The sequence below is a fragment of the Wolffia australiana genome, chromosome 16, assembly GCF_029677425.1.
Source record: "Wolffia australiana isolate 7733 chromosome 16, ASM2967742v1".
NCBI classification, from domain to species: domain Eukaryota; kingdom Viridiplantae; phylum Streptophyta; class Magnoliopsida; order Alismatales; family Araceae; genus Wolffia; species Wolffia australiana.
The window spans coordinates 1157881-1302059 of NC_135850.1; the positions used below are offsets into that span (position 1 = coordinate 1157881).

The 144179-nt window shown below is 42.2% G+C and overlaps 5 protein-coding genes and 1 pseudogene across 9 annotated transcripts; 3 read left to right on the top strand and 3 right to left on the bottom strand.

The window, feature by feature from the left end:
* Window positions 1-3510: 3510 nt before the first annotated feature.
* RPS14 (mitochondrial ribosomal protein S14) lies at window positions 3511-6741 on the bottom strand. The gene is made up of 3 exons (XM_078588633.1): window positions 6485-6741; window positions 5030-5167; window positions 3511-4757 (listed from the first exon to the last, which is right to left on the bottom strand). Exons 1-3 carry the CDS (start codon window positions 6590-6592, stop codon window positions 4434-4436), a joined length of 570 nt encoding a protein of 189 aa, XP_078444759.1. The 5' UTR covers window positions 6593-6741; the 3' UTR covers window positions 3511-4433.
* A 14086-nt stretch (window positions 6742-20827) lies between these two features.
* RSH3 (RELA/SPOT homolog 3) lies at window positions 20828-25116 on the top strand. Of its 2 annotated transcripts, none has more exons than XM_078588369.1 (9): window positions 20828-20971; window positions 21213-21285; window positions 21375-21449; window positions 21539-22492; window positions 22584-22769; window positions 23150-23610; window positions 23699-23857; window positions 24277-24625; window positions 24696-25116. In XM_078588369.1, the coding sequence occupies exons 4-9, from the start codon at window positions 21779-21781 to the stop codon at window positions 24987-24989; spliced, it is 2163 nt and encodes a 720-aa protein (XP_078444495.1). In that variant the 5' UTR covers window positions 20828-20971; window positions 21213-21285; window positions 21375-21449; window positions 21539-21778; the 3' UTR covers window positions 24990-25116. The 2 variants fall into 2 exon arrangements, with proteins under 2 accessions (XP_078444495.1, XP_078444496.1); XM_078588370.1 differs by having other exon boundaries at window positions 20856-20975.
* LOC144713700 (protein OPAQUE1-like) lies at window positions 24632-95229 on the bottom strand. Of its 2 annotated transcripts, XM_078588368.1 has the most exons (38): window positions 94805-95229; window positions 94574-94717; window positions 89710-89855; window positions 89489-89645; window positions 89303-89361; window positions 77473-77629; window positions 70474-70623; window positions 70222-70358; window positions 57196-57342; window positions 57015-57116; window positions 56888-56945; window positions 56721-56822; window positions 53005-53042; window positions 52796-52922; window positions 52548-52718; window positions 51730-51861; window positions 50380-50489; window positions 46917-46977; window positions 46549-46726; window positions 45541-45746; window positions 36034-36153; window positions 35666-35764; window positions 34902-35123; window positions 34654-34793; window positions 34332-34437; window positions 34172-34216; window positions 34018-34092; window positions 27885-28055; window positions 27618-27773; window positions 27342-27509; window positions 26591-26725; window positions 26412-26482; window positions 26227-26326; window positions 26088-26144; window positions 25936-25992; window positions 25768-25848; window positions 25568-25650; window positions 24632-25224 (listed from the first exon to the last, which is right to left on the bottom strand). In XM_078588368.1, the coding sequence occupies exons 1-38, from the start codon at window positions 94922-94924 to the stop codon at window positions 25092-25094; spliced, it is 4521 nt and encodes a 1506-aa protein (XP_078444494.1). In that variant the 5' UTR covers window positions 94925-95229; the 3' UTR covers window positions 24632-25091. The 2 variants fall into 2 exon arrangements, 1 of the variants encoding a protein (XP_078444494.1); XR_013584125.1 differs by lacking the exon at window positions 24632-25224 and having other exon boundaries at window positions 25619-25650; window positions 25913-25992.
* Window positions 95230-96575: 1346 nt separating this feature from the next.
* On the top strand, window positions 96576-100313 carry LOC144713704 (uncharacterized). Of its 2 annotated transcripts, XM_078588371.1 has the most exons (9): window positions 96576-96796; window positions 96891-96945; window positions 97085-97133; window positions 97698-97793; window positions 98507-98560; window positions 98649-98714; window positions 99470-99548; window positions 99637-99749; window positions 100080-100313. In XM_078588371.1, the coding sequence occupies exons 1-8, from the start codon at window positions 96617-96619 to the stop codon at window positions 99712-99714; spliced, it is 657 nt and encodes a 218-aa protein (XP_078444497.1). In that variant the 5' UTR covers window positions 96576-96616; the 3' UTR covers window positions 99715-99749; window positions 100080-100313. The 2 variants fall into 2 exon arrangements, with proteins under 2 accessions (XP_078444497.1, XP_078444498.1); XM_078588372.1 differs by lacking the exon at window positions 100080-100313 and having other exon boundaries at window positions 96581-96796; window positions 96891-96933; window positions 99637-99878.
* A 4886-nt stretch (window positions 100314-105199) lies between these two features.
* On the bottom strand, window positions 105200-111840 carry LOC144713667 (Leucine-rich receptor-like protein kinase family protein). 2 transcript variants are annotated; one of them, XM_078588323.1, is made up of 27 exons: window positions 111592-111840; window positions 111232-111370; window positions 110699-110770; window positions 110542-110613; window positions 110407-110478; window positions 110254-110325; window positions 110110-110181; window positions 109963-110034; window positions 109803-109874; window positions 109643-109711; window positions 109500-109571; window positions 109346-109417; window positions 109201-109272; window positions 108955-109026; window positions 108793-108864; window positions 108652-108723; window positions 108518-108589; window positions 108366-108437; window positions 108228-108299; window positions 108074-108145; window positions 107922-107990; window positions 107779-107850; window positions 107593-107666; window positions 107395-107523; window positions 106926-107273; window positions 105860-106230; window positions 105200-105779 (listed from the first exon to the last, which is right to left on the bottom strand). In XM_078588323.1, the coding sequence occupies exons 1-27, from the start codon at window positions 111668-111670 to the stop codon at window positions 105423-105425; spliced, it is 2931 nt and encodes a 976-aa protein (XP_078444449.1). In that variant the 5' UTR covers window positions 111671-111840; the 3' UTR covers window positions 105200-105422. The 2 variants fall into 2 exon arrangements, with proteins under 2 accessions (XP_078444449.1, XP_078444448.1); XM_078588322.1 differs by having other exon boundaries at window positions 105860-106233.
* A 23091-nt stretch (window positions 111841-134931) lies between these two features.
* The window catches only part of LOC144713953 (ATP synthase subunit beta, chloroplastic-like), an 11572-nt pseudogene continuing 2324 nt past the window's right edge, over window positions 134932-144179 (top strand).

Here is a 144179-nt window from a genome sequence, read left to right on the forward strand (position 1 = left end):
AATGAATTGATATTTGATCAGGGATCATAAGTCCAACAATTATGCCCTGGGTGGATATAAATAAAAGATACAACTTTTAAGTCTACAAAGCAAAAGAAGGATAACAAAACATTCTTCTTCGCCAACACTCCCCTTCAAGCTGGGGAATACATGAACTTCATTCCCAGATTGATGATGAGCCTCTGAAGAATAAACTCATGAAGGCCTTTTTGTAAGTAAATCAGCACATTGATCTTCTAATTTGATGTTGGATGTGTTGATTAAGCTGCTCTCCAGCTTCTCCTTGATGAAGTGATGAACTACCAATATGTGCCTTTTCTTTTGAGTAGGACTGGTTCTGAGAAATTTCAATGGAAAATTTTGTCTTAAAAAACATCTGGATGGTAGTGATTCAAGGAATTTTTAAGTCTTTTAAAATGGATTTGACCTGTATCACTTCACAAATTTCATGCACCATTGCTTGGAATTCTGCTTCAGCACATACCTTTGAAATGACATGTTTTTTCTTCTCTAAGATAGTAGGTTCCCTCCCAATAATGTACAATATCCAGGGGTAGACCACCGATAAATTGTATTCATTACGTAATCAGCAGTAATATAAATTTCAAGGTTAGAAAGAGAGTTTTCACTAAACCTAATCCCATATAATGCTGTCCCTTTTAAGTATCTGAGTATGCAAAAAACTTAATATTCATGTATGTCCTTTGGATCCTGTATAATCTGACTAACTATACAAACTTCATAAGAAATATTGAATCATATGAGTTGAGAAAATCATTTTTTCCTCCAATCTTTGATATCTGAAGTTTATAACTCAAATGTTTCTTAGTATCATCAATTCACCAAACCATAATTGAGGACTGTCTAAGACCATAACATTTTTTGTTTAGTATGCATACCAGATCCTTGTTTTGATCATTTAAAAAACCTAGAGGAATACTCATGCATATCTGTTATTCTAAGATGTCATGTAAGATTGTATTCTTGACATCGAGTTGATGTAAGGTCTGTGGTAATATTCATGTTGCATCGCAAAATTTTCAAAGGATGAAGGCTTCTGTGTGCTCATTTTTCCAGCTAAGCCATTATTTCCACTAGGGCACTCGATCTGTATGGGCACTGTCGTGTTGACTGGAGATATCATTTTGGATGCTCCAATGTTGACCGACGCTCCATCACTGATATCCTTTTGTCATGTTGTGTTCTATGACACTCTATTTGGTGAAACGGTTAATGGAAACTCCAAATGTAGAAATCTTTTTTACCCATTTCTGTTGCTTGGTCCATAAAATGGAATGTTTTCATGAAACATGACATCTAATCTCACAAAATATTTCCTTTCTCTATGGTCAAAGCATTGATATCCCTTTTCCTTCCTGGAGTAGTATAAAATGATACATTTAGTTCTTCCGGGGTCTAATTTATATTGTGGTAGCAATGTACATATGCCGTACAACCAAACAACCCCAACAGGATTTGAAACCTTAACCAACACTAGGGATGTCTGTCTCAAGTTCATCCACTGGATTCTATGACCCAATAAGCAACATGATATGCGTCAATTTTTTCTTCCGGTGACTCCAATATGATATCTCATGTACAACACTCGTGCAATTGAAGAACCACCTTAGCTCGTAGTTTTCATAGTTGTTTACACTATCTTATAAGAATCTTTGAATATGTCTACAAAACTATAACTGAATCATTTTAAAGCACTTAATAGTTATTGAAATAGAGGGTGATCTATAGGCAATTTAATGCACCCAATTTATTCTGGAATAACCATATTTAAATATAATAAACCACCTGTTACCCTCAATTGTAGCTACCAGATCGGGCCCCCAAATATCACTTTGTATTAGGCTAATGGTTCTAAATTGGATAATGTGCATGTGTGCACTTTTCTAATTGGCATGTTTCACATGCAAGATCCAAAATCATTTAAATATTTACATGTGGTGGGGAATAGCAAGAATAAAGATTGAAATTCAGGATGCCCTAGTCATTGATGGAGGTAAATTGCATCTCCCAAGGTGGAACTGTATTATGAGATTGCAGGTATAATCTGGGGTCGCACTGTTATGGCCTGCACTGATTCACAAGGACGCGCCCAGCACTAGTGATCACCAAATCATGCACAATATATTTTTTGAATATGCTCAATGAAATCAACTTGGCTGGAAGATATGAGACATGAAGGGTTCTGTAAAAATCCAATTCTAGGAATATTGACAGTACCAAACCTCACTATAGGTTTGAGATGACCATTGTTACTAAACATTTTTTTTCTTAGCCAAACATGGTGTATAAGTCACAAAGAAATTTTATGTGGTGTCATGTGATATTTGATCACAAAATCTAAGATCCAGTAGTCACCAGGCCTTTTCTATGTAGGAGGTACATTTTTAGGCATCATACTTTTATACGCAGAAGGTTTCATACCAATGGATGCATTGGATGGTGAAATTGATGATGTGGCCATCACTTGTTGTATTCTTTCCAGCTCTTGCCACAACTTCTCTGCCTCCTCGGGAGATGCAACATGTGAGACAGTGGAGATGGTGGCAGTCTCTCCAATTCGAAGAGCCTTGAGGTTGACTAGTGGCTGCAGGCAGAACATGGTTTTGTTGAAACCTTCATGGTACTTCTTTAGGTGAATGACATACAAGATCACTCTTATGTCTGTATTGAGGCTTCCAATGAAGTTTCCAAGACGTCTCAACATGTTTGCATTTTCGGAATGGATACACCAGATATGGCACTTTTGGGTCAAGGTTAATATGGGGTTCCTGAGTCTTCTCAGTGTTAGGGCCACCAGAACTCTGCCTTTGATTTGTCTTTAAGCCAAATAGAATGGTCTCAAAAAAGAGACCATCATTAAAGGTTTGCTGGAGGATCTTTTTTTTAATGGCCAAGCTGATAGATTTTTCAAAACTGGGAGTCCTTTCTATGTTAATCAACAAGGTTTTTAACGGGTCAATAAATAAATTTGTGAACATGATCTTTTAACACTTGGCCCTTTGTTCAGATTCAGGGTTTTTACCATGTCGACACTATTCTAACTCATTCCTTCCGGCTTCCAATGCAGCAACTTATTCCAAAACGTCTATAGTCCATTGGGTTAGAGTGATAGATTTCTGAACCAAGATTACTATCTGCGCCTTAAGGCTAAAAAATAAAAAATGATAGCAAAATGTTCTTCTCTGCCAACAGTTAGTAATCAACATTGTCCTTGCCCATAAGTTTTTTGTTGAATTTTGGCAAATTGAGACCTGCGGTCAGACCACAACTTCTCGCTAGTCCAATTTTTTATTATATAAGGTGATAGGTATGTTATTTTTCTTCCTACCTCTATATCTGTGTAGTGAATACAAGAGAGTAAGAATGTACCATTATCATTTGTTTTTCTATAAAGCAAAGGAAATAATGATGAGACTGGTTTAAATTTCGCTCCAAGTAGATGACTTGTCCACCCTAAAGAGGCTCTGGATCAGCAACTAGTGTGACATGTGGAAAACAACAAATAATCCTTGCATTTCTAACATTTAAAAATCAGAAGAAACTTTGAATGTACTCTTCCTCAGAAGAAACAGTTTCTTCACGTGGAACTGAGAATAAAATGGTGCCAAAAACCCCAAAAAGGTGAGATCTACCATCCGTGAGAGAGAGATAGGGAGAGAAATAGGAGAAGAGGATTGAAGAAAAACATCATGTAACACTAGAAAATTTTAATTTAAGAAAAAAAAGGATAGGATGCAGAGGCGTTTGACAGTGCAAAAATCTTGAGTTGAGCGTTTATTGGTAAGAGTTTGGAAGCAACAATAAGAGAGAACTTGATAAATGGGCTGAATGGTGGAGACCACAAGAACAACAAGATGGCACCAATTTACATAGAAAGAGAGAGAGATACAGACATAGACGAACAGATTAACAGATAACATAGGAAGGAGAGAGAGAGAGACCGAGACCGCAAGAAAGACGAGAAACTACAACTGTGAGACACATCATAGACGCGCTGAAAGAGAGGGAGAGATAGATAGAGGGAAAGAGACACAGCAAGGGGTAGAGAGAGAGAGGCCACAATAAAGGGGATAAACTATTTCTGGAAGAAACACAGGAAAAGAGAAGAAGAGAGACAGAGGGAGAGAGAGAAAGAGAGGGAGAGAGAGAGGGAAAGACCACAAACATTAACACGTTTGGAGAAAAAGAGTGAGAGAGAAAAAGAGAAAAAACATTTGCAAGAACATTAAAAACATGGGTGAATAAGAGAATAAAGAGATAGACAAGAATGTCGATGAAAAGGAGAGGTCAGGAGAAATCCTATGAATACTTGGGCACTACCATTTCATTAAGAGCCGGAACGCAGAAATGAGGGTGATGACTATAAGAACAAAGTACCTGAACAGGTACGGCCGTTGAAATCTCTCATCCCTCTACCAGGAAGATTTTTTCACGCCCATGAGAGCACCTTGAGAAGCCTTCTCCCTGAACGTTATCCTGGACATTCTGAAGAGGCTGAGCACGGAGCGGGGCCGGCCCGTGGACACGCAGCGGTTCCGTAACCTTACGAATGCACTGTTCCTGGGCAACCTCGACAGCTTGCTTCGGTGCCTATCCCTCACCTCCTGCGGCAGCTCCCCGTCCCGACAAATTGCCTTGTACAGCCTCCTCTTCAGCTCAAACTTGGCCGCTAGCAGCCGCTTCTTGTGATCCGGTATGTTCCTCTTCTCCAGAGTCTTACAAAGCTCTCCCCTTGTCTACAATAACAAAACCTGAACCTATCAAATGGAAGTAGAGTGAATGGACTATTTTGATTTTTTTCACCGTCATCCTTTTCTGTAGGGGACAAATGATGAGATGATGAGATGGCGACAAAGCGTTATCAAGGAGATGAAAAGACAATGACGAATTAATTATTCATTAATATGATTGTATAAAAAAATGAGAATGACGAAGATTCATTAACATTCATCATCCACCGTCATCATCATCATCGTTACTGTCGGGGGATGAGTGTTCGTTGGTGTACCTCATGCTGGCATGGGAACCGTTCCCCTGGTTGCTCGGCTACTGCCGATTGGGACGATGCTTGTCTCCTGCTTTGAAGGAAGAAAGGACACTGTGGGGACATGTCTGACAAGAGCCTGTGAAGAGAGCCGTGGGTGGCCTTCAAGGAGAAAAAGGGAAAACAAGGAAGATGAGTCAAAGCAGTCTATGGAGATAGATAAAGACTTGATGCATAACATCAGGCGTATTTAAGTCATTTGAATTTAGGATAATTTTCGCTGTAGCCTCCAAGGTGGGTAGGCAATAAGATGCAGGCAGTTAGTATTATTGGCAAAGAAGATGAAGCAGAGCAAGAGGAATGCCGAGAGATACTCCCTAGGTCCCGCCGTCTCACATCAGGGCCATGTACATTGTTCTGGAGTTGGCCATTTGGGCTCCATATTCTTTTCATGTCTACCTCAATCATCTGCAGTCTATGTCATCTGGATTCTAATAGATTCTCAGGAATCTAACAGCGTATAAGATTGTGAACGCTTAAACACTGTTCTTCCAAACTTGGGAGAAACCAAATTACTGAGATGAAAAGTCTAATAGAATCTAGGAATATAATTATGATTAAATTAAAAGCGGATATAGTTAAGAGGTAAGAATGCTAGAGATTAGTCGGTCCATCTTAACACCAATTGAAGGTCTCATAAAGCCAAAACATCTGTGACCGTTCTATGATTCTAAACCTAGTTCCCTTTTTTACAGTTCAAAAGAAATGACAATGGACGAACGCAGCCCACCTCAAAACTTGACCAGAGTTCCACCTATCAATGATTCTGAAAACCAGAGCTTTTTCCCATGAAATACATCGTTTCTAGTCCCAATACTCGTGCATACACTTTAGGAATGAGAACAAAAGGCTCACTCTGAACAGTCAGCTAATGACTGATAATAAATATGCAAATTATCTAGAGATTCCGTAGGTTGCAAAGCTAACAGCGATTAAGAAGCCTGGGAAAAAGCAGAATTTACACAGCTCAATATGATTTCAAAATTGAATGCTATAGTGGGCATCAAGGGTTGTCCTAGGAAGAGGTCACCCTAACGCTTAAACGGTCGCAAGATAGTAGATAAAACTTAAATCTGAATATTCAAGTCTTCGTGTATATAACACCAGAAATGAAGACTGATACGGATACTGAACAAGATCTGGAGTGTAGTGACAAAATGACGCACCTAGAAACATGTCAATTGAACACTTTCAAGAAAAAAAGAGATGGCCGTATGAAACCTAGGCAATGAAAAAGGCTAAAGAAAAAAATTCTTGAAAACAACAGAATTGAAATAATCTTATTCACGCTAACGATGACTATACGAACGGAATAGAAAACAGTAAAATGTGGCCCATTCAATGAAGTCAAATATGAGATAAACTCGTAGTAAGAGTTGCTGGCGAGTTAATCGAATGAAGCTATAACCTATAGGTTACCTGACATTCGCGAGTGTTGAGACGCGGAAGCTGCGGCTGCAGCTGCTGCCATTTTCCCACAGCAAATGTTGAACGCGACGCAATCCTTCCGAGAAGATTTCTCGCCATTCTGATTGCTTCCGCGTCGCGTGTATAAACAGATTAAGACTACGAAAGAAAGAAAAATTGACCGGATTGAACAAGCAGTTCGATCAAACCCTCCGATCCTGACTGTTGAAGAGCCCTAGCAGTTCTTCAATTTCTTCCGTCCCATCAGTTTTTGTGAGAGAATGTCTAACAAAAGCCCCCAAACTTATTATTATTGCTATAAACTAAGTCAACAAGAATTTTATTAACCACAGTCAGGAATAAAGTGTCTCATTTCAAAAGGATGATTTAAACTCTATCATTCTAGAATTGGTTAAAGTTGACGCATAATTCTCCAACTATAATTTTTTTAATATTCCCTGTAGCTAACCCCATGAGTATATATGACTACTACCTATATGTATTTTTTGCCTTCTAATATCCGTGCAGTACCCAATATCTAGGAAAAATGAGATGGTATCAGATGCCAATATCCGATGTTGGCACTGCAGGCAACCTGCGGACAGTGGGGCATGTCGGTACCTGATATCGGATATCAGATTGAAATCTGGATAACAGTGGAATCCGATGCATGTCGTCCGAAATACCCATTCCATAAGGGCTTAATCATGACAGTAATGACAACCTGGGAATGTGATCATAAGAGCTAATTTTAAAACTATTTTGTTAATTATAGATGAAGAATCGTCGTCTTGGACTAATCTCAGATTACCAAGATGGAAATTTTAAAACTATTTTGTTAGGCATCATTCTTTTAGGGGAAATTAGGGGATTCCAGGGGGACTAGTGTTTTCGATGTGGGACAATAAAGTAGATTCATGCAAATGTTAATTAACATTAAGTCATGTTCATAAAATGTTCCATGAGGGTACTTCGAATGGGTTTAATCTTGTAGAACAGGCCTGAATCTGTGAACTAGGGACTAAGCAATGACAAACAGGGGCACGAATCTCATATCCCTAATTTAAGGGAAGTATATGGTTCAATAATTCCAATAAAATTTTAAAACAAAATGACCCACGAGGTTACATAACCACTCAGAGAAAATTAATAAATTATCATCAACCAAAAATTATCTCAAAATTAAGGTGTCACAGCGTACCTCGAAGAAGGGATCCAATATATTAATTCTTCTGATGTTTAACGACTTTGATTGACGTTGATCTGCAGCTCCACTGAAGGATATGAAGGAAAAAGGGATGGTGTCAGAAAGCTGGTATGATGGGAGTGAAGGAATCTAGTTGATGATCATGTGTACTGTGGGAAGGATGGAAGAGAAGGGATGAATGTGAACTGACAACATGGATGGGATATGTCGGGAGAAGGGATGAAGTTATTAAGATGAGAGCAAAAAATAGGTGAGATGGAGAATGAGATGTGAGATGTGGATGCGAGGTCGATGATGTCGAGGGTAAAAGGTTGAGAGTATGATGGAAGAAGATAGAATATTGAAGAAAGGTTGGGAGTATGATGGATGCAGTCAAGTACAATTGATCTTTCTAGAACACGAGATTGTTGTCGTTGCCATTATCACCAGAATTTCCCTCGTCTTCAAGGAAACAACACGTCCCAATATACTTCAATAAAAAGATGTTCTTACAGAATGCTTCTTGGCCCCTTCGAAGGGAAAGAAAACATGCAGTTAAAAAACAAAATGAAATGTGGATGATCAAGAGAGAGTGGCAGAGAAAAATCATTGGAGCGATAGTGTATGTGGAAGTAGATCTGGGAGAAAGTCAATGGAGAGGGGCAAAACTCAAATCAGGTGCTAATATAGGAGAAAAGGAAGAGAGAGAATTTGTGAGAGAAGAGAGTAGTAGAATCGTCACCAGATTTTTCCCATACCAAAAACATTAGAAATCCAACCGCTTATACAAGTTAAGATCTCAAACAACAAATAAACCACATTATCTGATATCCGCCTATGATACACATTCCCTCAAGTTAGCAACTGCATGTGATTGTGGGGGGGGGGGTGACGGGGTGTTAATAGGTATCCCTGTGATGTTTAATTTTGGGGTTTTTAATCGTCTGTTAAATTCAGAAGGCCAATAGTATTTATATTAAAAGTCTACCTCATTACTCTAGAATGATTATGGGATAAAGATCAAGGCACAGAGCGAGAAGAAATTTAATTTATTATTTTTTCTAGGTTAAATAATAATGGAAAAAGAGTTAGAAATGTTTTTTGGTATTTAGATTTTTATGTATTTTGTGTTAGATTTATCATGCTATGGAATTAATAAATTATGATTATTTCAGAATACTTTTAGTAAGTCATATAATATTCACTTATTAAATATTATATTGGGGGTACTTAGATTGATATTGCAGGGGCTGGCTGTACATGGGGGGGAGTGGGTGATGGATTTGGCAAATGAGGGTGGCAGATGATGACAACAAGAAATGATACAGGCAGTGGTTGCATGTGCTTTGTGTGTGGTTAACTGATGGTAGCAGAGGAAGATATTTGGATAAAGAAACTATAGATATAATTTTTTTCTACAGGTGGAAAATGACACATTCTAGATAGAAAAAATGGATAGGAATCAGAAAATTTAGGGAAACTGTAGATATAGTTTTTTTAATTTTAAATAGCAGATGTAGGATTGACAATGAAGGAAATTAGTGAAATAGATAGGAATGACATAAAAGTTGAGTTTAAGTTTCTAGGGTGTTGATGTTCATGTGTGGAGCTCACAATTCTTCTTTCTTTTCAAATCCTTACATTCCCCTTTGCAGTTTTTCACTAAAAGAAGAGAACAAACAAGGACTGAATGTTTCAAAGCACTTAAACCATCCAGGTTGAACTACCTTGATCTGCAAGTGCCATCTCATACTGGCTAGCCTCTTGTAGAGCACCTCCAAAATGAGGAAAATGAGGGTGGAAGAGAATATTATAAGTATGGCATGATCAGTGAAACATCGTTCTATCATTTATTAATTTAAATCAATGCCATTTCTTAGGTTTTTCTCATTGTTTGAGTTACAATAGTTTGATTTTGAGATCCCCTTCATGATGGAAGTTCAAAGGGTTAGTGGATGGAGCCAGGTTGTGGGCCACACCCCACTAAGTTGAGGGCTGCACCCTTAGGACTTGAGGCGTTATTTATTACAAAATATACTCCCACATTCCCTCTCCTATCTTAAAGGCCAGCTTGTAACTAATTGAGGTAACTCCTGATTTTTCAAAGTGGTAAGGCATTTTTTAATTACCAATTTTGTAATGTTTTAAAAAATGGCTTTTCTGCAATTCTTATGGGCAGCCATTACTTGTTACATAGTGTTTATGTTGTGCCCTCACTACATTAAGTTCAATTATGTGGGTGTTATGTTTATTTGTCATTGTCTGATTTTGATCCAATAAAAAAATTATTGAATTTATTTAATTGAATTTAATAATTTCTTAATATGTATTTTTTAGAAATTTAGGGAATCATTTGAAAGTTATATTGTGAAAAAGGAAAATTTTCTGATATATAATCATATAAAAACTAAAAATATGTTCCTAATGAAACATTAGTATCTGATATAATGAAGTAAACTCCAATAGTGTATCAAAAGGTTTCATCTAGATCTAATTATCCCAATCAAAGGAAAATAACTCCGTAAGGGGTAAGTAGGAATGTGATCCCCCCATTTGTGTTGATCATAAAACCTATAAAAAGTTAGTAAAACTAGTCAACATAAAAATAATTTGGAGTAAACTGTAGGTAATGATCATGTTCATCACTATCTGATCAGAGTTTGAATCAAAGTTTGTCGTACAAATCTATGACCAGAGTCAAATTATGGTTAAATATCCAATCTGATCAAAATTTAACTTTGATCATAAGCTTCTTTTGATCATCTATTCATTCATATAAGGGTGTGAATATGATCAACGACATACTCTGATGGAGATCTGATCAAATCAGCCTTCATTTCTAATCAGATATTATGATCACAATATAAATCTGATTAGAGCCATTTTCTATAGCGCTCTAAGAAGAATAATATTCTGATCAAAGTTGGAGTACGATATGATATCCAATCTGATCAACACCCAACTATGCTTAAATATCATGTAAGGGCAAAGAGGGTATGCTCTCTCAGTAACAATAAATGTGTTTTCCCTTTTAGACGTATTACATGGGATTGATACTGGAGTATACATCGAGTCTGGCATACCTCTCCACTAGACACACTACGAGTCGCTCCCCCCTTAGACCTTCTCATCCTTCGTCAGCTCATACCCCACCATCCCCTGTCATTAGTCCATCATCTCCTCCACCCCTGCCTTCCTTTCCCCTCCCAGCATTTCCTCGTTAACCCTTCCATGCATGGTCATTTAAACCCCCCTCCATCCTCCCCATTTGACTTCCCTTCTATCTCATCCACCCTCACACCCCCACTTATGCATCCCCTTGATCTAACCCCCCTTTTGTTTTCCACGCTTGACCATCTCATGTAACATTTTCTGGTGAAGAATGTATGATCGATGGTCAAGCCTCTCTCCCTTTTTGTACTAGTGAGGATACTAGCAGACTAATCTCCATGAGCCAGGAGGAGGATGATAAATCCATATTTGAGGACTCATATGCTGAAACAGCCCCTACTAACATACACCGCTTGGACACCCCCCCCTTCACGTTGCATATATAACACCCGATCATGAGTGTTATTATGATTTATTCAAGCCGTAGAGTGTTATTATTATTCACGAGTGCATCATTCGAGCCGGTACTTTTTATGATTCTAGGTCTTATTTGGAATTGTAGAGGGACTGGTAACCCTCATACTCGATGACATCTCATTTCACTCATCAATAAGCACAAACTAGGAATAGTAGGGCTTATTAGACCAATGATTACATCAGACTATCCATTCCATCATGAAGAAACTCGAAATGGATCATGCATATTGTCATTCCTCAAATTAGCTCTGATTATTATGGATGAGAGATTGCTCGTTGGAGTTACTTGCCGAAGGGACACAACACATTACCCTCGCAGTACCACATTCCTCGCAGCCTTACACACTCACAGTAGTCTATGCATCACATCAAGACCTAGTACATGAGACCCTACGAGGAGAACTCACACAACATATTCAAGATTACCCTCGGCTTGTTGATCTCCCTTGGTTTATAGCCGGGGATTTTAATTGCATAAGTATAGTTAGTGAATGCCAAGGTAGACAACCTCCCCTAGGTTAAGGTCTATGCGACATTCAATGACTTCATGTAGTAGACATCACTCATTGAGCCACCTACTATGGGTGAAATTTAGACATGGTGCAATGAACGCTACACATATGTTCGTATGTATGAGTGGCCTGATCGTTGTTTTACCAACAACATCCCCTTTTTGCAATGCTCTATAATTGTTACACTTCTACCGCAGTATTATTATGATCACTCCCTGATCCTCCTCCTGCCGTACATGAGTGCTAGAGTCCCCAAACCTCCTTTCTAGTTCTAGGCCATGTGCCTCTGACATGAGGCTTTTCACAGCTTTGTGTGACACCATTGGCATGGAGAGATTTCTACATTACATGTGGAGAACTTCAGTTATCATTTGAGAAATCTCAAACTCCGCTTGAAATGGTGAAATAGACATGTATCCGGGGACGTGCACGTACAAGTTGAGATGCTAAAGATGGAGCTTTCAGCAATTGAGTGCCAACTTCAAGGATCCTGGACTGATGTAGCTTGGGAGCAGAAGATTATGATTAGCGAGTAGCTTGATGATGCCATGGGACAACATGAGATTTATTATCTCGAGAAATTACGTATATAGTGGCTTAGAGAGGGTGATAAAAATACATGTTCTTTCATGCATCGATTCAACATAGATCTTGACAAAACTATACGACCCTACTGGGGACATATAATCAGGATAGATAATAGTTGGCAATAGTTGGCGTATCCAAGGTGTATGACGAGACATCACACGGTGTCGTACGGGTCTCACCAGCATTTGATACCAGCTATGAGAGGGGAATCAAATGGCGAATGAGTTGTTGGCGCCTGATGTCTCTATAGCAACATGCAACTTTATCACTGTTGTATTTTTTCCTTTTGAGTCATGGGCTTGGCCGAGCGGGGTTAGTGTGTAATTGGGGTATCACCTCGTGCATATATATAAAATCTCCCTAGGTGGCATCTAGGGCACAGCTGGATCAGTCAACAAGCACAACCATTGTGTTGATCGTACCCGACGCCGTGTTTTTTCCAACAATTTTAAAAATCTAGGATTAATGATCTCAATGCGAGGATAAATGAGTTTGATAATTTTACAATTTGGTCATTGATGTGATATGCGTATTTTTTATTCTATTTTTTTAAAATAATATTGATCATGTGTAGCCAAAATCAAATAAGAAATGTATTTTCTTGTGACTGCAAGTATTGATGGATTGAGCAGGCTTATGTCGATGTCACGGCCAGATCACTTTGAATAATATTTCTATCCTATTTCACTTTCAAATTTTAAAAAAATAGAATTTTCTCATGTCACTATTTTTCCCTCAAGAGCCTAAAACTTAAGAAGGAAAAGAAGACAAGAAAAAAATGTTCCTCTTGATATCTTGCTAACGAGTTCTTGGCAATTGGGAAAGAAAGCATTAGCAAAGATTCTCCCAGGGAAAAATAATTTGGCGATCATCTCTTGTGGTTCTTATACTCTTATATTACCATGTGTGGATTATTTCCAACTCACATCTTAAAATAAAAATAATTGATGTTCATAGTTCTACTTGTTATCTTATTTTTGATCTCCAAATCTCGCAGGCTTTAAATCTCAGTTCCCTTTCACAATCTTAATTTTTTAATTTCAAAAAAAAATTATTTGGTCTTTTAAAGCTACTGTTTCTGATATCTTGATTTCAATTTTGAACTACATCTCTGTGAATGTTTGTTTTGTTTTTTTTTTAATTTATCATTTCTAAATTTCTGATTTTAATTTCAAAATTTTTCTCTCTGAATCATTATTTTTATTCTTTTAAATCTATCATATTTAAGATCTTGGTTTCAATTTCAAATTTCTCCTCTCTTAATCTTAGTTTTATCTTTTAAATCTATCCGTTCTAAATTTATGATTTCAATTTCAAAATCCTTCTCTCTAGATTTTCATTTTAAGTCTTTTAATATCTTTATTGCAATTTCGAATTTCATCTTTCTGAAACTATATTTCTGTCAATCTGAAGCTCCATATCTGATTTCGAATTGCTATTATTCTGAAACCCTATTGCAATTTCGGATTTTCCTATTTCTGAAACCATATTTCTGTCAATCCAAAACTCCACTTATGATATGGGATTTCTATCATTCATAAACCCTATTTCAATTTTGGGTTTCCTCTTTCTGAAACTCTATTTCTGTCATTCAAAGATTCCAGTTCTGATTTTGAATTTGTATCCTTTTGAAACCCTATTTTAAATTTCAAATTTCCTCTTTATGAACCTTTATGCCTATTTATATCGTTTTAAAACTCCTATTTCGAAATTCATATTCTAATCTCATTTCATCGACTCCTAAATTTCAGTTATATATAATTCAAAGGAATATGTACATATCTAAGATTTCTATCACTAAGAATTTTATAATCTTATTTATACTTACAAATTCAAATATCGTCTCTTCTAGCCCTCAATTTCTGATGTATTGTTTCTATTTTCACCCAAGCATTGAATAAATATCAGATTTCTATTTCAAAAAATTCTTGAATTTTATTTCTAATTTCATGAGCTAAGCACATATTTATAGTTCTAAATTTCAGATCAATTTTTTTTAAAAAAGATTGACTGAGATTGAGTACCTTATTTATAAAACCAGATTTGGATATTTTTATATATTCTTTGTTTTTTAATCGAATCAAGGAGATTTGTTCTTCTCGTGAGGGCAACAAGTGGACTCTTAGTGAGTCGGTGCTAGACTGCGGCTAAGTCTAGGGGGTTGGCTTGATAGTCAACTCGTGGTGCATTCATTATAACCTTGCATGATAACTTGGGATTGGGGAAAGCAGACCTACTTAGAGTGTGTGGATCAGGGATGTAGCTCAAGGACTTCAGAGAGGCAACTTGGGTCAAAGAAAGCAAGGAGTCCCCAGCATAGCTCTCAAACAAATTAGGGAGTGTGAATGTATCATATTACAAGTTTTATTGAGCTGTGACTTGGTCAACTCATCCATAAAGGGTTGCTATTGGGGGTGAGAAAGATGAGTGACTCTTGGGGGACTATCTCGGCCTGGGACTGGTGCATGGGTTTGGATACCCTATCCAATATAAAAAATCTGGTGCATTAGTGACATGAGGAATTGGTTGAATAAACAATGAATACATAAAATAAACTAGATAACACAGAGAGAAGGAAAAAAAAATATCTTTCACCCCCCACCCCCCCAGTTATTTCACCATCCAGTAAGTATTAATACCCAATAATTGTATGAATTAGATATGAATTGAATTTTGATAGAAGAACATTGAATCAAAGTGGGACTTTGATCTTATATCCAACATGATCAACATCAGACTCTAATAAAACTTTGATTCTGATCAGATTCATAGTATGATCAAATTCATATCTCTTAACATACTAAAAATATGCTCAGGGTGAAATTATGATAACAATTTTACTCTAACGAAATTTATATTATATTTATCTTCATATCTCTAATCAAATCTTTGATCTAGTGAGAATATGAATATGACTAGAATTTCACTTTGTATTAGTTTCACTGTCTGCTCAAAGTCAAAATCTGACTCTAATTAGGCTTTAACCCTACTTAGAATTCAATATGATCAGAATTTAGAATCTAATCAGTGTAAGAATCTAATTCAGACATTTATCTAAGGAAGATGACCATATTTTTATTATCCAAGGCATTGATCACAATGTTATATTACTGCTTGGTGTCCGCTCATAACCCTCACTTCCTAGTGATCCATGTTTTTGATGCTCATAGCTGATAAGCATGATTACTTGTATGTTCCCATAGAACTTATGGCACACACCAACAACCATATACTTTAATTACTTCAATTTAGGGGAAATTTTTTGTTCCAATTCTAAAATTGAAGGCAAATTCACCTTCACTATTGAAAACCTCAACTTGATATGCATAAAACTCCTAGCTTGATTATGTAGTGACAACTGTTAGATGAAGAAATTTCCCTATTGTCTTTTTCAAACACGCCACTAATTCAGTTATAGTTGTTTATCATAATTTTGTTTCTCTATAGCAGTTAGCAATGGTACAGAAGTAGTCAAGAGTCATTTCTCATAGGCTATTGTTACCTTCTTTGTGTTGTGTTTTTGTGGCATCAATCAACCCAATCCAAACTTCAATTTTCAGCTAATATCCAATTGAAGATGGACCTGAAAATCAAAAACATAAGTAGAAATAAAAAAACATAAGTTTTGCATGGATTGAATCCACAACTTCTTGGTTCCTTGAAGGAGCATCTCCAAGACACTCACATGTCTAGCCTCAAGAATGATCCATGCAATCTTCATAGAGGTATTTCTCTGTTTCTTTCTACGAAGTGTGCATTAGAAATTCAATTTATTCTTTATTTAGAGTCACTAGAAGTAACATTCATGTAAGAGGAAGAGAATAAAGGGGACAGTCAAAATGACTCACGTGGGCATAAAATAAGGATTTTCCCATCTATTGATACTCTCTAGGAAATTTTCATTAAAGTACTCGAGAAAATTACATAAAAGTCCCCATCCCCAGTAATGTTGAATAAAAGGGCCCAAACATAGGGTATATGTACCAGTGTTCAAAAGTCATATATGTGCGACTCTTTGGGCCCATGAATAAGTCTAGTTGATAAATTAGATGTCCCCATAAAAATAAGTGGGTGACCTGTGCATTAACTATGTCACAAATAGGTTAATTAGATAGTTGGTAGGCTATGTTGCCATCCCATGGGGTGTGGAGCTACACCTCTTGCTTTTAAGGATACAAAGGAGTACGACAACTTTCACATGAAATATTTACTATCAACTACATATAATCCTTCATCCACACCAGACTCTCGAATGACTATATGGAATGGTGAACTATCAAATCCCAATTCGTCATTATAATTAGTACTACTTGAATACAGGATCATCGATGAATACCTTCTCGTAGATGTTTGCTACTAGCTTTTGTGGTCCCAGTCCAGTCCGTACTTTTAGCAAGGACCTAAACCTTACCAAAGGATCGGTCCAGTTCCGGTCCGGTCTTGTCCGGTCCAGGGCTGGTCCAGGGCCGGTCCCGGTCCAGTCATGTTGACTAGTCAAAGTCAAAGAACAAAATGTCAAGAAAAAATGGTTTGGACTTCTCATCAAATGGAAAATTTATTGCAAAGTCACTTATAAAGCCCATCTTGAAAATTGACAAGACAAATAAAATAATAAGAGGAAAAGAGGAAAACAAAAGAAGATTGAATGATGAGTAATTGAACAATAAAAGAAGTTTTAAAGAAGAAGAAAGGAAGATGAAACGAAAGAAGGTAAAGAAAAATAATGAGAAATAAGAAATCAGGAGAAAGAGGAAGAAGGAAAATACTAGGAAAAAGGTAACGAAGAAGAAAAAGTAAAAGAAGACAAGGAGAAGACTCACAGTGTGGAAGAGAGAGAATGGGAGAGAGAGATTGCCTTTTCTAATTTGGTGGCAATGTTATTTTGGATACGTGAAGATAGATATTGGCATAGGAGGAGCTTGGGCATGGAGCAAGAGATTTACTGAAGATACTCAATATTAAAGGACGAGAATCAATGATTAAAAGAATATCTCAGAATGTCTAGATTGGTCATGTTCATGTACTACGTGCTACAGGTGAATTGCATACTGGCTCATCAATATTCTCAAGTGAGACACTAAAAAACTCGTGATCATGACACACGTGGTAGACTTCCAGTTTCACTTATCTCCCTTTGTAGATTCTTCACCAAACATATATGAGAGGTTTGTTCTCCTTAGGGTTGAGGAAAATATGCTTGCGTATGCAGCATAAGAAAATGAAATTCAATTATGCTTAATGAGTGGAAATAGGTTTTCTAATACCATAAATAAATTATAACAATAAGACCAAATATTTGAAAATTCCTTTGATTGTAGGATGGTATGTCTCCTTTATATGCTTGATCGAAGCTTTAGAATGTTCGTGGAAAGTCACCTCCTCAACAATTTATTATGGAAGAAGGTAATTGTAACCAAATTATGAGATAAATGCTTATCTATTAAATTAAAAATATTTGGCAGATTGTAGCATATTCATTAGATGGTTAATTATATCCTAAGTCGTTGTAGTCATAACTCAACCCATCGATTGGGTTAGATTCATCCAACATTAGGTAATATATATGTATATATTTAATTTAATCGGATTATCCAATGAGTAATTATGGGGCTTATGGAGCCATTAACTAGACTGGTACATGGGCCTAAAGGTTTACATATAATGTTTATTAGATGTTCAAGGATATTCTTTAGTTTACAAGATTTAATGAAAAATCTCATTAAAGTATAAACTGATAAATCTGCAAGAACAAAATCCACATGCAAGTATTTCATTGAGTGCTCCTCCTTACCCCTATCTCCTCAGATTCCCTCCTTTTTTGAGACAATAGGAACAACAAGAGTATCATAAAAAATCAATGATGATGAATATTGCATAGAAAAAAAAGAATATCCAGCGTATCGAGGATGCATGAACCTTTATGGAAGTCAGAAATTAGTGCAGCCTGTAACATGTTGTTCAATGGATCAAATGATAGAGGTTCTGATTCTGCACAAGGTGATTACATCACCATTCGATCTTGTTTTAAAAGTTCTATTATAATTGTACTTGATTCCCCTACACAAATGTTATTTGGATCATAGGTTGTGGCCACCATTTTATAACTACTTGTCAACATATGCTTCTTCCAAATAATATATCCAGAAATAGGTTCATGAATACCATCCATGTCTACATGAGGAGAAGAAATGAGGATAATAATAAATACATGAATTTTAGCCAATAAGGGTAGGTATCATCAAAACACCACACCATCTGATGTAGATATCTTTGAGATGCGGTGAAAAGACAAGAAAAATGAACTAGAAAAACTACAATGTTTCTTAGTTATTTTTTTACCTATTCATAGCTGATCTATCAGAATTTTCATGACTGAAATTACATTCGCCGTGGATGGGAGGATGCTATGTTGAAAACTCTACAGTGGGTGACGTGTAAGAATTAATAAAAATTATATGTATGATGAGATGTTATGAATTAATGCAAATAAATACCAATTAGATTATATATATTTATATAACTAGATAGTATTAAGGTTCTTATCCTGGTTATCCAAAATGTAGCTATTTGAATACTTTTGATTCAATATTAATTTTTCATCGGTTAACAAAACATGATAGAACCAAGCATTAGGACCATGACTACCTTTCAAAATCATTGAATTCCCCCAAACATTTAATGGTTGAATATGATATGTGCATTAGTCAACAAAGCGGATCAGTACTCTCATTTTCCATATGAAAATAATCATTTTAATGAGACATGAAATAAAATGTATTGTTCACCTTAAACAATGGATATAGAGTATTCCATTGAGTTTTTTAAACAATCTAAAAGAATATTTTTAATTGATCTGATTTTTTTCAGAAAATAGGAATGAATTTGGTACAAATAACACAGAGATATACGAGATGAATGGAGAAAATATCATAATGATAAAGAATGTCTTACTCTTTTTTTGAGGATCGAAGATAGTCTAGATCTAGGCTACTAGAAAATGTATTTTGGTGGAAAGTAGCCGCTCCAAATCAATGTGCTAGTGTAAAAATACAAGGTAATTTATGTGCCTTTTGTGTCATGAAATCCAATTAATGGTTATGATACAAGGTAATTCTTATATCTAACTTTCATTCAATCAAGGACATGTACAATTTTTCCCGTGTCATAGCATCTTGTAACTATCAAGATGAATTAAAAGAGAAAATGGAAGAACTTGCTAAATCAAAAGTTGATATCTAGCCATCATCTTTCTTGTTGGTCAACCACTACTGGAGGCAACTGTTAAATATAAATCTACATTTTGTTGCCACACTTGATATATGGATTGAAAAACGAGAGAAGGAAATCTGGACAATTCTGCCCTCCTTGATTTGATTTAGGAAAACAATATGTCTATTCTTCTTCACGACGTTGGCATGTCTGCCTTTAGCAATGCATCTCCAATTATTATGATTAGCTTGCTTTAGTGGCACAAAATTTTCCACCCCCTTTAATCAGTCTAATCATGGTGTAACGCCTTTATTCGCTGACTTCCCATAGTGTGTCTCCATACAATCACGAAACCATCAAATCCACAACGTCACAAATGGTTCTCACATGCTTCAAACATGTGTTTCCATATAATAAACCCATGTCAATGTTAGTTTGATGTAAGTAGTGTGAAAACACAAAAATCAGGGGGAAGTCATACACTTCTTCAGAACATGAAATTTGACCATTAAACGATATGATAACATGCATAATACAACACTAAATAATCTGCACTAAAAAATACAATTCAGAAGATATCAACTCATGATATTACTAACCACTGGAAAAAAGTCATGGGTTAAATATGGGATTATCTCCAGCCAAGCAAAGACTAGTGGAAGAGTTTTCAGTCGAGGAACAGTTGACAAACGACAGAGCCAACTAAGATTCAATGGGTGACAGCTGGTCGTATTTAGCCTTGTTGACTTCGTAACATGAAGATGAATTGACTTCGTAACTTGATCCCCACAGAAACGGCTTCTAATGTGACACGTTCTCCCCCCATGGAGAAAAAACCCACCAAGAAATGGGTCCCACCCTAAGTCAACGTTTTTGGTTGACCGCCACGTGGAGGACAGACCGCCGCCTTTGAAGATTCAAGAAAAGATCCGCCTCCGACCCACTAAGAACCACTCGCTGGGAAGACGGCGCAGTGGGGTACGTGGCAAGCGGAGAAGAGGCCAACGTGACTGGCCATAGATTCAACCATATCCAGCTTACGCCGCCGTCGACGTGTCAAACCCGTGTAAGGCGCAGCCGGCACGTGGCAAGCCGCCTCCGCACGTGCCGAGTTGCAGTTTCGCTCGTGAGTGACGTGGACCGTCGGATCCCATCATCAACGACAGGACCAGATTTTTCTACAAGGATTCGCCCGCCGTGTCAACCGATCCGACGGCTCAGATCGAAAGTAAGCTCGAGATGAACGGTGGGGATGCGAGGATGGGATAGTCTTTTGCGACGATTCTTTCCTGTCGAGAAAGCAACAGCCGACGGCGGAGAGCAACTCCCGCGAGGAACCGTGCAAGAAACCCGGTCTAGAGAGAGAAAGAGGGCGATTCAGAAGAAGAACAAGGCGACGGAGAAGGAAGAGAAGGAGTAAGTGAGTTTGCTGGTTTCTTGGATTATCGGTTTTTTTCTTGGTTTTTTCTCTCTAAATTGGGGATTGCCAGATTTTGACTGGGTTTCCAGAATTAGGGATCCTTCCGGGTTTCTTCTTCTAGGGGTTTCATCTGTACCGCGTGATCTGTGGACTGTTGATTCGTCCGCTTCCCCTTCCTTGTTTTCTTCTCTCTCTGGGTTTTCAAAAAGGGAAGCTGATTGTCTTGGATACCTGTAGCTTGGATCTCTGATATTGGGAAGGAGGCCTCATCTTGCGATCTCTGGTGGGCACGCCTGAATCTCTGATCTTGGTTAGAGCCCTCGACTCTCCCTCTCTGTTGGGTACGCTTGAATCTCTGATCTTGGGAAGAGCCCTCATCTATCCGTCTCTGGTGGGCAGGCTTGAATCTCTGATCTTGCGAGGTAGCTGTCATCTCGCTATCTTCGGTGGGCTGGCTTGAATTCTCCGGTCTTGGTAAGATCCCTCATCTCTCCATCTCTGGCTGGTCTTATTGAATCGCTCATCTTGGGAAGAGCACTCATCTCTCCATCTCTGGTGGGCAGGCTTGAATTTGTGATCTTGGGAAGAGCCTTCATCAATAGTTCTCTGTTGGGCGGGCTTGAATTTTTGACATAGGGAAGAGCCTTGATCAATCGATCTCTGGTGGGCAGGCTTGAATTTGTGATCTTGGGAAGAGCCTTGATCAATCGATCTCTGGTGGGCAGGCTTGAATTTGTGATCTTGGGAAGAGCCTTGATCAATCGATCTCTGGTGGGCAGGCTTGAATTTGTGATCTTGGGAAGATGTCTGTTCCTGCAATTGCTCTGTATGCAAGCCCACCAGGCGGGGTCTGCTCAGGATCCCACCACGGCGGCGTGATCTCGGCGAATGGGTCGGCCGATTACGAGCCCTTGAACACAAGGGCAGCGCCGGCGGCGGCGATGCCGAAGCCAATTGCCGGTGGGCTGACGTGCTTGTTCTCTGCTGCGCCGGCCCGGCACGGCGCCACCTCGGCCGAGGAGCTTGGGTCTCTCTGGCACGACCGAGGGGAAGAGATGGGTGGATCATATTCATACCCGTCGTTCTCCCCTTACCAGTCTTGCTTCAGGCACCGAGACCAGAGCCCCGTCTCGGTGTTCCAGGCCTCAGTGTCCTGCAGCAGCAGCAGCAGCTCTCTCGCTGCCGGGCATTCGTCTCGGAGCCCCCAATCACTCCGGGGATCTCGCGACTGGTGCACCTCGGATCCACGGGCGGGGCGGGAGCGGCTCTTCCGAAGCTTTGTGAGGAATGCCCTGAGCTCTTGCTTGGAGTACGACACGCCGAGCTTCTCCATGCCTCGCCGCTCTGTGCTCGACATTGATGACTTCTCCTTTGACATTGAGGACGGGCTCCTCGATGATGGCTGCGAGGCGTATGCGAAGGACATCCTTGCCAGGGCGCAGTCCAGGCATAAGATCTTCTACGACGAGTTCGTCGTCAAAGCTTTCTATGAAGCCGAGAAGGCTCACCGTGGGCAGGTGAACATTCCTCCCTTGGTTTCCTTCTCAGGTGAATGCCCATCATTGATCTTGCTGCTGAATTGGCTCTTTCTGGTGGCTATTGTTGCAGATGCGAGCGAGCGGAGACCCGTATCTGGAGCACTGCGTGGAGACGGCTGTTCTCCTGGCGAAAGTTGGCGCGAGCTCGACTGTCGTCGCCGCCGGTCTTCTGCACGACACCCTTGATGATTCCTTCATCAACTACGACTACATTTCCCTGACTTTTGGAGCGAAGATCGCCGACCTCGTTGAAGGGGTATGTCCCTTCGTTCTTCTAATTGGGTCTCTATTGTTTAGCCTTTTCCCCATTTTAGTGGTACGTTTATTTGAGACTCCAATTCATGCATAATTGAAATATTATAGATTCACCTGATTCTAGATTAATTTTGAATGAATGCTTGATGTTATGATACCTCAATTTGTTTGTAGAATATTTTAGAATGAATGCAAATACCGTAGGAATCTAGCAGATCTTAGAATGAATTAAGGTGCTTAATGTGTATGGTTACGAAGCCTGAATCACATGCTGTGAAATCACTCTTTTTCTGAATTCCTTTCAGTAACATTTAAGAAAGAACTAATATTGTAAATTCATGATGTTATGATGCATGACTCACATGTTATCAATCAGTGCAGGTGTCGAAGCTGAGCCATCTGAGCAAGCTTGCCCGAGAGAACAACACCGCGAATAAGATGGCGGAGGCGGACAGGCTGCACACGATGTTCCTGGCCATGACCGACGCGAGAGCAGTGCTCATCAAGCTCGCGGACCGACTGCACAACATGATGACTCTGGATGCCCTACCCATGGCCAAGCAGACGAGGTTTGCAAAGGAGACTTTGGAGATTTTTGTGCCTCTGGCCAATCGGCTGGGAATCTACAGCTGGAAGCAGCAGCTGGAGAATCTCTGCTTCAAGCATCTCAACCCGGATGAGCACAAAGAGCTCTCTTCCAAGATTCTCGAGTCCTTCGACGAGGCCACTATTTCTTCTGCCAAGGAAAGACTCGAACGGGCTCTCAATGATCGGGGCATCTCGTATCATGTCCTCTCCGGCCGCCACAAGAGCTTATACAGCGTTTACTCCAAAATGCTCAAGTATGCCTCTCTCCTCGTATCTCTGTCTTGATCTCTCACATGCATGTTTTTATCGCTCTTTAACTTTATGGTCATCATCTGGTTTCAGAAAGAAGCTGTCGATGAATGAAATACACGACATTAATGGGCTGCGTCTGATCGTCGAGGACGAGAAGGATTGCTACAAAGCGCTGGAAATTGTCCACACCCTGTGGCCCAAGGTCACGGGCAAGCTCAAGGATTACATCACCAAACCTAAATATAACGGGTAATCTATCTCTCCGTCCATCCATCCATCCATCCATCCATCCAATTGCACCTCCCCTGCAAATCATTATAGCCATCTATCTATCTATCTATCTATATATATATATATATATATATGTATGTATATCCATTTAACTATCTATGCATTCACCCAGCATTCTATTTTTCCATCCATACATGAACTAATCTACATATCTTCATCCTCATCCATCTTTATCTTTCTTCCCATGCATCTACGATTCGGTTATGGTTCCAGCCATCTATCAATTTATCTTTGCATCCATCAATCTTCTGAACATCCATTCATCTACATAATCTTCTTATTATCTATCTGGCTATCTATCTCTCCATCCATCCATCTACATATCGTCCTCTTATCAATCTAGCAATCTCATTGACCCATATGGCATTGGAGGGCAGATACCAGTCCCTGCACACAGTGGTGATGAGCCAGGACATGGTGCCGTTGGAAGTGCAGATCAGGACAAAGGAGATGCACACGCAGGCAGAGTTTGGCTTCGCGGCGCACTGGCGGTACAAGGAAGGGGACTCGAAGTACGCTTCGTTCGTGCTCCAGATGGTGGAATGGGCCAGGTGGGTCCTCTCCTGGCAGTGCGAGGCCATGGCCCAGGCCCGGCCCGGCGCTGCCGCCGGTCTGGGCCGGGCTCCCTGCCCCTTCCCTGCTCACTCTGGAGACTGCCCCTTCTCCCACCACCCCCGTGCCGGCCATGATGGTCCTGTCTTCGTCATCGCCCTGGAGAACGACAAGGTAACAAAAGAATAAGAAAATTCTTCTCCGAATATATTTACTCGTGTTATTAACTGTTGGCTTGGTGTAGATGTCAGTGCAGGAGTTGCCGGCAAACTCAACGGTTGGGGACTTGTTAGAGAGAGTGGGGCGGGGCAGCGGAAACAGTGTTCCTGTTAAGGAGGAGCTGAGGCCGAAGCTCAACCGCCAACCAATTGGCGATCCAAAGATGCTGTTGAAGATGGGAGATGTGGTCGAAATCTCGCCGGCCATCTCTGGACGTTCGCTGACAGAGTACAGGGAAGAGATCCAGCGGATGTACGATCGTGGCCTGACCCTCTCTGGTGGTGGCGGTGGCGGCGGTGGTGGCGGTTGGCGTTTCTGACGAATGCTGGGAGCTGAAATTGACTAGAATATATGATCCAATTGATTTATTTGTACATACTGAACATATCTATCAATGTGAATATTTTATCTATTGTATAAGTTAAGGGACATGATGTTGGGTCCCCTGGAGGAGCTGTGCAGAGGGGAATTCACGCAGCGAGGTAGGCAGGTCAACGTCCTCCACGTCCACTGAGGGTATTGCTTTTGATATGTCCTCAGTCGAGAAGGGAATGCTGTTCAGCCCAAAACACAAGTTACCATGTCACTGGAGAGATAAATTAAAGAGAGGTATCCAAAGAGGATTGACAGGGGAGAGGAAGAAAGAGAAACATGATGGGGTTAAACATAGATAGTGAAACTGAGATAAAATGTGTAGAGATAGAAATAAAAAAAGAGACGGAGAGACGGGGGAAAGAGGGAGAGAAATAGGAAATAATTAGTTTGAGTGAGGGAGGGAGATGTATAAAGAAAAATGGAAAACTGTAGATTGTTTGAGGTAAATTAAAAAATTAGATTGAGATATATATATACATAATCCATAAACAAATAGAGATAAAGATAGAGATAGATGGATACCTCATGTCCTCATCCAAGAGGAAGGAGTTGGAGGAAATATCCTGGGACTGATTAGAAACCAAGTCCCTCATCTGAGCCACCACCTGGCAAAGAATACGATCCAAAGGACATCAGCTGAATTATTTAAAGAACTTGAACAATCAATCCCGCAATTAAGAATTTCCAAAAATAGAAAAAAAGGATTTTTAATGTGTTCTTGCCTCGTTTGAGACGCTTTGCGTGCCATACTTGTCATCCCAGTACATTGTGCATATGCGGTATATTTGTCGGATAGTCAGAGCCTACCAGCAGAATTTTAAGATATTAATATAAAAAATTTTTAATGGAATAAATAATGCTACATACATGTCAGGCAAAACGAAGCATACCGGGCAGAGATCTTGTCTGATCTCGTTCAGGGACTTCTTCCGTTTCTGGTGTATCACCTGTTAAGTTTATATGAAGGGAAACGAGTATTTACTGGAAAATCACTTGATTAAAGTTGAAAATAAAAGACCCTAAAATGAAATTAAAAAAGTACCAAGAAACCGACGGCTTGTCGAATGTACTTGAGCGCGTGCCAAGAAGTTCCTGCAAACTGCGGAAACCAAGTTTCACATGTGGCGAGACGTGACCAAGCGTGGGAAAGCAATCAAGTCAAGACAGAACGGCCTGAGTACCTCCTCGGTGACATTACTGATCCACTTCTCCAGCTCAGCTAGACCCGATTTCATATACTCCCCATTGGAGAACGAGCAGCACTCCCGACGTAGCAGCAGACTAAATAAGAGCATAAATAAATCAAATTAAGATCCAAAGGAAAAGGAAATTAAAAAAATAAGAGTATGAAAAGCCAACGTCTCACCTGTTGAAGAGCTGGACGTTGATGAAAGAGAAGACTTGGGTCACAAGTTTCCGGATGAAGAATGAGGGGACCTGTGGAAAATTTTATCGCAGACAATGTTCACTAAATGGATTATAACAGTAACTTAAGAATTAATATATTTTTTTTAAATTGAATTAAGAAACATTGATGATGCAGACATGGTTGAGGCGTAATCGCTCTACGAACTGTTCAAGAAGTTGAACGATGCCCTCCCAATGACTGTAGGGCAGTTGATATAGGCCGTTGGATGATCTCTGCACCCTCCCATTTGATATCTTCGGGCTTTTTGGGGCCTTCATTCAATAGGAATTATTTCGCAGTTATCAATTATTGATGATAAAAACAACAAAAAATAGAAAGACGCAGCATCTTTGAAGTGAAGAACAGGAAAAACTTGCGATAATATCAAGAACAAAAAACTAACCACGCAGCCATCATTCAAAGATTCTGTAAGTGCAACATATTGGTGGTAATTCCATGACATATGAGGCATATTTGAAATTAAAAAAAAGAAGAAAAAAGCTTATGATATATTATCACACAGCATAGATCTTATCCCAGTAATCAAACAATTGAAGAGAACAAAAAACAAAAAAAGAAAAAAACGCAATATCTTTGAAGCCTGTGATGATAAGAAGAAAAAAAACATGAAAAGATCAAATAACTTTTTTGATGATTAACCTGGCAAAACAAATCACTCATTTATCATTCAAGGACTTTGAAATGTCGCATATTATCAGTAATTCATTGCTACGTACGGCATCTTTGAAGTAAAAAGAAAAAAATAAAAGCTTGATCATTCGAAATGAATTATATCATCTGCCATCAAACAATTGACGATAACAAAAATCGATATAGTAAAAGATGAGCCATCTTTAAAAACAGTGATCTACTCATCGCACAACTTACCTGAATACAAGCGGCTAGGAGTGAGGTAATCTCACTTTTCACACTGTCACGAATCAACCCGAATATTTTCTCCAAGCAACCGGTCAACTGCTGCTTAAATAGGACAGCAGGGTAGCGAGCGTCCAAAAGAGGACTCTCTTCATAATTCTTGAGTCGGTATTTCGGGTCCTGGGAACCTCAGAAAACATAAGAAATAACACAAAAAGGAAGCTTACATGGAAAATAGAAAACCGCAAGATAATAAGGAAAGTCGACAGAACTAAACACTACAACCACCTGCAAAACTCTTCCTTTGCCCAGGCCAGGCGAGCTTGAGACTGCTCGTGCCGGAGAAGTAAAGAATGCATCGAAACGAATGTTGCTCTGTAAGAGGCAGAGAAGCGACGATGTATTGGATAGCCAGTATGCCATCAAATTATGTTCTTCCGTATCCTGAAACCAAACACCACTTATATTATGTTCTTCTATGAAGCACCACCAGATTATTAATAAGTTAATGCTCAACAAATTATCGATTTTAGGTGAGACTTTTTTTCCAGGCACCTTGATAACGCCATTGATCCCTTCAATAATGCCGTCAAAAATTGGTGTCACCTCTGCCTCAAATGCATGAATCTGAAGAAGAAATTTGTATATGACGCAGGCAGCGACAGGTTTGCCACCCTTGAACCCCATGTCCTCTTTGATACATGTCAACAGAAACTCGAGATGACCCTGAGAACGGGATATTGTGAAGAGAGGAAGAAGAGTATAGTAGATGAGAAAATATTGTGAAGAGAGGTAAACAGATGCGGGGTGACAGATGGATGGATACATAAATTACAATCAATGAAAAACCGCTTTGTTTGTCTACCCTTTAATAGGTGGACAAACCCCAAGCACAATTATATATAAATCTAGAAACAGATTAGAAATACAAACCCCATCATTAGTTCCCACAGACGTAGAGAGATGAAAGCCGATTTGGACAGCGAAAGACAAATTGAACTCAAGAACCACTTGGTTTGTGTCAAGAGAGGAAGGAAGAAGATAATGACATAACTCAATAGAGTACATGGCTGGGTATACATATACCCTAGGAGGGAGAGAATGATAAGAGGGCTAATGGGCTTATAGAATAGGGCCCATTAGCCCATATGGCTGACTATCTCACTAACACCCCCCCTCAAGCGAAGTATGGATGTCATCCATGCCGAGCTTGGACACTGCACGTTGCAGGAGAGGTCGAGATAGTCCTTTGGTAAGGACATCAGCAGCTTGATCAGCGGATGGAACAAATTCCAAGTCAAAGATGCCCTCGTCCACGCGCTCCTTGAAGAAGTAGCGGTGGAGTTCCATATGCTTGATCCGTCCCTGTTGGCCAGGGTTCTTTGCCAAGGCGATTGCCGACTTGTTGTCGCGGTAGAAGTGGATCGGGCCGGAATACTCCACACGAAGGTCATGGAGAATTCCGTATATCCACTGGCCTTCAGAGGCCCCATCGGCGAGTGCCCGGTATTCGGCTTCAGCACTGGAATGGGACACTTTGTCCTGCTTGCTGCTCTTCCAACTGACAAGACTGCCGAAGACAAAAGTGCAGTACCCCGTGGTGGAACGACAGTCCACAACTGAGCCGGCAAAGTCCGCATCAGTGTACACCTTCACGGTCTGCTCCATACTCCGAGGAAAGAACAAGCCCTTCCCGGGGCAGCCCTTTAGGTAAGCAAGTACCCGGTTGGCCGCCTGACGATGGATCTCCTGCGGAGAGTGCATGAACTGACTGAGGAGGTTGACGGCGAAACTGATGTCGGGGCGGGTGTGGGTCAAGTACAGGAGTTTCCCCACCACCTGCTGGTACTGATATGCGTTCACCGGTGCTGAGTCCTCCCCCTTACCCAACTTGACGTTAGGGTCGATGGGAGTAGTAACCGTTGCACACTCAGTCATTCCAGTCAAGGCCAGTAGGTCAACTGCATACTTCTGCTGTGACACAAAGATCTCCCGGGGGGAGTAGGCCACCTCAAGGCCGAGGAAGTAGCGAAGAGGCCCGAGGGCCTTGATTTTGAACTCCTTGGCCAACGCAGAGCTGAGGCGGCCGGCCTCTGCAGAATCGGACCCCGTGATGAGGATGTTGTCGACGTACATGGCCAAGATGGAGACACCCGCGGAACTGTGACGGAAGAATAGGGAGTCATCCCCATTGCTCTGAGTGTAGCCCTCGGTCTTCATGACCAAAGAGAACCGACCGAACCACATCCGCGGTGACTGTTTCAGTCCATAGAGAGACTTCCGCAGCCGGCAAACGATGCTCGGGGGGCCAAGGGTATACCCGGGAGGTGGCTGCATGTACACCTCCTCCGTCAAGTCCCCGTGGAGAAAAGCATTCTTCACATCGAACTGTCGTATCGGCCAGTCGGAATGAGCCACAAGCGCCAAGAGGAGACGGACTGTTTCCATCTTCGCCACAGGAGAGAAGGTCTCGAAGTAGTCCACGCCATACGACTGAGTAAACCCCGAGCCACAAGTCGAGACTTGAGGCGCTCGAGAGTACCATCAGCATGATGCTTCTTGGCATGAATCCACTTGCAATCCACCGCCCTCTTGCCAGGAGGAAGTGGGACGACTTCCCAAGTGTGGTTCTTGAGCAAGGACTGCATCTCCTCATCCATCGCCGCTTTCCAATGAGGAGAAGCAAGAGCATCGGATAGGCGACGAGGGAGGGGATGCGACTCGATGTGAGAAAGAAAGGACCGGTAGGAAGGGCTTAGCCAATCAAAAGAGAGATAGTGAGATAAGGGATAGAGAGGTGTGCGAGTGCACTAACGAACCCCTTTCCGAAGGGCGATAGGCCATCCCAACTGAGCATCATCATCAGTAGACGAGGGTGACGCATCGTCCGACGGAGGAGCGGAAGCAAAGGAGGGAGAAGAAGATAGCTCCCCGGGGGTAGGGGGAGGCTCCCCGGGGGAAGATGGTGCACTAGGAGAAGGATACGGTGCACCAAGAGTAGGAGGTAGCTCCCCGAGGTGAGAGATGGACTTCCCGGGGTTAGGAGGTGCACTAGGGGGAGGATACGGTGCACCGGGAGGTGAGACGGTAGGAGGCAAGGGAGAGAAGGTGGCTGGGAACGGCGACGGTGGAGGAATGGGTCCCACAAACGGAAAGGGTTCCAAGGAAGGAGTCGAAGACGCCTCAACCAGCGGAAGGCGTGGCGAGGTAGAATCACCGAAGTAAGACTCATGCTCGGCAAAGGTGACGTTTGCCGAGATGAAAAATCTCCGAGACGGAGGGTGGTAGCAACGGTAACCTTTCTGGAGAGAAGCGTACCCGACGAAGACGCACCGGAGAGCTCGAGCATCGAGCTTCGTGCAAGTGGGAGCCGTATCGTGGACGTACGCCGTGCACCCGAAGATGCGAGGGAGGAGTCCAGTCCGCAGTGAGAGATGGGGGAACACCGTGGAGAGACGATCCAGTGGGCTGACAAACCCGAGGGGCTGGGAGGGGAGACGGTTTACGAGATGGGTACTTGTTAAGACCGCCTCACCCCAATACGCCCACGGAACAGAATAGTTCAGCAGAAGGGTACGGGCGGTCGACGTGACATACCCGATCCGACGTTCTGCCATACCGTTTTGTTCCGGGGTGGCCACACAAGAGGACTCGTGGAGAATCCCATGGTCAGCAAAGTACGTGGCCAGCTCGGTGTTGACGAAGTCCCGGGCGTTATCGGAGCGAAAGTGCTGAATACCTCGGCCAAACTGAGTACGAACCATGGTGCAGAAGTGACGGACCGTCGGAGCAACCTCAGATTTGGCGGTCAACAAGTAGACCCATGTGTAGCGGGTGGCCTCGTCAACAAAGATCTGAAAGTATCGGTGGCCCTTTAGGCTAGCCTGCGGGGCGGGTCCCCAAACATCACTATGGATGCGAAATAATGGAGTGGAGGAGTGCGAGGTGGACGGAGAGAAAGATGAACGACGGTGCTTCGCCAGTAGACAGGCATCACACACGATAGTCTGAAGGTCCAATCCAGTACACATCGAAGGAAAGAGACGCTGTAAAATTGAAAATGGTGGATGACCCAACCGTTGGTGAGCCAACTGGAGACGTCCCATACGCTGCACATCCGCCGGTCGGAGTTGGCGGTGAAGCAGGAAGCACCGAGAGCGCCCCCCATCGTCCAACAACAGCAACCCGTTCTCCCGCCTAATCGGTGTAGTCCGACCCACCTTGTCAGATAGAAATATCCCGTCAGGCTGGAGGTGAAAAGAACAGGACAAACTGTCAACCAAACGCTGAGGAGACATAAGTATAGCTCACAGGGCGGGGACATGAAGAACATTGCTGACCACTCCGAGGCCGTCTACAAACACTGCCCCAATTCCAGCAACACGCAACCGTCCACCACCGGCTGTAAGAACTGTACGGTCCCCACTATGCCTTTCGTAGGATACAAACCGGTCATTGAACGGGGTCATGTGTTCGGTTGCCCCCGAATCAAGAACGCAGCTCGTATCCGATACGAGAGGCGAGTAAGAAGCCGTACCACAATACCACTGTTCAGACTGAGGGAGAGAGAACGCACCAAATCCACCAAAATGTGCCGTCGACTGAGTCGGAGTCTGCATAGTAGCCACTTGGTCACGGAGACGGGCCAAGTCGGCTTGGAGCTGCTCAATAGTCGCCGGGCTGGTAGAAGAGGTAGAGGAGGAGGCAACCATAGCTTTCCCTTCGGTAGCATCCTTTTTCCGGTTGTCGTACTGACGCTTCTTGCACCACTTGCGGAGATGTCCAGGCTTGCTGCAGTAGGAGCAAATCAGCCCGGAGGGGGCCGCCTCCGCGGGGGGAGCAGGAGCGGGCGAGGGAGGCCGGGCGAGGAGGGCAGTCGAGTCACGAGCTGCCTCCGAGGAGAGAGTGCCAATGACATGAAAATGACTCTCCTCTTCCTGGAGTTCCTTCACCAAGTCATCAATGGAAGGAAGGCCTTCCTTGCGATGGAGGGCACGGCGCCGAGTGTCGTCATACTCCTTGTTTAGGCCATAAAGAAACCCCAAGAGGCGTAGGCGAAGAGTGTTCTGGAATGACTTGCACGTCGGATCATCCGTCGGCAAGTAGTAGTCCACCTCGTCCCACAGCTTCTTGTGTTCCAGCGCATAGTCCGAGATGGACAGTGCGCCTTGGCGAAAGTTGCTGGCTTTAGCAACGAGCATAAAGAGGCGCCAGTTGTCCCCTTCGCAGCCGCAGAATTTGTTGGCCTGGTCCCAAAAACCCTTCACGATGGCGCAGCGAGGGAACTTTTCACGGAACGAGGGTGCCAGGGAGGTCGTGTAGAGCCATCCAAGGACGAAGTGTTCCTCGGCTTCCCACGCCGCATAGTGTGGATGGGTCGATGGAAGCGGGGCTTGTGTGCAATGCTTGAACAGTTGGCGAGCCTTGAGAGTAGTCTCGACAAAGTGACGCCACTGTAACAAATTCGGGCCCTGGAGACACGTCGTGTCGGGAACCGCCGGCAGAGAATGAGTAACCTTGTGTGACAAGGGTTCTCGTTGAAAGTCTGCATCGGTGAAGCCATCATCTGGGACGGCCGGTTGACGCGTCTGGCCCATGGAGTAAAGTTCCTCCGACATCAGAGCCGTGGTTTCTACGGAGACGGCTGTTGTGACTGAGGTTGCGGCCCTTGCTGCGGCTGCGGCTGCAAGCTGCGGCTGCGGCGGCGGCTGCGGTTGCTGGCAGTAGCTGCGGCTGCTGCTTCGGCGGCGGCTGCGGCTGTTGGCTGTGGCTGCTGCTTCAGCGGCGGCTGCGGCTGCGACGGCTGCTTCGGCGGCTGCTGCGGCTTCTGCTGCTGCTTCGGCGGTGGCTGAGGCAGCTGGCTGCGCTGCGGCGCCGACTGGCGCGCTGCGGCGCGGCTGTGGCTGGCGCTGTGGCTGCGCTGCGGCTCTGCGCGCGCTGCAGCTGGCGAGCGGCTGCAGCTGTGCGCGGCTGCGGCTGTGCGCGGTTGCGGCTGCGGCTGTGCGTGGCTGTGGCTGGCGCGCGGCTGCGGCTGCGGCTGTGCGTGGCTGCAGCTGGCGAGCGGCTGCGACTGCGGCTGTGCGCGGCTGCGGCTGGCACTCGGCTGCGGTTCCGGCTAGGGCTGCGGCTGGTGCTCGGCTGCGGCTGCGGCTAGGGTTTTGGCTTCGGCTGGTTCTCCGGAAGCTCCGCGGGCTGGCTACAGCTCGTGCTGTGGCTGATCCGTCGGTCACGCTCCGGGTTCGCTAGACAGCGAGAGGGTGATGTCAAACCCTAGATGGAAGAGCTCTGGAGCTCTGATACCATGTCAAGAGAGGAAGGAAGAAGATAATGACATAACTCAATAGAGTACATGGCTGGGTATACATATACCCTAGGAGGGAGAGAATGATAAGAGGGCTAATGGGCTTATAGAATAGGGCCCATTAGCCCATAAGGCTGACTATCTCACTAACAGATTATATATAAATCTAGAAACAGATTAGAAATACAAACCCCCTCATTAGTTCCCACAGACGTAGAGAGATGAAAGCCGATTTGGACAGCGAAAGACAAATTGAACTCAAGAACCACTTAGTTTGTGTGCACCTTTTTTTGCAAAAACGCTAGCACAAACTAAAAATAAATCCATAAATATTGTAGAGGTAGAACGCTCCACGTTTTCAACAGAAAGTAAGAAGAAGAGGATTACCTCGTATTGGTCAATGGTCCTCACTACGCGCCCTCTTTGATATGGGCTACGGAGTCTGCCCAAAACAGGGGTATTCTAAGACATTTATAAGACAGATTTATAAGACAGAGAAGATAAATGAAGCATCAAAGAAAATTAGATAATAAAAACTTACAAACGTAGCCTGCAGTTCTGGACTGGGAGGCAAGTGATGGTGCTTCTGGCATAATAAAGGGCATTAAAGTCTCTTAATGAAATGGATAAATAAAGAGATAACCTTTGATAAATGTTAAAAATGGGATAAAAGGATAATAATATGCTTCTTTCTATTTCACCTTTAGAGTTGATCGAGACAGGTTTTGGCTGACAGGTGTCATATCCAGCGATTTTTGTCTCAGGGCACTGTTTTCTTCCATCATGCTCGAGATTTTTTCTGACATGCTGATTTCAGAAAGAATGCAACGGGCGATATTATGGAAGATTTAAGATAGAAAAATATGAGACATAAGAAGTAAATTAAAGCAACAGTCAAAAGAAGGAATTTGACAACGAAGTATAAACTTCATAAGCCAAAGTCTATTTATGAGTTCGAGATCCCAAATCTTAGAACTTCATATCTAAGTAAAAACCAGGGAAAACTTTTATTCCAAGAAAAACCTTTGCAAGCCCTGACGAAGTTTGAGGTTCTCCGATTCAATTTGTGCCAACTTTTCCAAGTTCTCAGCGTTGCTTTTCTTTGCCTTCAGAAACTCCTGTTCCACGTCCAGCATTTTCTTCGAAAGGGAATTGACAGTATTCTATAGGAGAAAATACCATCAGAATCATATTACCTTGACCTTTAAAGGGTAAATGAGAAACAAATATTAGAAAATAAATGTAATAAACTAGATTAATAACACACCCACCTTGAGATGCATGTTCTCCTTGTTTATTTCTTCCATTTCAAAAAGCCTTTTTTCTAGATGTGCCTTATCTTTGTAATATACTTCTAACTCCCTAGAAAGAGATACATTTTTTTCTTGCTCAACCTCTGCCGCCAACTTTGCAGCTCTCAATTCAGAATGCGATGATTCCAATAACTGCTGAAGTTTTGAAATCTCAGCTCGCTTAGATGCATCTCCACCAATCTGCAGACCCAATTTTCAATGTAACTGATTCAAAATATCCCTGAAATATAGACATTTTTTGCGAAGTACTGTAGTTTAAGATCTTTAGAGGAAAATGGTCCTTTTTCTTAACAAAAGGAAAATGGTCCTTTAAGACGATCCAGCAGTCTCATTTTTAATTCATCAATGGCCTCCTCATAACACAAAATTATAGGATTTCGGAGAAGTTGGGCTTTAAATCAGAGTAGCAACAGTAGTCAACTTATACCAAAATATTATCTTTTCAAAAAAACAAGTCAGATTTGAGGCCTTCAATTCCTCAGCTAACCAATGTTAAACTAATAAAGATAAAAGACTAAAACGCTATTAGAAAAATGAGATTGAAGGAAAACGGTCCTTTCAATAAAAGCATATTCAAGCATCTGTGATCTACGAATCTATCCAGATCTCAACGAATTAATTGGATTTTGGGCGGACGGGTTTGACCTCCATGATTAAGGTTGAACTCGTGAGAGGAAAATGGGAAGGATAAAATCGTGAAAGAATGAGGATTGGCATCTCACCCTCCGTCTCTTTTCCAGTTCTAAGAGCAAAGAGATGTCCTCCAGCTTCTTCTCCAGTTTGTTCTTCGCCTCCTGTAGTGCGCCAGTTTCTCGTGCAGCCTAGAAAGATCATATATTTATTTCTCCATGATATGATACACGCAATGTTGGAACTTTTACAAATAGAAAATTCCAAGAACATAGCAGATGTTACGAAAATATTTATAAAACACCAAGTAAAACTTGTATAATTTGGGTCTACATATAAGGGACAAATTTTACTTTTCTATCATAATATGATACGCGAATAGGACAGGAGATAGAAATCCACCGGCACAAGGAAACAACCAGCACAATATTCACTTTAGTTATTCAGTAGAAATAAATACCCTTTTCAGCCTTTGAAGCTCTCTCTTTGCCACTTTCCGTCTCCATGCACACTGAATAGCGACCAAAGCGAGCAAATACTGCCGATATTTTGAGGTTAATTTCTGCATTCTCCATTGAGCCTAAGTTGAACAGCGCATATTAGCTTGTTGCCGTAGAGATAAATAAATATCACAGCCCCATTGAGGGCAATATCAACAAGTGAACAATAACTCACATAAATTCAAATCCCAGACAAAAATGAAATTGCAACGGTATTGTTTAGAGTGAAAAGTGTGATTCACCTTATGAACAACTTGTTTATTCAATAAGACAGACGACTTGGATACAAATCATGGTGATTAAGTTTTCCTCTAAATAATGATTTGTAAATTAAGGAGTAACCTTTTTAATAAACAAAAACCTTTAAGGGAAAAGGTCCAAACAATATGGATAAAAGGGTATTAATAAACCCTAAATGCTGGGATGCAGGGAACACTTGCATCCACACTCACTTTCACTCTTTTCTCCTCTCTTTCATCTCTTTCTCTCCAGCAATCCTGATATTTTCCAGTCTGTGATTGCATCAGAATGTTTTTTTTATATAAAAAGGGTGAACACCCGATGAATCGGTGAACCCCCCATCAGGACCTTACTGTCCCTTCACCATCTATCCGATCAATTTCGAATCCTTCCCTCTCAGCCAATCGCCTGCTGGAGCCATGTCACTTTTAAACTCTCCACTTTGTATGTGGCTCCATCTGTAGAAGCCATACTTCCCTTGAACAGCACCTCGTTTCAATGCAACCAATTGGCCCACAATACTGCCAATGCTTGTCCACATTCATTTCCTCTGCCTCTGCAATTCTGGACTGAGTCCCAGAAGATCTCTTCAGATGTCACATCCAACGTTGACAATATCTGGCTCGCCTAAATCGTGCCAGCAAATGGGCACTCAAAAAAAAGATGATTGCAGTCTTCTCCACCATAAGAGCATAGCAGACATTCTGACGATGTGTCCAGATATAGCCTTTTGCGAAAAACTCTAGCCATTAGTCCGCGAGCTAGCAACCAGCCAAAGATCCTCACTTTCAGTAGAACGCTTGGTCCCATATGAATCTGCATGTTTGGATTAGCAACCTATCTTCCTCTCGGCCTTCCTGGAACCTTGTGTAGGCCATCTGGACTGAGAAGGGGCCATTTGTCTATACCCAACCATCTTGCTCTCTGTCAGCTGGTCTAAATTGGATTAGGGATTGTTGCATATCCATGAGTTCAGACACCCGCTGGTCGGATAAGGCACCCTGTATGATCGATGTCCACACTCCATCCCAACAGTCCTGAACATGGGCATTTTGATTCTGGGCGAGCACATACAAACGAGGGAAAGTCTCACTCAGGATGCCTCGTGCCAACCATGCATCTCTTCAATATTGAAACATTGCTCCGTCGTCTAACTTGGCAGAATTTTTATCTTTGTACTCGTGGTAAGGATCTGTCTAAGTCCTTGCCAGAATGGCAAGGTCGCATGATACAGATCTGACTTTCTTTCCTAATTCAATCCCCAGCCACAGATTTCTCACAATAATTTGATGACAAGATCATCCTGTGGATTCATAATTCCCTCCACCCATTTGGATAGTAATGCAATATTCATACTCTGCATGTGCAGGACCCCCAGACCTCCCAATTTGGTGGGACGACATACTTTTTCCCAAGCCACCATCGTAAGTCCCTCACTTTGTTTCGGCCCAGAACCTCTCCATAGAAAGCATCTCATCATGCCTTCTAATCTCTTCCTGACTCCTGCTCGCATGTTGAATACTGAGAGGTAAAATATCGGAATGGATGAGAGCACTGATCGCAAAAACACCAATCGACCCCCTCTTGATAACACCTTAGCTTGCCCCCCCCTATAGTCATCTTTCCACCTTCTCAATGACTGGTTGCCAATCTGCTCTTGTCATCCTCCCCTTTGTTAGGGGTAGGCCCAAATACCTCAGTGGGAGATTCCCAATCGGTGTTCTCAGTATCTCTGTGCACTGTGTCTCCTCTTCTGGAGATAGGCCATTGCACAAAAATATTGATTTCTTCTGGTTAATTTGTAGTCCCGAAAAATCTGCGAATAGATCAATTATGATAGGTAGATTTTTTGCTTCCTGCCGGACCTTCTATGAAGAAGGTGGTGTCATCAGCATATTGGAGCAGTGGAATCCTATTTTGGTGGTTAGACAGTTGATAGCCTCGCAAAAATCTCTGTGAGCATGCTTGATTGATACAGATTGCGAGTGCATCCACTGCCAGCACTAACAATAATGGTGCCAGTGGGAATCCTTGTCGCACCCTTCTTTGTAGCTGAATTTGACCTCATGGTTGTCCATTTAACAGCACCGTGCAGGATTACGTTATGATGCGTCTCTTCACCCAGCTGATCCATTCCTTAGGGAACCCTCTTCTTTTCATAGAGGCCCACAGAAAATCCCAGTCTAATGAATTGTAAGCCTTGGCAAAATCAACCTTCCACATGAACCCTTTAGTACCCTTCTTCTTCCATGTTGTACGTATTTCTCCCGCAATAACTGCGGTGTCAACCAAGAGTCTACCTGGAATGAAAGCTGACTGAGCGGGTCCAACAAGCTCTCCTATCCTGGCCCTCAACCTATTTGCCAGCACCTTTGCAATAATGAGACAGATAGAGTTTGACAATAATATGGGTCTAAAATCTTCAACTCTATTCGCATCTTGACATTTCGGCAAGAGGAACACATATGATCTATTGATCTTTTCCATATTCCCTCCTCGTCTAATTCTTCAAGCGTGGTCATCACATCTGGTCCAACCAAATTCCAACACTCGCTGTAAAAGAATACTGTGGATTGCATCAGAATGTTAACCAGAATATGCTTGAACTAGTTGACAGATGACATGAAAGCTAAAAGTCTGATACTCTCGTAATATCAATAATAGAAATGGATGTAAATAATATTTCATTCAATAATAGTCTGATACTCTCGTACTCCGACTTTGCTTGTACTTGTGCCTCCTGTGGTACTTTCTAGAATAGAACTTATCAAAGTCCCTCCGAAAAAAAATGAATGAAATACCACATTTGAAACGCAAAGGCCGAACCTTTTCTTTACGTCACACACATCATCAAATTCTTGAAACTCACTGAATTACGCTTCCATTTTTTTACCAGAAAAATTATGATTGCAGTTATGGTAATCAATGAAGTTAGCTAGTTCAGGAGTGCACGAGATAATTCCGCCTACCTTATTCTTAACACACAACAGAGTAATCACCAATACAAACTACAACAGAACTACAGTTCGAATGCGAGAAATATCGTGTCATCAGCAAATCATGGGGTTAAGTTAAACCCCAAGTAGCTTGGACAATAGAAACTATGATCTACGTCATCACATAACTAAGCTCCCCCTATTGAAAAGAACCATCCCATGTTTTGTTCGCCACAACTAGCGGCAGGACTATATTTTTTTTATTGCAAAGAAAGATCACCTGAGGTCGGTAATCAACCAGAAAAATCTGCAAGACTTCAGAAGAACAAAAGAAATAAAAAGTCTAAAGAAAATAGACTTAACAAGGTTAGATAGTATAATGTTGAAGAAGTTATCGGTCCACTTTTTTTTAAAGTGGGAGGGGCAGTCACCTGACAAGGGGATGACCACCCCATAACAAATGGGTAGGCTCATCCGGACCTGCCTAAAATAGTATCACGTTCTTGGTCCACTTTATTTAAGAAATCTCATACCTTCTGGTATCACAACAGAAAATGATAAATACCATCAAAATTAATAACAATTATTGAGATGGTGCGCTGAAAGGAAGCCATATTCTTTGGACTTTTTAAATACAACATATTAGTCGTGAATGAATGGTTTTTTTTTTGAACAATAAAGAAGATCACCCAGCTTGGTGAACCTCCGTACACGTGGACAGGGGGGATATCTAGGCCAATACAATGGCCCATCGTGCCTTCCATACCCTCCACCTCAACCAGGACCAAACCAACAAAACACAAGTCTCTCAACTTCATTTATAGCCCTGTCCACCGACATTGCCTTCCCCTTGAATAAGACCTCGTTGCGGTGGGACCATATTGCCCATAGCACCGCAAATCTCAGCCCCCGCTCCTCATACCCACGTTGACGCCGCGGCAGTGTGGCACATAAGACCGAACTCGACGAAATCTCTGCTAGCCCCTGGCTAGCCCATATTGCACGGGCAATTCGACATTGGAAAAAAAGATGCTCGCACTCCTCTTCCTCCTCCGTACACAGAAGGCACAGTGATGATTCTGCCGGGAAAAACCTTTGACGTCTCACGCGGGTCATTGTCCACTTTCTGGCGAACATCCAAGCAAACACCCTAACGTTCAGAGGTATCTTTTGCCTCCAAATTGATCGACATGCCCCAAAGATGATTGGGTCCTCATTGTGGTGCGTTCTCAACCTCTGGTATACTCCTTGACTGGAGAACGGGCCAAATGCCCATATCCACCCATCTGTCATCCCCCTCCATTGGCTGCCAGTTGCCTAGTGATTGTTGAAGGCTTGTGAAATCCTGCACCCGCTGATTAGATAAGTTGACCGCAAAAGTTGGACACCACACACCATCCCAACACTCTTCCACTAATGCTTGTCACTGACGGGCTAGGGCATACAGGCGAGGGAAAAGGTCTCGAAAGCGTCCACGCAACGTCCAATCATCCATCCAAAACCTAAAGACGGCGTCATTCCCCAATTGAGCCCGGAAGAAATCCCTAACCAAGGGGAACACCTTCTTCAGCCCTCTCCAAAAGCCGACTCCCCCCTCACCTTATCCATCAAATTCTCCCAGCCCAAATTGGAGCTGTATCTGTCCCTCAAGACAGTCTTAATCAGGTCATCCTCCAGTCCCACGATCCGTCTAACCCATTTCGTCAGTAGAGGCACATTCAGTGTATCTAGGTGAGGTACTCCAAGTCCCACCCTATTTAGTTGGCCTGCAAATGTCTTCCCATGAAACTAACTCCATGCCATGCCCCTCCCCTGCATTGGACCCCTTCCAAAAGAATCTCCACATGAGCCCGCTTAGGCGTTTCTCAACACCCACCTAAAGTTTAAACACGGATAAATAAAAGGTTGGTATTGCTGATAGTACTGACCGCAATAGCACTAGTCGCCCCCCTCGCGATAAAACTCTCTGTTTCCATCCCTCCAAGCATCTCTCCACCTTCTCCACCACGGGTTGCCAATCTGCTTTTTGTAATTTATCGGCGGATAGGGGTAGCCCTAGGTATCGCATAGGCATTGATCCCACTGGCGTTCCAAGCGCACTAGAACACTGGATCTCCTCCTCCGGCGATAGACCAAAGCCCACAAATTCTGATTTTCCTCTATTGATGTACAGTCCCGAGCAATCTGTGAATACCCGCAGGAGTGCCGCCAAATTCTTGGCCTCCTCCACCGATCCCTCGACGAAGAACAGCGTATCATCCGCATATTGTAACAAAGGGATGCCCAAGGGATGGCTCGGCATCTGGAATCTTCTAATACATCCCCTCCCACATACCAAGGATGTACTGATGGCTAAGACATCAGCTGCCAGAACAAAAAGCATCGGTGCTAAAGGACACCCTTTCCTGATCCCTCTCTGCAGTCTAATCCACCCCCCTTTTGGGCGTTCATTTACCAGCACCGCAAAGGACTGAGAGGTCACACATCGCTTCACCCATTTGATCCATTCCTGGGGGAAACCCCTCCTTCGTAAAGATGCCCATAGGAATCGCCAATCCAAAGAGTCATATGCCTTCGCAAAATATACCTTCCACATGAACCCCTTGATCCCATTATCCTTCCACGAAGCAATAATCTCCCACACCAAGATGGCACTATCGACTAGCTGTCAACCCGGAACAAAGGCAGATTGAAACAGACCAACCAAATCCCAAGCACCCCTTGTAGTCGATTGGCCAATACCTTTGCAACTGTAAGATATATGGAGTTGGATAGCGATATGGGCCAGTAGTTGCCTACACTTTCTGCCCCTTGCCGCTTCGGTAATAAAAATAGGAAAGATTTATTAATCTTCTCCATGTTTGCTTGAGGGTTTCTCAGCTCTCCCAATGTGGCCATCACATCCTCTTTGACCTCATTCCAGAACTCATAGAAAAACACCGGTATGCTGTCCGGTCTCGGGGCGCCTTCGCCATTCAATCCTGCCATAGCTGCCAGAACCTCCGCCGTATCAAAAGGCCGCACTAGATCATCTCTCTGGTCTTGGGTTAATTGTGATGCCCCCTAGCCCGTCCACCGCCATCTATTCGGGGCCCCCCGCCGTGACATCGAACGAAAATGCTCCGCCATTGCTCGACCCACTGCGTGCGTGCCGGTATACCTCTGTGATTCGACCTTCACTGATAGAATCTGATTCACTCTCCATTTGCTTGAAGGTGGAAAAACCTCGTGTTGGCGTCACCCTCCTTTAGCCAGGGCTGCCTGGACCTTTGTCTCAAATCCATTTCCTCCTTCCTATCTTCCTCTGCCACCACTTCTCTACCTCTTTCGTTCCTGAGTCTCACCAACCAGTAATGCTCGACTGTCCTCCACAACGTCCAGTTCTCTAATCTTGTGAGGGCCTCGATCCTCACTCTACATCTCACCTCCCTTATCCTCCTTCTGTAGCTCTTCAAATGTTCTCCCAGCCCATCTATGCGATTTGTCATTCTATTAGCCCTTGGCACCTGCTCCAATTGTGTCCGCCATATATCCTTTACCTCCTCTCTGAAACCCCCTTCTCGTAGCTATGATGTGGTCCGCCCATGGCCCTCATGAGTCTGCCAAATTATCGGGGTATGGTCCGATATCGGTCTGGACAGCGCGCGCACATCTGCCCCTGGGAACCTCTCCATCAACTCCACTGAGCATAAGAACCTATCCAGCCGCGACTGATAAGCCGCTCTCTCCAAACTTCGCCATGTGTAGCAACAATCATTGGGCCCCATCTCCTGCAACCCTGCTGACGCCAAGAAAGCCCAGAACTCCTCCGACCCCTGATCACGCCCCCCCGCTCCATTGGGCCTATCATTGGTCTCCAACGTCACATTGAAATCCCCACCAAACAACAATGGCATCCCTCGACACTTATCCACAAGTTCCGCCAGCTCCAACCATAGCCCCTCCCTCAGGCTGGCGTTCACAGGTCCATAAACTGAAGATACGACCACCCCCAGACCATCACTCCTTGTCAACCTCATTGCCGCCGTAAATTGACCACGCCATGCCTTCTCCTTCCTAAAGATTGCATCGTTCCAAGCAATCAGCACCCCTCCTGACCGCCCATTTGCGTTCACCGAAATAAAACCCTCCAGCAAACTCCCTCCAACCACACGCCAGTCCCCTACTCCACATTCCTCCGACATCGTCTCCTGTAAACACACCACCGTGACACCCCACTTCCGTAAGTATCTGCCCATGATCCCTCTCCTCTTGGCATCCCGGAGCCCCCGCACATTCCATGATATGCATCTCATGGAACCTGGCACAACCTCCTCCCGTCCTTTTGAGTCTCCGCGAAGCCTCCGAGCACACCCACGATTGTGTCTCGTGTCGCATCGTCATCCTCGTTCGCCACCACCTCCCTCTCCGGCTCAAGTGACTCCTCGTTCTCTATCTCCTCCATTGTCCTGCTTCTCGATTTGTTTGATTTCCTCTCCGTCTTGTCGCGCCTTGTCTTTCCCACTCTTACTGCCATCTAGTCACGGGGGAAATGCATCCTCCCACCTTTCCCAACCTCCAACCATATCTTCACTGCGTTGACTTTCTTGATATAGAGTTGCTGCCTCTCATAACCAATGCAACGACCCAGTAAGTCTCCCTTCAATAATTGCCTCCCTCTTGGCAACCGCAGGGTGCCCTTTCTCCTGGCCCCTTTCCGCTCGGTCGCTCCCAAGCTATGTGATTCCATCATGCCATCACTTGCATTCACATCCTCTGATACCCACGAGCTCTCCTCTTCATTAGTCCCCTTTGCCTCCACCGTCCTGGTCCCTGCTTCCGTCTCTTCCACCACACCTCCACTGATCTTCGCATCCAGTGCCGCGTCCCCTTCCCTTGCAGGGAGCCTCTCTCGCCTCCCGTCTCCTATAGTCTCACTAAAGGGTTCATGATCTTCTGCAGCTGGTGGGGTTGGTGGTTGGCGCTCCATTACTCGTACAGTATATGTGCCCTTACGACCTTGAAGCAGGACCCACGACGATGCCACCGTGTCCTTCTTCATTTCCACATCCAACATTGACAGATCTGGGTCACCCGACTCTAGGCCCGACGTAACGACCCCTCGCAACCTCCCAAAAGATCGGACTAATGCCTCTATGTTCCGGGTGGATCGATACCCGGCTGGTACCCCCTGACTTCAATAATAGCCGGCCTCATCGCTCTATCCCTGACCTTATCGGTCCAGATGATGCGCTGCCATTTAATTCTTGCTTCACCAATCACCTGCCTCCACCCACACACTGCAATGCATTCAGTCGCAGGAACTTGTCGGACCAAAACCTCTCCCGTCTCCAGTCTCTTCACCTCCGAACCCTCCAGCTCCAGGAATTTCCTCACCAGTGCCTCTCGTACTTCCTCCTCTCTCTCACTTCACCTGCTTCGATCTCCCCAACAATGCACGCGGCCTGGGTAAGACTTACTCGCCTCGCAATCAGTAGATCCTTTGCCTTTCTATGGTCGGAGGCCGCATCTGGGCATCGCGCTTGTCGATGACCCACCCCCCGACATCGCCTGCAAATGAGCGAATTTCGACAATCACGTGCATGATGCCCCCACCCCAGACACTTGAAGCATTTGAAGCATTCTATCCTCGTCTCTCGTCTCCCCTCCTCCACCGCCTCATTCCTCCTTCGCCATGGCTGTCCACGGCCACCTCCATGCTCCTCCCATCCTGACAGTCTTCCCCCGTGCTTCCTCACCACCGTCCACCCCTTCTCTTGCCCTGGCATGTCTATCTTGCCTTGCGTAAACTTCCTTGCGCAGAACTAGGATTCCCTGTGGGCTCTGCACCACCCTCTTCTGTGCGATCTCCACAGCGCGGGAGCGCCTACGAGCTCTCCTCCGACGACCTAGGGTTTCCTCCAACGATCCTCCTCCGATGCCCCGATGTTACTCATCCTACAAGTTCTCCTCCGACGACCTAGGGTTTCCTCAGAAGCTCCTCCTCCGACGTCCCGGTGCTCCTCCGACGATCCTCCTCCGACGTCCCGATTCTCTCCTCCTCTGAGGATCCTCCTCTGACGATCCTCCGACGATCCTCCTCCAGTACGGTATTTTGACCGTACTCGCGATCGAGCGGGAACTGTTTACAGAAGGTGGGGAGGGCTCGAAGATCACAACCTCCCCTCAAATCTTCGAAAAATCCTTGGGAGTCGTGAATGAATGATATGATTCTATTTGTCAAATTATCAACCATTTCCTCAGAAAAAGAATAACACAAAATAAAAAGATAATACTAGACAAAATGAGAACCTGGATTCTGATAGCAGCTTTCTGTCGTTTGGCAGACACGGCCCACATACGAGCTAAAAAACCACGAATGCAAGACTGAATGGCAACAGTCGCGAAGCAAATATGCTTAAATCTGCTACGATCAAGCAATCGGCGTCCATATTTCTGAATCACCATTGCAGCTGCGTTTTGCTTAAGAACCACAAAAAATCGTCGGTTTGCACAACCTAAAAAAAATTAAAAATTTAAATTAATCACCAACAAAGACAATTGGTCCAAGAGCATGAGTCAAAGAACAAAATTCACTTGATTTATTGTGAACCCAAAAACATATAAAGTAAGACACAGAAGAGTGTACAGTACATTTTGAAACACCTATCTGCTACAGCGTAATAATTTATCATCACCAGGCTCCACTAAAAATCGAGAATCAAAGCCAATTACTGAAAGTGAGAAAATCAGATGTTTCCACAAAAGATGTTGAGGACGTAAAGCAATGTTTGACACAGTTAGATATCCGTACTTTTTAGCAAACAGATACCTTTGCTGCACATTGTCTTATACAAAAAAATGGGGAATATTTTGACCATTTTAAAATTTTGTTGAGATCTAGGGGACAGATTTAGAGATATACAAGTATAGCTCATGAACCCAATTTAAACTTTTGAAATTGAAATGGACTTCAGACATTATCATAGAAGTCTCTGATATAAACACACAACTTGATACAATAACTACACAAGGAATTTAAAATGATATTGAGAGAGAGACAGCTTGATGGGAGAAGCCTGCCGCCCTGGGAGCAAATAGAACAAGAAAGCACTAAGATGGCTCACATAAGATGGTCACATAGTCCTTATATATAGGAAGATAAGACCGTCAACAGATTACCCTCTCATTTCCAACATAGAATTAACACCAAATAGTGCAGGAAAATTTGGCCAATCATAACACAACAAGAACAAAATCCATAGGGAACGATATTTTATAATTTATGAACAGGACCCTCCAACAGGCCAGGATGCCTACCACGGCAGAATGATTGCAGAACCAAACAAGCGCTTCTGATTTTCTTGTATTCTTTTTGAGCAATGAACCTCCGCATGTAACTTTGAATAATTTTTGCAGATTTATCCAGCACCTCTGCCCGACAAGAATCAAGTACTGCAATCTGACCTGCCCTAAGAAACACTTTGCTTTTACCTAGCTGCCGAATACAAAGAAAGAGGAAATATGATAACTTAAATATTACATAAATACTGCATAAAGTGAGGATGGCCATACAGAATAATATTATAAATCTACAAAAATCATGACGGAAAAGAAATCAATGGTCAATTCATCAGAAATTCGACGACAATTTCCTACAATTTTGAACATAACAAGCAAAGGCATACTTGAAAACTCTTAAGTTGTAACTTCAGCAGAATTTTCTCTGACAATGTCACCTCGTCATAGCTGCAAATCCAGAGAAGAAAAACTAAAGTGATCTCCAGTAGAAGAATATGCATAAAATGATCACTAAAAAAATGACAACTGGATAGAATTCCAAGGAAATATGTTGAAACCTCAGTAAAGTATCAGATCTATGATTAAGAGAAATAATCATGACATCAGATCCATGATTAAGAGGAGAAACAGCCAGCATTTTAAGCATAAAAATGGTATCCATCGAATCAACTGAGCACATGAAGACAAAGAATTTTTTTATTGGAAAACTATTTGGAAAAAGATAGCGAAGAATAAAAGGACACTATAGCCTCATTTACTTTTTTTTAAGAATATAAGAAAGACCACCTGGAATGGTGGTCTTCTGATACGATCCTCTACCCCCGGGTTATCTTAGGAATTTTAGCCCACTAGGGGCATTTTAGTCATCTCATGTTTAGAGTAGATTGCTTCCTTCTCTTATAAATATGTATAGTCTTTCCTTGAGGAGAGCAGTCAAGAATTAAGGTAAGATCGGCCCCATGGCTCATTATCTCGGTCCCCCCCTGTCTCGGTCCCGTCCCCTTGACCGTCCAATGATCCTCTATCCCCGTGATTGTCACACCGGATCTTCAGCCGGCTCTCCTCCAATCCGATCCCCGTTCAGTTCCCTTCTAGACTCCAACAATCCCTGTCCCCGCGATCATCAATCCTTCACCGCATCAGCAGGCGGCTTGTCCCTGGTCGATCCCTGCCTCCTCTGTTTGACCCCCCGGGGATGTCTACCTCGCCTCGCCTCTACTCTCCTTCCGATACGAACCAAGACCGAGGTTCTTATCATCTTCTACCTGAAATAAAGATCTTCCAAAGGGCATAATTATTGGGGAAGTTTCAACGCCCATGCATGGATCTAAAGTTCAAGCAGGCTGCCTTTGCAAACAAGTACTGGACAAAGCTTGAGGAACAATGTATACGACAATGAGGTACATTTTGAAGAGTAATGGAGAGATCAAGGTCCGCTGCTAAAAAAGGTGGTGTTGGCAAACTGATGAAGCCCAGGAATCCGCAGCAGAGAGGCTACTTCATGCCGGGACTAACAATACTTGCCCACTGGGCCAATTTAAATTTATATTTTATTATCCCAGAGGGTCTCAATATATTTTTCTTTTTGACTGTTGGCAGACATTTTCTGACCAGTTGACCTGATGGATGTGTCAGACCAATCGAGCACTCCTCTCAGAGTTTCCGGATATCACATCGATCAGATAAATCATCTAAGCCTTACCTTTTTTGCTTCTCTGCTGTATAAAAGGGATATCCCTCTTCAGTTCCACACAGTTCATTTAGAGTTTATTCCTTTTTGTAGCCAACATTAGGCCACACAGGATACCTCTTCAGGACACATTTGAATAAGAATCTACTTGCCCTTGTGGGTTTCAGGAACCCATAAAGCATATAACAAGACACAAGTATCATGAATTTAGAAGCTGAATACTTCAAGAGAGAAGGTAGCCGCTGGAGGACCCAGTGATGAAGGGGGAGGCAGTTTCAAGCCAGTGAATACCCCAGGCGTGCCTTGTCAAGGAAGTTGCGAGTGTCTTCCTGGTTCTTGAGGAGATCGATATCAGACTATGGAGGAATTTCTTGACATTGGAAACGGGATAATTAGATGCCGTTGGATTCCCCCAATGGTTGGGCCACCGAGTGAGTACCATCGAGGGTCATTTCGGAAGCCCCAGGGTTGCCGATGGGACAGGCATAGGTGGCCATGATCAGGTTGTTTGGAAGGTTCCACAACCTTATTTCGACATGATTGATGTCTGGGGACCCAAATGTGGTGGTGCTAAAGGCAGAGGTGTCCAGGGGCCTCCCACAGCCACCCCTGGCTCAGTTTGTGACAAACAGAGGGCACCATCAAGGTGTGTCAGTTCCCTCCGTCACCACCACTTTTGATGAGAGTGTGTGTGTGTGGAGGGGGGGAGAAGCTGAATCAGCAGGGTCATGGAACAAGCTTTTGCAAGGGTCTTGTCAGGCTCTGCTGGAGTCCATCAGGCATTGTTTACTTCTTTGAAGGCAGTATTGCCAGTTGGGGAGCCCTGTGAGATGGCGGGCACGTATGCGTACAACGCCAACCTAAATCAGGCATGCAATAAAATAGGACCCACTACGCTGGCATTGGGAACGCAAGATGAGGACGTCTGCAATCTCCAACTTCACAGACGGCCAGCACAGCCCAAAGATTTGACGCAGATATAACACTGACGGAGAACGCAGAGCCACATGCCCATCCAGAGACAGAGAGGGGGGCTTTACCCAGACAGAGGCAGACTTCCTGGGTGGCAAAACTTCTTCTGGGATGGCAAGAGCTGTAGGAATCCAATCAAAGGGGGATCACACCAGAAAAGATGCATCTGGGTAGACCACTCTTGCAGCGGTTCATTCTGAGTACAGAAGGGATAGTAATTTGTGTGGGAAAGAGTCCCACAAAGGAAGTGGCATATCCAGGGGCAGGGACAAGGACGGCATTTTACAGTGCTACAGACAAAATAGTGGCATCATCATCAGGTCATTTTTTAAGGGACGGGTGGCGTCAGTGGAGGGTGCCATAAGGCTCGGTGAGTCTTCCCTCATTTTACTTTCTGAAGATTATTCTTGCCTCATTTGGGAAATGAACAAAGGGTGTGGTTCAGAGGGAAGTGAACCCATGTATTTATTGATTATATATTAAACAACAATGAGAAAGACGGCAGCTAAAAATGAAAAGGTAAGCCACAGATGCAGTTCCCTTCTCATCTCTTCTCTTTTCTGTGCTCCAATCTCTTCATCTTCCTCTGCGGTCCCTTCCCCTGCAGTTGTTTCTACTTCACCACATCTTCAGGCAACTTGTTCATGGTCAATGCCTGCCCGGTACAAACTTAAATCAATCTTAGTATCATCTGTACTAATTGAACCTTGCAACTGGATGTATATAGTGGGTTGTCTCTGCTCACATGTACTCTCTAAGACATCAACAAGAAGGATATTCAGTGTATCTTGAATGAGACAGCCCTTGAAAGAATTTCAGTAATTTCAACACAAATAAATGGTTCCACAAAAGTTCTTTCCCCTTTTTTTACGAGGCACCATACAAGGAAAGGTAGGGGTCACTTTTCAAAACATGAGGCTCACTTCCAAAAACTCTAAATTTCTTCACTTATAATTCTGCTGCCTTCCTCGTCACCCAGAACCTTTAGTGACAGCAGCTTTAGACCTGGTCATCAGAAATCATGTGACTGATGGGTTTCTTGATGCTTGAATTCTATCCTCGGATTGCAATTTTCCTATTGCTGCGGAGTAGGCTTTAGGGAGCACAAGATGAAAATAGAGAGAAATACAGGTGGTAGATTGCTCATGAAACGGGTCCTCCAAAAAAACAGAATATGAAATAATTACCTTGAGCCCACAAAGTCCATGGCAAGAATGCCAAAACGATCTACAAATTCAGAATAGGTCCTTCGCGTTGGATAACCGGCAAGGCTTATCCGAATAGCCTCTTGAACACCCTGCATAAAATTTTGAGGGGAAAGCTAAAATTATATACGCTGAAACTAAAAGTAGATTAAGTATATGATAGAATGTCAGTTCATCAAAAATTTCTAATTAAAGAGAATGAAAATAGACGTAGATCAAATGTATGATATAATGACAGCTCAACTAATCAAACTTTGCTGACTAGAGATGGATCAAATAAATGGAAAGTTGCAACCATCTTTGTATTCAAGAAAGTTAAAATATGAAACGGAACCTCAAGATCCGTACAACTAAGGCAAATTCTTGAAAAAGGAAAAAGCAGTAGGATTCCCCAATAGAGTGCAATTGTCAAAGTCCAACGCATATCAACTTGTTTAGAATAAAGTCAAGAAAAGAACATGATGGAAGAACCAGTAAAAGGATGGAGAGAAAGATTGCTTCACTTCTGGAGAATGCATGTGGAAAAGATGTCACTGGATTGCCTAGCCCTTGCTCTGAGTTCGCCAGATTGGCTCCCCCACAATAATAGCTTGGATGATATCCCTGATACCCTGACCCTGATTCCTGCCAGGACTTCTCAATATGAAAACTGCCTTTCATGGGGAACCTTCATTGGTCCATTCAGAATTAGTAAGGGCCCGCATGTGCCCCCACACGTGTGTGTCTTCATTTGTATTTCCGGGGTAGGCCCATATCAAAATACCAGGCCCATTAGCCCGCATAGGATAACATAAGGGAAATGGGCAAAGATATAATTTAAATATGCATAAGTATATTATCTTATATGGCTTCTCTTTTAAACAGCCACATTGGAAGTTCTTGATTTCATTTTCCTTCAAGTTCCATATCCCCATTTGGGTTAATGAACCATCCAATCAAGTCTACTCGACAGTCCTGTCCAATTATCCTATTGTTTGGGTAATCATGTTCCACCAAAATTTGGGTAATCAGAAAATTGATAGATAGATTCCATGGGAGGATATCACTTTCTAAGTTGAACTTTTTAACCTCAATAAGGTTCCACAATGACATGGTGGAGTGCTTTGTTAGCAAGGACCAGTTTGACATTTAGCAAATGATCCCTTATTCTAGTTGACTAGGTTCTTTTTGTCCGATGAGAGAGTTGATTTCAAGCACGCAAAAGTTAAGATGAGAATAATATTTCCTGGTGTGAATGATCTATGCTGAACAGTAAAATGTCATCACGAAAAAAATGTACAGCGTTCATCATGAGTGAAACTAACAGAAAATACTGAGATCGAGTATACTAACCCCACATCGTAATTGGTGCAAAACACTACGATTCTCAAACTTCTGGGGACGATTCTCCGCATTGGGCTTGACACATCGAATATAGTGAGGTTCTGTGGTGTTTAGGGTTTCCATGAGAGCTTGGAGTTGTTGCTGCATACAATTCAAGATTTAAGCCAAGATATATTCACAAAGTCCAAAGGAAAATGCAGCCCATCCTTCAGCATTATAGTCCACAAGAATCACAAGGGATAAATATAAAGATGCCGGAGTCAAAGTCCAATCATCAGAGACAGAAGGAAAAACATAAAAGGGAGTTGTCTAGTTTAATATGCACAATACACGATAAACACGACGAACAAAACATAAATAATGATACACAACAAAAAACTGAAAAATTAAGATGACCATAAAAATCATATGGAAGATACGAAATATGAGTATTTAACCAAATGAAAGGCTTCTCCAATACATCATTTGTAGCATTCCCTCCGCTCATATTCAGGAACATTAAGAATTAACCAATGATAGATACACCTAGAATATCATATATGAAATACAAACTAATATTTACTGGATGATTGTAAACCACTTGCGCGGAAATTATGTTATATGTTTTAGCTCTCAATAGTTATGTGAATTCATTCATCAACGAATATTTTCTGAAGGACAGAACATGAAATTATTCCCTTATATAACTTAGAATAGCCCCAATAGTAGATGTTAGGCTTTCTCTTGCCCAAGGAAAATACGCCATAATTTCTCATCTAACAAATATTTGTTTGGTTATCATCATCAAGCAATAGAGAGTCACTCAAACTGCCTCACTTTAAAATTACCTTGAATCTTGACGCAACAGAAGAAAACTTGTATGAAGAATGTGAATCCTCATGTAACATGGGAAAAAGTGCCGATATAAAGCTGCACTCTGATGATGACAACAAATTGCGGTGTTCTACAACAACGTAGTCCCGGTTTTTGTCCAGAAATCCATCCGTCTGATACGAGACCTGCACAAAAAAATCAACTCGCAACCATTTCCAATTCACAGTTTCAAAACATAGATTCTCCGGGAAAAAAAACTTACCTTACCGGCATAATGGGACAGAATGAAGTTGGTTACCGAAAATTTGGCCTTCTCCAGCCTAGGGTGACCTTGAAAACTCCGAAATAATTTTGTTGAAAAAGTTTCATGGGTTGACTTAGGGAACATGCTGTAAGATATTGAGCCAAACAAAGAATTAAAAAACACAAACGATTGAGACATAAAAACAAAGCAATGATGCAAAGTTTTACCATGCTTCATCCAATAGAGATATTATGCCGATAGGTTTCTGCAAGAAAAAGGAAGCATCAGATTTGACTTAAGTGAGGGCTGAAAATCAAAGATGGAAAAAAATGAATAGAAGGATTTTTGGTTTAATATTGTCGTAATTTTTTCAGACAGTACGTTTTCTATAATAAAATATATGATACTGCTAAATGGCAGACAGCATATTATCACATGCCCGGTCAGTGGCACACAGTTTAATGTACTAGCAGTTAGACTCCCATCACATTTTTTATTGGGCATTAAGTACCTTTTCACCCAATGACTCATAAGTATCAGTGAACACTAAATGAAAGAGATTGAGCGTCTATTCTTTTTCCTCATCATTTCTCTCTTCATTCTTCCTCCACTGCCCCCACTCTATCCTCTCTGGGGAAAGGTCAACGTCCATAACATGGTATCAGAGCACATGAAGGGATCAAATCTGAGGCTTACAGAGTATCTACTTCAAGCTGATCTCATTCTCCAGCTTGACGACCCTCTGCTGACTCAGCGTGTTCAACGTGAGACTGAAGTCGCCCTTCAGCTCATGCTTATGTGACGAGGTTGATCTTGTGACTGATTGGAAGACCAAACTCCCTGATGCTCCACTACCAGAAGAAGCGCTTGTGACTTATCCAGCAATTTCTCCACCATGCCCAATTACCCAAGCTATACTGGGTGCACATTCCCTTCCTCTGCAAGTGGATTTTCTTTTATTGTCGGGCTTGAACTTAAGCCCACAGGGTATTGTCACACCCCGCGGGGAGGCCTGGTGTAAGGCCCCAAAGTAGTCAGCATTCCTGTGCAGAGACCTAAGTACTAACAGTTCAAGATATGCCTGCATTTTGCATAGCGTGGCTTCAGGTTAGGAAGACAAGTTCATAGCGTGGCGCCCATCCCTGACCTTTGAAACCAAGGCCTACATGGTGCTCGTGCTTGCTGCCCTGCAAGTGTGGTAGATTAGGGCAGGCTGCGCACGCAGGCTGCAGAGGATGTGCGTGTGCAGCCGCTACGTGTCGTGCCCGCTGGGGCTGCAAAGGCTGTGGGCGCAGGCAGTGGGCGCTGTGCGCATCGGCCGCAGGTACTCACTGCACGCCACGAGGGGCAGGGCCGTATTTTGCCAAGAGACTAAGGCATGGCCCACGGAGCACTGAGACGGCAGCAGAGTGTCGGGCGCCCCTGCGAGTAGTGCTGTGGCACACAGGTGCCAAGGCTTGGGGCGCCGAGCACAGTTGCGCCAACGTGGATAAAAGTGGTAGAGGTGTGATAAATACTATTCCCGGAAGTATCAGAGAAGGGGGAAGATGAGATCTGGTCAACTGGGCGTTGACCGAGATCAGTAATGAGGGAGGGAGAGGGACCTCTCTCCCCTATAAATAAAGACCCGCAAGGGAGGGACAGGTATGTCCATTTGTCTTTCAATTCTTGAAGAAGGTCCTGAATCGTTTGAATCGGAAGTGCAAGAAGTGGCGGGAGATCTCGTCGCTGCTTGGGAGGAGGGGCTCGCCATCCAGGGGAGCCCCTAAGGGGGGAACTCGACCGTCGGAGCTGGAGCCATCGCCGTCGAGGAGGAGGAGCTCCGGTTGGAGTCGTCTCGTCGAGGAGGGGTAGCGCCACCGGAGGATCAAGAGTTCTTGTACCTGCAATAATCCAACTATCCCTATATTTCGGAACATATTTCGAATTACAAGGAGAATAATTCATCCGATTGGAATCGCATAGATCCTTACTCTATCAAGGTGTCATCGCGGGCGATGGTGGCATGTGGAGTGTCAAGGCTGGGCACCACGCGCAGGGATGCTACGCTTGGACGTCGGGGTGTATGGTATGACCGACCAGCGGATGCACCGAGGGCCATAGCCCAAGGCGCACAGCTGTGGGGCTCAAGGCACTGGAGCGCCACCACCTAACGGCACAAGCTGCACCCCGTCTTGTTACTGTGGTATTGGCCATGTGCCTCCCTTTTGTAATGGCTACGGCCTCTAATGTATTTCTGCTTATTATAATACAATTTCTTGAATTGATGCTAAGGACCTAGCCCCACCTTCTCTTGTTAGCCTCCAAAGAAATTTCTGAAAAACAAGTGAAGGCTGCTCAATGTTCCTGCCCATGCATTGAGGCCGGCACGCATTCAATCTGAGCATTGTTCTTACCACTGGATTTGACTGCATGACACCTGGCTGGCTACACACCTCTGTTAATGAACAAGAGTCTTTATCCCGACTGACTTGGAGGTGGTACACTCTCTTCATTTTCTTTCTCCCAACTGACTGGGAGGTGATGCCCGCTCTTCATTCTACACCAATATTTTTGTTGAGCCATCCAAGTGCAATCATTCTACTTCCTTAGCTGGTCTTCTTTCTTGCTTTTCCTCTGCCAACTGGTTGTTCTGCAGCTTTGTTTCTATTGCATTTATTTTATGGCAACAGAATAACTGTGTGCCGCTTCTACTAATGTGGGAGAAAAATGGCACACACAGTTGCCTCAAACAGCGGCAAGAAACTTGTTCACTGGTCACAGTTTTTACCACTGGACGAAATACATAAAAAGCACACTTGGAACTAGAGGTGAACTCCTCACTTTATCAAAAATCCACCTTGAGATCCTGATCTTATGTATCTTAATTTGTGGTGCGAAGAGGATGTACTATTAACACGGATCTTAGAACCCATGCAGCCAGACATTAGTGAAGCCTATGCAGATTATGACAATGTCAAAGATATTTGGGACATCAATGAGCAACGATGTGCCATGAGGGACGATGAATCTCGCATAGTCAATCTAGTTGATCGCTCTAAAACCATACTGCTTTAGACTACGCTAATGAACTTCAATCCTTGTGGAAGGAATTTGGTTTCTACAGACCACTAACAGCCAACTCTATAGATAGCCAGTATGTTTTACGTGATAGGGTCTACTGGTACCTAAAAGGACTTTGGCCTGAAGTAGAATCTGTTCAAACCCAATTGTTCAATGGTGAATATAAACTAAACTTTGAGATATGGTTCAACAGATTAGAAAGGAGGAAAACAGACTACTACACTGATTCAAAGTTAAGCATGGAACATCAAGCCCTCCAAAGTGCTACCTGTCTGCTGGTGAGAACAAGCAAAATTCACTTTTAAAATTGCAAACAATAGGTCAGAACTGGGACAGCCAAATTACTAGCCAACAATGCTACAAATCGGTGTCATTGGAACATGTCTGGTGAATAAGTTCATCATTGGCCTGATGAACTTTGGCGAAAAGAAACAGTATAGTGTCAGTTCAGCATTTTCATTTCATCTATTTTTTTATTCCTTCGCTTAAGGTTGACATTTTTATTCTCTTCATTCCTACTTTTCTGTTACCTCTTCTCCTTTACTCGTAACTGTCTATGAATGACATAAAGAATAATACCAGATAGCTCAGAATGATATTATAGGAAATTATGCGGAATTATCCTCCCGAAAGAAGTCAAATTTAAACACTACTAAAAAGTCAAATTACACACAGCAAAAATATCTAAAAACCACATCGTGCCATTCTTACGAAATGGAATCATACCAAGATATTAAGAACATAATCATTAGTTTTCTTCAAAAAAGAAAGAACATAATGGTAGTTGAAAAACACGATATGCAAGGCCTATCATAACTTTGACAAAACGCCCACCAGGAAAGGTGGGGAGAAATAAAAAAGAGACAAGGATAAAATAAACCTTCTCAATCAAATCAAGAATGTCTTGGTTGTCAATAAAGTCAATGTAGCTCCAGTTAATTTCCTCATTGGTATATTCTTCCTGCTCCATCTTGAACACGTGCTGCTCCAAGTAATCAAATCTCAACGAACTGAAACTTTGTGCTCACAGATGGGCTCAAGTATTACCTCATTGAAATGTTGTTGAAGTTTCTCATTGGCAAAATTTATACAAAACTGCTCGAAGCTGTATAATTTGGAAAATAGTAAATATCCAATGCCAAGCAAGCGAAGTTTATTTACTAGAAAAATATACCTATTATGTTCAAAACACTCGAATCCATAGATATCTAAGACACCAATCTGCATTCTTGAATTTTTATCCTGCCCAACAGATATGTTGATATTTTCCACAAGCCTGGGAATAAAAATCACAGAAACCCATCATTAAAAGACCATGATGATAATAAGAAGTAATTCAAAATCATTCAATATACCAATCGAATAATCGAGCATATACAGTCTTTGCTAATGCATCACGGCTAGCTGCTGCTGCTTCACAGTCAAGAGCCTTCACAATGATTCCCTCAGTGGTCTGGATCAATCGAGTACACAATGTAGCAAGCAGAAGTTTTGGATTACACCTTATTCAAGAAGAAATATACAGAAAAGTCAGAAAACATAATCACGTAACATAGAAACATGCTTTATCACAAATACAATTAATCTGAAGCAACCAATAGGCATCAATTAAAATGATATCAGGATAAATTCACAAATAACTTTGGGACTGCATACATCAAATGCCCGACCCGAATGTTCCCCCACCTGAATCCCCTCTGGTGTGGGAGTCCAACCCAAATGCCCCACCCAAAACCCCACCACAACCTCCTCGACTGGAATCCCTCCGCCAGGGGAGCCCAATCTGCACACTCGCCCCGCCCAATCCACACAACCTCCTTGGCGGAGCCCCTCCACCGCAGGAACCTGATCGACTGAACCTACCCCACCTATTGCTCCATAGCCAAACCCAGATCCTAGAATCACTAGGGAAGCAAAATCTGGCAACACCCCATTGCAGCGAACAGACGGACAAGGGGCAGCCCAACTCACAATCAGCCTGAGCAGGGAAAGAGAAGTAGAAGAGATGAATCTCTATGCTAGACCCACCAATAGAGGGACTTTAATGCAGGAGTTAGCTCGATGCAATGACACAAGCAGCAGCTCCAACCTTCGTCACTATGAGAGGGTTAGGTTCAGCCCCTCCCTGATTGGCCCAAGGGGAACAGTCAGCCGAATGTTGCACCAACAAAGGGGATATGGATCCCCAGTACTAGGGGGGACAGGCTAAATTCGGGATAGCTGAACGACCCCATCCCACCTCCCCGTGACCTTGGGGAGTCAGCATATGGCAAAAAATCATCAGGCTGGGTGGCCGAAGTGTCTCGCATGAAGATGTCCTAACAACTGCGTATCACACTGTTTCCGCTGCCTTCTCAGGGTTCATTATGCCTGGAACTGCAGGAAACCTCTATCGTGTAGGCATTGCAGGGGATTTGGACACCAACAATACTCCTGCCCAAGGTCTAACCCCAAAGAAAAAAGAAAGGTGATCCCACGAGTCGAAGTACAAGGAGAGGACAAACGAACCCCACCAAGAGAGACTGAGATGGCGGAGTGGTTCATTCCAAGATTGTCTACTAGGCGAAGTGGTGAGAGGCCCTTGGGAATTTGAAGAAATCAAGAGCAGGCTACAGAAGAACTTCTCGTAACTGGGAGAAACATAACTTTTGAGACTAGAAATGGGAGTCCTCTTCTTATGGGGGTTGTCCATGGCAGCATAAGTGTCTATATGTGGTTGGACACAACATATCAGCACAACCGAAGTAATTAGATGGTGTCGGGTACTACAGAGTGATGGAACGCCATACAATGAGCCACAAGACAATCATCTTGGAGTTTCGCGGGATGCCGATGGGATCTTGGATGCGGGCTGTACTAACCGCCCTAGTAAGACCCTTTGGCCGACTCTGCCATGTTATATTGAGTGGGTTGGACTGCAGGGACTCAAATCTCGTAGTACTGGAGGTTGAGGTGGCAAGGGAGGTCTCTCCAGCACCCTGGCTCCCGTTACAATGACCGAAAGGTACATGCATGGTGAGGGTGTCAGAACACCATCCTCCATCAGCCTGACATCTGAGACGCAAGGGGCGGAGGCAAGAAGAGGCCAGGGAAAGGAAGTCGTCGCAGTTGAGACAAGGCATCAGAATGCCAGTCCATCATTGGAACTTGTTAGTGAGAGGCCTCTCCTAGTGGGTCATGTTCTATAAACCCACTAGGCTCCCTCACTTATCACTAACTCATATTCTCTCCTCTCTCTCTCCTAGGGTATATATACCCCTCCTCATGTACATTCTAGTTAAGGAATTCATTTCCTCTCCTTCCTCCAAGCCCTAGCATGGAGTTCAACAGAACTAACCATCATCCCCCAACTTTTGGTAACTCCTCTACCAATGGAGGCCCCAAATGAAGATCCCAACTGTACTGGGGTCTCTAACGGTGAGGATCTCAATGAGACCTTGGCCTCTCTGGCCTCTACGACAACACACTCACCTCAGGACGAGAACACGGCTCGAGCTGATATAGCGCTACGCGGCCAGCTGAAGACACGAAAGAGCACAGCTGCACATGAGAAGAGGGTCGGACTGGACGGCAAACATCCCATTGTGGAGACCGAAGGGGTGGGAGATAAAATGGTGGGGAGAAGCAAATTTGGACCCCCGAGAAGACTGCACATAGGGAGGCCAATCATGAAGGGAGATATATTTGGCAAACTCAGCAGGTATCGACGGAAACCATGGTATGTGTGGGATAAATCAGGCGCAAAGGTTTTGCTGGTAACTGGAAAAGGAGGGAGCCCACGTTTTGTGGAGTCGGAAAGGGAAGGTCAAATACCAGAACAAGGTACAGACCAAGTGAAGCAGCCCACTTTTGTAGAGAAAAGCAAGGAGCAGAACGAGATGGGTTGGAAGGGGCAGAGGTAGGGCATGAAGATATAACAAGTTCAGGCCAGAGAGACACAGACCGGAACGGCAAGAAGCCCATTGATGAGATGAGTACAGAGATGGATGCCAGTATGGCAGTGGCCAGTATGGAGGTTAGACGACAAGTGGAAGAAGATATGGATTTAAACCCTCCAATCAAAGCCATAGCAGACAGAACAGGACTCTGTCAGCCAGACTACTCCCATTGCTGATCACTTTCTATATTTATCGTTTCCTTTTTCTCATGTTTTCTACTTGTTACTTATTTCCATTCTAGACTGATGGGCATAACTATCAGCCCAATATGTGTATCTCATGACCTGGTATATAAAACCAGGCTCGTGTAGTGAAAAAGGTGTTCAAACATGAGTTCTGTTCTCATCAAGGGATTCTATCAAGTCCTCAGGAGACACCTGCCTTCATTGTCAACAGATTCCAACAGGAGCAGAGGCTGGAGGGGGCTGAGATGTTTGCACATGAGATGCATCTCATGGAATGTGAGAGGCCGCCGGGACAAGCAGAGAAGGGGGATAGGGGGGAGATACCTATGCAAAAGGGAAGCAAATGTGGTGTGCTAGCAGGAGACTATGTTGGAAAAGTGCAAGGCGTGGGATAGGAGAATTGCAGGCGAGGACTTCCTCACGGGCTATGTATCTATGAGCGCATTAGGAAGATCCAGTGGAGTGATGGTGATCTGGAATGAGACCCTTTTTTCTCTGAAGAAGAGAATTGGTAGGGACAGTTCACAAAGGCGGCACGACTAAAGAGACAAAGGGACGGCATGCAGGTGGTAGTCATCTCAATCTACTGGCCAGTGAACCCGGTTCTCAGGACATCCCTCTGGTGAGAGCTAGCAGAGTTCGTTACTAAATTCCAAGGTTTTCCATTGCTATTCAGGGGCAATTTCAACGTAACATTATAGGCAGAAGATAGACCTAATGGAGTCAGAGGACAGGTTGTCGGCACGGAAGAAATTTGGGTACTCATTGCAGAGGCATCTTTAAAGGAAATGGGGCTGCGTGATTCTACATACACATGGAGAAACTCAGCAGGCCCTACAACTCTATCTCAAATGGATCCCTTGCTATGCTAGGTGGAGCTCATAGAGCAGTTTCTGCTAGCGGATGTGTGGTCGCTTCCTCAACCCCTATCAGACCGCACCCTGATAATATGGCATTCGCAAGAGAGGACCCTGCATCCCACATACATTAAGCTGGACAGATCTTAGCTTCATGAGGGTGTTAGACAATGCCCTATTTCCTATTTCCCTGTTTCTCTATTTCGAATTTCCTATTTCTCTCTTTCTATTTCCTACTATTTCCTGTTCCTCTCATTATTGGGCCTGGCCCATTATGAATGTAACTGTTACTGGATCTGTATTTATACAGATCCTGCAAGTTAATGAAATGTGGCTTTTCATCTTCTTCCTCTTCCAAACCCTAGCCGCCAGGAGTGAGAGAGAGAGATTACAGGTTCCAGAAGGGATCCTGCCATGGTATCAGAGCCCTAATCCGGGCCATTCTGCTGTGTTCACCAGCAGTGATTTCGGCCTGCCTGGAGCAAGGAGCGCCTGGTCATGGCAAATGCGGAGATGATGACAAGGTCTGGAGTAAGCCAAGCTTCATCAGAAAAGATGATGTCTCTTCAAGACTGTGAGAGAGCTCCACAGATTATTTTTCCCAAAGTTCCTGAGTCGGTGAAGTATGATGGCTTAAACCTACTTCACTGGAGTCAGTATGTCGAGTTGATTCTTGATGGACTGGGATTCCTTGATCACCTCACTAGGGTGGTCGATTCTGAAGATCCAAACTACAGAGTTTGGAAGCAAGAGGACTCACTGGTTCATGCTTGGCTCTTGGGCAGCATGGCTGGGGAATGATTCAAGAAATTTCTGTTCCTGAAGACTGCAAAAGGAATATGAGACCATGCACAGAGGAGTAGCTCTAAATGAGGTATTGACTGGCGCATCTATAGTTTGGTTACTCGTGCTACTAACTTGGTGCAGGGAGAGCAGTCCGTGGACGAATATTCAACTGAATTAATGGTCCTTTGACGGGAGATCAACCACTAAAGGCCAACTCTGAATCCTGAGTCACCAGAATGGCAGTATGTGATGAAGGATCGTCTCTACAAGTTTCTCATGGGCCTAAACATGGAGTATGAGGCGTTGAGGAGCCAGATCTTACACAGAGAGAGAGTTCCAAATCTTCAAGAGGCAATCAGTATCGTTCTAGATGAAGAGATGAGGCTACAGCAGCTGGTCGAGCCTGGAAAGGGAGAGGCTACAGCCTTCTTGACTAAGAAAAAAGATGGAGTTCTTCCACGCCCTACTATATCAGAGACAAAAAACAGCAACTCCAACCAGCAGGGTAACCAATTCAAAACTCAGCAGGGACGTGTGAATAAAGGAGATGAGAAGGATGATCTATTCTGCACCTACTGCAAGCGCTGGTGACATACTCAAGACATGTGCTGGAAGCTGCATGGGAAACCAACTCAACAGGGGAAGGCTTATACAACCACTCATTCACAAACTGAACCCCAAAAATCTTCAGCAGCCGAGTGTGTGAAGCCTACTTCCGCAGGCCAGCTGGGCGAGTTGGAGAAGTTGGAGGAGGAGATCGAAAATTGGCTTTTCGTCTAGATGAAGGTTTGTGAAACCATTCCAAGTTGAAATGAAGAGATCAAAGAGATGAGGTTACAGGATCCAGAAGGGATCCTGACAGAGGGTTTCACGGAGGAGATCGAAAAGTAATGAACAAATGGTTTGCAACATAGGTTGGCAATGGGTAAATATGTCCAACAAACTTGGAGGTCTGTGAAACCATTCCAAGGACTTACGAAAACATATACAGAAGAAACAAAACAGAAGGAGATCAGATGCCTTAGCCCAAATCATGCTCATGGATGACCTAGAGGCTGTCTGAGTTCTATCATAAGAGGAAATGGAGCAGCATAGACATAGAGAAACAGTTACAAGAGAGGATAAGTTGGAGCTGGATTGGCGGCAGAGGTCAAGACAATAGTAGCTGAAGGAGAGCGATGCCAACACAAGATTCTTTCATCTGATGGCTAATGAGAGGCGTATCAACCAAATTTTGAGGGTGCAAGCTGAAAGCCAAGAGTATGTAGGAGCCCAAGCAAATGGTAGAGCACTGAACGATCATTCCAAGATTTTCTCACGGCGAGGGGCTAGACATAAATGGAGGTGGAGCGAACAAGGAACAACTCCGCTGAGTGCGGCACACAAGGGGAATTGGTGTGTCCCTTCTCAGAGGTAAAGTCTGAGCCACCATCAAGGGACTGAATGAAAGATGTCCCAGAACCAAATGGCCTCCCAATTTTCTATTTTAGTGTCTTTTGGAAGATGGCCAAACAGAGGTAATAGCCACACTGGAGCAGTTTTGCCAAGGAAATTCTGGACTGGAAAGAATAAACCAGGTTTACTTGGTGTTCCTCACAAAATGTCAAGGAGCCACTAGAGTGAGAGACTTTGACTTATAGCATTATCCAACTCCATATATCTTATTATAGCCAAGGTCTTGGCCAACCGGCTCAGAGCGGTGATCGGTGACTTGGCTACCCTTTCCAATCTGCATTTGTTACAGAATGACAACTGGTTGATGACGTAGTGGTCGCATCAGAAATATTGACAACATGGAACAGATTGAAGGTAAAAGGGTTCATGTGGAAGGTGGATTTGCAAAGGCATGGTTGGGACTTTTATATGGGCATCATTATGGTGATGTGGCTTTCCAGCAGATTAAGTGGGATGAACTATATTTTTTGGCAAAAAACACGATACCGGGTACGGCCAACCCACGGGTTGTGCTCGTAGACCAATCCAATCGTACCATGGATGCCACCCGGGGGGTTTCATATATTAAGTGGAGTGTTTAAAGGCATGGAGTGAGCCTAAATATCCCAATTACTGTTGGTCAGCTGCTGGTGTTTTTTCCATTCTTCTTTTTTTTCTTTGTTTTTCATATTTCGACCCCCCCTCAGGCTCACACGTGGGAACAGCCTTTAAGTGGCTGCAGGTGTGAGCCCTTAGGAGTCACATGTGAGCCCTCCGGTCACATGTGACTCTGTCAGAGGTCACATGTGACCTTTCCAAGTCGCCCCCTTTTTATGTAAAAGAGACCAAACCCTAATGAGAGTGATGAATCTCGTTTTTGGGTTTTTCTTCCCTCCTGTTCATCCTCAGGAGCCGCCACTGGCTGGAGCTTTACTCTGAATGATCTCTCAACAATTTAACAATTACACGTCAACCCTACTCTCCCACGCCCATGGTGCAAAAAGAAAAAGATGCAAGTGATGATACTGAGGCTGTTCCTGCAGAAGACTGTAGACTTCCATGTCGTGCATGTGTCCCTCGGAGTTAGTACTACATGGAGTATGAAGGTCCTCGCGTCATCTTCAGATATGAGCATGGAGGTACGCTGAGAGACATCAGTTTGGCAGGAGGTCACGCACTCCCGCCACTAGTGCTGCATGATTTACGCCACTCTTGGGGGCTAGCCTTTGGCAGGAGGCAACGCATGCGGAGAGCAGGCAAGCCGAGGCTCTCAAGGTGATGACAACCACGAGCCACATGGGGAGGTCCTGCCAAGTGATGAAGAGGGAGGGGGTGGGGGAGCATACCACATAGTTGGCGAGGGCATCTGACGTATGGTTCCCCTCGTGCAACTGGTGACAAATGCTTGTCACACTGGGCGACACTGCATGATGTCTTGTCATACGCTCCAGAGATCCCACTATGAGCATGAGCCTGCACTAAGCATGCTGACCAACAACTGTGAGTCTAATTCTATGATGATATGGTGAAGGTTGCGCTCCTCGCAGAGCACCAAACCATCATGTATCGCCATAGCCTCGGCTGTGGAATAGACTAAAAGATTTATTATGTCGCAGTCTTTTTCATTGTTGGTGAATGAGGAAAGAGAGGTCAGAAAAGGATACCCTCTAGCACCGCTACTCTTTGTCTTGGATGTGGCCACCCTTGCCATAAATGCAATGGAGGCTTGCTCGAATAGCCTATTGAAGGGATTCCAGACCCCTAGTTTCCCGTCGGGTATCCCTCTAGTGCAAAATGCAGACAATACCATTTTTTTCATGAAGGGTTCTGAGGAGGCCAAGAAACTATACATCTTGCTAGATCTATTTGCGGATTGCTCTTGTTTACACATTAACCACACCAAGTCAGCCTTTGTTGGCCTTGGATTATCACAAGAGGAAGCCCTTTGTTCCAATGCCTTGGGGACACCTAGTGGTATACTACACATGAAATAATAGGGTCTGCCATTGACAGGGGGTTGTATTAAGGCCACTGACTGGCAGCCGGTATTGGAGAGGTTGGAGAGGAAGTTAGAGGGATGGCAAGGCAGAGTACTGCCATGGGAGTGACAATTAATGTTGTTGCGACACCTGCTTACAACGATATCCATTTTCTACCTCTCGGTGTTAAAGCTACCAGTGGAGGTCGGCAATCAATTGGAAAGTATGATGTGAAGGTTCCTATGGAAAGGCTCAGGATTTGAGGAGGAGCAGGGACTGGTCCTCCTATCATGGGACATAGTGTGCAAACCAATCCGCTTGGGAGAGCTGGAAGTATTGAAAATGCAAGATTTGAACATAGTTTCACAAGAAGTGGGTGAGCAGGCTGATGGGATCACGAACAGATATGGTTACACAGATCCTAAAGCAAATCTATGGATCAAGATTGGACTGGTGGAGTCACGAGGCTCCGGTCCGTGGGTCCTCTGCTTTACAGGGAATGAGACAGGTGTTTCCTCAAGTCTGAGAATTCTTCAAAGCCAAGCTAGGGAACCACACATCATTATGTTTTTGGCTAGATGCATGGTCGGGTTTGGGTACACTTGAGTCAGAATTCCCGCACTTGTTTGTCCTTGCACTGACCCCTCAGGCCATGGTTTGGGAATGCAGGGATGGCCCATGGATTCCAAACCTAGGTGACACCTTGTCTGACCAAAGAATAGAAGAATATATGAGGCTGCAGCAGCTCCTGATCCACCTCTGCCCACTAGGACGGAAATAGGACGGGTAACAGTGGATAGGCACACTGATGTCTGTTCGAGATGCCAGTGCGAGACTCTGCTGCAGACATATATCGGAAGAACCGAGGATCCTCAACATGTGTTGCATCAGATGGAGACAAAATCTCCACCTTGAGGTGAGATTTTTATGTTGTCTGCTGCTTCGACGAAGACTAGTGACGAAGCTCATCAGGAACACATGGCTCCCGGACGCCTTTAGAGAGTATGCTTTGTGGGCAAGCAGCAAAGAAGAATGTGGCCATCTATTCTTCGAGTGCTTGTTTGCCCAAGCTGTGTGGGCAAATCAGCCAAATGAGACCTTTTGGGACTCCATATAAGGTGGCCCACACAAGGGTTGAGAGGGGCATGGTCAACCCTTTGCAGTGCTCTGGGCATTATTGCTGCACAAGAGCTAAGTCATCTTCAACAGACGGAAAGCGTTGACAGAAGTTGTTAAACTAGTAGTGGCATGTTTATACAAGTAGTGGCCCATTGTCAGGGCACGGGACAGCCATGTAGGCCATTTATGTACTTATTGTTCATATTTATATATCACAATGAGAGGGTCACTGATTTTGTGTGATCCCTGCGATCTTTTAAAAAAAAAATCTTTCTATTTTTCAAATTTTTCATCCTCACATAGGCCTAAATTTTCATCCCTGCGATCCACGAATTTAATTCGTGGATTTTAGACTCAAGTGCAACTGACCATATGACCTGCTCCTCTCCAGACCTTATAAATAGACAAACTGTCATTTCATATGGGAGTAAATCCTATCGCACCGGAAAGCCGCACAAGAGATCATGAAGATGGTCTGACTCAGAAGCATATCATATGAAATCTCTGGCCAACAGACCTTTTGAAAAACTTGGCCCAATATTTAAGCCCATAAAATTTATGTAGCCTAGAACAAGTAGCATAAAATCTAGATCATATCCAACTGCTGTATGCATCACAACTGAAACCAGTACAGAGCCCACAAGGCCAGTAACCAGCATTCCCTTGAATGATAAGCAAATCCTGAGTCTGTGATAGATAGGGTTGGCAGTCAACGACAAAACTTGTCATCGTCATTAATGGTTTGATGAAGAGGGCAATGATGATGATGAAACTAGAAACTGAATGCCAATGATGATGTGACAAAACTTGATGCTGATGAAGATGAGAAATATAAATAATGTTCAAAAGTAATTATATAAATTATATCCCTTAAACTCTATCTATGTGCCACATTTAATCTCTCAATCTATCCATCCATCCATCTCTTAATGTCTTTTTCCATATATCTCAATCTCTGTCTATCATTCTCATCTCTCCCTACCTACCTATGAACTGTCATACCTCTCGATTTATCTCTGACTGTCTATGTATACCTCCCTCTCTCTATAAGTATGTTTATCTCTCTCTGTCTCTCTCACTATCTATATCTCTTCATATATCTCTTGACCACTCTATCCATCACCGACTATAATTTAGCATTTTATCTCCATAACTCTCTACATCTCCTTATGTTTGTTTCTATGTCTCTCTACCTATCTATAGGTCCATTTATCTTACCCTCTCTATCTTTTGAGATGTATATCTCTCTCCACCTTTCACTAAACATCTCTATCTATCTTTATAAGTATCCCTCTACCTATCTAGCGATACACTTTCCCCCTACTGCTTGAGAACCAACCTGAGGAGTTCTGGGTGAATACCATCAGCTGTTGACCCCTGGTGAAGCTCCGCATCAGCACGATCCCCTCTGGCTGCACTCTTGCCAGTGTAGAAGACTCATGAGGGGGTTTGAGAACAAAGAAGACCAAAAATCACCTTTAATTGTACCAATGGCCAGCAATAATACTGGGCCTTGAAGGTTCAAGAGAAAAACAAAAAGTAATGGTTATATATCCCCACATATAACAACAGTTCTACAAGGTTTGTTATAGGATATGACATCATTGAATGTTCTAGATGCTTGACAGCTGACACCTGTCATACCACATTTGATGATAATATAGTACTGCCCTCTTGTTGGAGCAGCCTATCGGGTTTCAGTCTATGAAGAGTTCTTCAGAGGCAAACTTGGCAGGAATAACCTCTCCTGTGGTGTAGACCTTCAACCCTCCCCTCACAGGTCAGCTTAGAGTGGAAGTTGCTCAGGCAGAGGGTGTACAACTAGAACGATAAACAGACAATGGAGAACCTGGCTGGATGCTTTGACAACCTCAGGAAACCAGAAAGACTTGCTCAGGCAAACGGCTTCATGAGGATTTTTTTCTGGTTACCATAACCAAACAGGCTCGTCGAACCCAGGCACAGCTCGACCTGTTAAGACGACTGCAGACCCTACTCCAAGTGATTAAGCACTCTGAGCAGGTAAAAATAAACTGACTCAACTCTCTACTGAATTTTTTGCAGAGAAAAGAGAAGGGCTTATGATATAGCTGCAATGAGACATAGAGGCCAGGAAATATAGGTGTCAAAAGAAACTTAGCATCTTCACGTTACAAGAGGATGAAGAGGACGAGGTTCAACCCATTCACAGAAGATCTGATGCAAATGGATAAACATTCATCCAATCATGCGTCATAATTGGCAATGCAAGTTTTCTAAAAATCTGCTCCTCCAAAATTGCATAGTTTGCTGAAATTATGGGGAGTTTTCAGAAATCTAAAGGTAAAGGTCTCAATTGATGGAGGTGCGACCTCAAATTCAATATTCCAACCAGAGATTATAGAAGATGTATTGGGAGATGGATATTACTGGCAGACAGCAGGGATATGCCTTAAATTATCCCTATCACTCCAAAACATCTCATTTAAACAGAACTTCATTCTTTTTATCTGGGGCAATATTAATATTCTGTTGGGTATTGCTCACCTAAGAACCCTCCATTGGTTTCATTGCAATTATAACCACTTGATGTCCAAGATTTCATTGCAGAACCAGATTCACCTTATCAAAGATGATCTGGTTTAAAAAACACCAAATTATCATCTTTCAGCATGGAGCGAGCCCATCGAGACTGGGTCGCTTCTCTTCAAAAAGTCAAGTTTATCAACTGAGAAGAGTCGAATGCTGCAATGGAAGTATATCCGGATTACAGCCTTGTTAAAATGGGTCCAATTTGCTTAGTATTTCGAGGAGGCAAGCCTAGATGCATCCATAGGTACATACAGGTAAATTTAGCACCCCCCTGATAGTTCACAACAAATGAAAAAACCAAAGGTAGGTAATTCCAGATATTGATGAGGCAAACTTTCTCTCTGACTACATCTTTAAGTAATACCAACCCTAGCAACGGATGTGATCAATAGTCCAAGAGATGAATCAAGTGCATCTATTTTCAAGCAGACTTCATAACGATAAGTTGAATAAACAAAAGTTCAAAATTGATTTGATCAAAAAACAAGTCCAGGTTGCCATTAAGTTGTTATACCTTTGATCTATGTTTCAGAGATCAGCGGCAATGTGTTGAAACTTGATACGAACCTTGATCTAGGTTCGTCTCGGGAGGGAAGAGGATGAGGCGAGGTTGGAGATTCCCGGGGTAGAGGGGTGAAACGGGAAGGGTCGGGGAAAGGCCGAGCTGAGGGGGTAGGGATCGGTCGCGGACGAGCCGCCTGAAGATGCAGTGAGGAGGAGACGGTCGCGGGGACGGGGACCGTGGAGGGAGAAGACGAGGCCAGACCTGGACTTGGAGAGGGGGAGACAAGGCACTACTTCATTCTAACTTCTTCTTTCTTGGCTGACCTCCTAAAGGGAGGGCATCCCTATTTAAAGGGAAATACATGAAATCAAATGACTGAAATGCCCCTGTGGGCTAAATGCCCAAAGTACCCCTCGGAGGGTTTAGGATCCTATCAAAACTCAAACTGGAGAGCCACTAATAAATTGAAGTTAAGATGAAAGCATGCTACATCTGCCAGAGTCACTTCACAAATTATTCCCAAAATGTTCAACCATGGGGCCGATTCAGGCTCAGAATCTGTTACAATCTAGTACTACGATTTCTTCTATTTCTACCTTGAGATAAGGAACCTATCAATTGCAATAAGATACTCTATGAGGGCATTTTTAAAAATTGAAAGACGTTTAGGCCAGCCTGGGTAGCTACAAGTGCTACCTGAACGATAATTAATAGATCATCATAAAAGGTGTCCCACACAATGGGTATAAAATGTGGAAGAATGTCAGTAAAATCATGACAAAAGTCATCATTGATAGGACCTGTGGAACTATTAAGAAGCTGTTAATCAACCAATAATTTAATTATGAAAATGTAAAGGAGAAGATTCTAAATTTACTGTTCTTTTATACAGTTAAAAACACCTTGTTCTTCGTAAAACAGAACGTACATGTACTAGGAAAATATTACTACCGTTTCATACGCAATAATAATTCAGGACCAAAGCCAAAAATACAGTGCAAAATTACCTAAATAAATTAGCAGCTTCTAGAAGATGATATTGAGACTTCTCGTCCTTCACAATTGACGAGTCATGCTCTCGACCAGGAGAAAATTCAATGTTTCCAAGGTGCAAAATAGCAGCTAATAATCGAAAAATAGCCTCCTGAATATGATAACGAACGTAGAAAAAGGTTCAACAGGTTTAAAAACACACAGGAGATTGACAATTGGCTAGAAAGAAAGAAAACCACAGTAATCAAAGTGGATAAAGACGGAACCTGATCGCAAGAACTAATACCAACAACATCCATGGCTCTACGGGTTTTTGAATACTCTTCCTTATTATTAATGCCATCTAACTCATAAGTATTACTCTGATTCAAGTAATGGAAACTGCTCGGATCGCCAAGCTTAAGCTTCTTTGCATCCTGTAAAATAAAAAGGGAAAAACATTGAGGCAAACTATTAAAACATCAACAAAAAAGAATTCATGACTTCCTGTTTTTTTTTGAAGAAAAAATTCATAACTTCCTGTTATGAGATATAAAAAAATCTATTAAAAATACCGAAACATCATAGTACGATCCAAGGGGGTTGTACTGTTTTCTATAATTCCCACAACTAATGATAATGAAATGTTTTGATTCAGTCAATGCTCCACGTCCAACTGTTAGATTGTAGGGCTAAAATGTCTTTCCCCAGTTTCTCAGGAGGTTTTGTGTAAAAGTGTAATTCTACTTGTCTTTCCCTAGTTTCTCAGGGGGTTTTGTGTAAAAGTGTAAGTCTATCTCCCTATTTAAGGCAGGTAGAACATGAATGACATTGAGCAATTCTACTTATTTTCTAGGGTTTTCATTCCCTCGCTCCCAGGGAAACGGGAGGAATCCTGCCGCCCTGCCTCTCATTCTCTCCTCCGATCAGTCAAAAATTGTCATCAGCAAAAGAGAAAGGGAGGGAGAAGAGACTTTTAGGGGTTCAAGGGGTCGAGAGTTGGATGAAATGGTTGAAGGAGAGTAGAATGGAAGGGGTAGGAGAAGGAGCCGCCTGAAGGCGCAGTAATGTAGGGACGATTAGGAGGAACAAGGATTGTCAAGGTAGAGATGGGACATAGGCATTTGAGGGGAGGGGAGACAAGGAGCTTCAACTTCTTAGTACTTTTTCCCAGCCGCCCTCCTAATGGTAGTGATGCCCTATTTAAAGGGAACATGAAGAAGGAAAAGACATGAATGGGCCTTATGGCCAAAAGATTAGACTGACCCTTTGGGGGGTTGCGGAATGTAAACAAGAAAAGAACAATTCTTCATAGCAAATGAAAGAGATTACAGGGTTTTATAGGAAGCCCTAATGGGCTGACTAGAGAGGGCCCTTAATGGGCTAACAAGAGAGAGAAAATAAAGACATGTAATACTCAGATCAACACTCCCCCTCAAGCTGGAGCGTGGATGTTATCCACACCCAGCTTGGAACAGAGCTCCTCAAACCTAGGGGCATGAAGCCCTTTGGTGAAGATATCTGCAAGCTGTTCAGCGGACGGAACATAAGGCGTGCAAAAATCTCCCGATTCAAGCTTCTCTTTGATGAAATGGCGATCGATCTCGATGTGCTTTGTACGGTCATGCTGAACGGGGTCATGAGCAATGCTAATCGCCGATTTGTTGTCGCAGAACAGCTGGACAGGAGAGGGAACTGGACACCGTAGCTCACGAAGAAGCTGGGTAATCCAAAGTGCTTCACACAGACCATGCGCAAGGGCACGGAACTCCGCTTCAGCACTCGATCGAGAGACCACTTTCTGCTTCTTGCTCCTCCAAGTAATCAGATTGCCGCCCAAGAAGGTGCAATACCCAGATGTGGACCGACGATCAACCACAGAGCCGGCATAATCTGCATCGGTGTAGACTTCAAGACGCAGGCCGGTATGGCGAAACAGTAATCCACGGCCAATGGTGCCCTTCAGGAAAGCGGAGGCGATGAGCAGCATGAAAATGGCTCATGCGAGTCTGCACGAACTGACTCAGAACACCCACTGAATATGCAATGTCCGGGCGAGTGTGGGTGAGATAAAGCAGTTTTCCCACAAGTCTTCTATATGGGCCAGGCTCAGCAAGCTCCTCATCCGCATCGGCACCAAGTCGATGGTTCGCATCAATCGGTGTCGAAGCAGACTTGGCGTCCTCCTTTCCAAGCTCACAGAGAAGGTCCACCGTATACTTTCTCTGACAAATAAAGATCCCGCTGGAAGAATAGGCCACCTCTATGCCAAGAAAGTACCTCAACGGGCCAAGATGGCGAATAGCAAATTCCGACGAGAGATACATAGCCAGCTCAGTAATGGTTGTCGTATCATCACCCGTAATAATGATGTCATCCTCGTACACAAGAAGAATAGCGACTCCCCCTGACGTGGAATGGCGGTAGAAAAGGGTGTGATCACCATTACACTGACAGTATCCACGACGCTGCATGGCCGTCGTGAAACGACCAAACCAGGCACGCACGAGAGATTGCTTCAAGCCATATAATGCTTTCTTCAGGCGACAGACAACAGATCTGGAGACGATGGCACTAAGGAAGTGTAGCCAGGAGGTAATGCCATGTAGATCTCCTCAGTCAACTCTCCATGCAGAAAAGCATTCTTCACATCATATTGTTGCAAAATCCAGCCCCGATCCGCAGCAAGGGCCAATAAGATCCGCACAGTATTCAGCTTGGCGACGGGAGCAAAGGTCTCCTGAAAATCAATGCCATGTTTCTGAGTGAACCCTTGTGCCACAACCCGGGCTTTGTGGCGCTCAATAGAACCGTCAGAATTATGCTTCACAGCATACACCCAACGGCTACCCACGAGATGCTTCCCGGCCGGTAGAGGAACCAGATCCCACGTTTCATTGTGCGCAAGAGCCTGAAGTTCTTCCGCCATGGCCTAACGCCAATGCGGAAATGAAAGGGCAATGTCCACCGTCTTGGGAAGGGAAGTGGCATCAAGGGAGGTGAGAAGGGCATGATAAGAGGGTGAGAGGCGATGAGAGGAGATAGATTCCGCCAACGGATAGAGGAGAGGAACGGGAAGAGGCAGCACGGCTAATGAGGAGGTGGCAGGAGGGGTGGAGGTTGAGGTAGGCGAGGCAGCAGGATCGAAGAAGGAAGCCGAGGCTTGCGGCGAGCAAGGGTAATACCATAGCGTTTTTCAGGCGGGCAGCGACGGATAGGGAGCGGAGGAATCAAGAAGGTGCAGCAGAAGGGTCGGCGCAGGAGCAGATACTGGAGGAGGCTCCACGGGAGGGACTGAGGACGGCGGCCGGAGGCGGGTCGGGAGGCACAATTGCTGGAGGAGCAACAGGCGGAGACACGTCGGGCGGGGCCGGTGAAGAGGACGAGGGCGAGGATGAGGAATTCGAGTGGATCGGAGGGAGATGGGGACGATGAGGGTTCAGGAGAGGAGGAGGAATAGTAGGGAAGCAATTCATCAAAGCGTGGCATCTTTGGTGACGGCGAACCGGCGAGAGGGTGGATGATAGCATAAATAGCCTTTTGGGTGGAAGAATAGCCAACAAACACACACTTGATAGCACGGGATCCAGTTTATCACGACCAAGTTGGTGGTTGGGCGCATAGCATACACATCCAAATACACGAGGAGTAAGATGAGTTCGAGAGAGAGAGTTGGAAAGGAATGCTGAAGACGGTCAATGGGAGTGGAGTAGTCAAGCACTCGAGATGGAAGGCGATTAAGAAGATGGATGGCGGTGGAGCGGCTTCCCCAAAAATACTTGGGCACATGCATATGGAAGAGAAGGCTCGAGTCATTTCAAAGATGTGACGGAATTTTCTTTCGCAACGCCATTTTGCTGTGGTGTATAGGGACAAGAAGTTTCATGGATAATGCCTTTGTCTTGGAAGAAGGTGCTTAACGTGGTGTTAACGTAGTCTTTAGCATTGTCGGAGCGAAGCGGCGAATGGATATAGAGAATTGAGTTTGGATAAGGGAGTAAAATTGAGGAATGACACGAGATATCTCCGATTTGTTCTTCAAGAAATATGCCCACGTGAATCGAGTAGCGTCGTCAATAAAGATGCATAACCACCGAGAACCGGAAGTACTATGAATAGGTGAAGGCCCCCACATCGGTGTGAATAAGGGAGAATGGGGTCAAGAATGAGAAGGCGAGATAGGATACGTGGTACGATGATGTTTGGCAATTCGACAAGCAGTACAAACAAAACGGTCCACAGAATGACCTTGAAAGAGTTTAGGAAAGAGACGATAAAGAGTAGCAAAAGAAGGATGGCCGAGACGTCGATGAAAAAGCCACAAACGCTCGTGGGAAGCCGAAAGGGAAACTGCCGCAGCAGCAAAAGCAAGAGAACTCGAACAAGGACGAACAAGATAGAGCCCCTCATGCTCCTCAGCAATGGAAATCGTCGTCCCCGACACCTTATCACGATAAAAACATGAATTAGGAGAGAAGGTAAGGTCTTGTTTCAAGTCGCGAACAAGGCTAGATAGGGAGAGAAGATGATGAGTAAGGCGAGGAACATGAAGAACTTTAGATAGATGCATAGAAGAGGAAAGGGCCACACGACCAATACCCGCCACGGTGAGAAGATCGCCGGAGGCTGTTTTAACTTTGGAGGAGCCAGAAACGGGTGCATAAGTTTGAAAGGCTCGAGGATTTGGGGTCATGTGGGCGGTGGCACCGGAATCAAGAAGCCAAGTGGAAGAGGAAAAAGAATGGCCAGGAGGGGATGTAGGTGTGGGAAGACTGGTGGACATACCTGCGTGGGCCAAGGAGCATGAGCCCACGACTGGAGGATCAAGCAAGCGGCGTAGGCGCTCCATCTCTTCCGGAGTGAAGCCAGCGGGCGAGGCACTAGTCGGGAGAAGACCGTACAGCATAGGCACTTGACCCGGGGGGGCACGGACGAGGCGGCTGCAGCAAGGTTGCTCGGTTGTGCGCGTTTCCGTTGAAGCTTGTAGCACGTCTCCTTAGAGTGACCTCGCTTCTTGCAGTAATTGCAAAACAGCGAAGGATCACCCTTTGGAGAATCCTCCGTCCGAGCCGTCGGACCACGTGGCAAAGAGCCGGGTGGTGGAGTCGACGATGGGCGTGCAGACGAAGAGGAATGAGCTACAAGTGCCGAAGCCGAGTTCTGGGCCTGCTGAAAGCGGGATTCTTCAACCCGCACACTGTGGAGCGCATCCTTGAAGGTAGGACCAGTCTCCCGATGAATAAGCTGAGCCCGTACAACTTCATATTCCGGGTTCAGTCCCATAAGAAACTGGAAAACCCGAAGTTGAAGAGTATATTGGCGGTCCACCGAATGGGGGTCGGGCGGCATGTAGTAGTCAATTTCATTCCACAACGAAATGAGCTCCGTACTGTACTCCATGATAGACCGGTCCCCTTGACGCAGGTTAGCGGCCCGATGTACCAATTCGTACAGAGTCGCAATGTTGTGCTTCTTGGAGTGGCTCTCAAGTGCTGCTTCCCAGACCGCCCGAGCCGACTCTAGAGACATGAATTCACCTTTAACACTAGGTGAAATACTGTCCAAGAGCCAACGATGAACTACCCCCTCAACGTCCAGCCAGTCATAATACTTGGGATTGGTCCGGGAAGGTCCGTCTTCTAGAAGATGGCGCATGAGACGCCCTTTTAAAGTTATCTGGACGTACTGGCGCCATTGCAGGAGATTGAATCCAGTAAACATACCATCCGGAGGCATCCAAGGCAAAGAGGATGGTCCAGAGGAGGACGACCAATTCCCGAGCTCGAGAGGCACCGCAGATGCATGTGGCGTAGATACCGGCGTCGAGTCTGGCGTAACAGTAGAGGTCTGGGCTTCAACCGGGTTCGTCATGATGAAAGCAGAGTAGACCACAGTCAGAAGGCGCCGGAACGACGAGAAGCCGGGACTGCAGGCGCCGAGACGTCGGGCGCCGGGACGGCGGGAGCCGGGAAGGTGGGAGCCGGGGCGGCGCGAGCGGCGGGCGCGAGCGGCAGCGCGAGCCAGCGGCGCGAGCGGGCGGCGAGCCGGGCGGCGCGGCAGCGCGAGCCGGGCGGCGCGAGCCGAGAGGGCGCGAGCCGAGGAGGCGCGGGCGGGGGCGGCGGGCGGCGGAGCGGGAGACGCTTGGTGAGCGGGTGTCAGGACGGCGCGCGCCTGTGAGGCCCGGAGCGAGACGGCGAGAGACCGGAGCGCGAGATCAGGCGGTCGTGAGAACCGCCGAAGATCGGAGCGCAAGGTCGAGCCCAGGAAACCCAGATTAGGGTTAGGGTTAGGGCTCTGATACCATGTAAACAAGAAAAGAACAATTCTTCATAGCAAATGAAAGAGATTACAGGGTTTTATAGGAAGCCCTAATGGGCTGACTAGAGAGGGCCCTTAATGGGCTAACAAGAGAGAGAAAATAAAGACATGTAATACTCAGATCAACACGGAACATATCACATAATGGGAAATGCAATCAGAAACATGAATACCTTGCAGTGAGTATAAGTTTGACAGATTAGATATATCATGGAAGGGGTACATCTTAATATTTAACAGAGAAAGCAATCAGTAGAGAGATAGAGTCCTTTTTATACTGCACTCAATATATTACTTGTTTTGCTTGAACTTTTGGCTTTCTCAGTAAGATGTAATCAAAAGAAAAGGAGAAACTCCAGAAGGAAGCAAATATGCACGTTCTGTGACAGAACTGCTTCCGTGCAAAGGACTTAACTCTCAACAAGACATACTAGAAAACTGACACTGAACTAAACCCCTGTCAGTCGGGATATTCTTATTTCTTGTTTTTTCTTTACTACTTTCTATTTTTTGTCATTTCCTATTCACCCTCTTTCTCTCTTTAATTTATTTCTATTTTCAGACTAATGGACCTTGTTGTTGGCCCAATTCGTGTATCAATGGCCTGGTATTTAAACCAGGATCGTTAATGATAATGTGTGTTGCTATTGTTCAATACCAGTCTCGCCTCCCTTAGGGTTTCTGTCAAAAGCTGTCTAGGGATATCTATCGCCATTGGAGAACAACCCCTAAGACAGAAAAAAAAAAATCAAAAAGAGAAATCAGATGGGAAATCAAAAAGAATAAGCTTGAAGAGACTGAGACAATTTTCATGCGATATGCTGAATCTGCACTGAAAGCATTTTTAAGAGAAATCTCCAGGAAGATGGATTTATTACAACCAGATAATTAGTTTTCAGATATAAAGCATTAAGATCTCCACTACTTGAGGATCCAACACGAGGATCCTTCCTGAGGCTGAGAGTTACCTCCTCAGACGCACAGAGCTGGTAGAAACAATGATAATTCCGTTCACCATCTGCAATTTTCACAACCCGAGAACGCTCCAGGAGATATGTCCTTATTGCAGCACCAGATATCCGCCCATTCTTATCAAACTGAATTTCCACAAACTTCCCAAAACGACTGCAAAAAGTGGAAGTATAACGCCATTCATTTACACAAAAATGATGATTGCAGAGGCAAAGATGTCATCTTCAAAAGGAAAACAGAACGCAAAGAAATAATATTCAAGCAACTAATCAGAACTAAAAACAACTGCCTTTCAGTCTAAAAAACTGGATCCCTCGATGAGTATACAGTACCCCTAATATCTACTTCATTATTTTTTGTCCTTCAGAATCTTAAAGAAGGTGCAGGAAGGCGTTGACATCTTCGAGAGCATTTGGAACAAGGTTTACGACCCAGATAATGTGAACCAGAAGGAGAAGTTTGAGGCGGATTTGAAGAAGGAAATCAAGAAGCTTCAGAGATACAGAGACCAGATCAAATCATGGATCCAGTCCAGCGAAATCGAGGATAAGAAGTTGGACGGCGGCGGCGGAAACGGCTTCAACAGCGGCGTTTTTGGATGGGGGAAGATGGAGAGGCACAGAGGAGATCGAGAGGGAGGAGATCGGCAAAGAGGACCGTCGAGGTGGTTGGACGGTCTGTCGGCGAGGGGTTTTGGACAGGGGAAGATGAAGAGGCACAGAGGAGAGCGAGGGGCGGAGATCGGCAAAGAGGGCCGTCGAGGTGGTCGGATGGCCTGCCGGCTAGCCAGCGGTATTCAGCTCCAGCTCAGCCTCACGGCGGCGGAAACGGTTTTGACGGGGGTGGTTGGCATCATCCGTACAGAGGCGGAGGCGTTCATGGCGGCGGCGGCGAGCCTGATTATCCCCTTGGTGGTGGCGATGGCGGGCGACAACGCTCTTCCCCGGGCGGCCGTGGCGGCGGTGGTGGCAGCAGCGGTGGCGGCGGCGGGCGGAAACGCTCTTCCCGCTGCAGCAGCGGCGGCGGAGGTGGTAGGATTATTACTCTACTGGGGGTCGATTTCATCATTATCGCGGCGGGGCTGGAAAGGAGCCACTGGATTACTCCATGGGCCCGGGGGGCGGAGCTGGCCCAGCAGGGTACCAGAATGGGGCCAGTGGACCTGTCAGGCATGGCCTTCATGGGCCTATGGGCCGCGGCCAGAGGCGTGGTGGCGGGTTCTCTTCGTTCGGCAGAGGAGGATCTTCTGATAATACCGAATCAAGTAAAGCTCTTCGTTGGTTCTGTACCTCAGACTGCAACTGAAAATGATATTCGATCTCTGTTTGAGGAACATGGTAATGTTGTTGAAGTCACATTAATCAAGGACAGGAGACTGGGCAGCAGCAAGGATGCTGCTTTGTGAAGTATGAGATGCTGATGGGGGCTGACAGAGCAATCAGAGCTTTGCACAATCATTTTACGTTGCCTGGAGGACACGGTCCGATCCAAGTGAGATATGCTGACGGAGAGCGTGAACGCCTTGCTAAAGAGGGAATACACTCTTGGGCTGATACGGACACTTCTCCGGCGACTTTGGGGAATAAGTGTGAAAGGCACGGGGACAGAGATGAACATCTATCGGGCCGTACCAACGCTGAATTTCCTCCGCGCCACAACGACGAGCGAGGAGCAGAAGTACGGCGTGGCGATTCCTCTATGCTAGCTGGACGACTGAGGCCTGATGGTAGAGATGGCTATCATATTGGCGCTCTCCCTATTCGTGACCCCACACATAGAGCAGAAGATGAGGAAGAAGGATGGGTGACAGTGGGATCATGTCATTATGAATAAAGAATAAGGATGGGTCAGAGGAAGAAGAAAGATGAGCAGAATAAAGAAGCCACATACCAAGATTATGTCAACGCAATTGAGGTCCTCTGGAGAGAGTAACAGATGCTTCAGATGTTTATTATTGGGACACCATGCACACGAGTGCAGAGAGCCGTTGATTTGTCGCCGATGTAAAGGGACAGGACATCGACAGGCTAATTGCCGGCAAGGTGATAGAGAAGCCCCTAAAGTTAATGAGACGATAGAACAACCAACCCCAGTCCAAAATATTCGGGCGGATCACCCTAATACGAATGTGGTGGATGAAGGCAATAATTTCCTTCAACAGTGCTTGGTGGGAGATATCTTCGGGGACTCTCCAGATTTGGAGGAGGTCCAAAATAATTTGAGGAAGTTTCCGAAGGTTAGGCTGGCAGAACTGGGGAGATTTGATACCAATACTCTACTTCTTTGGGGAGTTTCAATGGCAGCATATGTTGTGATCTGCGGGTGGACACAGAGGATCTCAGATTCCACGGAGGTGAGGATGGTGCCGGGTTCTGCCAGCGGATGGAGCCAATGGGAGGAAGAAAGCAGGGGTGGTGATAGAAGTGTTCGGTGTCCCTTTGGTGCATCGTACAAGTTCAAAACTGGAGAATTTGGTTGCCTCTTTCGGGCAACTTAAGAGTATCATCTCGACGGGTCTGGAATCTGGGGACCCCACAGTGGTGATTCTAGAAGTTGAAATGACAAAAGGTGATTTGGTACCAGAGTTTGTTCGATTCCAGGGCTACACAAGAATCTTCAAAGCAGATATCCGCCCCAAAACCCTCCCGCCGGCACCGGGTGAAATTTAGGGCCATGATGCTCGACAAAGAGGGATGTGGTGTGGGGCGCGGGCGGGGGGAGACTCCTCCTTACGCGTACAACCCTGCAGAGGGCTGGACCACGGTCCAGACGGAATATGAGACAGTGATCATCCCGTCATCCTCGACCAAGGAGGCGAAAGAGCGTGAAAGCCCAAAACATACACGACAGTTGGAAGGTTCGAAGGCGCTGAGGACCCAACATGAGGACATCGCCACAAAGGGACAAAGAACACAACAGACGCAGATACGGCTACCTCAGCGGACGCGAAGAATCACTAAAGAAGACCTTCATCATTTTTAAGGTGTGGTATGTAGACATGGGAAACTGGCCATAACAGATGAGGAGGGCAAGAAGGCATGGGTGGTGGAAAAAACGGTCAATTGCATTTGAGAACAGAAGGACCGGCAAAGAAGACAACCTCGCGACAATCGCCGGCCGAGCCCATATCAAGATGCCCGGCAAGCAAAGAGGCGGAGACTGAAGAGCCATCTAGTCACAACTGGGGAACCGAGATAAGGGAAAACTTGAGCATGCATCTGACGGTGGCTGCGCTGGCTGAGAAAATAGAGCTTCTGCCAGCACAGAGAAAAGGGGGCCAACTTTCATTCCAATTAAGAAATGCGTCTCTTGGAATGTGGATGGGCTCCACGACAAAGGGAGAAGTGGTGTGGTGGGAGGGTATTTGAGCCAAGGGGAGCCGACATAGTCTGCTTGCAAGAGACGATGTTAGAGAAATGCAATGCTAAGCCATGGAACTTGGTGGGACGAGGTTTCCTTGAGGGATATGTGGCTGTCAATGCAGTTGGTAGATCCGGGAAATTATTGGTAGCTTGGAATACATCCAGTTTTGCCAAGGAGGGCTCTTGGAAGGGTCAGCACGTGGCAGCCGTAAAATTGAGGAGAAGAAGCGACAATGTTCTATGTGTGGTGGCCTCAGTTTAAGGGCCAGTTCTTGCGGCCTGTCGACATAGGCTATGGGAGGAGCTGGAAGGTGTGGTCTCGCTCTTTCAAGGGACCCCTATGCTGGTTGGAGGAGATTTCAATGTGACACTAGAGTCAAGGGACAGGCCAAATGGGACTGGAGGGCAAGACCCAGGTTCAGCAGAGTTTTGGTCTTTTATCTCAGGCGCAAGTATGCAAGAAATGGGGCCGACAAACTGTACCTTTGCATGGCGAAGTACGAGGGGGCCTACTACTATATCCCGTCTAGACAGATTTCTCTGCTTAGTGGACCTCCTTGAGAAATATCCAGTGGCCGATGTGCGCCCACTTCCTAGACCAATATCAGACCACGTCCTAATTATCTGGCAGGATAATGCCAGCCATAATTGACCCACGTATTTCAAGTTGGATAAGTCATGGTTAAGAGAAAAAGGATTCAAGGAAGATGTAAAATCATGGTGGGCGTCTCAACCCGTCCAGGGCACCACCACGATGCAACTAGCCAACAAATTGGCAGGGCTTCGCCTTCACCTAATAAAGCTTAAGAAAGAGATCCAAGAAGAAAGACACCTCCAAAGAGATGAAGCCTTATCAAGAGTCCAACAGCTGGATGCCATAGAAGATACTCAGAGTTTGACAGACGCTGAACGCAATGAGTGAAAAACCTACAGAAAGGTAGTGGAAGAAGAGGGCAGGAAGCTAGAGATATACTGGAAGCAATGCTCACAGCAATTTTGGCTGAAAGAGGGGGATGCCAACACTCAGTTCTTTCACTTGGTAGCGAATGGAAGGCGGCGCTTGAACCAAATACTTTGTGTGCAAGAAGGGGATTGGGAATTCGTCAGGTCAAAAGCTGTCAGAGGAGCATTGGCAGATCACTTCAGATCGGTAACTAAAAGAGGGGCTCGGAACCAATGAAGATGGAGCGGAAGGAGCACTTCCAAAGTGACGCAAGAACAACAGGACGAGCTGGTAAAGCCATTCCACGTGAAAGAGGTTCAGGAGGCCATACAAGGATTGAATGGTGAAGGAGTGCCAGGTCCCCATGGTTTCCCAGTTTTCTTCTTTAGCGAATTCTGGGAGGTGGTCGGGTCTGAGGTGATGAACACATTAGACGAGTTTTGACGGGATAACATTGGCCTGGAACGACGCAACAGATCACATCTATTTCTATTGCCAAAGCATCCAGGTGCCATCAACGTTGGGGACTTTAAGCCCATCGCACTGTCGAACTCTATATACCTCATTATTGCCAAGGTACTGGCATACAGGTTAGGGGCAATAATTGGGGACTTAATCAGTCCTTTTCAATCGGCATTCATCACGGGTCGACAGCTGGTGGATGGTGTGGTGGTGGCAGGAAAGATTGTATCGACATGGAAGACGAACAAGACAAAGGGCTTCATTTGGAAGGTCGACTTCGCGAAAGCATATGACTCACTTGATTGGAGATTTGTATGGTCTGTTAAGCGAATGTGTGGTTTTCCCGAAGAATGGGTGGCTTGGGTGAGGCGGTGTGTTATGTCCACTCATGCTCGGTCCTGCTCAACGGCCGAGCCGGAGGGGATGGATCCACCCACAAAGGGGAGTTCGGCAGGGCTGTCCACTAGCACCACTGCTGTTTGTCCTTGCTGTTGACACTTTGGCAACCTGCACCACTAAAGCTTGTGAGCAAGGCCTTTGGAGGGGATTTCACACGGCAAGCTACCCGGAGGGTATCCCATTACTACAATATGCGGATGACACAACATTTTTAATGGAAGGTTTGGTGAAAGAAGTACATACTCAGTCTGCTCTATTAGACTTATTTGCTGACTTCTCGGGTTTGCAACTCAATCGATCTAAGTCGGCTTTTGTGGGTTTCGGACTTTCTTCGGAGGAGGAGCAGTGTGCCAATGCTCTAGGCACACAACAAGGCTCGATCCCAATGAGCTACTTGGGTCTCCCACTGACAAGGAAGCGTATTTTATCTGCAGAATGGCAACCAGTGGTAGAGAAAGTGGAGAAGAGGCTCGAGGGATGGCAGAGCAAAATTCTATCAAAAAGGGGTCCTCTTGTGCTCTTGCGATCAGTACTTTCAGCAATTCCCATATTCTATTTATCGGTGTCAGCCAGACTGCCCTATTTACATTGTTATTTCCTTTTTAATGTTTACTTTCTATTTTTTGTAATTTTTGTTTTTTAGACTAATGGGCCTCACTATTGGCCCAATACGTGTATCTTTTAACCTGGTATTTAAACCAGGCTTGAATAGTGAACGAGGGTTTTCTGTTGTTCAAGAGGAAGCTTATTCCCCTCTAGGGTTTCCATCAGTCTGCTGGAGACACCTATGTCCATGGATGTCATGGTATCAAAGCAAAGATTGTCTTACTGAGGCATACGTGTTCTGGTGGAGATCGTTCTGTGGCATCTAAGTCTCTTCTTGCCATCCTCGTTGTACCTGGTGAGGAGATTAATTTTTTTTTATTTCAAGTGTTGTGAAGACAGAACAGTCCCTTTGTGAAAGTCGTGGACTTCACGTGCTGTGGACGTGATACACGTGTGATCATCATCAAGTTGTTTGGTCTTATATTGTTGCTGGGTCAACGAGGATAGAACTCATTGCCATGGAGAAGTCTGAGTTGCACAATATGCAATCTAATCAACAGGGATCTGAGTTATTCGCTGTGATTAATCATGGAATCCCAGAGTTTATGAAGTATACAGGATTAAATCTGCTGCATTGGAGCAAGTTTGTTGAAATGGTGCTTGAAGGGAGAAGATTCGCTCATCACCTGTTTGAGGAAATGCCGCCTACCACTTCTTGCTATGCAATGTGGAAAGCATAAGATGTCTGATATGATCCGGCGACGGGTCTACGCAAGACGGAAGGGGCCGGCCAAGCCCGTCACGCCAGAACAGGCCCACGCTGCCCCTAAGCCTACTTAAGCACATCCCCAAGGATGGGGAGAGGCAGGCAATCAGAAGTAAGCAGTCCTCCCCTCCTTCCTTTACCTCCCTCACCGGTTTCCTCACTCTTCCCCTCTCATGATTGTAGGTCGACGCGTCCTCCTTGCCGCCGAAGCCGACAACCCCCCTCTGGCCGTTCCCGTCTCATACCCCTCTCTCTCCACCCCGGGAATTTCCTCTCCCTCTCCCCTTCTCTCCCTGTGGAACGTTTAGACGTTGAATCTTGCTACTGAGTTCTTGAATCGTTCTAGTACAAGGTGAACTACACGATACGCCCACAGAGGATCTGAGTTATCCGCTGTGATTAATCATGGAATCCCAGAGTTTATGAAGTATACAGGATTAAATCTGCTGCATTGGAGCAAGTTTGTTGAAATGGTGCTTGAAGGGAGAAGACTCGCTCATCACCTGTTTGAGGAAATGCCGCCTACCACTTCTTGCTATGCAATGTGGAAAGCAGAAGATGTCACTGTTAAAACATGGCTTCTCAGAAGTATGCGTGGGGATCTTATCCCAAAATATCTTCTAATTCCAACTGCAAAGCAAATCTGGGATAAAATTCATAAGAGTTGTCTGCAGACAAACAACGATTGGTGTATATATGAACTAGTTACAAAAGCAGTCCTTCAACAAGGTGATAGAACAGTTCAGGAATATGTATGTGAGCTTCAAGCTCTCTGGGATGAGATGATCTTTACACGCCTATTGCTGAAGCAGACTGCCCCTGTCAGCATTATACAATGAAAGATCGTCTATACAAGTTTTTTGATGGGATTAAATCCAGAATATGACTCTATGCTACGCCAACTACTTAATAGAGAAATAGTTCCAAGCTTGGAACGGGCTATACAGCATGTTCTTGAAGAAGAGTGCCGTATAAAGTCGCCTACGGTCCCGATGGGAGATATTGGCACTGGACTTGTGGCTACTACCAGGAATAATCAGTCTTCCAATCCTTATCCACGTCAAGGGAATAATCAGAATCAGCAAAAAGGGAAGTCTACCTAGCAGACCTGAGAACCATTGGTATGTTCATATTGCAAAAGGAGAGGACACAAGAGAGAAGCTTGTTGGGATCTGCATGGTCGCCCACCTCAACAGACTCAAGTACATGTTGCAAAGGCATGTGATATAGCAATAGGAGAGCAGCCATCTGCAGATGGTGATGATGCTTCTCACATTTCTCCCACTGATTTTTATGCACTCAAGGAGGAGCTGGAAAAGTTAAACAACATGGTGTGTCCCCCACGTACTTCTATGGCCTGCACTGGTGAGCGTTCCTTTCTTGTTGCCCATGATTCATTTCAACCCATAGATTGGATAATCGATTCCGGGGCAACCGATCACATGACACCTTTTCGTTCTAAATTTGTGGATTATTCTACATGTCTCGGCCACTGTCGTGTTTTGACGGCAGGAGGAGAAAAGCTCCCTATTGCTGGTATTGGGACTGTTAAAATTAAAAATCTGGGATTACTGAAGAATGTCTTGCATGTGCCCTTGCTTAAGGCACGATTAATAACTCCTCAGAAATTGGTCAAAGACTCTCCTCTCACTCTAACATTTGACTCTTGTGGTTGTTTTGTATACGACAAGAAGCTGAGCCTAAAGACTGGACCAATTGAAGAGAAGGGTGGATTGCTGAATGTGAACGATGGTGTTGGTGTTGTGCTGATGACAAATAGAGGAAGGACTTCTGAAGAAGATAATCTTTCCCAAGTAGAACAAATTAAACTATATCATTCTCGCTTGGGACATCCATCTTTTGAACTTTTGAGAATAATGTTTCCTACCTTTTCACGTAATGTGGATTTATTCAAACTTATATGTGATGCATCTCAGTTAGCTAAGCACAAAAGATCTTCATTTAAAAACAGGAGTGAGAGGAGTATCAATCCGTTTGATCTTGTACATAGTGACGTATGGGGACTGTGTAGTATATCCTCACTGAATTGTGCTCGGTGGTTCCTTGTACTTATCGATGACTGTACGCACCTTGCATGGGTATATCTTCTCAGAAACAAATCTGACATAACAGAAAACAATAAGAATTTTGTCACTCTGGTGAAGACTCAGTATGGTGTAGTGATGAAGAAATTTCGATCGGATAATGCAAAAGACTACTTTAATTCAATGCTGTAGACCTTTTTTTAAATGCAGGGTATTGTTCATGAGTCATTCTGCATATATACTCCACAACAGAATGGAGTAGGGGAGAGGAAGATTGGACATATCGTTGAGACAACTAGAGCCGTACTTATTCATCAAGACGTATCCAAATTTCTTTGGGGAGAAGCTGTATTAACAGCTGTACATCTGATTAATCCTCTACCATCTAAAGTTTTGGGCTATAAAAGTCCAATAGATCTCATGGCTCATTTTTTTCCCTCGGTCAAGATGAAAACAGATCTGAAGCCAAGAATCTTCGGGTGCACAGTATTCGTCCATCTTCATGATCCTGTCAACAAGTTGAGTCCAAAGGCTATTAAGTGTGTCTTTGTTGGATATACCTCGACACAGAAAGGGCATGAGTGTTTTTTTCTTTGAACGAAGAAAAGGTATCAACTGTTATCATCCGCCATCAAAGAAATTGTTTATATCATTTGATGTTACATTTAATGAGCTGGAAAAATACTATGACCCATCTAGTGATATCACTGGATCCAGAGTACAAGTTGAAAGGAGACTTGAATTACCAACTATGGCACGGCTACCAGCTACAGATAATAATGATAAAGGAGAAGTTACTATTGAGCCACTTGAGGTTCAAGTGCAGACAATTGAAGAAGAGAGTCCATTATACATGCAGTCAAATGAGGACAATAATTTGATCGGAAGTACAGAGAATGATAGTGACAGATCCTTGTTACCTACAGACATGGAGGAAGGGCAGAATATACAAACTGATCAAGTTCTTCCAGAATCTGATCAAGTTCTTCCAGAAAGGGAAAGAGAAAGTGTACACAATTCCCACTATATCCAATGTCACACTTTGTACAGTATTCACATCTTTCCCAAGAATATCAAGCGTTCCTAGCTGGAATTGATGCAATTCCTATACCAAAGTCAGTGGAAGAGGCTTTAAAAAATCCATATGGGAAGGAAGTTATGGATATGGAAATGAATGCACTGCTCAAGAACGACACTTGGGATATTACTACTTTGCCTCATGGAAAGAAGACTGTGGAATGCAGGTGGGTATATACCACAAATTACAAAGCAGATGGTACGTTGGAAAGATATAAAGCAAGATTAGTGGCAAAGGGCTATACTCAGGCATAGGGCATTGATTATAATGAAAGTTTTGCTCCTGTTGCAAAGTTGAACACAATACGCATCCTTATTGCAATGGCAGCTAATTTGAATTGGAAGTTATAGCAGTATGATGTACGAAATGCATTTCTACATGGAGACATAAGTGAGGAAATCTATATGGATCTTCCTCCCAAATATTATAAATCTAGATGCAAAGGTCATGAATGCAGGCTGAAGAAGGCATTATATGGATTAAAGCAGTCGCCAAGGCTGAAGACGGCATTATATGAGAGACATGGGATATCGACCTAGTAATGGAGACCATACCTTATTTGTAAAGACAGGTGTAAATGGGAAAATGGCTGTTCTTCTTGTATATGTTGATGATATTGTTGTTACTGGAAATGATGATGAAGAAATTACCATGCTAAGTGAAAAAACTCTCTCAGGCATTTGACATCAAATCTTTGGGGTTGTTGCGCTATTTTCTGGGAATTGAGATCGCATATCTCCTGCGGGTATATTTATCTCTCAAAGAAAATATATTCTTGACATCTCGGAAGAAATGGGTATGACTAACTGCCAACCATCTCCTGTACCCATTGATGCAAATTTAAAGCTTGGGTTGTGTGAAGAAGCTGCTCTTGTTGATCGTGGATAATATCAAAGACTAATTGGTAGATTCCAGGCCAGATTCTGCATTTGTGGTGGGACTTTTCAGTCAATTTATGCATCATCCCAGAGAACCTCATATGCAGGCCGCATTTAAAGTCATTGCTTACTTAAGGGCACTGCTGGAGATGGCTTGGTATTTCGAAGAGGTGGGGAACTGACACTTGAGGCGTATACTGATGCAGATTATGGTGGGTCAGTATTATGGTGGGTCAGTCAACCACTGGCTACTGTACATTCCTGGGAGGTAATTTGATTACATGGCGAAGCAAAAAACAGAAGGTGGTGGCACGTCAAGCTATGGGGGGGATCCCCCTTCTATAGGGGGGGATCCCCCTTCTATAGCGGCCTACGTCAAGCTATGCCCCGCATCCATGAGTTTTTTGACCCCAGACTGGGGGACGCGGCTGATTTTTATTTTTGGACGGATTACTAGTGCAACCAAGGGACTATGAAGCAGAAGTTTCCAAGACTCTTTGCCCTAGCAATGAATTCAAAAATGCCAAGGTTGTTGACTGTTGGGATGGACCTAACCTGACAAGGGCATTATCAGATCAACGGTTCGGAGAGCTATTGGGGATGCAAGAGATCCTTCTACCTCTAACTCCGTCGACACATTCCCGAGATGGCTGGTTATGGTGGGGACAATCTTCTCGGTGAAAGATGCATATTTGAAGATTCGTGGCGAAGCGGGGGCGAATCGACAATCAACAAGGCATGCCACACGTTGATGAAGCAAAAAGTTCCCCTCAAGGTACCGATCTATAGCTGGATGTTGAGGCATAGAAAGCTGGTCATACAGGTTTTCTGTGGGAGGTGGGCTCCAACAGACTCCCCCGAATGCCCTATGTGCACGAGTGACGAAGACGAAGACTGCTCCCATTTGTTTTTCACGTGTAAGTTTGCTCAGAGAGTATGGGCATCACAGCAGATCCCAGAGGTGGTTATCTCCTCCGATGAGGCATTTTGGGCCTCAGTCACACTCGGAAGACCCAGGAACAGACTATAGTGAGGGAGGCTGCTAGCGACATTATGGGCGTTGTGGCTGCACCAGAACGAGGTGGTGTTCAAGGGGAGGACGGCTTCTGTGGAGAATGTCATCCACGACATTCAGGTGCTAGTGTCATTGTGGGTTGGAGGGGGCTGAAAGGCAGACTCTTTTTGGGTCTTGATTGTTTATGTACTGTACATGACTTTCATTTTAATGGTATTAGGTAGACCACCGGCCCCGGGTGGTATTCCATATTTTCTTTCAAAAAAAAAGAATCTTAAATAAAAAGGAATAAATAAAATTAGCAAGTATGTCATAAAAATCGGAGTACCAACCTTGAATTATCGTTCCTAATTGTCCTTGCATTGCCAAAAGCCTCAAGGAGAGGATTAGACTGCATCATCGTCAAGATAATTCTACATTAAAATGTAGAAAAAGGATTTTTCCATATTTTTGTAAAAAAATCTATTTTTTTTGAAGAGCATGGCAAAATAATGCATAGTATATGTTGGTACTCTCACTTCAAGAACTTGCTGCTCAACTGTTTGATCACCAACTCCTAGTCTGCCTCCAACGTAAGTAAGGTATTGCATAATCAATTTTGTAGTTTCTGTTTTTCCAGCACCACTCTCCCCACTCACCAAGATAGACTGGCTTCGTGCCTCAGCAATCATAGCCCTGATAAATATTTAAACATTAATCTCAACAGTGAAGCTACCTCGAAAATATTTTTGTCCTTTACCTGTAAGCTGCATCGGCCACGGCAAAAACGTGGGGGCTTAACTCTCCCAAACGAACGCCCTTATATTGCTCCATCATGTGAGTATTATAAAGATGAGGGAGCTTGGTGAACGGGTTCACCGCAATCAATATGCTTCCAGTGTAGGTCTAAAATAAAATCACAAGAACAAAAAAATACGTCAAAACAAACAAAGAAAACAAAATGTAACAAGAGTCTGCTTATAAACTGGCAAAAAGCATAGTAAAATAGAAAACCAGAGATCAACAAAGATTTGTATTGATGGAAACTGACAACAGAGGCCTTAAATTTGTTGGGTTCTTACCATTTATTCGGTTAGCCTTTAGTAGAGAGAATATTTTGAGTGTACTGAATCGGATTTATTCCTTTCCTCTCTTTGGAATTGATGATAGCTTTCATTGAGATTGCCTTCAGAATTTCACAGCAGCCTATTGGAGCAACACTACGAAGGATGAAAAATTACATTTGTGCATGTGTTCTTTGTTTTGTTAATCTTGAAGCCATTGTTTCAAACGTGGACAACTTTACCATGACACTACACTAAAAAACTCTACAAAAAATGATTCATCATGCAGATAATTTTTCAGAAAATAGGAAAAGAGAGCAGTCCAACCATAGCAGGAAGGCGACAATGGAGGTAAAATGGCATTAGGCTGCATAATTAGGAGGCCCAAAGGAAAGGGAGGGATATGGGAACACAAATAAAGATCAATGTGAGGAAACTTCTCCCAGAGGTTGGTCTTCAGAAACTGAGAGAGTGGTTGAAGGGACTTCGGATTCCAGGTTTGTAATTTTGTTCTACTTTGGGCTGCACTGCAATGAGGATGTGTTTAAGGGAAGGGCTGTATCAACATACAGCATCCTGCATGATACACAGAGCTTTATTTCATACAAGTTGTGTAGGAAGTGAAGGATGGAAAGAGGACCATTTCTGTGTGCCATGTATTTCACACTCATATATATATACATGATACGCACAGCTCTCTCTCTATATATATATATATAAAAGCTCGGAATGATCACTGTTAACAGTTGATCGTCCTTTTCTTCAGAAAAAAGGTTCTAATTTTGTACCCTAAAGTATTTATCATAAAAAATTCATGACCAACTGTTTGTGTAACCAACAAATGAAATGGGAAAGAGAAGATATAAGACGACCACTATGATCCACAAAGATAAGTTCTAACCTCTTGTCAGATAAAATCAAAATACCATTGGTGTTATCAATCTGAGTTAAGCATCTGATTATTGCATATTTATAGCTATTAAGACATCTCATATTCCAGCACTCGCATGCACACAATTCAATGTTCATTTAGACATTGGGCAATCAGATGTTGTGTCTATATTGGGCCTCTTGTTGCTTTGGCCTAATCTGAAATTTTTTTTCTGAAACATTAAAAGGGATGATCACCCGACGAGTCGGTGACCCTCCCAGTTGAGCCTTACAGGCCAATCTCGGCTTATTCACTCATGTTCAAACCCTCCTCTCTCCATCCACAACCTGAGGAAACCATGCAGCCTTAAGTCCCTCCAACTCATGGATAGCCCCATCAGTAGAAGCCATCCTCACCCTGAACAATTTCCTGTTCCTATGCAACCATATGGCCCAAAGTGCTACCAGTACCTGCATGCCTTCTTCCTTTCTTCTACACCTGCAACCCTGGATTGTGCCCCAAAAAGCCTCTTCTGAATTCACGTTCACCATTGGTATTTCTTGGTAGGCCCAAATCATGGGAGCCAAAGGGCATTCGGAAAATAGGTGTTGACATTCTTCTTCCCCTCTTGAGCATAACACACATGCCAACGATATATTTGGGTATAGCTTGAGCGAAAGGCCCATGTCATTAGTCTTCTATATAATTGATATGATACTGGGCCGCATTTACGAGCGTCGGAGACCCAAAAAGCATCAGCAGCCCACAAGCCCAACAGCAACCCTAACTTGAAGGTTAAGGGTAGGGAGAGAACAGGCAGACTGTAACATCATGAGTCCTTTTCTTCATTTCCCTCAGCGAACCCTGGATCGCTAGCTCCTTGCTCACCCCTCAGTCCCTTCGACATGCAGATGTTCTTCCCTGCAACCGGAGGCCGCTAACCTCACCTTGGAGGGACGATCTTTCCGCTCCCTCTGAAATTTCCCTGTTTCCCTCCTCTCTCCTCCTCAGACCGAAGTTTGTTTCCCTTGCACTCGAGACTGTTGCCTCGGTTTTGGGCATCGATGAAGCCCTAGAGACGGGAATTATCTCCCCATTAAAATAATTGAAAAGTATTTTTGGAGTTGCATATCAGTAATAGAAGGCATGCAAAAATCTGCCCAATGAACCTACACACCCGGATGATTGTCGGGTCCTCCTCTTGCTCCTCTGGGATTCTCGTGTATGCCTTCTGGACTGAAAAAGGGTCATTGACCCATGTCCAGCCATCTTGTTTGCTAGGGACTGCAGCATGTTCAAGAATTCCGCAACCCTCTGGTCAGACAGGGCACCAACTAACATCAGGTTCCACACTCCATCCCAACAGTCCCCAACCTTGCCATTAGGGCTCCATGTGAGTGCATTTAAGCGAGGGAATGCTTCAGACAACTTGCCTTGTGGCAACCATGCCTCCAATCAATACTGAAATACTGAGTCGTCCCCTAACTTGGCGGATAAGAAGTTCTGTACCCGAGGGAAGATCTGTCTGAGTCATTGCCAACAGAGTAGCACCCCTTGGAATGAAGTTGCTTTTCCTTCCCAATTCAACCCCCTGCTATAGATGTCCAGCAGTAATAGAATGGTCAGATTGTCCCAGGGATTCATAATCCTTCACTAGGGGTGATGTATTTGTACTTTTTGTGTGTACGACCCCCAATTGTCCCCATTTGATAGGTCTACACACAATGACCCATGAAACCATCACGAGCCCACAACTTTGTTCCAGCCCCAATCCTCTCCATAAAACTCGTCTCATCATGTTGTTTGGTCTTTCCCAATTCGTGCAGGCATCTTGAATACTGAAATATGAAAGATGGGGATGGCTGAAAGTACCGATCGCAACAACACCAAGTGTCCCCCCCTCGACAACACCTTGGCTTCCCGCCCCTCCAGCTGCCATTCTACCTTCCTCATCCTAACACAAAACTTTGACAACAGTAATGAAACCCTAGCTGACATTATTTATTTTTCCATCTCGTATCTTCCCTCTTCCTTCTCTCTCAATCCTATGCCCAAGACTCGCACGGATCTGGAGCGGTGGATGCCCTTCTGCCTTGCCGATATTTGGCTTGCAGCTTCATCAACATTAGCTTCTGCTGAGCCCATCCTCAGGCATGTAGCTTTAATAACGGGTGTTGCACCTGTCTTGTTACACTCTCTGACTAATCTCCTGACTGACTGGGATTCGGTATACATGCTTCCATGGATAATCTCACAACTGAGTGGGGCTGTCAGATTGGTATTCTGATTGTATATTGTCCCTTGGGGCCGCGGATGTGATCCCTCTATTCTTTCTTTTGGCTGTATTGCCTTTTTCATGTCTTACATCCTTAATTACCTTCATCGCATGGCCAAAGATGTTCATTGGGGGTAGCCTCGAGATGGCGTCCGATGTTATTCTGCCAGCTCAGCACCACCTAGACTGGTGACCCTCTATAGGACATTGAATCTCTTTTTTTTCTCCTCGACGCTTTCTCCTTTCGTAGACTCTTGTTGGGATCGTATCACATTCCAGCACTTGAGGGGAGGTATTAAGGTGTGTCATGTGCCAGCATGTGTATGTGCACAATTCAAGGCTTATTTAACCATTGGGCAATTAGTCTTTCTGTCTGTATTGGGCCTCTTGCCAATTTCTCTAATTTTGAACCTGTATTTAACTTAAAACACAATAATGAAACCCTAGCTGACTCTTTTACTGTTCTTCAATCTCAGATCTTCCTTCTTCTTTCTATCTCGATCCAATGGCCCAGATTGACAAAAACCATGAGTAACTATATAATATTAAAAATCATACTTTCAGTCAAAATATAATTATTTAAAACGAAAGCGTAGCCCTGAGAAAAAATGGCATATCATCGTAGTGCCTTAATTTAGCTTTACAGGACTATCAGGTAAAAAATTTACCAAATGAAATATTAAAGACACATCAGTTGAAGCTGAAAAATATGTTTTTTCTATCAATTAATAAGAATCATTTCGTGCCAAAAAAGATCCGGAGAAATAAAACCATGATCAGAAGAATGACAAAGAAAACACAAAGAAATTCGAAATTAGAGAATAAATTAAAAGAGTGATATCACAAAAGACAAGAGTTTTTAAGAGAGTGAGGATATGAAGACGATTAAAAGAAACATAAGTCTTCCTCAATCAAGATTCTCAGCCCATATTCTTACAGGATTTTGCATCATATGGGGAAAATATCAAGAAACATAATTATAACTTCTACTCGATAAGGTACAGTAGGTTCACTCGTTTTTTCTCCAAAAAAAAATAATAATGGGTCCACTCGTTCAGGGTCATAGAAATACTATTCTTAATGAATGGTGGGCATGGAAGTCCTCATGAAACAAGCGCCTTCAAACCTCAAAAATCACATATGTGGGCGAACAGTGTCATAAAATACTAAAAGGAGCAGGTTTTCCAATATTAGAACAGTCCAGGCCCCCAAAATTCTGATTCAGCATTTGAGTAAAATGAAAAAATTTTAATTAGCACAACATTATTTTTTAAAATTAGCACGACATGGAACTGAATTCTACGATCAAATTTATCTATTCTATTGTCGATGATCATCCAAATAGCTTTGCATCACCGGAGCTAAATGGCAAAGAACGACCGGTCCCTGATAAAAACCCATGTAGATATCTTACATAAATCTCGTTGTGAGCATATCGTCGAGATAGGTTGTACAATACGCCAGGCTCGTTGAGATAAGTAAGTTTCGTCATGTCCTCGACTCCCCCGTGCTCACCGTCTGGATCCCGGTGCATCAACTTCTCCGGGGCGACAGACAACTACAAATCAACAAAACAACAAACAATGTGACAAAATCGAGGAAACAACACGCTCCGAGACGTCCACTTCAAGAGACAAAGACTTACCTTTTTCTTGGAGGCGGTCTGAACGAGCACCGCGTTTTCTCTGAAATCTAGCACCTCGCCTTCAACCCAAGCATCGACTCTGTCATCCACCCATACCTTGTCCCCCTTGCGAAACGCCATATCTGCTCACCTTCTGGAAACAATCGAATCCAAGGATTTTTCGAAGATTTGAGCGGAGGTTGCGATCTTCGAGCCCTCCCCACCTTCTGGAAACAGTCTTCCCGCTCGATCGCGAGTACGGTCAAATATGATAGAAACTTCGAATGGCGGCCTATTGGTATTTATTTATTTGAAGTTAATAGCGTGTCTTGAGACCGCGGCCCTTGTCAATTACATACAAATTCCACCGTTGTATTACGATGACGACACTGTACTCTCTCTTCTCCATCTCTCTCTCTCTCTCTACTTATCCCTTTCTCTCTATCTCTCTCTAACCCATCTCTCTATCTACCGATCTCTCTATCTCCCTATCTCTTTACCCATCTCTCTCCCTATCTCTCTCCCTATCTTTCTCTCTCTCTGTTTTTCTCTCTACTCATCTCTTTCTCTACCTATATCTCTCTACCCATCTCTCTCTACCGGTATCTCTTTACCCATCTCTCTCTACCGATATCTCTCTACCCATCTCTCTCCCGATATCTGTACCCATCTCTCTCCCGATCCCTCTACCCATCTCTCTCCCAATCTCTCTACCCAATTCTCTCTCTATCTATATCTCTCTGCTCATCTCTCTCTCGACCTATATTTCTCTACCCTTCTCTCTCTACCTATATCTCTCCACCCATCTCTCTCTACCTATATCTCTCCACCCATCTCTCTCTACCTATATCTCTCCACCCATCTCTCTCTACCTATATCTCTCCACCCATCTCTCTCTACCTATATCTCTCCACCCATCTCTCTCTACCTATATCTCTCTACCCATCTCTCTCCCTACCTATATCTCTCTCCCTATCTCTCTACCCATCTCTCTCTCCCTATCTCTCTACCCATCTCTCTCCCAATTTCTCTCTAACCCATCTCTCTCTCCCTATCTCTCTACCCATCTCTCTCTCCCTATCTCTCTACCCATCTCTATATAACCCATCTCTCTACCCATCTCTATCTAACCCATCTCTCTCTCCCTATCTCACTACTTACTCTATCTCCCCCTACCTTTCTCTACCTTATCTCTTTCTACAATATCTCTCTACCCCATGTCTCTCTCCCTCTCAACCTTATCTCTCTCTCCCACCTCTCTATACCCTGTCTCTGCCGTATCTCTCTACTCTCCCTACCCTATCTTTCTATCATTTTCTCCAACTGTTACTCTTAACTCTAGCTCTCTGTCTCTCTCTACCCTATCTCTCTATAAATATCTATAACTAATTCTCTATCCACCCTGTCTCTTTTTTAAAATCTTTTCTCTCACTCCAAATCTCCCTCTCTCTTCTACCTCTCTCTATATATCCCCCTCTATCTCTGTTACGTTTTTACCATCTCCAACTCCATCTCTCTCTCTCTGAGTCTCAAATTCTTTCTCTCTCTCTCTCTATCGCCCTTTATGACCATCTCCAACTCTATCTCTCTCTCTATCTCTATCATGTGAATTTAAACCTTCAATCACGTAACTTGTCGCCGCTCCATTTACTCATGTCATGAGGGGAAGAGTCACGGACAACGTTACAGGACGGAAAATGGATGACGGGATGGGACGCCTTAGATATGAACGGGAGACGAGACAGCTCGATTCGTCATCCGTCCTGTTCCATCGGCCGCCCTATTTAAATGCGGGGGGAGGTCTGACAGTAGCGATTTCAAATTCAGAATCCAATGTCGGCGTGGCTGTCGCCTTCGTCGGGGTTCATGGCGTTGGCTACTTCTCGAAGGCTCGCTACTGCGAAATTCTGTACTCGATTGTCTACTAATCATGGGCCCGCATTCTCGTATGATCTATTCTCCCGAATCCAGAACGCAGGGCCGTGTCTTTGCGTTGCCAAAGATGGCGAAAAGGTTAACCCTACCGCTTCCGATTCATTCATCAGCTGGCATTCTGTCGAAATTCTGAATTTCTTTCTAAAATTCGTTCTCGATCTGCTGATTACAGGTTGAGTTAGAGAATCAAGAGCGGAAGTCGACTGCTGAGGACGGTATATTGATAAGTGAAGTTTTATCGATTTGTTACTTTTTGATCTTGCTGAGTGTGATTCCGTGCTGGCTCTTTCGAGCAGTGTTGTTCGTTTGGAGTCCTATATTGAAGTAGTTTCTTTCGTATTTTCTCTGTTTCGACCTCTGCGGTAGGAGGAAGTGGCTCGCAGGAAGCTTTGAAGCGGCCATTCTCGTCCAAGGAGTACCATCCTCAATAAACAGTTTCATTTTCAAATGAGTAAAAAAAATAATGCTCGTTTCATTATTTTCCTAAATTCTTCATCAATTGCGCTGAGGATTATGGTTACAGCAAGCGGAGACACTTGCTTATTAAATATGTTCTTTATGCGAACTGTTTGTCACAATTCCTCGCGCAAGAAACGTTACACAGTCATGCATCGGAAAAGTTATTTCGTTAACTTAATTTGTCATTAATAACCACAAGTGGAATTTAACTTTCATCCCTGCATATCAAGGTCTCTTAAATGGAAGCAAATTTAAAGCCGTTTATTTTCGTTCATTTATCTAGTTATCTCTTTAACTTATTCAACGTTGAAGGCGCATGAGTTGTTGTACGTCCCTGAAACGATGTTCTTTTATTCACCTAGAATTTGTTTTCTAACATCCTCTACGGATTAATTTTTTCTTAAGGAAGAGATGATACTATTTAAGCTTACTGTTTTTATCAACATTTATAACGCTTGTCCTTCCTTCATGCGTCTGTCATTGGTGAACTCAGACACTGTATGATCGAAATATCTGCCAGGATGATGGAAAAGCTGAAAAGATATGGTGTAGCCGGCGTGTTATCATATGGCCTCCTCAACACCGTCTATTATCTCACTGCATTTCTTATTGTCTGGTGAGCTGCAAGACACGGCTCCGTCTCAGGGCACTTTTCCAGAGGAAATATGTTTTTTTTTTCAATTTACTTTGTTTCTAGTCTTTAATTTTCCAGAAACTAGGTGAACAAGACCACGTTGATATGAGAAATGAAGAAAACTTGAACCAAATCGAAAGACGGATTGAAAGCAAATTGATGAATGTAAGGTCGAGGATCGTCCGTGACACAGAATTGGCGCTAGTTTTTTTTTGAAAGAACAGAAATGGCGTAAATGTGATCACAAATTGGGGAGAGTTCAACTTTAATTAATAATGCTAAACACCTGCTTGATTGAACTGAACTGATGAGGAGATAAGATTGAGATCGACGTCTTCTATTGATTGAACTGAATTTTATAGAGATTGGAAAACGGTGATGTACCAGAAATTGGTGTCTACTGTTCACGTCACAAATGTATTTTTTTTGGTGCGAGGGCATTGTGAAAATCTTATTGAACCTTCAGGCCCCGAAATTTCTGTAAATTTTGTAGCGTCACTTACGAAAAAAACCATTTCTTTTCATATTTATTCTTCCTTTTTTCTACGTCTTCTTCTCAAAAATGTATCTTTTTTTGTCGAGTCTACTTCTCTGTGTCTCTTTGCACTGACTGTCTCATTCTTTTATTTTTGGAAGGTCTTTTTATTCAATCTTGGGTAACCATTTAAAATAATTTAAAAGTAATTCCTTTCTAGGTTGTATCTTGCTCCAGCTCCCGGAAAAATGGGTTATGCAGCATCTGTTAAGAGGTTATCTCACAATTCACCATCTGCTTTTGCATTTTTTTGTAGATAACAACGATTTTTGTAAGCTTCAAACTTCTGAATTTAATCGCAGATTTCTAAAGATCATGGCCGCAGTATGGGCTGGTAGTCAGGTCACCAAACTTCTCCGAGCTGGAGGGTATGTTCCTCAATGATTCTGATATGATCCCCAACCGCACATGGGGGTATTTTTTCTATTTAACATTGGTTAGGTCCCCTAAAAGCACCTGTAGCTCTCCCTTATGGAGGGCCGATAAGAAGTATGTTCTGCCAAGTTGGCTATGGCTACAGGGGCCAACCAGTCCCAAAGCCATTAGGGCTTAGGGTTTATGCTTTAGGGTTTGCCATCATCGTGGGTCAAGGCGAGATGGCAGTGACTAGATTGTCATCATCATCTGTCTTTTATCGGCAAAGTGTTGATTGGTGATGATGATGATGATTGCCAGTGTCCTCTCCCCACTTTCACTACTTTTGCTCTTTCAAATGTGTTAAGAGTTATTGTTTCTCGTTAGGCCTGCCGTCAGTCTCCATTATTAGGGTTTGGTGGAAAGAGGTTGAATCACTTACTAACTGTTGGGCCCATAGTTTTATGGGGTTACATAAATGGGCCTCTCTTGCTGACAATGGCAACTCATCAGCATCGTCATTTGTCTGTGATGATGAAGACGACAACGATTAAGTTTTTATCCTCCTCATTCTGTCTGTGGACAAGAACAACGACTAGGACGACTCGTCATCACCCCTCCAAGATGACGATTTCATCATGGCCGTCAAATCCCAGTAGACATTGTGTTATATCTTTCCTATTCATCTTTCTCTCATCGTCCTCCAAAGATCCTTCCTCTATAAACCCCCACCATACTTCGATTTAGTTCTTGTATCTTCTTTGTGCAGGGCTTTAGCGCTGGCTCCTCTAGTAGATAAGGGCCTCTCCTGGTTCACTGCCAAGTTTAAGTTCAACTCCAAAGGAAAGGTAAGGAAGCTTTCGGACTGTTCCACTTGTCTTCCAAGTCAGTAACCCTCGTCGTGTGCATAAACAATGTCTAATAATCAATCTGCAGGCATTTGCAGCTATCGCAGGCGGATGCTTCGGTCTCGCCTTCGTTCTGTTCATCGTGATAACTCTGCTTTGGGCATAGATTTTTGGAGCGAGGTTCTCGATATTGCCTGGAAGGTATTCTCTACACAGATTAATCACTTAATCCCCTACAACAAAAACCCATTGTTGCCAGAGGAGAAAATATAATCTTCAACCGATTGAACCCCTGAATATGTTTCTTCGTAAATTAAGAATTCCTTCGAAGATTTTGTGTACAGTTGAGTTTCAGTCCTTGGCTTGGCTGCTTGGGAATTTATTCTTCCTAGCTAATTGTTATTAATCCTGCTTGGGAATTTATTCTTCCTTAGTTGTCAAAATACTCAGCTTTAGTCCAATTGTTTACATTTTAATTAATCGAGGCAAGGGGCTAAATAACAAAAATGAAGGATTATCTTGAATTGGCAGGATTAATGATGATTGGCCACCAAGGTGACCAACTTGGTCAATCTGAACTTTGAACGAGCATTACATGTCTTTACTTGACGCAAATCCGAGTATATTGCCAAACTTTATTCTAAGATTTTTAAAAATTATCGAGACTTCGTTGGATGTAATAACTACGTTCGGATATTGTTCAGCAGCTTCAAAAGCTTTTGAAAATACTCTCATCTTTGGTTGAAGGTGGTTTATCTTTACGTACCCTCCAGCTCTGGAAGAAGAAATTTTTAATGCAGATTTTTTCGGTTTATTCTTAGCTTAGTTCTATGGCATTCTTAATTCCCATTTTTTCATATTTGTTGAATTGTGAAAATAAAGAAATTCCGCAACTAGGTTGATCAAATCGTAGATACACAAGAAACGAACCCACATTATGTTCCAATCAGCCGAAAAGTTTTTGATATATTACGATTTTTTCGATTCATCGGAGACACTCAAGATAAAACTTGTAATCTACCTTGAAGTATTAATATTATCATTTTTGTCTCTTCGAAAATGATATGTGATTTCAAGTGGACAAGCTGCAATACGGGTGAAAAGCGAGGTATGATAATACTGATAATTTTCTGCAGACGAGGGAGAAGGGATGAGAAAATTTAATGTTATTGTGAGGATGACTCTCGGTCAATATAAATTAGAAAATCAGAAGGTATAGCAGCAGAAAAAGTGGAGATGAATTGTTGAAGATAAATAAGGATTGGAGGAAAATGAATGTCAAATTTAGGGTGCTAGTAAGTTAGGGACTTAGTCAGGTGATTAATTTTATCGATGGGAAAGTTGATTTTAAGCAAGACTGTGATAAAAAGGGAATGCAAGAGGATGTGGAAAGCTAGGGAATAACTAAGAAATACAAATAAAAGGTAAATTCTAGTAAATTGATTTGCACCTAGTTTTGTTAGAAGGAAACAGAGAACTAAATTAATCCATCAACTTGTTGAAGAAAATTCCTCGTAAATTTCCAAATTTGGACATGATTAAAAATCAAGTTGGTGATTTTAATGATTAATGAGACACTTTACCATTTATAATTAAAATATTGACATTGATGCTGAAGAGAATTAGCTGACATGTTTAAGATTTATCTGATAGAGTCATATAGATTATGAGCCAACCATGCATCTACATATTTCTAAGATGTATATATATAATGTCATTGGTATTCATGTCCAATGTTATTATGAGATTATCATGTGGTGGTGATAAGCTCAAATTGTACTGTTTTTTAACTGGTTTTTTACTAGTTAGTTGTGTGAGTATTTGAACTAATCAACAATTAAAATCAACCTCACAGCCTTAGGGTGAGTAAGGTGTCGAACCACAAGGAGCAAGTAATGTAGTAGTAATTCCTTTTCAGTTTAATTTATGTTATCAGATCTCTGTAATTTGGTCTAACAATCAATTCAAATATCTTCAGTAAAACTCTGTAAAATATTGTCCAGTAAATCCACTTATCAGGAACTCCAACAGATAAATTGATTTTATAGAAATCTTAAATAACTTCTTCTAGGTCCTTCTGTAGAGGATTAGATTTTAGAAACTCTAATCTTTAGAAAATGCTGAAGGGCCTTCGGCCTCGTACCCTTACAGGCCTACGCCTGTAATCTAGGGCGAGGGCAGGCTGCATGCAGGCTTGCGCGCAGTGATGTCTGCGCGTGGCCTCAGCTGCGCACGAGCATGCCTGCGCGTGGCCTGCGTGCGGCGCGGGCTTGCGCGCGGCCTCAGCTGCGCGCGGGCGTGCCTCCACGCAGTGCTGCTTAAGCTCTCTAGCGAGCTGACGAACAGAGAAGATGAACGATGGATGGAATTGGAAGATAGATGGAAATGGAGGATGGATGGGAATAAGAGAATCACAAGAACAAAGCTGAACAAAAACTTCAGATTAACTAAAACGAACAACAATTTCAGTCGGAAAATGCTGGAAATACACTGATTGTGCTTTCCAACCCAACCTAGATTGTCTTAGAGGGAGAAGAATACACTCTCTGAAACCAGAACAATCACACCAACCTTGTGTCACGTTCCTTTCCGGCGAGGTGGTGATCCTCTTGCTCAGGTTATGCCTCAGCTTGCTTCTCCACCCAACTCCAATGCTCATCAGCTCTTGGAGGGTCTGCAGAACTCTTCTTCTCCAAGCCCTAACCTGTTTAGACAGAAATTCTAGACAGCCCCCAAATCACTCTTTGAAGGATTATTTATAGGTTCCTCCCTTGGGCTTCTTGGGTCTTTTGGGCTTCTTGGGCTTTTTAGGGCTTCTTCTCGTAAATTTTTCAAGTCTTGCTTAATCAGGTGCCTTCTTCATTGGATTTTATCCACATCTGTACTCATTAAGATGAAAGGTGAGATCTAATCCACTTGATTCTCTGAACCAAGTGGGGTTAGTAAATATGGAAATAATGCATGCAAATAATGGTAAATATGGAATTAATGTATGCAAATGATGCTTTGATTACTCGCAAAATCCTGATTATTTTATGACATAATTAAAGTCATCAGGGGAATGGTCCCTCATATCCTAAACATTCATATTCCTAGAAAATTCAAGAAGTAAATCAAAATATATGAATAAAATAGCACCATATGTGTGTGTTAATGCAGTGAAGGTGGTTCTTTCAGTAATCATTAAAGTGGAGACAATAATTTGGTTAGGCTCTTGTTTTGGGAAATAGTTTTACAAACTTCAGCCTTATAAATATATGGATTGATGTATAAATAACTGTCAATCAGGTCAATTCATGCATTATAATTTACCCAATGTCTCGTGCAATCATTCTTTTGGATTTACCTTGATAGCTGTATCAAAAGTAATTAGGTGATAATATTAATCTTGATGGGTGAATTTCTAGATATTTAAAAAATGAATTTTTTTATTTTATTTTATTTTTTATGTCAATTATAGTTGATGTTTCAAAATTCGAAAACCCCAGTATATTAATTACAGAATGTTATGATATAGATTGGCCTTCTCAATGCAAACAGAATTTGCATAAACTTATGTCGAGCTGAATATGATCCATGAAAAAGCTAGACATGATTTTTTAAAAAAAATAGAGCTCTATTCATTAATCAGTTATTTGCAAATCGTGAATGGAATGGATTGATATTTATCACTTTCATTTATCAGATGTGTTAGAATAACAAATAAAATGAACAAAAAACAAAAAAGTATTTACATGAATATTATCCTTACTCCTGGTCAACATACCTAAGGGCTATCCTTGAACACCAATCAAGGGTGATCTTCCTTATTTTCTTAAAAAGAAACTAAGGGTTATCCTTGAATATTTTCAATAGCATGTCGTCACCAAATTCCACTGGACTCCATGCCAATTTAACTATCTTATGCACACATTAAAACATCATGTAACAATCACATGTAAACGATAAATAAGCGATGGTATAATACCATTGAATTCCTAACGAAGACATGTTTCTCTGGATTACCTCTACGAAGAGATCATTCATCGCAATCATAACTTGTGTATGAGATGCTCGGTTGACCATTGCCTTTTGCATAAAAATGTCATTATTTGCTTCCTGATGTTTTATCCTCGTGTAATGGTATCTCCTATTGTTTACCTAATCTGAATATATTTTCATGGTTTCTATATATCCTATAACAAATGCTGATATAAAATTATTTGTATGTGTCTATCAATTTTGTGTGTGTATGTGTCTATCGATTTTGTGTTTCTGATTTTCTCAGTAAATGATATTTTGAAATTCTATTTTGTTAATTATGGTCTCAAACCTTGGAAACTTTGCTAGATAAACTTTTCTAGGATGTAGACCACAATTCTCTTTGACTCATTAAGTGTGGTTCAGAGGGTCTTAAACGAAATCCCTTAGTGTTGTTCCATAGCATATTCTTGGGATTCAAATTACATGACCTTAATATTCTTTATTTTTGGGAAGATTACGATCAAGATAAAGGTTAATATAACTTCAGACCTTGTTCAAGACATTGATCTTTCCTTCTGCTTTTTATTATAAACAAGATAGACAAACGAAAAAACCTAGATATAACATCTTATACGATAAAATTAATCTGAAACTGCACGGACAAGAGAGAAAAATCATTAAAATTTATATTTATACAGGTTAGTTTTTTAGGGAGAAGGTTCTCTTTAAAATAGGCCCTTCCAGAGTTCATTTGATCTTAAGTGGATATTCTTACTTTTATGTTATTTGAAATAGGAGGCTTTGTAATGAAATTGATTAAATTATCTCGTAGAAAATTTTTTGTCATATTTGGATCTCTATGTTATATATTGAAGTAAATATGTATCTCAAAAATTCCTTCATTTCACGAATACAGATACTCGTTCATTTTTAGCCTTTTATTCTATTTACTTTGGTTATTTCACCAAACTCTGGTTCGAAGAAAGTCTTGCATATAAACTACTGTCCTTGTCAGACATTTGCCCAACTCAGATTCAAGCATGAGCACGTAGATTAGATAATTTAAAAGCTTATGAAAGTCAATTGCTAAGTACATAATAGATACTTATTTTTTCCTGGGCGAGATTTTCAAAAAAGCTGCTCTCGTGTCACCAATCATAAGATATTTATTATGAAAGATTAAATAGTAAGTATCACATGTTTCTGGCAAAGTGATTAAGTACATCTACCCTAATTTTGACTTATCCAGGTCTAAACTTCCCTGATGGAACCAAAAAGCCAGACATCAAACTATTCGTCAGCGTGGCATCATCACAACAAAAAATCCAGGCGAGGATATATTTAACGTGTTTGTTATAAGTTCCATCTCTGTGTTCTTTAAGTTTTCTGATGTGGCGTAATTGTAGCAGTATCAGTATCAGGACCTAAATTAAATTGGAGGGTTAACTGAAATGATGAATTGACAATTGATATGAATGTTAGACTTTCTTACTTTTCATTATAAGTCCGTTGAGATTGTCTGAGAAGAAAATTGCATATTATTCAGAATGTACACATGTAGCTGTGTTGAACTGATTCGATAATTAACTTCCCACACTTACCCAAGAGAAGGGAAACAGCATTCTTTATGCAGCCATCCAGCTCTTTAAGGGAGTGTTGGGATAAAATTGCTCTATGTTTACAGAATCTTGCGATGAATCTACTTGTTCCCAAAATACTATTTCTCCAAAAATTCTACATAATGGTATAAAATTCTCAGCAACCACCGATACTAGCGTCAGAATATGGAGAACTAGATTTAGCCCGGGGTGGAACTTCCATCACACTGAAAGAGAGAAGAGATTTCTGAGAAAACTCAAGTTAGATTAGATCTTTCCAATTGCACCAGTTGCTTGCACTATGCTAAAGACGTCATTGGCTATTCTGGGATATCACCTCACCAAACCGCCTGAACAGCTGCCCGTCCGACGTGCTCAGTGACGCGCCAACGAAGCCCGGCGGGCACTGAGCTTGCGCCACCAGCGGCGACATCGCATGCTGCTGTTGCAGCAGGTCTTTCGCCGCCGGCAGTGCCGCCGGTCCCGGCCCGGCTAAGCAGCTGAGCACGCGGGAAACTTCATGCATTGTGGGTCGGTCCGCCGGCTGCTTCTTCGTGCACAGCAGTGCCAATTGAAACATCTTCTTCACCGCCGGCATGTCCTTGCACGTCGCTGTGATCTCGGCGTCCACCGTCTCCATCACCAGGTTGCTCAGCGCCTTCGACATGATCTAACAATGGAAATACCCACATGAAACAAGGTGAACAGAACAGGTGATAGCAAAGCAGGACGAGGCGAAAAGAGCCGTACCAGCTGGTGGAGGTTGGATTCGTCGTCGACCGCCTTCCGGCCTGTGAGGAGCTCGAGGAGGACGACGCCGAAGGAGTAGACGTCGGACTTCTCGTTGAGACGGGACGTGCGGGCATACTCTGGATCAATGTAGCCAATGGTGCCCATGACATAGGTGGAAGTGTGGGTCTTGGATACACAGATGCTCCTGGCTATGCCGAAGTCTGTGAGATGGGCTTCCATGTCCTTGTCCAAGAGTATGTTGGAAGACTTGACGTCTCTATGGATGATTCGCGGGCTGCAGTCGTGGTGAAGGTATGCCAGTCCCTGCGCCGCCCCTAGCGCTATCCTCAGCCTCGTCTCCCAGTCCAGCTTCTTCCTCTTCGTTGGCCCTGCTGCCATAAGAGCCATCAAAAGAATGTTGACTTGCGAGCCCAAGTATGAACAGAAACTAAAGAGAATGTTCATGACATGGTGCACTTAGACATGGTTGTTCTGCTCTGTTCGTTTTAAACGAACACAGGGCCTTGTTCTTTGTTCTGTTCTTTTTTTTTTCAAAGACGAACAAAATTCACACATTCGCACAAAACTAGAACAAAATTCGCACAAAGCAAACAAAAGAACCGCCCACGGGTCTGTGCGAAGTTCTGTTCGAATTTATTTTTGTTCTGTTCGGAAAACCGAACAGAACAAACAATTTGCACAAAAAGAACAGAACAACCATGTCTAGGTGCACTCCTATGTCGAGAAGGATACTATGGATTACATTGACATAGACGACGATGATAGAATGGATGACATACTATAATGATGGTAGTATGGATGGGGATGAATAGAACTCATAATGCTGTGGATGCAATTATAACAATAGTATGGAGGACACTGACAAGAACGATCATGATACTATGATGATGATAGAGAGGATGACAATGAGAAGAACGATGGCATACTACAATGACCATACTATGGACGAAGATGAAGCGAATTCACAAAACCGTGGACAGAAAAGAACGATGATGATGATGAGGATGATGGTTTCATCATCCAGAGTAAACACAAAACAGAAAGGTGGGTTTTGATTAGTCACCATGAAGGAGGTCCCAGAGGCTGCCGTTCTCCATGTAGTCATAGAACAGAAGGTTACCGAAGGGGGAGAGAGAGTAGCCCTGGAGACTGACGAGGTTGCGGTGTTTGATACTGCCCACAGTCTCGAGCTCGGTGGCAAATTCTTTCAGGCTCTGCGGGTAGTGAGAGTAGAGCCGCTTGATGGCCACAGGCTTGCAGTTCTTCAGCACACATTTGTAAACCGTGCTCGACGCGCCGTACCCGATAACGTACTTCTCGCTGAGGTTCTCAGTCATCCTCATGATGTCTTCATACACATGCAGGGCCATGTTCATATGCAAGATGACGAGCTTCGGCGATGGATCACTAACTGAAATGGAAAGCAAAACACAGCGACAAGATCATGAGAGAGAAGTTGCCTAACCATGAGTTGTTAGAATTAAAATAACAGAGGAGAGCTATTCAGAAGATAGAAGAAGAGGAAGGCTGACCAGGCTTAGACACGCATCCATCAAGAGCAGCTGGTTGCCTGTAAGGGCGGCACGCTGCCAACAAGATCAAGAGGAGGATGAACAGGCCACCCAGAGCAATGCCCAGAATTGCAGCTTTTGATAATGAAGCTGCAAGCCATGCACACAAATCAAATTATAGCGTCGTAAGTCAGAAATAAGGAAAGGTGGCGTTCTAACCAGTCTGCGTAGAACGGACTGGATGGCAAGGAGAACCTGCCCAGTACCCACAGAGAGAAGGATTTCCCAGGAAGCTGTGATTAAGATTAAAGAAAGTTTTTACTTTGGTAAAAACTTTAAGTAAGTTTCAAAAAGAATGATTATAATTTAGGAAGAATGCAGATTTTAAGGCACAAAAGCGCCCACCTGTCAGGGGAGAAGCGTGAGAAGTTGTTCCTAGTGGGTATCTCTCCGTATAGGCTGTTGAATGAGACGTTTCTAACAAGAACAGAAATAGAGCAGTTTGAGCAGTGATGAGCGTGAGAGAGAATCTATAATGAGAAACTTACAACACGGAGAGGCTGAAACAGCTGGCCAAGGGGCCGATTTCACCTGTCAAATTATTGTTTTGCAGCTTCCTGACAATTCAAAGTAATCGAGGTTAAAGATATATAATAGATCAAAGAAAAACTCAAGAGGAAGAAAGTTCTGGGGTACTTACAGAGACATCAGGTTCTGTAAGAGACCGAGTTCTTCCGGCAATAGACCAGAGAGGTGATTGCTTGATAGATCGCTGGAAAGTAATAAGCAAATGATTACTTGGGAAAGAGAAAGAGTGGAATTTAAGACAGAAAGAAAGAGGAGGGAGAAATCACATTTCTACGACGCTTCTCAAGTTGCCAAATTCATTGGGTATAGATCCGGTGAGATAGTTACCGCTCAAGTTCCTGGTAGAGATGACGAAATTCAGATGAATGGGTATAAAAAGAAAATTTATTTGATGGGCACCGTACAATTTCAGGAGGTGTTCAAGATCACCAACTGACGATGGAATGGGTCCTGCGATCTGGTTACACGAAATGTCGCTAGAAAAACCAGATTGAAGCTTGTTAGATTACCAGAGAAATTTATTCTGAACCAGCACAGAGAAACAAGTATGTCTTACAGCGTGTCCAAATTTCCAATTTTCGAGAGCTCAACAGGGAATGGCCCTCTCAACTTGTTTGATGAGATGTTCCTGCATAAAACCTTTGTAAGACTTGGAACACACAATACTGAAATTGAATGACGACAACTCACAGATACGTCATGCTCTCAAGTCTCTCAAACGCTCGAGGAATCGAACCATTCAGCTGATTTCCATGCACATTCCTGATGAAAGAAACAAATATGAACATCTGATCTAAATCTTCTTAAATTTACGCCGAACCAGTCACTCACAGGCTATTAAGATTCGTGCATGAACCAAGATTTTCGGGAATTGGGCCCTCGAGATTGTTGTTAGCAAGATTCCTGCAAAAATACCATTAACGTCTGTTTCAAATAATCTTAAAAGAAAAACATCCGTTTCAAATGAAGTTCTTGTCAGTCGAGAAGACATACAGGTCAAACAAGTCGGTCAACTTCCCAAGCTCTGATGGGATATGACCGCTGAACTGATTATCGTTCAGTTCCCTGAAAAACATGCCAAAATTGATAAAATCAGCAAACCCAGAACTTGATAATGTAGGGGTACCTTCGCGACATCGTCTACAGATATTGTCAAACATTGCAGTCGATATTGACGGATGCAGACCCTTAAAATTCTAATGGGTATGATCATCGAAAGAACAAGGGCAGAAATTTAACAGGTAGTGAAGTCTGGTCATGTTTCCTAGCTCCGGTGGAATGGGCCCGCTGAGTTTATTCCCTTGCAAATATCTGAAATTTTCACAAATCACTACAATTCCGATAAAGTCAAGCAAAAATTTGGTTAGTATAAATTCCCTCTTACAGCTTCTCAGTGTAGGATAAGTTTCCTAGTATTGGAGGGATGGGGCCGGTCAACAGGTTGCAGCTGAGATCACTGAGAAAAAGAGTCAATTAGCAGAAAAATGATAAGTTAATGCACCAAAATTTGTCAACATTAAGATTATTGAGTCTCTTACAGAACGGCTAGAGCCTGCATCAGTCCAATGACAGGGGGAATGTTCCCAGTGAATTTGTTCCCTTGCAAAGACCTATAAAATTAAATAAAACTATCATCTTGAATGTGATTCTTTAAAAGAAGTCTGCGGTCAAACGTGCTTACAGAGTAGCAACTTGGAGAAATCCAATGTTGAATGGGATTTCTCCAGTGAGATGATTGTACGACAGGTCTCTATCAGTCAAGAACGGTACGTATTAATGATCAAAGTTGAATGTAACGCCATATGCAAAGTTAAAACCAAAGCAGCAGCTTAAATACGTACAAAACCTGGAAGCTTGTGCAGTTTCCTATGTTTTCAGGAATGCCCCCGGTTAAACTGTTGTTCTTCACATCACTGGTGATTTAATTCCGAATTTTCAGAAGCGATTATGGTATAATCAGTATTTAAAAGACGGATAGAGCAGCAATTATGAGACGCTTACAAGAACCACAATCCGGTCAGCTGGCACATGTCTGGGGAAAGAGTTCCTTCCAAACTGTTCCCTCTTAGACCGCTGAAATTATAATAATCGGTCATGAAATTCGTTTTCAAGAAAAAGTATTTTAAATGAACTGGAATCAGAACATACAGATATTGAAGGACTTCGTTCCAATAAATAAGCCTGGGAATTTCTCCACTCAGCATGTTCTGCGCAAGATCCCTGAATTATCCGCTTCATTAGCAATTAGTTCATCGAAATAGTCAGCATTAAGCAGAGGATTAAACATATTACAAGATTTTCAAGTTTGGAATCTGGGAGAGGGTGGAAGGAATGGGTCCAGTCAACTCGTTGTTCTTCAGTATCCTGTTAAATAACGCGAAATTAAGTAAATTACAGGGAAGAACAGTTAAAAATTTGACCAGAGAGAGCTAAATGTGATCTCACAGAGTATCCAACTGCTTCAAATTCGAAATCGAGAACGGAATGTCGCCACCAAGGTTGTTGAAGGACAAATCCCTGAGTGACGCCACTGGTTAAATTCAACAGAAAAAACAAATAAAAATTAAATTAATATCTTACACGACAGTCAAGAGAGAACAGTCGCCAATTTCATCGGGAATTGGACCAGAAAGGCGGTTGCCTCGGAGATCACTGCCCAAGTGAAGAACATGTCGGAATGAGAACGGATACGTCATTCCAATCCGGAATACATTTACGGGAAGAACAGAGAACTCACAGATTTACGAGGCTTCTCAAGTTTCCGATCGCCGGTGAAATCTCCCCGTCGAGATTCAGCCCAGAGAGATTGCTGCAGATCAAAGACTTCATCAGTTTTTTCTCGCGGCATTCGTCGTTTCTCCATTGACATTCGATTGTTTCGTACGATGGGCATTGCTTCATTTCAAAGAGTTGGTAATATTGCTCCAGTTTAAAAAGATCAACAAGTTTTCTCACGACATTCTTCCAGATTTCATTATTATATTTCTCCATTGATATTCGATTGTTTCCTACGATGGGCATTGCTGCATTTCAAAGAGTTGGTAATATTGCTCCAGTTTAAAGAGATCTACAAGTTTTCTCACGACATTCTTCAAATTTTCTTTTTTTTTAATAAATCTTCATGATTTCATGGACATTCTTCGGGAATCAACACGGAAAAATTCTTTGATTCTTCCACGCAGAAGAAGAATCTCGACATTCTTCCAGATTCAACCCAAATTAGCACGCTTTCGACGAGGGTGAGAGCGAGAGATTGAGCAGAGATCGTACAGGGAAAGAACTGCGAATGTCAGATTATCGCACGCCACGCCTCTCCAAGAACAATAATCGCTGGACGGGCCGTCAGTCCAGTCGTAGAGAATGTTATCGACGTTCCGAAACGATTTCTTGATCTCAAGCAGCGTCTTCCCTGCAATCACAACATCGTCAACGTTCTTGACAAACAGATCAAAACACCAGCCCAGCAAAGAAAAAACGAAAAAGAAGAACAAGAACGGAGATAAAACCAACAGTAGGGCCGATCTCAGGAATAAAAAACCCAAGAAGAGGAATAAACCACATTGCAATCACAGAAAACTCCGAACAGTGTTCAAAGATTATTCTAAGAAATAAAAGAGAAAGAGAGATCACCATCGTCGGAGGCGCAGAGAGATGAAACAAGAGCAAAAACCAAGAACAAGACTACAAAAAACTTCCTCCCCAGTTCCATGGCTCAAACTACGCTCGATCTGCCTCTTCTTTCCACTGAAGAACAACGATGATCAAAAGAACAAATCTTCTTCTACAGATGGAACCATGGAAAGAGGAGCTCTTCGGAAGAACTGAACTCCGCCATGAAGAGAGAGAGAGAGAGAGAGAGAGAGAGAAGATGAACGTCAGCTCGACCTCTACACAGGCGACTGAGTTAGAGAGAGAAACTAGCAGAGCATGAACAGCATGGCTAGTCCTTGCACTGCATTAACTCCTCCGGAGTGGAGCTCAAGATGGGTCTCTGGCCTTTCTCTCTCTAGCACGATGAGAGAGAAAATAAGAGATAGAGAGAGAGAGACCCTCACTGACAACCTTTCAGCCGGCTGCGGCGTGCTAGAGAGATAGTGAAGAGAGAGAAAGGGTTAGAGAGAGAATGTCACGAAGAGCCCGCGAGCTCTGCCACCGGGTCACATCTCTCCCTCTATCTATCTCTAGCTTTCTCTCTCTAAATCTATCTCTCTAGGCTGTGGCAGGTTAATGGAGTTAAGACCGGGGAGTAAAGAGAGAGAAAAGTTTTGCTTTTTTCGCGCCGGAAAAAATCTAATTTCGGTCGTTGGAATCTCCAACTGAACGAAAGCGCGCCTCTTTTTTGCGGCGCGACGGTAACTTCACCCCCGGTACGCTTAACATTATCCTGCGAACGATTTCTCCGCCGTCGGATCACGATCGGACGTGGGATATGTTTAGCGGGCCTTGCTTTTTGTCGGGACCGTTAACTGGGATGACGTCGGCATGGTGATAAAGTCACGCCATTTGTCTTTATCCTCACCCTCTTGCCTGCAACTGCCACGTGTCGAGTAGGGGAATATAGGCAGACAGATTTAAATAATCTTATCGGATCCTATAACACGTGACCGATTGACAGGTTTCCGGTTTTCCGACCGTACGATCTTATCCTGACCGTCCGATCTGGGTATATGGCACGTGGTGGGCCTTGGTCTTAGTGGGCCAGTCACCCGCAAGGAGTGATTTTTAGGCTGTCTGTGGGCCCAGGCCCATTACCTATTTATGCGTTCTTTGGAACCGGGTTCTCCCGCGGATCACGTGACAACCTGATTAGCGGGCCCCACCTTGTCATAACCACGTTTCAATTTCCCAGGCCAGTTACGGACGGGTAATATAAAATAGTTGAGGGTTTCTTTGTAATTTTTTGAAGGGTAAGTCTACAATTCAAATAGAGTTAGGCGGGCCCAGTAATGTCCTTTCATTTTTTTCCCCTTTAACCGCGATAGAAAATAAAAAATAAAATAATGGTGAGGGAGAAAGGCTGTCCATTCATCGCTAAGAGTTTTGGAGAACGTTCTAAAGGGTCACATCGTCTTGGATACTTAAAGATTAGTTAGTGTTCATTATATATCAGAACAAAGCATTTTTTTAGCTGGGTAAGGCAAAGAAACTTTTTTTGATTAACTGTCTAATACTACGTTTATATTAATGTTGTTAATATGAGAGGGTGAAGAGAGAAGAGGCCAGAGAAAATGGTTAATCTTGTTCTTTGAAAAGTTGCAATATGGTTGACTTGTTAATAATACGTTTATACTTATGTTATTTACATAAGTTTGTGAAGAGAAGAGGCTCGGGGAGATGGTGAGTATCCTGGGAAGTAAAGAAACTTGTTTTCTGAAAGTTACTAAATGATTAAGTTGTTAATAATTCGTCTATAGTTATGTTGTTTGTACAAGTTTGTGAAGAGAGAGGAGATGGTAAAGAAACTTGTTTTCATTAACTTGTTAAATATAAGCTTGTACATATGTTGTTTGCACAAGTTTGTGAAGAGAGAAGTGCACAAAAGAGATGTCAGAACTTGTTTTCAGAAATCTGTAAGAAGGTTAACTTGTTTATAATATGTTTATATTTTTGTTGTTTAAACAAGTTTGAGATTAGAGAAGAGGCCTGTGGAGATGGTGAATATCCTGCGGTCTGGCTGCGGAGCACAGCTACTACTTACTGTCTCCCAGAGTCCCAGGAGAAGAAAGAGCGTGATTTATTTATTTCTGTCTGAGTGCAACTTTTCTATTCTCCGGTCTGATCGCTCTCAGACTTGCAGAATCTAAAATGATAGATACAGATTGACGAAAGTGGTAAATGATACGCTAGTGGGAGAAGTTGGGAGAGTTCCAATGGAGGCATGTTTCCGAGTAATGAATACCCTTCTGATTAATATGTTTGTCACCTTTATTTTCCTAGTAGAACATGTTAATAGACATCATGAGAATGATTTTCTTAGGGCTCTGGCGATGGAGATAAAAGGGTAGAGTTTAGGAGAGAGAAAAGTAATATCACTAGTGAATAATATCCCTGGTTTGCCAGCTTTATCCCCAGTAAAGCTCTTGTGCGGGCATTCTCTTTCATATCCAAACGACTCTTAGTGGCGACTGACAGAGACATAAACATAAAGATGGATGGATAGATGTAGGGATAGCTTAGGACATAGAGATAAAATATTACAGTTAAAGAGAGACGTTTGTGGACGTCCTCTTTCCTATCTCGGTATCTCACATTAGAGATAGAGAGATAGGGGAAAAAGATTACAGTTAGAGAGAGAAACGTAACATCAGCAGTGAACAAATTGGTCGTAAGAGGAAAAGAAGGAGAAAAAAGCAGTGGATTCTGGCATGCCCAACGTAGCAGATGGAAAGGAGAGAAAATGATAGAGAAGATGGAGAGCTCTGACAAGTTCAGAGCCGAGAGTAATGACCCAAATCAATTCCACCTCGGCCCATCACATCCAACTCGTGAGGATTTCAAGTAGAGAGAGAAACAAATAGACTTGTTTTGGGCAAGACAGAGAAAGAAGCCCATATCCAGCTCTTTCTCTTTCTTAACCCCGACACGGGGCCAGATCTTGATTCAATAGTTGTTCGAATATAGTTAGAATAAGTTCCGATACAGATTGAAAGATAGAGAAGCAGGATGTTATCTAGACAGGATACTCTTATCTCATCACAAATCGAAACCGAAGTTTAAGAATACAGGTGGCGGAATAACATCCAAATAATGAAGTTTTCTTGGGCTCTCTCTGTCTCCTTCTCTTCTTCCTTGAACTTTTCTCGAATTCTTTCATTGCTCTTTCCTGGGCATGCCCGTTTAAATCACAGTGTCGTGATTGCATGGGTGAGATTGAATGTGGGTTCTGACCGGAGAGAGAGATAGCCATGGAGATGCCAGGCATTAAGGAGAGGCCTTGCGCCAGGTCACGCCGAACTTTGCACGTCAGAAGAGAGAGAGATGAATTCAGGTGATGATAGAGAGAGAGAGAGAGAGAGACCACAGAGCGGAGCCAACATCTCGATTCTGACGATATCACCGTTTTCATGATAGTCAACCTGGAGAACAGGAAACAATAAAGAGAAAGAGAGAGAAATGATCCATGTGGTGAAGGTGTTTGGTTAGCTACCCGTTGCTTGGCCTTCTAAAGAATTCCACTTATCTACATAATGAAATATTAATGATAATTCATTAAAATCTAACTAATGTATTACTGTTAGTGTCCTCATTGACTTTGAGGCATGATGGGGAGTTACATCGGCTATAGTAACTCACTTTCTAACAATCCTTAGGATGAATTTTCTCCCTTTTTCTTGCTTTATCTCTCTCTAGTCTTCTCTGTTGTCAAACTCTAGTTTGACATCTATGACAGATTTGACTGGTCCCTGAAAAGATTCATCGCTCTTCCCTCTTAGTTCGCCTTGATCTATTCAGATCCGACTTTCCAGTCGGATGCTATCACTGGTCCACTAGAAATTATGTTGAGGAAGTACAATTAATCTAACCATACTTTATCTGAAGAATTTGATGCTAAGTTATTGAAAAGGGGAAATACTTTCTAAACACTTCTGTCTCGCATCTTGGTACATTGCATGACAGGTGAACTTTAGCATCGAAATCAACATCCACTCCCATGGACTCAAATATTAAACATGTTGGATATGAGTAGAGAGTTAATGTGAGTGGAGAATCTTGTATTTATATCTTACATATTGTGAGTAGAGTGTTGGTTGTCATGTGGGAAATTTAACATTATTAGATTTATGAGACATAAATTTATATGTAGGAAGGGGCAATCTAATTTGATTTATAAGATGTAATGTAAATTTATTTTAGTACTCGTGTAGAAGTTACCTAGTAGTAGGCTGGACCAACGTCCAGCCAAGAGAGGGCAGCCTTTAGAAGTTGTTGGGCAACCAAGAGAATGCTTCGGCTTTCTTCTTCCTGTAGAAGCAACAAAAGATGGGTTAGCATTAGAGAACGCACTAAGACAGCTCCGCAAATTAAAACGCTGACACAACTGAGACACTTAGGAGGAGAACGATGAATGACATGCAAATTGGTGGTTAAATATCAACTGGAGAGATCTAAGTCTTCAATAGTGTCAGCTAGGGGAGATTTTAAGAACAAAAGAACGGGACATCTTGGGAGAATGTGAACTCTTTCTTTGAAGTGACGGCACAACAAATAAATTTTTGGAAGCATATATCTATTGATTGACCCAAATTTGCAAGAACATCCTTTGGTATTAATCAGAGGAGGTACAGTGAAAGATGCGCCAGGCGTTAGATATCATTGTGTTCGAGGAGTCTATGATTTGCAGGGAATTCCATATCTTTTTTTTATTGGCAAAATCACGGTACTGGATACGTCCAACTAGGGTTCGGCAAGCGTCATCTGTCACGTCACCCGTCACCGTGACGAAAACGTGACAAATGACGTGATGGTGACGGTTTTCAAGGTTGGCGACGGTGATGGTGACGCGTGACGATGCTGGTGTGACGGTGACGGGGTGACTTGGATGAGTGACGTGACGAAACGGCCATCATGGACGACGACCATGACATTATTTCTAAATACATTTTAAAAATGCTCGCATGATCTTGGCGGTGTAGAGCTTCTCGTTGTTGTCGTGGTTGACGAGAGAGAGCAAACGAGACATAAACAGATAGAGAGAGAGAGAGTTTGTGGGAAAGACGTATAGAAAGAGATAGCGAGAGGGAGAGTGAGCGAGAGAGAAATAGAGATATAGAGAGATAGAGAGATAGAGAGAGAGAGAGAGAACAAGCGAGTGAGGGAGAGAGACCAACATAGAGAGAGACAAATAGACAGAGAGAGGGAGAGCACAGGGCACACCAGAGGAAAGAGAAAGCGAGCCAGAGAGAGAGAAGGGAAAAAGACCGACCGAGAGAGCAAGAGAGAAGCAGCATGAGAGGGAGATGAACATAGAGAAGGAGCGAGGGAGAAAGGCCGACCAACTACGTCGGAACTGTCTAAATAGGGAAGATCAGAATTGTTGTGTTTGTTTATTGTTTTAGAGGCCGGCGGTTTGAGAGACTTGGGAGCTACAATTACAAATCATGGAGGATTTCAATTCTAAGAAGCAGCGTCCTCTAATGGCGATCGCTCAATCTTGTTGCCAACATTTCTTCGGTAGATCTTCTTCTACTACTTCTTCTTTGTTTTGCTGCGAACCGGTTTACTCGCCTTCGGCATAGTTATTTTCCAGATCTACCATTCTCTATAGATAATGTTGAAGCAACACCAGGCAGATGAAGGCTGCAGAACAATCAAACAAGTAATGGATCATTATTTTTGTGTAATTTCCTTGTTGTTTGTAACAATCATTTGACGCGCAAATCTATATCAGAGATTGAACGAACCTACGGTAATTCGAGACTTAACGCTGAGAATATTCCATAGCATCAAGCCGATGGAGATTCTGAGAGCTCTCCTCCTTCGACAAGCCTGTCGTCTCTCACAAGTCCAGTTTTTTACGACCGCAACTGGGTCGATCATCACGGAAGGATGTCAAAATATAAACAGAATCAGAGTAAGATGATTGATACATTTAAAAAGGGTTTTCTCACATCACCCGTGACGGTGATGCCATCACGGTGACGTGGATGTGATGGGACGCTCGATGGAGGGACGAGTGACGTACCATGATGACTTTTTTGGTAAATGCTGGGATGCGTGGCGTTTTTTCATCACATCACCGTCCGTCATGTTTTGTCATCGGAGTTCCATCACGTCCGGGGTGTGACGTTCTAGATGTGTTGCTCCCTATGTCCAACATGCAGTTGTGCCCGTAGACCGATCCATCTATGTCCTAGACGCTACCAAAGGGGTGTTTATTGATAAAATGTACTATTTTTCATCATTTTTGGGCATGGAGCAAGCATACATGTCCCAATTACACATGGGCCCTACTTGCTCACGCCCATGTTGCAGGAATATAATGGTACATAGGTGTTACCTAGTGAAGGCCGAGAGATGGTTACTCATGCCAACAGGAGTTGGGGGAGCCCTCATCGCAATGCAAAAGTGTGGAGTGCGTAGTTTGACCCGCCATTCACAGATGTCATCGGGGAGGTACGCGACTTGATGAACTATTAGGTGAGAGGGTGAGCTCTCTCGCTTCAAGCTCTCCATGCTATCCGCCACTCCCGCAGGCTTTCATTCGACAAGCCGATGCATACAAAGGGCCGGCAAGCCGAGGCGTTCAACATAATAGCATCCACGAACTGTAGGAGGGAGTGCATGCCAATAAAGGAAAAGGGAGGAGGGGTTTGCGCGTGTACTACTTGGTTGGCAAGGGCATCTGCTGTCTAATTTCTCTCGCACAGCTGGTGACAGATACTAGTTATGCGGGGACGGCACTACATGATGTCCTGTCATGTGCGTTGTAGTGCTCACTAGGAGCATTTGCCTGCACAAAGCATGTCAACTAATACCTGTGAGTCCGATTCTAAGACAATATGGTGAAGGTTTCGTTCCTCGCATAGGAGTAAACCATCACGTATTGCCATGGCATCAGTTACTGTATTAGTTTGTATGTTGTAAAAAGACGATAAAGCAAAAAAATACTCCCTGTATGATCCCCTAGGATACCACCTCCCCCTGTTGGCCTCGGGTTCCCTCTGGCGACACCATCCGCATTTAGCTTGAGGATGCCGATTAGCAATGGGTGCCAACGAACAATCTATGGCCAAATGTGGATGGGGCCGAGGGTCACCAGGATACTCCAACAACAAACCATCCACATTTAGCTTCCAGGCATGAGGTGCGATAAGCCAAAAATCGGGGTAGAAATTATGCAGTTTTTAGCCCTTGTCGTTGTGAATTTTGGCTTATGCAATCAAATTTCTAAAAACTCTACTTAAGATGTGTAGTGATAAGTACGAGTGTCGTCCAAGGGAAGCTAGTAAGGAATTCAATTTGATGATCTTCTTGGTAGTTTAACCCTAATTAGAGTGAATTTGATCTTCAATGAGGACCAACTCACCCTAATTAGAAGAGAAGTTTAGAAAGGGGGGGTAGAAGAGATGAGATGAATAGAAGAGATTGGGAGCTCTAAATTGGTTTCTTTGATCCAAATAAAAGGATCAAAGAGGTCAATTAGAGGGGTTGAGAGGGAAGTTTAAATTTGAGTTTGGTTGGTTTTGTAAGTTTGATAATTCATAAATGAAATGGGGGTAATTTAATCTCCTAAAAATTAAATCTATTTTCTTTTAGAGTTTTTCTTTGGGAATGCAGTTGAATGCCTCGTTAAATCCCTCAAATTCTCTTCTCAATCCTATTCAGGGCTTGTACATGCCACTCAAGCCAAGCGATTTAGAAGTTCAGATCAGAATCAAGAAGAAGAAACAAGAAATTGGACTAATTTCATTCAAAATGCACAAAAATCCAAATACAATGAAAGGGAAATGTACCAAACAGGTTGATCCAGGCTGGGGCTCATCTCTGTCTTGCAGCTGTGATAGAGAACCATCAAGAATGAGCTCCCCCTCTCGAAATTTAGCTTTTATACTTAGGTTATATGGTAAAAATCACCATTTTACCTCCGTTTAGTAATTAATATTTATCTATCAATATAGGCTGGATATGAATGATCCAACAATATAGATAGCAAGAGGGGATCAAGACGAACAGATCCATAAAAAAATCACCTCAATCGGACTTCAGGATCAAAACTTATTAATAAATCAATTTTAAACCAATTTAATCCATTGGATTTAAAATTGATTTATTTATTCATTTCGTTTTTAAACACGCCATGACGTGTCGCTCTCTCATTGGTTGGCGCATTTTGAATCCTTCTTTTTGCAGAAAAGTCCTTAAAAATCCTGTAATTGCTGTTGGACGCCGCCCAAAAGTAATTGTGTATATGCCCCTTTCGCACTCTCTCTCCTCTGGTTTCTCCTAAAAACATTAAAATATATATATTAAATAATTGCAATAAAACCCTGGAAGATTTTAAATTACATCTTTATGCCTGTAGTGGCGACCGAGAGCTGTTTTCAGGGTCTTTTTGCAACGAAACTTTGCAAAAAGGCCCTCCAAAGTTTGAAAATGATATAAATACTTTTTTCTCTTATAAATATACCTTTTCCTTAGAACAAATACATTTCCTCTTCAAATAAATCTCAGAAAAATCTTAAAACTTCGTAAAAAATTCTAGAAAATTCACTGATTCATCCCCATGCTGATAAATCTCGAAATTAAATATTAAACTTGCCATTTTCATTCAAAAATAGTTATTTCGAGCTTCAATAAATCCTTTAAAATTCATAGAATTAACAGAAAATTAGGGAAAAATCAGAAATCACTTGAAAAGACTATTTCATGTAAATGTATGATAACAACCCCATTTTAAGCTCTTTAAATGCATAAAATTGTGCTAATAACATGAAATAAAGACAGAATTTAGGGTGTTATCAAGGTGGTAAGAGGTCTTGTATACGCCATATCCATTGCTTGACTTGTCGCATGAATTCTGGATCAAATAAGGGGATGATTTGAATATGGTACAGAAAGACCCAAAGCGATGTGAATCAAATTTGTTAATGGATTTTTGTTGGGATGATTTTATTATATTATATGGTGATGCAAGATGATAGTGTGATGACCTATAGATATTATTATGGATCATTTAATACTACAATTAATGACATTTTTTTTAAAATTAAACAATTTATTACACGAGTATATGTCTTTTCCCTACCTTATTTTGTTTTTATCAGTAAGGGCCGCCATCTTAGGTTCATTTTAATTTTGTGGCGTTATCTAATGTCATTTCTCGTTATCAGTTTTTAAAAAACATTGTTTTCTCCATCATGTTTTTCTCTTCTTTCTTTAAACTTTTTCCCCACTCTCTATCATGTTATTTTATTTTTATAATCTACTGTCATCTCTCTCCGAACCTCATTCCAACAATGATATTTTGAAGATGTCGAGGATGATGAGCAACAATTGAACTCGAAGAGCAAGAAGAAGACATCAACCTCGAAGGCAGAAAATAGATAACAGATGACAAAGAGGCCAAATAAAATGACAACTGGGAAGATTTCGAGGATAAAGCTAGCGAAAACAAGACAAGTGATTTCGAATACCAAAACAAAGGACCAGCAGTATAAATGGACTTCTTACATCTAGGAGCCTAGGTAGAGCATGAGTACAACAACAATTTTAACAAAGATGCAGCAGTCTAATAAGGAAATGAAGGAACCAATAGTGTCAGCATAGAGGTGGAAAACTTGTGTGACATATGCTTTCCCAACACGTAGAGAATGAGGGAATTGTAGGGCCCATTTTGGCCTAGTTCCCTTCTCTCACTCCCTCCTTGTTCACTTTCTCAATTTTTGCATCCTCTTCTAGTTCTAGCTCATAATATTCTATTTATTTCTGTAATTTAACTTTTAACTATGCTTGTCTCTCTTCCACGCTATGTTTTCTCGCTTTTTTCTCTACCATCTTTCTTCCATTTTCTCTCCCACTTATTCTATGTTCTTTGTCTGATCCCGAGCTCTCTCAATTGTCCACCATCTTTGACTATTCTACCATTTTTTTTTAAATTCACCCTCCTTTATTTATAATCTCTCTCTCTATTGACTTCTTCTCCAACGATATGACTTCATCCATCCCAATGAACACCATATCTTTCGATGTTTTATCTTATGGTCACTCCTGAGTATCCATATATTCTATTTTATTTTTGTCTAACTTCATTTTCTGTGACTTCTATTCCTCATTTTCATTTTAAAGTCAGAGAGCTATTATGTAAGTTTGTTTTTCATGGAAGTGCCTGCCTATTTGAGAAACTAGTTGTCACACATTTGATAACTGAAGCTAGAGTGATGATATTATATGATGGCAAGTGTTACTCAACATCTTCAGTGACCAATAACTCATGTGCCCCCATCTCTCGCTCCTCGAAACATTTTATTCTTCTTCTTAGAATCCAACCCCCTCATTTAATATCATCTTTGCCATAGTTTTTGTCACAAATTCATCTTTTTCTTCCACTTCTCTATTCCATTTTTATTATTCTCATTCTCATTTACATATTACCCTTTCTCCCATAAACTTCTCTACTTACATATCATTTAAGCAGAGATTAATGTCAACATCAGTTAAGGTCATTCAGCATCATACCAATCAAGCTATGAGACATGTATCAGATGTATACTGGGACGCCTTAAATTTTTAAGTAATTTTTGGTTAAATGATAAGATATGTGTGATCATGTGATTACTTTTTGCTTTGATGATTGATTGTGCATTTATGCATCTTCTGATTTCATTAAATTAGAGTCACTCAAGTCATTCCCTATATTGGTAATTTCAAGGCCCCTCTTTCAAAGGTTAAAGTCTTGTTGTACTGTATTTAAATCCATTTGGGTCAACCTCGAACAATATTATCAATATTTCATTTTTATATCATGATGTTAATTATAATATTCATGAATTCACGCATTTTTATGCATCAGTCTTTTGAGCTGGCATTTTATATTTATCTTCCCCTTTCGTTATTTATTTCCTTTTTCACAAATACACTTTAGCAGGGCTAATTGTGTCATTTTACTTCCACTATCTCCCCACACTCAACGGAAAGGGTACGTAACAACACATGATTTTATGGTTATTGATGACAGTATTGCAAGTTGAAATTATGATTATCTTGTAGAAAAGTATTAAGTCAAAATTCAGGGCAATTCAGTTATTGTTAATTATTTTCTACTTTAGGGCAACTTTTATGATATAATATATATTGGGGAAGTAGGCGATGGGTTCTAAGATCTCCACATGGATGAAAACTGAGAAAATTTCATCTTGAAAGAGACAAACAAAATAGAAATGACATCAACAAAGCATTGAATTGATCACCTAGCCATAAATTAAATCCATGGTTTCTTAGATCTACGAGTGAGACGTGTTATGATGCTATCCTCTAGATGTATTCACACGATCCATGGTGCATTGAATCTCCTCCTTCACTACAACATGCCCCATTTATGCTCTATCGTTGTCCTTATGCCATCCCCATCATCTGCGGGAATGTAGAGGAGCTAAGGAAAGAAGGGAGAATAAGGGGAAGAGCTAAGTAGAGGAGCCTAAGCATCATTGATGGACCCAAAATATAGCATGTAAATGTACATATTTTAAGGTCATTTTGGGTACATATCATTTGTATTTTATTCAATTTTATAGGATTTTGCATTTCATGCACTAAATTGAGCAAATGATAAAATAATGCATTTGTAATGTCATTTTGTATACATGTTTAACATACTCAAGAATTTCTTAGCAAAAATATGTTTAAGACATTTTAATTTCTAATGCTCTATCTTGTATTTCAAATTATATTTTTTACCAGAGAATAAATTGGAATAAAAGAAAGAGTTATTTAAGAGAGAAAGAAATAAGAATGAATAATAGAAAAAAATTAATTAAAAAAGAGGGCTTATTGGGCCGGCTAAGGAGCCCACCTAGGACTTAAGCCCAAGCCAGCCGCATGCTAGTGAGCGCAAGGCTCAAGCCAGCCCACAACCGGCAAGGAACAGCGCCACGCAGATAAGCGCAGCTGCCCCACAAGCAGAACAGGCCCATAGAGAAGTAAGGATCGCAGGGGAAGAGGTATGTCTTTGATTTTGATTCAATTAATAATCCGCAAACATTTATTTGTGTATCATCTCTTAAAATTTTGATATGGGATTTAGATCCATTGTCTATTTTAGAACCGTCGAAGGCCAGGCCGCAAAGCTCGAATATGATCGCGGCCCAACAGGCCGCGATGTAAAGAAAATAAAAAAGAAAGCATGACCGGGCTTCAAGCCAACTCGGCCCAAAGCCTGTGTTTTTTCCGTCTTTATTTCAAGAAATTTAGCACAATTTTATGTATTTAACGAGATTAAAAGGGGTTGTTCTCATATATTTACATGTTTTTAAGTAATTTTTAAGTGATTTCTGATTTTTTTTCCCCTAATTTTCTGTTAATTTTTTGAATTTTAAGGGATTTATTTGAGCTTGAAATAATTATTTTTAAATGAAAATGGCAGGTTTAAAATTTAATTTCGAGGTTAATTATTATGGGGATGAATTACTGAATTTTCTAGAATTTTCTACGATTTTTTAGGATTTTACTGGATTTTTGTGGGTTTTATTTGAGGAAGAAATGAATTTTAAAAGAGGAAAAGGATATGTTTATACGGCAAAAATGAGTGTGAAAGCCATTTTAGAACTTTGAGGGGCTTTTTGTAAAGTCGCGTTGCAAGTATATCCCTAAAACAACTATCGATAGTGGCACAAACATAATTATGTAAATTTGGCAGGGACTTAATTGAAAATATGCGTGGTATTTTTGTGATTTCAGGAAAAATCAGAGGAGAAAGAATGTGCAAGGGGCATATACACAATTACTTTTGGGCGGCGCCAGGCGAAAATTTCATACTTTAAAAAGGGCTTCCACGCAAAATGTCCAATTGATTTTTCGGGAGTCGACGTGGCCTCATCTCAGCCGTCGGATGCGAATCCAATGGCGCTTGATGATAGGGTGCCACGGGAAGTAAGTTCACCGCCCGTGCTGCGCGTACAACGTGCGTGCACAGGCGGTGACGTGGGGAGCTGCGAGTGGTTAACACAGTGAAAAGAACGCACTTTAGGTGCATGGCAAAATGTACCGAGCCTATTTTTCAGACCTTTTCTCTTTGTTTTTATTTTTCGCCAGGGGGTACATGGCACTCAGAGATCAAACCCGAAAAAACCAATTCAAAATGCGCCCGCTTATGAGAAGACAACACATCATGGCGTGTTAAAAAAGAAATTAATAAATAAATGAATTGAAATCCAATGGCTAAAATTGGTTCACATTCATTTATTAATAACTTTTGATCCCGAAGTCTGATTGAGATCACTTTTTTATCAATTTTCTCGTCTTGATCCCCTCTTTCTATCTGTATTTAGATCATTTAGATCAGGCCTACATTGATGGATAAAGTGGTAAAGTAGCAATTTTCACCATTTAACCTAAGTATAAAAGCTGAATTTCGAGAGGAGGGGGTCATTCTGGATGGTGCTCTATCACAGCTGCAAGACAGAGAGGAGCTCCAGCTTGGATCAACCTTTTTGGTAGTTTTTCCTTCTTTGTATTTGAATTTTTGGTGTGTTTTGTTTGTTGTTAGTTGAATCTCTTAATTATTCATTTGGATTTTTGTCTGAACTTCTAAATCTCTTGGCTTGAGCGGCATGTACAAGCCCTGACTAGGATTGAGAGGATAAATTGATAGATTTACCTAGATATTCCAAGTGCATATCAAGAAAACTATAAAAAAAACTTATAAAAAATGGTTAACTTTCTAGGAAATTAAATTTCGCATTTCATTATCCAATAGAGTAGTCATTCCTAAATTATCAAACCTACACAACCAACCAAAACAAATCTAAATTTTCTTCTTAATCTCTCTAATAAAATTCTTTGATCCTTTCAATTGGATCAATTAATTCAATTTAAAGCCCCTTATTTCTTCTACTCCTTTCATCTATTCTACCCCCCTTTCTAAATTTCTCCTCTAATTAGGGTAGTTTGATCTTTGTTGAAGATTACATTAACCCCAGTTAGGTTCAAATTATTCAAGAAGAACATCAATTGGATTCCTTACTAGCTTCCCTTGGACAATACTCGTACTTATCACTACACATCTTAACTAGGGTTTTTATAAATTTTATTGTATAAGCTAAAATTGACAAAGACCAGGGTTTAAAATTTTAAAAAATTCACCCCTATTTTTGGCTTATCAATCTTTAAGAAGATCGGACGGTGGGATCTGTTCCATTAATTTCACATACTGGTATTTCTTTTTTTTAGGCTGACCCAGTCGCGGGGACCATTTGAAAGACAAATCAAAACACGCAAAGGTGACGTGGATGGCTGACACATCACGATGACAGGGCAGGAGCATGGGTGTACCATAAGAGGGGGGTCCACGGTTGTGATTTAATTGCAGTCGTTTAAGTTTTATAATGGCTAGGGGCATTTATGTGCAATTTAGGCCCTGGCCGTCGACACCACCTACCGGAGGCCGTTTCGGCCGGCGAGGGGGGGGGGACCATCGGCCATCCAAACGGCCATCTGATGGCCTGGAGGATCCCCAGGGCCATCCCCCTCTATTGAACGACCTCTGGGATCCCTCCCTGGCCGTTAAAAGGGGACGAGAGCCCCTGATTTCACTATCTTTTGACCGAGATCTGAGAACGGCAGAGGACCTGTCCGGCGGCGGCAAGAACGGCATGAAGGTAGTGATAATCTCCTGATCGTGCGAGAAACTCCGGGAGGCTTCAAAGAAGAGCTAGGATCGCTAGATTCTACGCCAATAAGGGAGAAAAGCAAGGGGCAGACTACATACCAAAGTTAGGCGGCGACAATCGGTGCTGCCACCCCCTTGCCTCGATTCAGGGCGGAATTCGGTAATATGAAATCTCCTTTGTTGAATTTCAACAGTTTTATAGTTAAATTTAACCTCAAGTTTGTTTTATTCCTGATCTGATCCACTTCGATCCAAAGATTGTTACCGCGATTTCTCTCGGGCATTTCATCGAACACCTAGTGTGTTCGATGAATGTTTCTTGATTTACCTAAGTTCTGCCCCACTCAAATTTATAAAAATATAAAAAATATATTCCCCTCTCCTCCATCTTCCTTTGGGCATTCTGTCGAACACCTCACGGGCGTTCGACAGAATCACCCTCTTATATTCGATTTCTCCTAATAAAATCTATATATATATATACAAACTTACCAGTAAGTAAATAACATACCTCTATCTTCAGTATTGAAATCCTAGCTGGAATTTTGTCGAACACCTCTCGGGTGTTCAACTAAAATGACCCAAAACCTTGAAATCGACCATACAAACTATGTAAACTATATATAAAAACATAAATCATATAAATATATATAAATAGCTAAACTAATTCTAAGGAGTATTCTACCTCTTTATATCAGTATAAATACTTAATAAGTTCTATTACTACCTCTTTTCCCTACTTAATATCTCTCTATACCTCTTCTTAGATATATCTATTGATAACATGCAAATAGGAGCTAAATAAGTGCTAATTTCATCATATTTTTGGGTTTTTAATGCATAAAATATTAATTTTTAATGCATGTTATCATGATTTTTGGTTAAAAGAAGGATTTCATTAAATTTCAAGTTAAATAATACATTTTGTAAATAAGTAGGTCAATATATACATTTTAAATGTTTTTAAAATGAATTTTAAAAGATAATAAATGATTAGTTGACCTAGATCTATAAATAAAAAGAAAATTGAAGATAAACAAAATTTAGAAATTAATAAAAATTTTTTTTGCATTAATAAACATCTTTACGATTTACTCGAGTTGTTTCTTTAATTAAAATGTGTTTTTTTTTCAAAACTGGCCCTAATTGGGCCAGTCTATGCGCTAATCGGGAGCTAAATGTGCAGGAGATGCACCAAGAAGTGTGGAAACCAATCAGAATGGCCGTAGAAGTCTTCGGTGCGCGACACGCATGTAGACATCATCGTGCGTGTCATGCACCACACGCAGCATCTACGGGGAAATCAGAGCAGCGCTAGGCATTTCGGTGCACAACACGCACGTGCACAGCATGGTGTGTGTCGCGCACCACACCCAGCGTTGTGCAGACGAATCTCGTGCGGATTAACTCGCTGCGTGCAACGCAGCAAGTTAAGTCGCATTAAGCTTGCATGGACCAATGAGATGGCAGATCGCCAGGTCCACACGAGCTGAGTTCGTGTGAAGCGTAGGGGCACATAGCACTGTGCGTACGATGGGCGACGCATGCGTGGCACCAAGGGGCCCAATTGCATTGCGTCGTGCACCCTGCATACAACGCGCAAAGGACAGAGTCATAACGGAATCGGAAGAACATGTTCTTCCGGTTCCACGCCAATAAAGAGGGAAAAACAAAAATTTCAGAGTCATTCTTATTTTAAAGCTCAAGGAGAGATTACCTAGCTCCCTTGACGACTCGGGATTGAACCAGGAGCGATTTGGAACTCAATTGGAGCAGGAATTTTGCAGATCCGTCGTCGCTGTTTTTCATCAAGTTCAAGCCAAATCCGTGGAAAAAATCCATGTTCGTTGCTCGGGATTTGCTCAAATAGATTCCCTGATAACTCCTGGTACCTTTAGGTTTATTTTAAATTCATTTCGCAATCAATTGCATGTTCAATTCTCTCAATTCCGTAGTTCATTCATGTCCGCCGTTTTTTTTTTCCCGAAGTCCAATTTTAATCGTCTTAATTCGTAGATTTTAGTTTGTTTTCAAATCAATTAGCATTGAGTGATTATCACTTTCCTATTTTGAATCCTAGCTATCCCTCTAATCATCAAATTCAATCTTGTACTTCTTAAATTAGCAAATCGTGAATCATATTCACGATTTGCTATTTTAGGCCATTTTTACAATTTTGAATCAATTAGGATAAAATACAAATATAATAAAAATGCTCTTAAAGTAGCATAAAAATTAGTTTTCGGATTCTTTAAAAATAGTAAAACATCTTCTGATAAATAAAACAAACTAAAGAAATACAAAAAAAACTTAGAGTTAAATCATTTTAGAAATATATTTCAAATTCGTTAAAAAGAACGTTAAAAAAAATATAATTTAGAACAATTAAAGATTTTAAATCAAATAAAAAGATAAATTTAAGTGATTTTAGATCTCTGTTATTAAATAAGAGAGAAATATTATAATCATTTAAATTCAAAAAGATAGAACTTTAGTTGCGATTTACAAGTATTAGCATTTAAATTTGTAGTTAAGACATCATTTCATGTAGTTTTCGAATTCTAATACCTAATTTTAGGAAAACTGAATTCCCCTATCGCCTCCCTAGGGTTCGACCCCTTACTCAAACACTAAGGGATAAAATAAATATTATTGCTTAAGTTTGAAAACCCTTAATAACAACATAAAAACACGTACATTTCGAGCTTATCATATAATATATATATATATAAAAGTAGAAAACTTCCTTATATTAGAATATGCCCTTCTAAAATTATTTCTATTTTGATTTAATGTCATGCACTTCAAGTCAATCAACTCCTTTCTCAGCCCTATTCCTATGAATGAATATCCCTTACAACACACCGTTCTAAAAATATTATGAATGCTTTCTCTCGGACAGTTAATAACTCCGCATTTCTTAATCGCTCGGAGCAAGCGATAGCCTCCTCTTATTTTAATCGCTCGGAGGTTGATGCGGTTCATTGTAAAAAATGACATGTTCATGGTTTTGTTTTTTTTAATATATGTTTTACCCTGGCATGTTGGGGAATGAGGATTTTTTCCCCTAAAGAGGGCCAAGAATATATACATATATTTATATATATATTCGTGCACCAACAGCTCGTTCAAGTTCACTGGAGTTGGAGATGCATGGAGCAGCTGTTATGTTCGTGCACACAGAGTATCATCTTGGAGCTTTGCGAAAGGGTACAATGTGTAGGCGGGATGTTGTGCACTCCCACCTCGAGCGTTCCACATGATACACCACTCATTGGGCCCATTGGGCACAAGAGTCCGGCATGTGTGGAGAGCTGGCAAACCGAGTCTCTCAACGTAATGGCTTCCTTGGGTCTCTTGGGGAATATCATGCGAAGTAGTATAGAGGGAATGGTTGAAAGAGCATACTGCATAGTTGGCAAGGGCATACACCCTCTAGTTCCCCTCTTGCAGCTGGTGGTGAATGCTGGTGAAGCATGTGCGACACAACATGACGTACCCGCCATACACTCTAGAGATGCGACTAGGAGAATGATCCTATGCGGAGGATATCGACTAACAAATGTGAGTACGATTCTATGATGATATTGTGAAGGTTTCTCTCCTTACAGAGGATCAAGCCATTGCGTACCACCATAGCCTCAGCTTATGTGTTAGTCTAAGCTCCATAGAAATGTGAGAAAGCAGAAATGATATTTCTTGTGTGGTCTCGAAGGAGACCACCTCCACCGGTTGGGCCCAGGTTCTCGTTGGCTGCACCATCCACATTGAGCTTGAGAGAAATTATTGGCGGTGGTTACCAAATGAGCTTGTGAGAAAGCCAACATGTTATTTAGTATGATGCATAATTTATCATTAGATATCAAGAATATCTTAAATTATATAAATATGAATTTTAAAATCAAAGCTCAAGGTCAACATATAATTTTATGTTGCTTTAAATGAGGAGTCAACATTTTCCATTATTATCTATAATTTACAGACCAAAAAGTAAAAACAGATATTATAGGGGAATGATATTTTGAAAAATATTTTCTTGCTTAATAGGTGATGATGTCCTGTATTTCAATATGATTGGATCTTTTGATATCTGTATTTGATGATTTTATTGTAGTGAGCAAGAGAAAAATATGCACATTCTATTGAGCGGTAAAACTGTTGCCCAATAATGGGACCAATATCCATGTTACATAATGTTTTCTAACCGATCACATAGTGATATGTAGCTCTAATAAACACTTTTCGTGAGACATCAGCAATCTAATCAGGGATCATGGTGGCCTTTCATAGCTTAATTATTTTCTATGCTTAAAATAAACATTTAAGATTTTTCTGTAGAAACAACACTAAAACATATTTACTATGGGGATCTGAACTTACGTGCATTAATTACATGAAAATATAGCTGTCATCAGTGTGATATAACAATTTCATTTATTTCAACTCTATACATCCTCCCAAAAGTTATACATCAACTATAAAACCTAAGCAGCTACATGACATGGAAAAATGTTCTAGATATGTGACCATGGTGAAAATTGATTTGAAAAAATCCAGCAAGACTCAAAATGGTTAATTGGTCTACTATTACTTTAGGTATATATAAATTAATCAAAACACAAACAGATGTCTTTGATTTAGATCCTTTAGCTTTTTTATCCATTAATAACTTTTCATTGACCTGAATTATTTTGAACAAACGTGTGCATATATACACACACACACACATGATTGAATCTGTTCTGGATAAACTATTAGGAGGTGATATAACACAGTTATAATTATCATGAAGATGTGATTATGGATATTGAGGTGGTTTTAAACACATAACTTGGAGAAATGCCATTAAAAAAAATGAATATTTCATATGTCCAATTTAGATCCTAATAACCATTTCAATTTCATAACTTATGTTACCCTAAGTCTTTATGGTTTTAACACGTGTGGTGATATAGGGTCATCAGTTTAAACTCTGGTTAGATTATGGACGAGAGAGAATATAGAAGAATAAAATAGGAAATGTAGACAAAAATATTAAGGGATATCGATGAAATGATAAAAATATGTAAATAAATAAATAAAATAAATTATAATGAAGATTAAAGAGGATATGATTATATGCATTCTAAAGATTTTACCATGTAATCACAATAAACCTCAAAAATATTTCAAATTGAATTTATAACTGCATATATGATAAACATTACAAGTACATGTTTACTGTTGGACCAATGCCAGTCAACAATTGCAACACAAACAGAAGGCGTCCCCTAACAGATATAATGTCCCAAAACTTAGGAGAATGCTCACTAAAATGGTTCCAAGTGGAATGTTAAAAGAAGTTCTTATCTATTTTGACAATCTCAGCAGGTGGCACAAAGAAGCCCATGGGCAAGCTCAAGGTCTGCATTTTCCATACAAGTTTCTTCTAAATCATGTCTTGGATATCTTCGCGTCATCTAGGAGACCTACTAATGATGTTGAGGGTTTTAGCTTAGCTAGTCCATAAGAAGACTACATAGATCTGGATAATAGTGTATACAAACGATGAGGTACTGTGCACAATGTTAAGATGTACACTAGGATGCTCATGGGGATATGATGTGTCAATGTATCCTCATGATGATAGAAGGTAAAACATATCAACATATCCTCATGATCCTCACGAGGATATAAGGTTAAGTTTCCATAGTGCTAGTTTCTCTCTCAAATTTCAAAGAGAGGAATCAAAACATTGATGCGAGGGGGGGGGGGAGTACAAGATAGATATAACATAGGTGCTCTTTAGAGCACATTGTACTGTTATATGAGGCATATAAGTTTTATGATATTGGATGCTTCCACCAAAAAAATTATCTTCAAAGTGTAGCAGTCTCTCCTACGTCCCCATATTACTTTCAAATATTAATTATAAGTCCCTGAATATATCGAAAACTATCCATTTAGGAAGAATACACCATTGTTGGCAAAAAGAGAGTGAGAAAATCATGCATCGCCTCTTCAAGTGGCACAGTTGAATAATGCCCAAAATGATTATTAGGGAGAGTGATCGACTGAGAAACACTTCAACTAAGATGAAGCAGGCAGGTGCTAAAGTCTCACGTCATTACAACTTTCATGACTGTGAAAAAAAGAACTGGGCCTTCCATTCACTAATAGAGGCATATGATTCGCCCAAATATTGGAGAATGTCAACATTGCTTTGACATGATAAACCTACATTCACAAACTTATAGGCGAAATCAAAATATTTGAGAATTTCAGTGAGGAAATTCCATTATTTTCAGTCAAAGGCTTTCTCCATACCAAGCTTGATTATGCTATTGGAGCAATAGATGTGGTAGTAAATGGATTGTGCTAGTTCGTGAACTAGAAAATATGGTATTGATAATCTTTCTTTCCTTAATAAAACCAACATTGCTTTGACGAGATAAACCTACATTAAAAAATTCTCAATCTATTTTTAATTATATGAAATGAAATATTTTAGCATGTATTGATGATGATGCCGGACGTCGTCAACGATGCTGTCCGGTCAGTATCGAGACGACGCTCTGATACCAAGACAATGTCAGACGTCGTCAGTGATGTCGTCCGACGGATAATTCTCTAACGGGATCTGCAACTATGTGATGGCGTGACCTAGGTGGGCATATGTGCAGGCCCCGACTTGTGGGGATTCGCCGAGCTCCGAGCTCCGGGTGGGCGACCGGCGACAGTGACGGTGACCTTCTGACCCTCGTCATAGCAACGACGGCAACTACGACGCCGAACAGAAGATTTCCGTCGATGCTCGCATGTAATGGACGGGCTTGATAACATGCAAATAGGAGCTAAAATAAGTGGTAATTTCATCATATTTTTGGGCTTTTAATGCATAAAACATGGATTTTTAACGCATGTTATCATCATTTTAGATTAAAATAATAAATTCCTTAAATCTCAAGCTAAACAATACGTTTGATTAATAACTAGGTCAATATATACATCTTAAATGGCTTTACAATGATGATTATGAGAATTTAAATGCTATTAATAGACCTATTTATATAAATAAAATGAAAGTAATAATAAAACATATTTTAGAAGGTAATAAAACATTTTTTTGCATTGATAAACAATTTTTACGAATTATTCCATTTATTTTTCAATTAAAAAAATATATTTTTAATTAAACTGGCCCTTATTGGGCCAGTTTTGGCGCTCACAAGTGGGTAAGTGGCGCAGGGCACAAGAACGTTGCGCTCCCCACTTAGCGCCACATCGACGCATCAGACGGGTCGCTCCGGCCATCGGTGTGTGACACGCAGGTGCACGATTTCATGCGTGTCGCGCACGGAGCGGAGCCACACAAGGGCAGAAACGGCCAATCAACGCAAAAAAGAAGAAAAACATAACGGAATCAGAAGAACAAGTTCTTTCGATCCCACGGCGATAAAAAGGAATGAAATTGTAAAACTCATTCTTGATTTTCAAGCTCGAGGAAAGAAGCCTAGACTCCTCGAAGTCTCAGAAATCCACCAAGAAACAAGTTGGAGCTCAATTCTTTGAAGAATTCTGCAAATCCGGCGCCGCCATTTCCAGCTTATTCAAGCCAAATTTATTGAAATTTCTGTGCGTTCATTGCGCAGAATCAAGCCCTATTGAGACTCTGATTGTTTTTGGTATCTCTAGGCTGACTTTGGACGCATTTTTACACTTCATTTTGCATTTTAGTATTCTCAGATTTTCGATTTTGTTCACATTCGCCGTTTCTTTAATTTGCGACATTGATCGTCTTAATTCATAGATTTTAGTCGTTTCTAAATCAGTTTGAGTCGATCTATTATGAAATTCCTAATTGGAGTCATACCTGTTGCTTAAATGGCATAAAATCGTGAATCGAATTCACGATTTCGTAGTTCTGAAATTAGCAAATCATGAATCATCTTCACGATTTGCTCTTTTAGGACATCTTTCCAATTTTGAATTAATTAGGATAAAATAAAAATGCAATAAAAAGGGCTCTAAAAATTACATAAAAATTAGTTTCTTTTATTCTTTAAAAATAGTAAAACGTCTTCTGATAAAAATAGTGAAATAAATTAAACCAAATACAAAACACTTAGAATTAAATCACTTTTATATATAGATTTCAAATTCACTAAAACAAACTTAAAAATATGATTCAAAACGACTAAAGATTTTAAATCAAATATAATGGTAAACTTAAGTGATTTTATATCTATGTTATTTAATAACAGAGAATCATTAAAATCACTTAAGTTCAATAGGATAGAATGTTAGTTAAAATTACAAGTATTAGCATTTAAATAAGAAAATAAAACATCGTTTCATTTAGGTTTAAAATTCAAAACTCTAATTAGAAAGAAAATTGAATGTTTCCTATTGCCTCCCTAGGGTTTGACCCCTTACTCAAGCATTAAGGGATATAAAAATTTTAGTGATTAAGTTCAGAAAACCCCTAAATAACGACATCACACATTTTTGAGCTTATCAGGGCTCAACCTGTACCTAGGAAGAGACACAACTCATAGTTTTCTCGATAATCTCTCACCTATTCTAACCCGAGCGTAGTGTAGCACAGTCGACAATATACTGAAGACAGTAATATAACTGACTAGCAAGGAGAATGACATAACTCGTCGATGGCGGCATTGTCATCAGCGTTGTTGATGTCTTCGTTGATGCAGGGACCAGAACGAGCAGGTGTAGTGGAGAAGTTGCCAGCTGCGGCCGTGACGTGGCACGACACCAGGCGATGGAGCGGCGCTAGAGCGATAGCCGAAGGATGGAGGCGAGGAAGAGTGGCAGAAACGGTCAAGGATGAATTGGTGCAAGCAGTCGGTATAGTCAGGTGGGCTACCCTGAGGGGGGGCTGGTCGGCCCAACCGGAGTCTGGTGGTGAACGTGAGTGGCGGCCGACAGCTCGTCTGCGGGTGCGGGTCGACGCAAAGGGCTGTGGAAGTGAAGCGACAGAATAGCCCTGTGGTGTGGCAAGCAATGCAGCTCAAGCGATGTGTAACCAAGAAGATGACACGCGACACGAGTGTCCAGACCGTGTAGACCGATGTAGCGGGGAACCACTGGCACATGCATGGATGGTCAACACCGATGGCACGGGGGTCTGGTTGGCTGGCACGATGGAGCAAGTATGCCAAACGTAGAGGGCAGTGTGCCCACGCACGACCCTAGTCGGCGCTATACCGAACGGTGGGATCGCAAGGTGCACCATCTGATTCTCAGAACTGTGCTTTGTGCGAGGGTTCAGGCCCGCGTGACTCCCAATCCATGTTGACGACACATCAGGTGCAGTTAGGCGAGCGCGTGGAGATCAGATGTTGGCCCCGATAACCTATCGCGGGTGGCGCAGGTTGTACCGGATGGCGCCCAGATGGAAGTTTAGGTGGCAACTCAAGCTCCCAGTAATGTTCGTTCCAAGTCGATAGACACCGGGTGCAACTTGGCAAACGCGAGCTGTCAGCTGTTGGATCAGCTGACCCGTTCCCGTGGGATGGGTCGGATGGCGTTCTGAAAGGCGTTCGTGCAGTAAACAAACCACAAATGATAACAGATGCATGCGACGTTGAGCTGCTCGCGGCAGTGCGGTTGCACCACGATCCACGAGAGCGTCACTCAGTGGATTCAACCGCGCGCGATGAAGCTTCGGCGCAGATGACTTGTGTTTGGTGGAGAGGCTGTGAATGAGCTAGATGAAGGGGTTGCCATACCTGGAGGCTTCCACGTCCTCCTGTCCCTTGCCCTCTCCCCTCCCTCTTACTCTTCCTCCTTTCCTTCCTCTCTTCTTCTCGATGAGACCAAAGCTGAACTAAAGCAAATTTCACTTGATATTTTGGTTTGGGTTCGAGGGCACCAGCATGCCCCCTTTTATAGGGGCACGATGGCCCTTACTAACTGCAGGGGTGCTCTTAGTAAGGGAACAAGTGCCCTTACTAAGCGGGGGGGGGGGGTCATATACATACGACCCCCCTCTTTAATACGAAATACAAAATATAAGGCATCTTGATGCGTACATTGATGCCACAAAAAACACACAGCATGACACATGGAAGATACGAGAAAACAAACAAAGCATGACACTACGAACATGAATCGACGAACACATACACGAAAAAAATGAACGCATGGGCACGGTAAAACAACGAATAGAAAGATCATGTGACGATGAAGATCAAGACGTCCCCCCTCTTTAATACGAAATACAAAATATAAGGCATCTTGATGCGTACATTGATGCCACAAAAAACACACAGCATGACACATGGAAGATACGAGAAAACAAACAAAGCATGACACTACGAACATGAATCGACGAACACATACACGAAAAAAATGAACGCATGGGCACGGTAAAACAACGAATAGAAAGATCATGTGACGATGAAGATCAAGACGTCAACTGCATGGACATGCTTTTTACCCCGGGTACTTGAACCCGGGCATCTTCACTGTCGCCTTGGCGTGCGAGTCGGGCTGAACACGAATCGACGGGGGCGTTGATGACGGTGATGGTATCTCCAAAGACATCTCTGGGGGAGCGGGCTGATGTGCTCCATCAGATGTGCTGAAAGTTTCAAGAAACTGTTTAGATTTGCCACTCTTGGGATGGACAATGAAAATGGAATTTAAACTTCAAAAGAATACTTTTTGGGTGAAGATTTCCTTAAAACACAATAAAACACAAAACCAATGGAGAAGGCATAGTGTTGAGTTTGAGGATATTTGCGCCATTGATGTTATAAAATAAAACACAAAACCAATGGAGAATGCATAGTGTTGAGTTTGAGGATTTTGTTTGATTTTTGAATTCAATATCATGTAGGGAAAGATATGAGTCAAATCGCAATTGATCAATAAAATAATATACATTATTATCTCCTTTGAATGGAACTAATTCTACCATTGACTAGGTCCCTAGAAGGGTTTGTTCCGAACTCTAGATGTATCCACATGACTGATGTAACAATATATTTCCCTTTTTCCTTCTCAGACTCTCCTCAAATATCAAGCAGATATACCAACAACAAGTCTTATTAGCTTATGCAATTTCTAGAGAACAAAATAAGATATAATGGGCGGTCAAGTTTGGCTGACACGGTGATGAACCGTAAATTAGGGTTAGAAATGCCATTGAATGCTTTTTGTTTATGCAAAATTGTTCTATTTTTTGGAGTTTTATATATATTTTGGGAATAAATCCGATTTCATAAAAAAATAGTGAAAATTTATTAAAAATAAAATGATGAGACAATACTTTTCCCTATTTAACCTAATTAATTCAGAGTTCATAAAGTAATTTTGGAGATTTAATATAATTTTGTAGTATAAAACACTAATTAAGTCCCCTTTTCATTGAATCATATTTCACCACATTTCCCTTGCTCACATTCAAAGCATTAGGTGGATTCATCATGTTTTAAATTGATTATTTTCTTCTTTCACCAAGTGCGATGATAGTCTCAAATTTAGGGATTGAATTCGTTGTTGGTAAATGAGATTATTCATTAAAAATATATAACCGCACTTACTTACAAATATTTAGTTAGTGATGAGTATGGATCCTCTCCACAAGGAATGATGATTAAGGATTTAATTCTTATTATAGTGATTATCAACACGGGAAGAGATGAAGACGGGAGTAGAATGCGTGATCTATCGAGTAGAAGGGCATAATAGTTATATTTTAATTTAGCTTAGCAAAGGAAAAAAGAAAGTGAAAGTAGAATTTTGCATAACAATATGCAAATGAGATAGAGAATCCAAATGACACGATAGTGGTTGATTTTAGAATAGTGTGATGGAAAGGATATAAATGAGATAGGGATTACGTTAGGGAGTGAAAGAGTAGTTAAAAGAGAATAAGAAACCCTAAGTAACCTAACGATGGTGTCGGGAAAAGAAACAACGTAAGGCGAAGACACTTACCTTAGATCCTTAAGTTCTGCCAGGATCACGGCAATTTACAAGTGCCGATAGGCTTCCCCTCTTCTCCAATGCTTCTTCCCACACACCCAGGACACCAAGAACACAATTGATGGATCTCAAAATTTACAACCTTTCAATCAGCTTACACAAGTAGAAAGCAAATTCAAGATAATTCTAACTGTGATCCAGGCCTCTATTTATAAATCAGAGGTACAGATGGAAAGAGGAGGGGAAGATGAAGCAATGCTGAAAATTTCAGCTCAATCGGAGATGTAGATCAGAAGTTATGGCTTTTTGAAGTTGAGCCAATCCTAGCACTCGATTCCTTTTTCTCCTCATCAATGTCGCTGACACTTCCTCGTTCTCCATTTCCATAAAATGCTCAAATCGCTTGAGAATGCGTGCCTTATCTTCTTCCGTGCATGCGCTTTTTGGAGTCACCACATGTACCTAAAAGGCGCATAAAGACAAAAAAATAAAACAAGAAAAATCACCCTGTTTTATTTTTTTGTTCTATCAATAAACGTGCCATGTGTACACGCGTGGACCACGTGTACGCGCGGGCCTTGTCGTGCAGCCACATCGCCCGACATTAGCAAAAAAGGAAAAAAATCATTTTTTGTCATTTTGCATATCCGCCTATGTGCGCATTTATTGTCAAAAAGGCCTTTTTTTTATTCTTCCACGTCATCCTGTGCCAGGAATATCCACTTTTGAAATTGGTTAGTAATAAATGCAATCGTGGCTTTGCGATGCCATGATTGCCCGACTAATTGATTGGTTGGCGCCAATCATATACTAAGTTAATGATTGGATGTTGGCAATCATCAGCGATCACTATGATTCGTTGCCGTTCAACAAATCAAACGGCAACAAGTGGCGGCGCAAGATAAAATAAAGGCTAAAATATCTAAAAATTCATTTTAAAAAGCCAAAAAATACAAATAAATATTTATTTCGACTTAGAAAAATCATATCTTTCCAAATTTAATGTCTAAAAATTCCATAAAATCATATTTTGTCTCAAAAATTATATTATTTTAGAATCTATTGTTAGACAATTCTCCAAAAATGCATAAAAATGCAGAAAATTCATTTAATCATTCTAAAAATAGATAATCATTTTAAGCTTGATAACATACAAATCTTAGTGATTTAATGCAAATAGACATGTAAATATGATCAGATTGAAGTATTAAAAATGCATATTATCATGCCACTGAATTTGTAAAGATTCATATATTCTATTTTTTCATTATCTGCACAATTTTTAAGCCAATACTGTAATTGTCATTGCTGGAGATTGGGGTATATAATCAGTAGACGTAACTATTGAATGCCCATATCTTGATTGGTCACAATCTTAATGCATTGACCTATGACATAAGAAGGAGAGAATAATATCAAAATAAAATGTACTGAAACCCATAAAATAATACAAATAAGTCTACAAAATATATTCTTACATAAAATAACTTATTTTAAAAATTGATGTCTTAAAGTGCTATAAAAGCACACAAAGTTTATATGATATTTTCATATGTATATCATTCATAATACTATCCACAAAGCTAGTCAACTAAATATTATATGACTCATAAATTGAAAATTATGGCTCTTAAATACGTCTTTATTGGTTTTTGAGTTTCATAAATAATATTTATGATAATTTTATTCACTGAATATATATCTAGCTAGCGTTTAGAAATATCAGTGGTACACGTATTACTCTTTAAATGGTTATTCAAGAGGTGAGATGTGATACTTGTAAAATAAGAGAGTGGGGTGGAAACGTTCTAATATGATATATAATATTTATAAAGCTATAATGAATGCTAGGATAAAAGATAGAAGTTGAAAGATAGTGATGCATGTAGGAAGTGAGAATGAAGATAATGAGGGAAGAGTGAAGAAATGATGACGGAATAGAAGGGCAATATAGATGGGTAAGTGTGTATGTATGAATTTATGTAAATATTTATGACAGTTTAGTAAAGGGTAGGGGTTGACAAATGATGATATGAATGGGTTTAATTGCTGATAAATTTGTTGAGAGGTCATCTGATTGAAGGAGGAGATAGATCTAACCGAAATAGTAATACCTTTTTCCTTCTTTTCCCAAGTGCAGGATAGCCCAAGGGGTCACAAGTATGTTTGTACCAATTGGTGCTCTCCCTTCACCACTCTCATGGGGATGGTCCACACGGTTCATAACTACTCCTCTTACTATAGGACACTTACCTAGCCAGCACTTAGATCTGGCTCTACTGAAATTTTTTTATTTTAACATAAGTTGTCCAACTCTTGGCAAGCAGTTTTCGGATATCAAATGGACATCCCCATAAGGTTATCTTAATGTGGCTGATTTACCATATTTCAGAATCTGTTTTGCTACAGCGCCTGTTGCTCGAGCTAATTGTCTGGGTGGGTTTTGTGCCTTGGTTAAACCATGGAGACCATGATTTCCATGATGTGAAAGCGTGTTAATCGATTATCAATCAATCTATAAAATCAATACATCATATGTATGTAATGGAGAACTTGTTCCACCCTTAACTTTCCCACTCTGAGATCGTTCTGAAGCCCTTCACGTGTCCAGCCTACAGAAGTATCCACACGATCAAGTTGGCCTTGGATCTCCACCTCTTCTTCTTCAACTCTCCTTGAAAATCTTGAAGATCTTCTCACCATGAAAACAATCTCCTTGATTGAATGGAGAAGAGATCAGAGTGGTGAAAGTGGAGGGGGGGGGGTGATAGACCCAAAATATGTCATGTAATTATACACATTTTAAGGGTATTTTGGGATCATGTCATGTGTATTTTCTTCAATTTTATAAGAATTTTATATTTAATGCACTAAATAGAGCAAACGATAAAATGATGCATTTTAATGTCATTTAATGCATGTTACACAATTTTAATATTTTTTTAGTTGAACTATACATTTAATACTTTTTTAATCTTCTCATGTTCTATTTAGTATGTTGTTTATGAAAGTTCAGGGCGAAGCCTGCATTGAATTTGAAGGAAAAACTAGAGAAAAATTAATAAAAAAGAGGGATATAAGTATAAAAATGGCCTTACTGGGCCGGCTAAGGAGCAGATCAAGTGACGGACTTCAAGCCAGCAACCAGGCCAGCGAGCCAGCCAGGACTCAAGCTGGCCCAGCCGCTGGTGAAGCCCATGCACATCAAGGAACTTGCAGCGCAGGTCCAAGAAGATCACGTCCAGAGGTATGGTTTTCAATTCAATTCAATTCAATTGGTGTGACCCGGAAATATACTGATTTGTTTTTTAGAAGTTTTCAATATGGGATTGTAATCCCATGTTTATTTTACTCGCATCGGGTCGGGCCACAGAGCTAGAATATGATTGGGCCCAATGGGCTGCAATCTCAAGGAAATAAGAAGAAAATCGAACCAGGCTTCGAGCCAATCTGGCCCGAAGCTCGTGTCTTTTTGGGCTTATTTAAAATGAGGGACATGATCTCGTCCATCCGATCTTATTAAGGAAGATCGGATGATGAGATCTTGCCTTCCCATTTAATATCTTTTATTTTTACTGCAGGAATTGCTGATTGGCTGTTGGACGCTGACACGGATTGCCGGCCCATCAGTGGACAACTCAGAAGAAAATGAAGCTGACGAGGTTGCTGATGAAGCAATGACGTGGCGACGCAAGGGTACACATATTAATCCGGATCCACGGCTGCGACTTAATCACAACCATTGGACCAAGATCAACCTCATCGAACGGCCAGGGGCATTTACGTCCTCTTTCACCCCTGGTTGTCGACTCCGCCGACCGGAGGCTGTTCTCGGCCGGCGGGGGGGGACCAGCCACGATCCAATGGCCGGGAAGTGCCATCAGGCCCTCCCCCTCCATCGGACGGCCTCTGGATCCCTCCTAGACCATTAAAAGGGGCCAAGAGCCCCTAATTTTACATCTTTCGACCAATCTTTCGACCAACGTTCTTCAGACGATGCAGGACCCGTCCGGCGGTGACGAGAATGGCAGGAGGGTCGTGACAACCTTCTGACTGTTCGAGAAGCTCCGGGTGGCTTCAAGGAAGAGCTAGGAGAGCTCGATTCTGCGCCAGCACAAGAGAGAAGCAAGGGGCAGACTGCATACCGACGTTAGGCAGTGGCAATCGGCGCCGCCACCCCCTTACTTCTATTCAGGGTGGAATCAGGTAATCTAAGTTTTTCTTTGTCGATTTTCAACAGTTTATAGTTAATTTTGTCTCAAGTTTGTGTTGTCCGTCATCTAATCCACTCCGACAAAAAATTCTGACCGCAACTTGTTTTGGACATTTCATCGAACACTTCACGTGTTTGATGAATACATATTGATTTACCTAAGTTCAATCCATATCTATCTTATAAAAATATATAAAATATATATAAAAACATCCTTCTTACCCGACCTCTTACAGGTATTCTGTCGAACACCTCACAGGCGTTCGACAGAAACACCCTTCTATAATCGATATTCCCTTGTAAAATCTACATAAAATATATAAAAGTTTTCACTATTAAGTAAATACTATATATATATCTCTTCTTTGACATCCTAACAGGCATTTGGTCGAACACCTCTCGGGTGTTCGACTAAATCGACCCATTATTGCATTGAATTGATTACAAAAACTATAAATATGCATATAAAACTACAAAACTATTAGAAGATATATACTAATTATAGAAAAAATATCATACTTATATAAATAATATTATACTACTATAAAAAACCTACACTAATGTACATTCTAATTTACTAATACTAATCTGTCTATCCTACTCTAATCTACCTTATTAGTATATTTAAATACTACTCTAACCCTTCCATTCTCTCTAAATATATATTTCTAAATATCTCTCTAAATATTATAATTCGATAATTGCTAAGTCTTCTCTATTTGACTTCTTCTACTTCTTATAATTTGCTCTTATTAAACTACTCAGCCTTATTAAATTCTTATCTACCTTTTCACTATCTATATTATTATCCTTCCTACATATAATATCTAACCTCTTCAATTCTTTATTATTCTTGGCATCTATAGTACATATATATATGTAATCTTAGATATTTTCTTCTATACTAATCTTACTAAACTAATATCCCCTCTACTTATTAATTGCTTATCTCTTCTCATTCTTATTAGTTTTAGTATTATCATTATATCTTAATAAATAACAACTCATTTACTGAATATAAACCTAAAGGCCAGTCCCTATGGAGACGACCGTACTCATACTATACACTTGAGTAAGTTTCTATACTTTATTAAATTAATTTGATTGTAGGAAAATTAATTACAACAACAAATTAAAATTAACTCGTAATTTGCCTCCATCAAAGGGGGCTCTCAATTCTGGCCGACATGGGTGCTTGAATGCCCCTTCCCTGTTTATATTTTACTAAAGTTATTTATCAAAACCCCATAAAGTAAACTATATTTACCAATGACCCTATGATCTTATGTAGGCAACGACAAGGGTCATCCGTCATGTCACTCGTCACAGTGACGGATGCCGTGACGGTGATGAGCGATAAATTTTTTTCCCATGATGGTGACGTGAGGGTGACACAATACCCGTGATGCATGACGTGAAAATGGCGAAGTGTCTCAGACGTGTAACATGACGTGACAAACCTCATGGATGACGCTGGTGATGGAATCTTAAAAACATTTAAAAAAGAAAAAATGGGTAAAATTTTTCTCCCTAGAATAAGAGGATAAATAGTGTGGACAAACTTTAAAAAATAAAAAAATTAAATATCTAAAAATTCATTATAATGTATTATTTTTATTACATAATTGAATGGAAATATTATTGATCATATTAAGTATAATAATTTGCCAAACTTTACGGGAAGTATATTATACAAGAACCTATGAAATATAAATATTTTAAATTATGGAAAAAATAAATTAAAGGGAA

Bases quoted from the DNA above. Each gene is read 5' to 3' on its own strand.
- RPS14 (XM_078588633.1), bottom strand. From the start codon at position 6,592: ATGGCGAGAAATCTTCTCGGAAGGATTGCGTCGCGTTCAACATTTGCT. The intron at 5,168-6,484 runs GTAACCTATAGG...TTCTCCTTGAAG, and splicing joins TCAACACTCGCGAATGTCAG to GCCACCCACGGCTCTCTTCA. The intron at 4,758-5,029 runs GTACACCAACGA...TTGTTATTGTAG, and splicing joins GGTTCCCATGCCAGCATGAG to ACAAGGGGAGAGCTTTGTAA.
- RSH3 (XM_078588369.1), top strand. From the start codon at position 21,779: ATGTCTGTTCCTGCAATTGCTCTGTATGCAAGCCCACCAGGCGGGGTC. The intron at 22,770-23,149 runs GTATGTCCCTTC...CAATCAGTGCAG, and splicing joins TCGCCGACCTCGTTGAAGGG to GTGTCGAAGCTGAGCCATCT. The intron at 24,626-24,695 runs GTAACAAAAGAA...GGCTTGGTGTAG, and splicing joins TCGCCCTGGAGAACGACAAG to ATGTCAGTGCAGGAGTTGCC.
- LOC144713700 (XM_078588368.1), bottom strand. From the start codon at position 94,924: ATGGCGTTTCGCAAGGGGGACAAGGTATGGGTGGATGACAGAGTCGAT. The intron at 52,923-53,004 runs GTAAAACTTTGC...AATATCTTACAG, and splicing joins TCTCTATTGGATGAAGCATG to CATGTTCCCTAAGTCAACCC. The intron at 25,651-25,767 runs GCAAGAACACAT...ATTCTTTGCCAG, and splicing joins CGCAAAGCGTCTCAAACGAG to GTGGTGGCTCAGATGAGGGA.
- LOC144713704 (XM_078588371.1), top strand. From the start codon at position 96,617: ATGTCGGCGTGGCTGTCGCCTTCGTCGGGGTTCATGGCGTTGGCTACT. The intron at 96,797-96,890 runs GTTAACCCTACC...TGCTGATTACAG, and splicing joins TTGCCAAAGATGGCGAAAAG to GTTGAGTTAGAGAATCAAGA. The intron at 99,549-99,636 runs GTAAGGAAGCTT...ATCAATCTGCAG, and splicing joins AGTTCAACTCCAAAGGAAAG to GCATTTGCAGCTATCGCAGG.
- LOC144713667 (XM_078588322.1), bottom strand. From the start codon at position 111,670: ATGGAACTGGGGAGGAAGTTTTTTGTAGTCTTGTTCTTGGTTTTTGCT. The intron at 109,027-109,200 runs GTTAAATTTCTG...CATGTTTTTCAG, and splicing joins ATGACCAGACTTCACTACCT to GGAACTGAACGATAATCAGT. The intron at 106,234-106,925 runs GTGACTAATCAA...CTCTTATGGCAG, and splicing joins CCTCTGGGACCTCCTTCATG to CAGGGCCAACGAAGAGGAAG.